The sequence below is a fragment of the Vigna angularis genome, chromosome 9 (assembly GCF_016808095.1).
Source record: "Vigna angularis cultivar LongXiaoDou No.4 chromosome 9, ASM1680809v1, whole genome shotgun sequence".
Lineage (NCBI taxonomy): Eukaryota > Viridiplantae > Streptophyta > Magnoliopsida > Fabales > Fabaceae > Vigna > Vigna angularis.
The window spans coordinates 30,229,811-30,352,461 of NC_068978.1; the positions used below are offsets into that span (position 1 = coordinate 30,229,811).

A 122,651-nucleotide genomic window follows, 5' to 3' on the forward strand; every position below is an offset into this window, starting at 1 on the left:
TATGTTTTTTTTATGAATAGAGTTTTCTTTTAACTAAAATTTAATACAGAGGTTACCTAAGTAAGTAAACTCTATATATTAATACTGTAAATTATTAACCTCACATTTAAAATTAAGATTATTGATAAAAAAAATATCAATTAACTATAAAAAATTCTAAAATTGATTATTATTTTCAGTCAATAAATCTATTTTATTAATGAATTGTTATCCTTAACTAAAAAATTTCATCAATAAATACATAATTTTCTAGGGAGAATAAAACACACTAATTAAATCATGAATGAGTAAATAATACAAAGAAGTTTTATGGTGAGGCAAGTTTTTGCCCACCTAATACACATCAATATAAATGAACACAAAATTCTTCACTAACGTAATGTTATTGCAAGTTATATAATTTCAATAAATCCTCATTTAAAATATTCACTAAGTCATCTACTGCCATGCTGAAATGTTCCACCTGCACAACAATATATTGCAAAACTTGATTACATAATTGACATGAGTATGTTAGAAAGAAAATCTTTATAATTATTTCTAGAAAAAAATAAGAAAAAATGACATCAATTTTTTCATAAATTAATTGATGTAAGAGCTAATTTATAAATGTTATTTGCAGGAAAAAAAATTCTATTATTAACTTTTTCAAAATTTATTTTTTACTTCATAAACAAATTAACTTTAATTTAAGACATATTTATGGAGAAGTTTCCTCTAAAGAAACCCTAGTTAATAATAATTTTCCTTTTGCATGGATGATATTAGATTGTACCTGGCAAATGATAGAAATGTTTAGAGCAGAACTTCCCAATGGCAGAACACTGCTACAAACTATGGAGAGATGGTGAGATTCAAGCTTCGAAAATAGCTTTGTTACAATGTTTTCTCGTCTGTCACAAATAACTCTGATTCTTACATCTTTACCTGAAACACTTGCATCGACTTTCGGAAATTTTTCTGAAATATTAACATTGGATCCCTTGTTTTTGCAGCACTTTACAGATTCTGTCTTACGTTTCTGTTCTTGCAAATCATTTACACGATTCTCTAAATGTTTCACATAATCGATCGTTTTTCCAACGATAGATATCTTGTCCAACTGTACATACAAATATTTTACTTTTAACTACACACAAAATGTTTCTCAACGATACTTTCACCACATTTTTCGACAACATTTTAATATAATCAATGTGTTATTTTGTAATTGATCCATATTAATATTTATGATTATTATTTAATTTTGGACCAATCACATAATAACACATAAATGATATTAAAATATTATTAAAAAAATGTTGTCAAAATATTATTATTTACGTTAAAAAATATTATTTTAAACAACTATTTTTTTACAATAACTTGTGTGATAATTCATGATTGATCTATTACCAATATACATGTTAATAAAACAGTGATACATGATTTATTTTTGAAAATATTGTTAAAAGAATTGTTAATATATCATAATCAATGTATATTATCAAAATGTTATAAAAAAAATTATTAAAAAACTATTTTCCTTTTACCTTTTTCAAACCAGGAAGCATGGTTGAAAGTTCTATCATCATAGTGCTGATTTTCTCTCTCCTCTTCCTCTCAGCCATGATGTGCTGTTCCGTCTGAAAAGTGCTTCTTTTCTTTTCAGGCTTTGCATGGAATGCTGCATCAGCAACATTTGAAACCACAGTGGAGTCTTCAAAAGCGAGAGTGCAGGATGAAAATACCTGTTTCTCCGAACCAGAATTCGCACGTTGTGTGTTCTTTTTCAAACACGAACCATCGCCCATGTTGTTGTTGTTTTTGTTGATACCAAAACCTGAACCACTCTCTCCCTTCATCAATTCTTCCTCGAGAGAGTTCATCTCGTGTTCAACGAACAAATGAAACTCATCATCACCCATTTCCTGCAAAAATGAGAATCATTTTCATAAGTGTTGGAAGTCCCACATCAACTAGACATAAGGTCAATTCTTACTTTATAAGTGATGCAAACTTCACCTTACAAGCCGATTTTGTAGGGTTAAGTTAGGTTTAAAACCCACTACTAAGGGGTGTGTTGAAAGTCCCACATCAACTAAAAATAAAGTCAATTCTTACTTTATAAATGGATGCAAACCTTATCCTACAAGTTGATTTTGTGGGGATGAGTTAGGCTTAAAATCTACCAACCCAGTTGCAGATTTGGTACCACCAGCAACCCAGTTGTATAATGACATATACTACACATCTTTATTATATATATATATATATATATATATATATATATATATATATATATATATATATATATATATATATATCAATAAAATATTATTTTTTTAAGTAATTAAAAGTTAAAATATGAAAAAAATAATTAATATGTGATAAAATATTTTTTTATGTAATAAAAAGTTAAAATATGAATAAAAAATAATTAAAATGTAACTTTATAAAAATCTTGAATTAAAATAAATTTTCTTAAAAATTAAAAAATATTTACTACGAGGGACTAGGCAAAAGTAAAAGTAAGATGAATTATATATTGGAATAGTCTTGAAAAAGGCAAATTTTCCAGTTTATTTGATTTTGGAAAATTGTAAAGAGTAGTAGGTAGGTAAGAGAATAATATGAATTTTAAGTAATAAATTTATAACCTATTATATAAAGATAACTTTAAAATATGTTGTCATAACATATTATTGTAAAATAAAATAACGAGAGATTACTATTTATTTTTAGGATGTTTTTGGTGAAAAAAGTATAGTATTCACAACTTAGTTTTTAGCTCTTTAATTCATATTATATTTGTATTAAAGTGTTTTTTTGCTTAATATTTTTATTCTTAAAACCTAATTAATAAGTGTGAAATATTTGCTACTATATTTAAAATTTTAATTAAGCATTAGATTTTTAACTGATTTTTTTTATAAATAATGAATATTATAAAAAGCAATATCAGTGAAGCTTTTTATTGAAATTTGAATATTTGAAGATATTTTGGCTTGTTTATTATAAGAAGATAAGTCTTCGCTTTAACCAATAGAAAATAAATTCGGGCAGACGCTAAAGACATCCAAAAGGTAAAAATACGTCATTTTCTTATCTCTGAATTCGCGTGCTGTATAACAAGTGTTACTAAAAATGATTAAATACTTTACATAAAAAACAAATTAAAAAATTACAATCATTAATGTTACTTATAAAGAATAAAAATGATATATGTTGTTTTTTTTTTCTGAAATTCAGTTTATCTGAAAAATAATTTTTTATTGTTATTGTGTTATCTGATTATTTTTCTGAGAAAGCAGCAATATAAGGATAGTCGAGTCCAATTTTGGGTAAATGAATATTTTTTAATGATCTTTTTTATGCTTTACATTTTCATAATCTAATTACTTTATAATTTGAAAATTTGAATGAGGTTATCATTTAGAGTCTTTCCAAATTAGTTTAAAATCACTATATAACATACAAATATTTTAGCTATTTAATATTATTAAATTTTAAATTAGTCTAGTTAATAACAGAAATTAATAATAATAATTAACTAAAATCTTGGTAATTAATTGAATTTAAACTCTAATTTATAAATTAATTACAAAATTTTATTATCAATAAAAAATATTTTAAACATCAATAATTTTTAATTTATAAAATAGTGTATTTCTTAATCAATACAATGATTACTTACATCTTTTAATTTTACATTAATTGTTATTTAACGAGTGTTTTGTAAATATACATACACACATACATAGATATATAATTTATTATTTTTTTCATGAAAAAGTATCTGATTTACTTAATTGTGAATGAAAAAAGTATTTTGATTATTGTTTTATAGCAAATTAACTTTATTTCTTCTTTATTTTTTTCCTTTTCCAGTAAGTGCTCTCTTTTGTTAATAAAACCTAATATGACATTTATAATGTTAGTCAAGTGTTTTTTTTTCGAAATTCACAGTTAATAGAATTTTCATATCTGATAACCAAATAAATTAATAAAAGTGACTCAATAGTTTACAAAATAACTTTTTTTTTTAAAAAATTTATAAAAAATATTTGAAAATCTCACATCAACTAAAAATAAAACTAATTTATAATACATATTTCATAAATCGATTTTATAGATTTACACTTAAAATTCATTTTTTAATATGATATCAAAATTAATATTTAAAATTTATTTTTTAATATGATATTAAAATTAATATTTATCAGGATATGTTATCCGTTATCAAAATATTATTTTGTGAAATTAAGCTTTAAAATATCTTTCTTAACTACAGTAGAATATTTTCATCTAAATCAATTATAAGAATAATAATAAAATAAACCAAAGCCGAAGTGTAGGAATTGAAGTTTTTCAAACCAGGATACCCTCATAGTGCTGATTTTCTCTCTCCTCTTCCTCTTCCTCTCAGACATTATATGCAGCTGCGTCTGAAAAGTGCTTTTCTTTTGCTTCGCATGGAATGCTTCATCAGCATCATTTGACACAACAGTGGAGTTCTCGAAAGAGAGAGTGCAGGATGAAAATTCATGGTTCTTCTCCGAACTAGAATTCGTGTTCGTTTCCAAACATGAAAGATTTTCCATGTTGTTGTTGTTGTTGATAGCAAAATCTGAATCATAAGGCACTGAACTCTCTCCCTTCATCAATTCTTCCTCAAGAGAGTTCACGTCGTGTTCGTTGAACAAACGCAACTCATCATCATCCATTTCCTGCAAAAAGGAGAATCATTTTCATAAGAACCAAATGATATAAAATATTAACATACAACTTTTTTCTTGCGTGATTCTCATGCATTCTATGTTGTATTACTTACTAAATCAGAAAACCATTTTTCCCATGATTCATCCATTGTTTTTGCCAAGTATAGTTTCATTTTGTTGGACTATATATTGTGGAAAGGAACCCTTCAAACGTTCTACCAACCACGTGGCTAATATAGATAATGGTTGTACGATGATAATTAAAATTAGATACCAATAGTACTAGATATAGACTTGTCAGTCCGGTCCACAGGATTCGGTTCTGTTTTGTTTTATATGGTCTTTGGCTAAAAAATCGTACAGGATAAAAAAAAACTTAGATCCAAATCAAGAAAGTTCACAGAATCCTTATAAACGAGGGTTTAAGAAAGTTTATCTCAATCTGAATTGTCTAAGAATGATCTTGAACTTAGATAAATTCATCTTGATTTTTGGCTTAAGTTTGGGTTAATTATATTGATTTTCGATCTTTGGCTTTTGTTTTGTCTTTCAATCTTGGATAACGTATTTCATTTTTTGACCTAGATTAATATGTTTTAATCTTTCGTCCAACTGGCTTGTCTCGACTTAAGGTCTATGTTAACCTTATTTTATAAACGAGGGTTAATTCATGGAATTTCTTTTTAAAAATGAAAAGTATGTATTATATTTATAAATATGTTATTAATATTTTTGTTTAGGAAAGTCTATCTTAACTTTTAGTTTAGGTTTAGTCTAATCTATATTGATCTTCGACCTTTGTCTCATCCTTCAACTTAGGATGACCTGTTACATTCTTTAACTTGGATTGACTCATCTCGTTCTTTCGCCTAATTGACTTGTCTTGACCTTGAACTATGCTAACCTGTGTCGACCTTAATTCTGAGTCGACCTGTTTTTACCTTTGGCCCATGTTAACTCATATCAACCTTTAGTTTGGACTGACTTGTCTTAACCTTTGCTCAGTCCATCTTGACCTTTGACTTGGGCGAATCCATCTCAACCTTCAGCCTGGACAACCTTCTCTCGACCTTCGGTAGGCCAACCTGTCTCGGTCTTAGGTCTATGTCGGCCCATCTTGACTTTCACTTTGAGTTGGCTTGTCTCAACCTTCGATCAGGACAGGTCTGTCTCGCCCATCGATGTAGGCCTGCCTATCTCGGCCTTCAGTCCAGACCGGTATATCACGACCTTCAGCCTGGATTGGTCCATGTCAAACTTTGGCATGTGCTATATTGTCTCAACTTTTGACTCGAGCTAAACGGTCTTAATCTTTGACTCAAACTTTCTAGACCTTCGGTCCAACCAGTCTCAATTGACCTTCGTTCTTGCCAGCCTAGCTTGGATTTTGGTTTTGGTTGGCCATCATACAAAGTCTTAAAAAGAGATTTGGATTATATGTATTGTAAAATATTATTTTTTAGGTAATAAAAAGTTAAAATATGAATAAAAATAAATAAAATATGATTTTGGAAAAGTCTTGTATTAAAATAAAAATTATAAAAGAAATTATAAATTTGGTATGATGGACCAGACAAAGTAAAAACATGTAAACTTTGGATTGATTGCATATTATATTTTCATGTTTTTTTTATTAGGTGAATTTATAATATATAAATAAATGTAAATTTTATTTTACAAACGATTTTGTAAAGTTGGGTTAAATTTAAAGCCTACTTAATCTATTCTAACAAGATTTGTTATTCATTTAATTTATTGTGTTACTATTCATCCAATGATTTATTTTGTTGGATGTATTGTTTAATCTACTATTAGACCACCATGTTTATGTTTAAAATGTATATACTTTAAAATGAGAAACAATATTTTATATTGTAATTATTTTATGATTCCATAAAAATGTCTTTTGATGGTCTATTTTAGCATGTCTAGATGCATGGAAACAAGTCGTGGGTGGAATGAGGACCATTCTGAGACATGAAAAGTTGGCAATCATATGATGGGTGTAGGTCATAAAAATGACTTTTATGGTTGTCTCCTTTTTCTTTCTATAATTATTCTTCAATCAAAACGCGTGATAACTTTATTCATCAAACACCTGCAAAACTTTTAAAAAATAATAATATTACTATTTTTTTATTATTATAATTGAAAATATACTTCCATCCACGAGTTTAGCACAGTATCCCATTTCTCGTACAAATTCACTTTCATGTTTTTGTCGAAATCGTTCATCCAACGGACTTAGTCACTCGTCTTTCTATCTCTAGTACAACAGTGAAATCAAACACATTTACCATGTGAAAAAGTGATTGATCATGAAAAAAATGATTAATTAATCTGCTTTTTGAATAAATAAATGTATCTTTTTTAAAAATTTAATATAATAAATTTATTTTATTTTATAATTTAATTTCTAAATATTTTATTTGAATACAGTAAATTTATATTTATTAAATTTGATCTTGTTTTTGTTTTCAATTAACATTGTTTCTGCTGGAATGGGACAAGGAAAACTTTTGCTGTTTTTGCTCGGGAATGTTCCGCTTCCGCCGATCGGTTCTCCTGTCTCCGGTCTTACCTTCTGGATCTTTCTCTCTCAATGCCAAAATGGGGATGACCTGCAGGAAACACTCCGACGCTTAAGTCAGAATTTATCTATGCAAGTCTAGTTAAAATCAGAAATAAGAGCTTTTACCTTCCTAATCAGTTGTTATTTATAGGATTTCAAGGAATATAATCCATTAATTTACCTCTTAATGACAATCAATACAAACCTTAACCGCTCCACGGTGACCGTTACATCATTAATTGGTCGACCGAGAATGATTGACTTCCATCGCCTCTACATGGCCGGTCGGTCTAACCTAAGTAGCGGGAATAATTGACTTCCATCGCCTCTGCATGGCCGGTCGGTCCAATCTACTCAGTAGTAACAAACATCAAATGCAAAAATTTACTCCTTCAGCTTTATAAACACTATTAAAAAATATTCACATCAAATTTAAATATATATATATATATATATATATATATATATATATATAACACTTACGAAAAATAATTAATTGACATTAATGAAAAAACTCTATTTCAAATAATCCTAAGGATTGATTATGTTTTTAGTTTTATATTTGCATGTAAAATTAAATTATTTTCATGTTTGAAATTTTGATATATTTTTGTTCCTTAACTTTAAAAATAATTAATATAATTCTCTTTTGTATGAGCTATAAAATTGTGTCTTAAATATGATAGCATATTTTAAATAATGAGACTAACTTATTTTAATATTGAAAATTTAAAATATAGATAGAATTTATATAAATGATTTCATTATCTAACATGATATACCAAATATTCTGTAAGTATATGGTATTAAGGAATATCATCACATAATCAAACTACCGAGATTTGATCACACACACTAGTACAAAAGACAATTTTTGTAGCGATTTTTTATAATGATTATAATCTACTTGGTATAAAAATTGACGTTGTGGCATAATTGTAAATATCGTGTAAATTTCTATATTGTTTGGAGCTAGGATCAGTATAGAAAGTGGTGCGGTGACAAAAATGTAATAAATTAGAAAGTTTTCCTATATCGGTTGATCCAAAACTGATATAGAAAGTGGTGCACAGGAAAAAAATGTAACAAATTACAAAGTTTTTCTATATCAGTTGAACCTAGAACCGATATAGAAAATGTGCAATAGCAAAATTGTAACAAATTACAAATTTTTTTTATATTGATTAGACCTAAAATTGATATAGAAAGTGACCTTTTATACCGGTTAGTCACAATAATTGGTATGAAATGTTTAATTTTTTTTTTTGTTTCCAACTTTCGTGCTTCACCTTATTCACCTCTATACATAGTGACTGGATCTATCCTTCTCCCTTCTCATGAGTAGTCTTCGTCTTCGTCTTAGTCTTTCCTTCTGTTCTATTCACTTTCCTCCTTCTATTCCATCTAGTTCTCAATTGCGAGTAATCCTTCTTCCATCTTGTTTGTCGCGTTGCTGTCTCAACAACATTAGGAAAGTTTCATCGTCATTGCCATTCCATTCTCTCTTTTCCTTCCATTCCAATTGTTATCCTGACATTCATCTACTTGTCCTCGCATTCATGTCTCCTCCAACATCAAGAACTTATGCACTCACAGGTTGCCTTAGACATTCTTGTCAACGAAATTCACGAGGATTGTTGGGCTTTGTGTGGTGTTGCCTTCGCTGCCACCTCCTTTGCATTTTCTGCATTAGAAAAGGTTAGCATATGAACCTAATATCTACATTGTTTTGGCGTTGATGCCTTTATTATTTTGAATTTAAAAACGAATGAATGTTGTAAGTTGGTTTGGTGTATATTAAATGTTATAAAAAGGAGACAATTATAAGTAGCATTAAGAAGAGAGAATCAGTGTGGGGAGAAGCTCAAACAATGCATGAGTTGGGCAACTTGAATGGTAATGGGGTGATGGGTTCTGATTTTTGGTGTAGTGATGCAGAATAAGGATGAAATTTTTAGCATAGTGAAATCAGGTTTGATAGTGAGAGAACAATGAGGCAAATTATAGGTGAGAAAATGAAGGTGATGATGAAGTTGATTTTGTGACTCAACAATGGACAAAGTTGATTCATGTTTTTTTTTTATGAAAGCAACACCTTTGGTTGCTTAAAGTTCCTTTGAAAATATTACCACTTTCATGATGGTCACTTCTTAATAGGCTCAAGACTAGCACAACTTGTTATTGAAAATATCATTACTAATTTGTAGAATGACCATTGATGAGTGCATATTTATAAACAATATTTCGTTAAGTATTGTTTGATAAATTCAAAACATTGATTGCTAGATAGTCTAACTTTTTTTAGACGATTTTGTCTCAACAATTTCTTTCTTTTTTATGTTTATTAAATACACATGCTAAACGAAATATGTTTGAATATTATTAAGCATAGTATGAAAAAGGTTTTTTTATCTGATTAAACGATATTTTTAGGTTTACTTGCCTTTACTCCTAACTCCTCTTAATGGTTTGACCTTATGAAAAAAAGTTTATCATACTACCTTAGTGTATTATCCCTTTAACTAGTTTCCCTCTTCTTGGTATTTCTTTCATATACTTTCTTATAGCTTATGGTTTCTGTCAAAGCTCAACAAATTAATTTCCTCCTCCTTATTTGATAAAGATTAAAAATGATTCAGAACATGTGATAATTATAATTATTAGAGCATATTAACATTGCACGTTATGGTAGTAGTAACACTAAATAGACTGTAAGTGCTGGAATGATGCATAGTGTAAATGCGTAGAAACAAGTGCTGGAATGAGGACCATATACTGTGTTCACACGTGTGAAGTTTGCAATTATATGATGGGTCTAAGTCGTATAAAATATGACAGCCTTTGTTGTCTCCTTTTCTTTTATATAATTATTGTACAAGTAAAGCACGTGATGAATGTATTGATCCAACATCTGCAAAAGCCTCTAATGACAAGTGTCAGAACTACCAGAAAAGCTTCATTAGCTAGGGACCCTTTTACGTATTAAAAAGTTAATATGTATTATTTTTAACATTTTATAATAAAAGGAGAGTTAAATTTTGACAATGAAATGATTTTTTTTTCTAAAAAAACCGAAACAATTATAATTGCTAATAATTTATGAATCATGAACTTGCTGTTGGAAACAGCTGGTGGTGATGTGTAGGGAATGCCATGGCTGCTTAAATGAGTGACAAAAGAACTACATGTTGATGTGAAAGATATTGAGTATATATTTTTCATGTCGATATCATAAGTTTAAAAGATTTTATTTAAGATAATTTGTTAATTACTTTTATGTAATATTATATTATAATTTGATTATATTTTTAAATGAGATAACTCTTTTAACACTTTTAGTATAAAGTTCAAAATTTATTTAAGTAAATAGTTGGTTCAGTATGAGTATCAATGTATTTCGTTTAGGAAAAAGTTGAGAAAAATTATAGTCTTAGTATTAAAGATTAATTTTTAAAATTTTGTTCGAAATTAGGTAATTGATCACATAGTTGGTAATTGGTAATTAGACTTAATTAAGTTTTAAATTTTAAATAAATTTTAATATTTTTAATTGACTTCTTATTAAATTGTTGGTTTAATAGGTTTGGAGGTCCCTATATTTGCGGGTTTGTTTCAATTGGGTCCTCCAATTTTGAAAGTGATCAATTTGGTCCCTAATTTAACAAAATTAAGTCAATATTACCCTTTCAGTGTTAATCTGTTTATAAATCCAACTTCTTACCAATGCTTTATAATCATATAAAATCCATGTATTCAGAGCCATCTGCAAATAAAAGGATGCCTCAGCATGTCGCCTGTTTAAAAAGTTAATGTCGTCCATTGCATTTAACGAAAGGGTATTATTGACTCAATTTTGTTAAATTAGGGACTCAATTGATCACTTCCAAAATTGGAGGACCCAATTGAAACGAATCCGCAAATATAGGGACCTCCGAACCTATTAAACCTAAATTGTTTGTGTATTAAGTACTCAATTTTTATATTTTTAAATTAAATATATGTCATTTAACTTTTTTTGTTAATCGGGTGGTGTGAGTATTATTCTCTCCCATCATTTTACTTTTTCTTATCTTCACGCGCTACCAAAAATTAGGTTTTATATTAATTGTAAATAGTATAAAATTGAAATTTAAAATATAAACTATATTTTGATAGAAGTCTCACATCTGATGAGATCAATTTATAAAGTTTATCTTACAAATCAGTTTTGTAAAATTGAATTAGGTTTAAAATTCATATTATCAGAACCAGAGTAGAGTCTATTATAGTGATAATTTTTGTTTGTTGGACATATTGTTTTATCCATTATCGGACCGTTATTGGATCACCCATCAATGTAGTTTCATACTCAAGATGTATATACCTCGACGTGAGAGGGTGTATTAAAAATAAAAGTTAATTTAAAGTATATAAATAAGTGCAAATCTTATTTTACAAGCTGGTTTTGTAAGATTGAGGTAGGCTTAAAGTTCATTTATTAATATATTTGAATTCAAATTAGTATTAATTTAATTATTTTTTATGTGATTTTGTTTAAGTGATGTATTATAATTTTTATTTGCATATATAAAAAAGTATCATTAGAATTTTAAAACATAAAGTAAAGAAACGATCCTTATAGTAATCTTTTCGATGGGATCATTTAACTGTGATTAACATGAATGAAACCCTAGATTTGTCAAAATAAAACATAAAGTGGATCGAAAGAAACCTCGTTCACAAAATACCTAACCCTTTACCCTACCAAAAATGCATAAGCTTTCATGTCACCAACACGTTGTTCCAAGCAACAACCACCCTCTTCCCTAACCTCATGCTTTCTTCAATCATATTTCCAAAACCACCGTTTCCAAACAAACTACAAAAGTGTATGTCACTCTCTACTTTTACATGACACACCACCACCATTTGTTTTTTCTCATAACATAACATTTACAATATCATTATTTGGCACTTTTCTTTTACCCATTTCCCTTTTTTTCATCTTTCAAGTCATATTAATCAAATCAGGTGGAAATAAGCTACCTTCTCTTTTCTCTTTCTTCGAGCTTTTCGGCCATCTTTGGATTTTTTCCCTGTCTTCTTTTCAACCATATGTTTTGTTGTTCATCCCATTATAATCCATGTGCTGCATATTCTATCCATTCATGAAGAAATTAGTAGATGATTTTCTTTCTTTTACGTGGAATTATATAGACTTCACTAGAATAGGAATTAATTTACACTTTGTTTTGTTAGAAGTGTGAAACACTACAATTTTTTATATTATTATTCGTTTTAAAAAATAATTAATCCGCTTTTAGTAGAATGTAATATTTTCTTTTCTAGTCATATCTTCTTTTAAAAATATTATATTATATTATTTATTTATTTATTTATTTTATTTTAGATGTAACAGCCTAAAAAATATAGTGTTTCGGAATTGATAATTTGTTTAAAATGGTGAGACTTCAATATTTTGATATTAAAAAATTAAAATATAAATAAAGTTTTTATAAACAACTTTCATTATTTAAAAACACATACTCTCTCTAAAACTCTTTCCTTTATATCTCTTTCCCTTCTCTTTAGGTTTTCTTAATTTCTGTTCATTTGTTTGAAGATTGAAGACTGCTAGAGTGATCCTTGAGGTAATCTCTCAACTTTTATTCGATCAGTTTCTTCACTATAGTAAGTTGATTTTTTGTCCTATTGATATTATTTATGGGTACTCACCCTTGCCTATTGTGGTTGTAGTTCCACCTACGATGGTTGTATTTGTACGGGAGTAGATAGTGTTGCAGATGAGACTGAATAGTAGCACGACAAGAGATAGGAAATAAATATTTGTGGGATTTTGTCTTTAAAGTTTTCTTTTCGTACATTTGACTTGGAGTTTTTGTAAAGGATATGTTATGGTATATTTTGGTGTTGTATGGACATTATTTAAATTGTGATTTTTTCTTCCGCGTAAAAGATTTTGAGTAAATAACAATAACTATTTTACATATTTTGTGCCGAGTAAGATTGATTATTTCTTTACACGTGGCATCCCACTAGGGGTGTTACATTGAATGTTCAATCAATCATAAGCACATTTTTAGACTTAACAAATCCTTATATGGATTGAAACAAGCCCTTAGAGCTTGGTATGAAAGGTTAAGTCTATTCTTCATTGAAAATGGTTTTACAAGAGGACAGGTAGACACCACATTGTTTCGCAAAAATGTCAACTATGATTTCATAATAATCCAAATATATGTTGATCATATAATCTTTGGTGCTACTAATGGAGATCTTTGTCAAGATTTCTTTAAGATGATGCATGATGAATTTGAGATGAGCATGATGGATGAACTAAAATTCTTTCTTGGACTATAAATTAAGCAAGAGACAGATGCAATATACATAACAGAGCTACTAAAGAAATTCAAAATGGATAAAGTAAAGGAGATGAAGACTCCAATGCATCCAACAACTGGCCTAGGGCTAAATGAAAGCTTTAACACTATTTATCGACAAACGATAGGATCACTTTTATATCTTAACGTCTAGACCTAATATAATGTTCAATGTCTGTCTATGTGCTAGATTTCAGTTAGATCCAAGAGAAACTCATCTTAGTGTTGTTAAATGAATATTTTGTTATCTAATTATAATAACTAATCTTGGTCTGTGCTATAAAGGAAGTGAAAGTTTCAGGCTCGAAGGCTATTGTGATATTCATTAAGCTGATTATGCTAAAGACAAAGTTGAACAAAAATGTATAAGTGGAGGCTGCCACTTCATTGGAGGAAACCTTGTCTCATGGTTGAACAAAAAGCAAAGAAAAATTAAGCTATCAATTGTTGAAGCAGAATACATATTTGTTGCCCATTACTTCTCATAATTACTTTGAATAAAAAATAAATTAGAAGATTATATTTACTTTGAGAGTAAGATCCTTATATACTGTGATAATAATGTCGCTATTAATTTGTCTAGAATTCCTACATTGTAGTCATGTGACAAACATATTAAAGTCAAACATCACTTCATACATGATCATGTAAATAAGGATACTGTGGATTTATGATATGTAACACAAAAGATCAGGTCGCTGATATCTTCACCTAGTCATTGGTGGAAGATAAACTTCATATTCTAATCACCCTTCTTGGCATGAAAAACGTCCAATGAATTAGAAGCAACATGTTATTGACGAAAGTACTAAGAAGAGGATATCATTTATCCAAATCACAAAATTTCATTTGTAATTATTTCTATTTGGCATAATTTTATGGATCTCGTAGGGAGATTCTATGGTGGCGTTTCATTAATGTATGTATTGATATATGAATTGGGTATTGAGAGTTATTTCGTCGCTCTAATAACAATTGTTAACCATTGATCACCTTAATAGCTGTGAGCATACAATGATGTAGTGACAAATCCGTTCAAAATGATAGTGTTGTTATTGTATAAATCTAAGGTGGTCTTGTTTGATATAAGCTTCTTCTAAGAAACTTTATTATACTTTGGATAAATGTAATATTATCTCTTAATTGTATAGAATTGATATATATTGATATTATAGTTACTTTATATAACGGTATTAGTAATATATAAATCTTTGATTATTTATTCTTAAATTTTTTATTATGCAATGCTCTATATTATTAAATGAGATATTATAGCAAAATTTAAATAGATAAATATTATTAAAAAGATAACAACATAATTGGTTATGTCTTAATATGTAATGGAATTGTGTTGAAAACATATAGTAAATCTTTGTTTTTTTTTATTAAAAAGGTTTTTATTTTTCTTGAAATTAGTATTTTTTTTTCCAATGATTATGTGTTTCAATTTTAAACTTTCTCTTCTTTTTTCTTTCTTTCTGTGTCTGTGTATCCAAACACACTGACAGGGTGAATTTATTGAAGCATTTAAAATTGCAATGTAGGGTGGAGAAAGCATGCACATTCAAGATGAAAACTATACAAATATATTAATTGTAAAGTAAACAAAATCATCTTATTTTCCATAATTAAAAACGAATGTTCGTGAAGATTGCAAAAACCATAACTATCATGCACAGCAGCACTATTTCTTTCTTTAGGAGCTTCAATGATTGACAAAAATGGAAAAGATACATTCAACAGAAACGTGCTGAAGCAGCAGATAATGCATTAATTAATATTTCTTGTGTGGCTCTTTATTAATATTACAGGTTACAGCACTTGGACAAATCCTCAGTCAATGTTTTCACAAAGTTGTCAACTGTCGTGGTGAATTTAGGGTTCATCTGCAAGATAGGGCAATCATACATATACGTATCATGCTCCATGCACAACAATATATTATTATTTTAATGTTCCATGTGATAAGCATGTAAGGCTCACAAGGATTCTAACTCTGTAAATATTCTTGTTCTTACAATCAGGATACTATTTTATTCTGTATCGTAAATGTAAGTATTGGAAAGAAGACACCTCGTGATTGTAATTATTCTTAGAAAATATCTTATAAAATAATTAATATAATGATCTAATTGCACTTTTCATTTATATTATAAACAAATATAAATTGTAATTATGTCTTACATTTTCTAGTCGTATTTTGTATTAATGATCTTCCAGTTTTGCAACATCAAAATTGTATTTTGTGCAAATATTTGGAGGATTATGATTATGAAATTAGTGATGAAAGACATTCAAAAGATAAGAAATGAGAACTTTGATACATGCTTGATGAATTTTGAAAACTAATGAGAATGAGAATGATATAACAATCTCAAAAAATAGCAATCCCAAAAATAATCACATGCATGTAAAGAAGATAAAACAAAAGAACTACTGATCATCGATTTTCACACCAGACAACTGAAATTGTTTATCCTATCTCTGGAACGAGTGATGTTTTTTCTAAGTGAGAGAATAATTAAAAGTAATAGTTGATTAAATTATTAGATTTTGACATATATACTTTCTTGAATGTTTAAAGAAGGAAAGTGGTATGTTGATAAGATGTGTCATAATAAGAAGAGTGTAGATATACCTGAGCAATGCTGGTAATGGTGATAGCAGAATTCCCAAAAGGCAAAACATTGCTGCTAACAACAGAGAGATTATGAGCTTCAAGCTTGGCCATTACGTTCTGCACAATGTTCCTTTGCATCTCACACGTTACTCTGATAAGTACATCTTTTCCTGCAACTCTTGCTTCAACCTTCGAACATTTCTTGCTAGCTTCGTCACCATCATTACAAGCATGAGAGGTCCACGAAAAGTCATATCCAACCATGTTGCTTTTGCTCACTTTCAAGCACCCTTCTGATTCTATCTTCCTCTTCTTATTCTCTTTCTCCAAATCTTTCACACGCTGCTCAAGACACTTCACGTATTCTATGGCCTTGTTCAGAACAGAAACCTTGTCCACCTACACACATCTTTACAGATTAGAACTTTCTTACATCCATTTTTCGACTTCATGCAAAGCAAAATCATCTTTGCACCCATTGAACAATCTACATCAGTTTTGTAATAGATGTAAAAATACACAAAACCGATGAAAAAAAAGCTGATTTGTAGTATTTGATGGCTTAAACATCAAATTATTAGAGTTGGCTTTGAGTGAAGCTGATCAAGAAAATAGTCTTCCTAATCAAATATAAGTAATAAAATACATCTTATATACAGTATTAGAAAAAGTTAATTAAATGTATTACAAGTAGGATTATGTATATAAATAACCCTAGAAAAAAAAGAGTTAAAAAAATAAAACATAACAAAGTCAATTACAAATACATAATTGTTACAATCAAATTTAGTTTCAGTTTCTAGAAAATCTACCCTAATAGTATTCTAATACCAAATTGGATCTTCAGATGCTAATAATTTATTAAAATAGTATGAGAAATAGTGATATATATATCCATGGTACTAAGAAGCAAAGGAAAAACTATATGAACTAACCTTTTTCAAGCCAGGAATAAGAGCAGAAAGGGCAATGAACATTTTGGTGAGATTCTCTCTCCTTTTCCTCTCAGACATTATGTGATCAAGTGTCTGAGAAGAGTTTCTTTCCCTCTTGAGGGGTTTTCTGGTTTTTTCTTGGGTCTGATTTGAGTGTTCACCAAGATGTTGGCACGTTTTCTTATCAAAAATTGGCACTGAAGTGAAATTCTCAAACGACAGAACACAAGACTTTGGTCGTGGAGAAGCATGTTGTTGTGTGACACTTGTCGTGTCAAAGCCAGTGTTCTCTTCCAAAGATGGAAAATTGCTTAGAAGGGTAGTGCTGCTTTCTTTCAATGAGTCTTCTGCAGGCACCACTGAATTGTCCCCCTTAAATTCTTCTCCAGCAGAGTTCAGGTCAAAATCACGTAAAGTATGCCAATCATTTTCCTCCTGTAAACACAACAAAAGAGAACAATTTTTAGGAACAAGGTTGTGTATAAAGTTAGATACCATATTTCATATGTTACTTACCAAAATTGAAACCCATTGTTGCCATGATTCATCATCCATTTGGTCCCTTGAACTACAAATAGTTGTAGTGCAGTTTATATATGCTTATGCTATTGAGGGGAGATGCCGAAACTGAGCGATGAGGGATTCCTTCCTGTGCCATTATTGGTAATTGATTGATAGTGTGTGATTAGAGTATTGGTACTTTGAGAAAGACGATATGTGGCTTGGCTAATGCCACGACCCTCTTACTTTTCCGCAACAAGTGGCATTGCAATTTGATTTTTGTAATTATGCTGTAAACCAACGTAACAACAGTGATAGAAAGAGTTTTATATATAAAAAATAAACATGTTGAAACCATTATAAGAGTTTAAATTGAGCAAGTTGAACTAGATTCTGGTAAAAAAGATTTCGAAGGTTAAATGATTAGAGCATTTTGTATTAAAAAGGGTAAATTACATTTCTTATATGCTTTTTTCTATTTCAGGCAATCAAATTGTCAAGGGACAAATTATTCATTTTATATTTCACTCTAATGAAAGAAAGAGCTTGTCAAAAAGTAATATAACATTGAATTTTAAAATTCTAAGCCAATTTTATAACATAAATCTAGACTCTAGGTGATTCATGTATTATAATAAACAAAAGTTCATATGTGTATTCTTAAGTCATTTTAAAAATATATTGTTATAAAAATACATTTTTAAAATTTAATACAAGTCATAATTTTTTTTTTTAAAAAAAGTGAACATAAAAAAACATATGGAACATAAAAGTGGACAAGAGCCTTTGATTGAATTTGAGAACAATCTAACCTTTATAGTGTGTAAAAATGAAAAGTTCTTAACATCTCATAAACAAAAGTCAATAAAGAGGGGTAATAATGGTGATAGTTAAATATATATAAATAATTGTTCACACCTATTATACTTTTCTAAATTTAATATTAAGAAATAACAATTGCTAGTGTGTAAAATTATTTATCAAAGAAAAGTTCATAATTTTTTTAAGACAATGTTAACCAAATACAAGACACTAATTAAGGAATTATAAAATTATAAAAAAAAAATATTATACTTGATTTTAATTACCTTGGTATTATAGTACCTGCATTATGTACGGTGATAAGTATCAATTTTAAGTAAAACTGAATATTAGTTTTGATATTTATATCATTTTCTAAAATTAGAAATAGAAATGTTACGTTTTGATATTATTTATAGATAAATAAGAATAAATTAAAAAAATAGGTTGTGTTGGACCAGAGACACCACATCACACACAAACAAAGTACTGCTTTCTCTCACAATCTCCCAAACACAACATATACAAGAGGACAGGTATGTAGAAAGGAGTGGAGGAAAAACATGAGACAAAAACTAATTTTCTCATACAGAACATTCAGAACATACAAAACGTACAGAACTGTAAAAATAAAAATAACTGCAATAAAAGAAACTGTCTAATCATAGAATAGAAACATTTTAATCTCATAAGCTCTATCAAATTTTCAAATCTCAAATAATTTAGAGGCTTGGTAAAAGCATCAATAATACGATCTTCTGCTATGTATAAGTTCTATTCTTCCTTGACTTACTTGGTCATTCCAAATATAATTTTTTTTCATTGTTTTTGTTTCTGCCATGGAAAAACGAGATTTTTGGAGAGACTAAATGGTAGATTTGTTATCCACCAAAAATTTCAGTGGCTTCTCATATTCTAATTTAGCTCTTCAAAGTTTCCAATCATAAGCATTGAAAACCAGCTTTTGTCTCCAATCACATAAGCATTGAAAAGTAGCTTTTGTTTTGTTGCTGCAATCTATTATATTCACTATAATAATTAATTAAATTATCAATGGATAATTACATATAAATTTATATATGTCGGTAATATATATTTATTGACAGATTTATTGACAAGGGTTGTTCAATTATCAACAGATAAATTTATTAGTGATGCATGTATGTGTAAATATTTATCATAAGTCATCGATAAATACCTAAGTGAAATTGATTAAGGATTTGGAAAATCAGTTTTTTCTTTTTTTCGTATATTTGTCTTTTCTATTCTCTTATGGAAACCTCGTTCTCCAAAGTGTTCTTTCATTCTCCAAATTGGCATTCGCTCATTCGTAGTGCTAGAGCCTTTGTTCCTTCATTTACAAATGTTGTCTCCCTCGTTCGCTTAGACCCATTCGCAAATATTCCATCGCACAGCTACGTTCGCGCATCGCTCCCTTATTCGCAAAGGCAGAGGGTCACTCCCTTATTCGTAGAGAGAGAGGGTCACTCCCTCATTCGTAGAGGCAGAGGATTGTTCCTTTATTCGCATAGAGCCTCCCTTGCACAGCCACCTTCGGTGACTCGTCCTGTGAGCAACCTCAGTTCTTTTCACTGGTTGTCGTGGTTCTCCGTCAATGTATCTGCATTTGGTAACTCTCTCGTTCTACCATTTCGCAAATGGTCTATGTCATGGCCTTATTTTTGTCGATTGCATTTTGCAGGACATTGTTGTGGTGTATCGAAGCTTCAAGCAAGCGCCATTGAGAGAGTAGGTTTGCCCATTGTTCCCTTTCTCTGTCGTGTAATATATTTGTTTTGATTGAGCAATTGTTTTGACCAAACTAGTAGCATGTTATTGTTCCAATACTGATTATGTTAGTTTGTCTTGGAAACCAATTTATGTGTAGACTTTATGCATTAATAGCCTATTAGTGCTAAAAAATTGTTGATAAAATGTGTAATATGGCTTATGAGGAACCCTTTGAAATTGATTCATATGTGTGTTGTTTATTTGCTTTGACCGAGAGCTTGAGATATGAATTTCATTTGCAGAACTGCTTATTCTTAAAACTATGTGGATAGGGGATATACAACCAAGGTTGTACAAACTCCATAGTCTAATAAATTGACAACTATTTTCTATGCATTATGTTTTGGATCTAGGAAATGTTTTGGTTCAAAATTGGTGCATGTTGTGGTGTGTAGTGTGTTAGGTTTTGGGAGGGTGCTATTGTTGTTAATTGTACTATTGTTTGTTGTCTTGTAGGGGTAAATTATCGTTTCATTATAATCAAATTTCTGGTTTGTTATTTGGTGATTTCGAACTAATGGAAAGTGTTTTTGGGCTAAAGTGTAGTTGTCTTGAATTTTATTATAGTTGGAGTATTTTTAGTACGCCTGTTAATGAGAATAATTACATTTGTGTGTGTTAACCTTAATGCCTAAGTTTAGAGCATGAAGAGGCATGTTTTAACTATTGGAATGAGTGGTATTGTGGTGAATTTTGGATGTAGGGCAATAACTTCACTTACCCTGTGCAGTAGAGGTGAGCTAACTATGTCTTATTACTAGTTGATGGGTAGTTGCAATCATGTAATGGGAAGGGTTTTAGTGCAGAATCTCTGGGTTCATTTAGGACCTGATCTAGTGTTACTTAAAGGAAGAACTATGACTGGGAAAAAGTTAGGTGCATTGTTTTTTAGGGTGAATTGTGAATTAGGTGAGGGTTTAAGGTTAGATCACAATAGCTAGTAAGGGGGGCTCTGTAGCAAGGAGTCTCTCTACAACATTAAAACTAACCCAGACAACAAGTGAATGCACTACTATAGAATTGACTATAAATAACACTAAATAGATAGCACTTTTTTAAATAAACGCTATCTATGCATGTACAAAATAATAGATAGCGCTTATTTAAATAAGAGTTATCTATAGCTAGATAACGCTTTTCCAAAAAAGCACTATCTATAAGTATTTAATATTATTTTTAATTCAAAATTTGTATTAACATTATCTATTGAAACAAAATAGATAACAATTTTTTTTAAAAGCGTTATCTATTCTATCTATTAAAACACAATAGATAGCGCTTTTTAAGATAAGCGCTCTCTATGGGTCTTAGAAAAGTCTTTTTATAACAGTTTTTGCTTCTAGTTCTCCTTCGTTATTCGACTTTGTCTTTGTTTTTGTTCCTTCGAATTCATTTTCTTCACCAGTGCGTGTGGCATTGTATCAAGATGTAGGGTTTCATTCGTTTATTGGGTTTGGGTATCACGTTCCTTTGTTCCCTCCTTCTTTCTCTGTTTTTCCTTTGCCCTTTTTCATGAAAATGTATTTTTCAACAGGTAAGGTGTTGATCATGCCATTGCCTGAAACACTTGTTTTAGAGCTCCTATCGTGTACTGTGTGTAGGATCCCCATTCGTGCACTGGTTTAGGATCTCATTCGTGCACTGTAAGGAGAACGACACTTCTCTAATGAGTCTTCTTCCTTCGCATTCCACCAACAATTTAGTCTCTGATATATGAATACTTTAGATGTTGGCCCTGGTGTATTTTTAAACATTAGGTTGTTGAGATATGACCATAAACTAATATTAGGTTGTTGAGGTACCAAATTTTTTCCTATTTTCTTGATTTTAAATTCGTTGTTGCGAACCCTAGGGTTCGTCGATATTTTTCTAGCGAAGCCCCGAAGAAAAAGAGTGAATCTTACTTGGCATGAAGTGTGTTTAGCTTGTGATTGAAGATTCTTCAATGAGTTTAAAGAATTGAAATACAGTTCTTAATTTGTTTGGCAGATTATGAAAAGTTTTATTCCAAAGTAAAGAAGGAAGTTCCAAAAGGAAAATGGCAAAAAATACGATTTTAAAGGTAAATATATAATTTTGTGTTCATCATGAATTAGGAAGATAAGTGTGATAACTAGTGTAATGAGTAAAGTGGAGGGTGTATTTCTTGTAATTTTTATGTTGAACTATTTTTGTGCATAAGAGTTAAGTAGGTTTTGTGTGTTTCGGGTTGCAAATACTCAAGGGAGGTCATAGAATGCAGATAGTCAAGGCAAGATAAGTTAGGGTTCAAACTCGTTTTTATTCAATCTTTATGCTATCGTTGGTGATTCTCAATCTTTGTTATTTATATTTTGCCAATACATTAAAAAATTTGATACCCTCTACTTTATGGCGAGCAAAGGGACAAGGCGACAAGGAAATACAAGCTCTCTATGTGTTTGCTGCAAGTACTTCTTTCGTATTTAAGATTTTTGGACAAAGAGCAAATGATTGAGAATGAGACAGAAGCTAAGATACAGGGTATTTTTCCATTACAAGTGTTGATTTTGGTTACTATTGTGTGAGTTAATGTTTCTCACCAAACAAATGAATTTGATGTAGTAGAGACAAGATTTCTTCTTGCATGTTTGTTCCTACACAATACGATACTCACAACTAAACCAATTTTTTTATGTCATGAAGTTGTTGGGATAAACTTAAATTTTAGGGATTCATTAAAATCTTATTTTATTAGTTTTGGGTTTAGTAATATTTGGTTTGATTTTGATAAAGATAAAATAGATATAGGTAGTTTTGATTTTCCTTTTATTTAGGAGAGTATTATTTTATTTTATTGATATAAGATAGAGATATATTAAGTATATTTTATTTTAAGTTAGTTGATACTCTATTGTCAGTTTTTATTATTTGTAGTTGGCCCAAAGCCCTATTTGCACCTATTTAAAGGTTGCCAAGGTTCAATGAAAAGTAATCCCAGTGAATTGAAGAGTATTATTATTTGTGTGGGTCACATTTTTCCCAACAGAAGCCACACATCTCTATGCAATGAATTCGAACTTGCAAACGAGAAAGAATTATCTGTTTTATAATAATTGATAAGCTTTAAGTTTGCCTTTCATCTTATGCTCTAGTCAGAGTTTAGTACAATTTCCATATATTTGCATTATATAATTTGCTATTAATGGTGAGATTAAAGTATTTTTTTTCCCTTTAAATAACTTGAATGTTCTAGGTAAATGTGTTGACTCACATTGCTGAACTCAAATTGTAACCCAGACATCTTAGTGCCATTGGCATGTTGAAACTAAAACACTTTGAGCAAGATCGCGATGGAGAAACTAATGTTGAGGAAGTAAAAACGAGTCCAGAAAGTGATTTGTCGTTTGTAGGGGATGGTTCAAAAGGTGCTCTGTGGGATATTTTTCAGAGGTAGGATGTACCTAATAAATTGTAGAAAAATGTTTTTTTAATAACTTTTTTTGACAACTTTTTTACAACAGTCTATGTGGTAGTTTGTGATTGGTCCGTTTCAAATATACGGATCAATAAAATAGTGACATATAGTCTATTATCAAAAAGTTATTAAAAAAAATTAACTTGATCCTAAATTATAAGAGTATATGAGGAAGCATTTTAGAAAGTTTAGACATACACATGTCCTTTAGAGTAGGGTAAATCAATACTGGGTATTATTTTTCAGCCTGAGTCATTTGTGAAGCTTGGTTCATAACAAATAGATTTAGCGTTGATATTTGTAATAATTGGAGGATTTCACCCTTGAAACGTTGGATTCTCACATTCCCTCATTTTCTTGTAATAAAATTTTCATTAAATACACGTCATTATGGATTGGGTGAATGATGGTTGTGTAATTATTTTAAAGTATCTGGTGGACAATACCTTTTGTATATGGATAATCAGCTGTGGACAATACCTTTATAAGAATTTGTGTTAATAAGATTTTCAATTTCAGCAAATAAAAAATGTGATTAGTATCAACTAACTGGGGCAGTGAGAAGCATACACGTACTATATAAATTTAGGGTAATGATAGAACTGAATATCATGAATCTTTTGATTAAATACGAAGTATGTAACATAGAAAGCTGGAAATTTTTTAAATTGTATAAAAAAAATGAGTGTAAGAGAAATTTAAGTTGTACCCCATTCTCTTGTTTACTCACTGTTTAATTTTTAATGTTATATTATGATGCAAAATGAGTGTAAGAGAAATTAAAAGTGATGGTCTGCACTACCTACTTCAATAATAGATTAACTAACCAAACCATGGTTTCATGTGAAATTAATGCTTGACACATCTTTTTTTTTTTCGAGAAAACTAGTTTTCTCCTTTTTCTCCTCGTTTTCACTTTCTCTTATTTTATTTGCATAATTTGGATGAGATAGTTTTCAGTGCATATTATCCTTCTCTAGATTTTAGACTACTCAGAAAATGATGTAGACTTTACATACTAATGGTGTAGATTCTTCATGTCTCCTTACATCTTTGATGCATTATCTCTTCTCTTCCTAGACAGGCAGACTTATCAATTGTTGTTGCCAAGAAAATTTCTGACAGTGCATATATGACATATAAAAATATATATTTGGAACCATTAAGTGTTGTCTAAGTATGGGCTGAAGCATAGGGACATTTTTTCCTTATTTGAATATTGTTGTTATGTTCTAATTATAAAGATGTTTTTTTTTTTTGGTTTTTTTAGTGTTTAAAACAACTCAACGACAGTTGACTGTGGATATTATGTGTTTCGATATGTGAAGAAAACATATTGTGAATGAGAGACAATTTCAATTTATATAAGTTATTTTCATTGTCATAATTAATTTGTAGTAAAAATTTAATTGATTAATTTTATATTATTTTTCTTTCTTGCAGTATTTTTCTAGTTACAGATGTCAATAATACCGTGACACTCAAATCATTGAAGTTAAGGAAGATCAATGTTTATATGTAATTAGTGCATGCTTATAGGTTATGTGATCACTATAGTGCTTTAACAAAAAATATAGCGTCTGAAAAGAAGCTTTGCTAATAAGCATGTCTAAAATATGTACTTGAGCTTAAACGGTATTACGAAACAACAGCTTAAAAGATCATATAATCTAAATGTAACATATCAAACGCTTTGCCTTTAAACAATGCTTTTATCAAAAGGTGTTGGCATGTTATAAAATGTGTTAGAAACGCAATGTGCTTGATGATCATCAATGTTTAAAATATTTAATGTTGTACGAAAAAGTGTCTCCTTGCTTGTATGCTTTGCTCTCATTTTCTGTGCAAGGAATGTAAACAATAAGCTTTATTCAGAAGCGCTACACGAAGAACAAAAAGACGTTGAGAAATAAGAAGACATTCTTAGAATGATTTCTCAAAGCATTAACACTAAAAGGTCGTACAAGCTACATATAATGACGTCGAAGAGGATATCCCCTACCAAGTTGATGAAATATCACATCACAATGAAATTATTGAAGTTGAAGGTGTACTTGCATTGTAAGATATTGATGGTGATCCTGAAGAATTAGAAGGAGAAATACAACAACAAGAAGATGAAGAAGAATACGATGAAGAAGAAAAGGAAGAGAAGGACGATGAGGAAGACAGTGATGATGATGATTATGATTATGACAATAACGATTCCAATAATGATGACAATAATGATGATAAGGACGAGGACGATAATATAATTCGAAAATGACAACCCATTTGATGATCCTACTTTAGTTGTTGATGAAGTAGGCCCTTCTTCCCATGACCAATCATTGAACCTTATGGTTGAGGGTAATACCAAATCCTGTTTCTAACTAATTTCTATTACATGAATTGTTTTACTTTTTCCTTAATTATGATAACTTTTTTGTATTCATATTCAAGTTTCTTCCTTTTCGAGTTGCTTCTCAAGTCATCATAAGATTTATTAAGCAACAATTTTTTCTTCCTTGACCATCATGGAGAGCAATACCTCCAAAAGATAGAGAACTCTTCTAGCACCATTTAAGGCAAAACATCATGTTACATAATCTCATTTTCTATTGAGTGTCATAAACATTTTAACATGATCCATTGTTACATCTAAAAGTCTTGTGAAAACATGAAGCTCAAATTAAGAAAAACTAATATTTTATGATGAAGAAAATTAATTAATTTCACTTAAAAAAAGACTTTCAATTGAACATACATCTTATCATAGCAACAAGCTTGCGAAACAAGTAAAAAGGTTTCATATGTTTTTTTATGTTCACTTTTTTTTTAATTTATGACTTGTTCTATTAAATTTCAAAAATGTATTTTTATAACAATATATTTTTAAAATGAATTAAGAATACATATCTGAAATCTTAGTTATTATAATACATGAATTACCTAGAGTCTAGATTTATGTTATACAAGTGGCTTAGAATTTTAAAATTCAATGTTATTATTTTTTTTACAAGCTTTTTCTTTCATTACACAGTGAGATGTAAAAGTGGATGAATAATTTGTCCTTTGACAATTTGATTGCCTGAAATAGAGAAAAGCAAATAAAAAATATAATTTACCTTTTTTAATACAAATTGCTCTGATCATTTAAACTTTGAAATCTTTTTTCTATTACTGCTATTATGTTGATTTACAGCATAATTACAAAATCAAATTGTAAAACACGTGTTGAAGAAAAGTGAGAGGGTCGTGGCTTTAGCCTCAGCCACATATATAGTCTTTCTCAAATTACCAATACTCTAATCACACACTATCAATCAATAACCAATAATGGCACGGGAAGGAGTCCCACGTTGCTCAGTTTCGGCATCTCCCCTCAAGAGCATAAGCATATATAAACTGCACTACAGCCATTTTGTAGTTCGATGGACCAAATGGATGATGACTCATGGCAACAATGGGTTTCGATTTTGGTAAGTAACATATGAAATATGGTATCTAACTTTATACACAACCTTGTTCCTAAAAATTGTTCTCTTTTGTTGTGTTTACAGGAGGAAAATGATTGGCATACTTTACGTGATTTTGACCTGAACTCTGCTGGAGAAGAATTTAAGGGGGACAATTCAGTGGTGCCTGCAGAAGACTCATTGAAAGAAAGCAGCACTACCCTTCTAAGCAATTTTCCATCTTTGGAAAAGAACACTGGCTTTGACATGACCAGTCTCACACAACAACATGATTCTCCACGACCAAAGTCTTGTGTTCTGTCATTTGAGAATTTCACTTCAGTGCCAATTTTTGATAAGAAAACATGCCAACATCTTGGTGAACACTCAAAGCAGACACAAGAAAAAACCAGAAAACCCCTCAAGAGGGAAAGAAACTCTTCTCAGACACTTGATCACATAATGGCTGAGAGAAAAAGGAGAGAGAATCTCACCAAAATGTTCATTGCCCTTTCTGCTCTTATTCCTGGCTTGAAAAAGGTTAGATCACATATGGTTTTTCCTTATACACTATTTCTTGTACTATTTTATTAGCATCTGAAGATCGAATTTGGTATTATAATTTTATCAGGATAGATTTTCTAGAAACTTATACTAAATTTGATTATAACAACTATGTATTTGTAATTGACTTTGTTATGTTTTATTTTTCTGATCTTTTTCTTTTATAGGATTATTTATATATCTTGTAATACACTTAATTAAATTTTTTCTAATACCATAAGATGCATTTTTTAATATATTAGATTAGGAAGACTATTTTCTTGATCAGCTTCACTCAAAGCCAACTCTAATAATTTGATGTTAAAGCCATCAAATACTACAAATCAGCTTTTTTTTTCCATCGGTTTTTGTCTATTTTTACATCTATTACAAAACTGATGAAGATTGTTCAATGGGTGCAAATTGCTTTGCATGAAGTCGAAAAATGGATGTAAGAAAGTTCTAATCTGTAAAGATGTGTGCAGGTGGACAAGGTTTCTGTTCTGAACAAGGCCGTAGAATACGTGAAGTGTCTTGAGCAGCGTGTGAAAGATTTGGAGAAAGAGAATAAGAAAAGGAAGATAGAATCAGAAGGGTGCTTGAAAGTGAGCAAAAGCAACATGGTTGGATATGACTTTTCGTGGACCTCTCATGCTTGTAATGATGGTGACGAAGCTAGCAAGAAATGTTCGAAGGTTGAAGCAAGAGTTGCAGGAAAAGATGTACTTATCAGAGTAACGTGTGAGATGCAAAGGAACATTGTGCAGAACGTAATGGCCAAGCTTGAAGCTCATAATCTCTCTGTTGTTAGCAGCAATGTTTTGCCTTTTGGGAATTCTGCTATCACCATTACCAGCATTGCTCAGGTATATCTACACTCTTCTTATTATGACACATCTTATCAACATACCACTTTCCTTCTTTAAACATTCAAGAAAGTATATATGTCAAAATCTAATAATTTAATCAACTATTACTTTTAATTATTCTCTCACTTAGAAAAAGCATAACTCGTTCCAGAGATAAGATAAACAATTTCAGTTGTCTGGTGTGAAAATCGATGATCAGTAGTGCTTTTGTTTTATCTTCTAACATGCATATGTGATTATTTTTGGGATTGCTATTTTTTGGGATTGTTATATCATTCTTATTCTCATTAGTTTTCAAAATTCATCAAGCATGTATCAAAGTTCTCATTTCTTATCTTTTGAATTTCTTTCATCACTAATTTCATAATCATAATCCTCCAAATATTTACACAAAATACAATTTTGATGTTGCAAAAGTGGATGATCATTAATGCAAAATACGACTAGAAAATGTAAGACATAATTACAATATATATTTGTTTATAATAATATAAACGAAAAGTGCAATTAGATCATTATATTAATTATTTTATAAGATATTAATTTTCTAAGAATAATTAGAATTTCCAAGACTTACATGTACGATATAGAATAAAATAGTATGTCGTTTGTAAGAATAAGATCATAGTTACCCAGTTAGTATCTTTGTGACCTTGCACGCTTATCACATGGAGCATTAAAATAATAATATATTGTTGTGCATGGACCATGATACGTATATGTATGATTGCCCTATCTTGCAGATGAACCCTAAATTCACCACGACAGTTGACAACTTTGTGAAAACGTTGACTGAGGATTTGTCCAAGTGCTGTGACCTGCATTATTAATAAGGAGCCACACAATAAATATTAATTAATGCATAATCTTCAGCTTCAACACGTAACTGCTGAACGTGTCTTTTCAATTTTTGTCAATCATAGAAGCTCCTAAAGAAATAAATAGTGCTGCTGTGTATGATAGTTATGGTTTTGGCCATCTTCACGAACATTCATTTTTAATTATGGAAAATAAGATGATTTTGTTTACTTTACAATTAATATATTTCTATAGTTTTCATCTTGTATATGCATGCTTTCTCCACCCTACATTGCAATTTTAAATGCTTCAATAAATTCACCCTGTCAGTGTGTTTGGATACACAGACACAGAAAGAAAGAAAAAAAGAAGAGAAAGTTTGACACACATAATCATTGCAAAAAAAAATACAAGTTTCAAGAAAAATAATAACCATTTTAATAAAAAAGCAAAGATTTACGATATGTTTTCAACATAATTCAATTACGTATTACAAGTTATATATACTTTACATATTAAGATATATAACCAGTAGCTATCTTTTTAATAATATTAATGTATTTATGTGGTTACATGTCATTTAATAATATACAACTATCAAAAAAAAATTTAAAAAGAACAAACTTATACAAAACAAGACCACCTTAGATATATACTATATAATATAATTTTGATCAAAAGTATAATAAAGTTTTTCAAAAAAAAAACAAACTAATACAAAACAAAAATCACCCTAGATCTATACTGAAACATCACCACATCTTGAATTGTATTTGTCATTACATTATCCTTTCTTCACACTATTAAAGTGATCATTGCAAACAAAGAGAATACAACAGACAAACAATGTAGAAAAAAAAAGGTAAGCCAATGTAAGAAAAAGTACATTATTAGGATCACTGATCAATAGAGACTATTATAAAATATTCAAACACTACATGTGAACTAAGATGATTCACATGCACAAAGAAATCATACAAACCAAGATAAGGAATATAAAATTAACTTATTTTAACTAAGAAACTAATTAGACAAAAGTGGAGATTGCCTCAAGTATCACTCTAGAGGTTTCCGATCTTCAAACAAATGAATAAAAAATAAGAAAACTTAGAGAGAAGAAAGAAATAAAGAAAGATTTTTAGAGAGATAATATATTTTTAAATAATAAAACTCGTTTATAAAAGTTTTATTTATACTTTAAACTTTTAATATCAAAATAATTTAGTCTCACTATTTTAAACAAATTATCAATTCTGAAACACTATGTTTTAGGCTCTTACATCTATAATAAAATAAATAAATCAATAATCTAATATTATTAAAACAAAAAATAAAAATAATTTTTTTTAAAATCAATATGTAGTATAAACTTTGTACTTAAATATATTAACTTTCTTTTAATTTAAATAACTTCATTTTTTTTAATTTTTTCTTTCCCTTTTACACTTCACATATATTCAAACAAAGTCTTAATTAGTCCTTTTCCAAAATTTATTAACTTCGTTTTAGTTCAGAATATATATTTGGATTAATTTCTTAAATGAAAAATAAAAAAACTCTATATTTGAAATTATTTTAGTACGTCTAATTTGAATATTGTGATTAACTGTTCAGAGCATTATATAGTAGCTTTTAACTTAGAGTTCTTTTGAAAAGTTATATTAATTTAATGTGAGAAACCATATATTATAATTGGTGAATTATAACATTGTTTCTCAATTTAATTATATTTTTGGAGGTTGAAATATCTTTTTCAGTGTGATGGGTGTTCAGAAAGTTAATACACAAAAACTTTGCAAAATGAAAAGAAAAGAAAAAAAAAATCATTCAAGATTAAACATATTTAAGTAGCTCAGAGAAAACAAAGGAGTGGGTCATGAAATTGAATGATGAAGATCCAAATGTCCTCAGCATTGAAAACAACTGTCTTTATTTATTCTGACTTTATAAAGGTTTGCCAGTCTCTGACACATAATTTTCGAATTTAAATTGATATATATTTGTAGTATATCACACTTCTAACAACAATAAAAAAAAATGTTTAAACTTATATACTTTATTCCACTGTTTGCCACTTTTTTGACCAAACAAACCTGTAAATTAATTCCTATTCTATATAATTCCACGTAAAAGAAACAAAATCATCTACTAATTTCTTCATGAATGGATAGAATATTTTTGTTTTATTCGCTTTCATTGTTATAACTAAATATGCAGCACATGGATTAGAATGGGATGAACAACGAAACATATGATGGAAAAGAACACAAAAATCCAAACATGGCGAAAAAGCTTGAAGAAAGAGAAAAAAGAAGGTAGTCTATTTCCACCTGATTTGATTAATATGACTTGAAAGATGCAAAGAAGGGAAAATGGGTAATAGAAAAATGCCAAATAGTGATAATAGAAAAGTGGCAAATAGTGATATTGTGAGTGTTATGTTATGAGAAAAAACAAATGGTGGTGGTGTGTCATGTAAAAGTAGAGAGTGACATACACTTTTGTAGTTTGTTTGGAAACGGTGGTTTTGGAAATATGATTGAAGAAAACATGAGAGTTAGAGAAGAAGGTGGTTGCTTGTGACATTAAGGTTTGAATAATGATTATTTGACATGCCTAACTTTTTTACATTTATACATTTTCTTACATTTTACTCTTCTTTTTTTAAAAAAAATACAAAAATTTACATTTTTATGATCATTTTACCTTTGTGTTCTGTATCAAATGAATGTAAAATTGTGTCATAATACCATTACTCTCAAGGTTTATGCATTTAGCCTATGTTTACTTGAGCGAATTCTCCTGTAGCCCAAGATTTAAGAGGATGAAAGTAGAAAACTTTTTTTTGTTCGTTTGAGATGAAATGCGGGTGATGCTGCGAATGGAATTGCGGGATGGGATATTACTCTCATGTCTCAAAATAAGAGAGATTTGAAAGGAATTAGTAAATTTTACAATATCACCCTTGTAGTAGTAGTAGTAGTAGTAGTAATAATAATAATAATAATAATAATAATAATAATAATAATAATAATAATAAAATTAATAATAATTAATGTTAATTTTTTACTCTTTATAAACATTTTTACAATTAAATATAATACTAACAATTATCATTTTATATTACTTTAATAATTAGGGACATTTTGATAATCTTTAATTTCTATCCATTAAATAATTTTTTTTATCTATCATATTAATCAAATCCTACAACAAAAAATTTATCCTCAAATTCATTCACTCACTCTCCTCCAAATCATCTTCTTCTAAAAGATACTAGAATGGTAAGGCAAAGAACTAGGTATTTTGTGAACGAGGTTTCCTTCTATCCGCTTTATATTTTATTTTGACAATTCTAGGGTTTCATTGATGTTGATCTCAATTAAATGATTCCATCAAAGATTACTATGATCGTGATTGATTGTTTGTTTCTCCACGAGCGGCCAATACAACTTTTATTTCTATTTTCCAAATTACATCCTATCTCTATCCTTATATTTACTAACTAGCATAAATACGATATCTATTCTTGTACTCGTATTCGCTTTATTACGGTTTTAATGTTATAAATTATTTTTTATATAAAAAATAAAAATTACTATAAATAAAATATAATGTTATTAAATATTCAATATAAAACAAAGTATTCTCATTTTTTTAATATCGAATATTTCAAAACAAATTATAATTGTATAAATTTTAAATTAAAATACTAAATAGAAATTGGATAAATGTGAAAGAATAATATAAAATATTCTAAATTGAATAAATAAAATTTCATGACATTCAAAATGTTTATTAATTTTGAAAATGCTAATGAAACAAAGTTCAAAATGTTAAAAAGCGTTTTAAAATTATAAGAAAAAATAAGTTTGGAAATATTTCAAATATTTTATTACTTTCTTTCCCCAAATTCTAATAAGTTCTCTCTTTTTTATACATGAATAAAGATTATAATACATCTATTAAATAAAAATACACAAAGAAAAAAATTAAATTAATACTAATTTAAATTTAGATATAGATTTTTCATCTCTTAAAGTTCAATCTATATTGTTTATAATTAATATAAAGCCTCCTTGGAGATAAAGAAGCAACATGATAAGACAAGATAGTACTCATGCCACCCAATTAACCAAAAATGTTAAAAGACATATATTCAACTTAAAAATATTAAAATTAAGTTGTCAATATAATAAAACAATTCAATAGAAAGTCAATTGAAAATATTAAAAATGATTTAGAACTTAAAACTTAGTTAAGTTTAATTACCAATGACCAGCTATGTCATCAATTATCTAATTTCAAACAAAATTTAAAAAAAAATTATATTTAAGACTATATTTTTTCTGTTATTGTACTTAAAAACGAAAGACCTTGTTACTCATCTCACTAAACCAACTATTTATTTTAATAAATTTAAATCATTTCATTGTCAAAATTTAACTCTCCTTTTATTAGAAAATGTTAAAAATAATACATTTTTTAATTTGTAAAAAGGTCTCCAGCTAATGAAGCTTTTCTGGGAGGCTTTTGCAGATATTCGACTAGGAAAATATTGTTTTAATAATTTTTTTAACAATTATTTAATAATGTAGTGAGGGTGATGGGTTAGTTTTAAATATATTTTTAAAAATAAATTTAAACGAATCAGTGACACATATTTTATTATTAAAAATGTATTAAAATAAGTTGTTAAATACATTCATCACGTGTTTTAATTGTACAATAATTACATAAAAGAGGTTGTCATATTTTACACGACTTAGACCCATCATATAATTGCAAACTTCACACGTGCGACGGAGTATATGGTCCTCATTCCAGCACTTGTTTCTACGCATTTACACTTTGCATCATTTTAAACATAGCAAAATGGACCATGCATTCTAAATATAGAAAGACATAAAAATTAATGTATATAGATAAATTGTTAGCTAATATAATATTTATTTTAAAACTTATACAACAGATTGGTTGTGTACATAAAACATTCTTACAATATTAATGTTTTATTATTAAACTCCCTCAAATATAGTAATCACGTATATATACTAGCATATGCCCATTTGAAATTATAACAACGATTTCAAAACTAAGATATATATTGAAATAAGGTAAAAAGACGAAACTTTTCATCTTAGATTTAAAAAATAAAAAAAAGGGTCATAATTTTATCCAAATTTAAAAAAAAAATCGAAGCAGTAAACTAAACAAAAAAAGATCTATTATCTCCGTTCTTTAAGGAACCACGACCATAATTCTCTAAAATTAATTAATTTAAGAAGTTTATTGTCCCAAATTTTAGTTCTAACTGAGGTCGTAGACCCTTAAAATTAATTAATTAAAGGGTCTATAGCCTCAGTTGGATTTAGAACTGAGACAAAAAAAAACTATTTTTTGTCTCAGTTTTCACCACAACCATTGTTTAAAGTCCATTTTTTATTAAAAAAATATTATCGCTCTGTTTCTGTAAACATTCCATATCATAGAAGTAGCAAATCACAAAAATAGAATTGCATACAAAAACAAATATCCACAACACAAAAATATAGTCATGCATATAACTATTTACTTGTAATTTTTGGTTTTGATAGCTATAGTTATTATTTTTATTGAAAAAGAATTTCACCACTCTTTGAAACTCCTATTTTAGCGAAAAAATCCATGAGCCCTTATTTTGGGTGAATCCAAAGTTTAAAAATTATTTGGATTACACATCTTTAAATTACCTAACTTTTGCTTTGTTTGACAATTTTGACATTATTATTATATATCGATTTGGGTATAAAAATTTTCTAATATTGTTGTAGTTCGCGTAGCTAGCTAATCTTACTACATTTTTCAAGAAAGGTTGTTTTCTATTTTTTGTCAATTTATTTTGTTTTTTTTTTAATTTTGCAAAAATATTTAAAATAGTTAGACTCTGAATTTTGAGTTGAAATTTTGTGTGAGGAGTTTTCATGATTTTTTGGTCCTTCCAACAAATTTTCATATTATTTAGAGTTTGTGTTCTCAGTTTTACCTATGTTTTGATGTATATAGTGTATGAAGTGGTTTATGTGCCACCATAGTCAACCAAAGCCCTTAAACCAATGCACTTTATTAGTGAATTTCAAATCTTAGACTACCTAATTCATAATGGCATGAAAAGCAACAAGGATCATTGTTTATAGCATAAATGGGAAACTGATACGCATACTTCTAACCAATCAACATTACATATAATTAAAAACAAGGTGAACCCATCAATGTGGAATGTATTTAGAATCTACTAAAGGCAAAAAAAAAAAAAAAAGCATGAAAAAAATGAAATTCAGGTTTAAACGAAAGGCACTATAATTTTCTATCCACACCATAAAAGCGAATTTTAACTTTAGGAATTCACTGTTAAATGTAAAAAAACAGTGGTAGACAAGCTAATTCTCATTAATGTGCCCCTTCAAGTGCTAGAGGGAGGAAATAGAAGATTCAAAGTTAATCACACATGTAAAAAGAAAAAAAAAAGTACGAAAACTCCAACAATAAAAACATATCATCTTGTATGACTGTGTAGGGATCATGATCTTGGCAAATGTTTCCATTAAACATATATAAGAAAAAGTAGTAAGAAATATATTTTTTATTACTTACGAAAAAATTCGTATATAACTTAATTTTATATATTTATAGGTAAAATCGTATGTAATATCACATTATTTATGAATTCAAATCCTATGTAAATTTAGATAAATAAATCACATTTTTCTTCTATGAGATAAAACTTGGTGTTTGACTAACTTATTAGCACGAAAGAGGGTGTTGTAAAACAAGTGGGTGTTTAGGATTAAGAAAGTGAAAACACAAGAAAACACTAAAGAGAGGTGAATAATGTTTTTAAAATTCTTTTCATAAATGGCGTCTGATGGATTTTTAAAAGATTAGTATACAAGAGTATATTCAAACGATGATGTTTCAAGAGACTTTGTAAAATCTTTTAAGAAAGGAAAACAATAAAGTACAATTTTTATACTTGTTTACTCAACATGAGGTACGTCCAGTTCTGTCTTAAGAATTCTTGAATGATTCCACTAATATTTTTCAAGATTATATAAGTTTTACCTCTCCATGTTTACACCAAGTATTCTCGCCACTCTTGGTTTCTTAGTCAACACGACTAGTCTGAGTTTAACCACTTTTAGTTTACAACAAGTATTCTTACTATTCCTAGTTCCCTAGTCAACACAATTAATCCGAGTTTAACCACTCCTAGTTTACAACAAGTATTCTTACCACTCCTATCATACAACAAGTATACTTAGCACTCTTGGTTCCAAACCTAGACAAAACGTTTAGAAAAGTGTTTTAATTCTCTTCAGAATTTACAACACAAACAGTGTTAAGACAAAGATACATATGATACTCTTAAGGAGAGGATATAAACAAATTTTTCTATTATTTTTCTCTCAAAAGATATTTTGCTTCTATGTATTTTGCTTCATATATTTTTCTATGATCTTTCTATATAATTCTCTTTACGTTGCTATTCTTCTTGTTTTCTCTTCAAGCTTTCTTCTACATATAGCTTCTCTTGAAAGATGATCATTAGACAGAGAAGTTGATTTCAGGGGAGCAGGTAGCCTTTAGGTGGAAAGTCAAACTTTAGTCTACTTTGTAAGAATTAGAGTTTTTTCTCATAGCCTTACACGAAATTGAGCTTGTATAATGTGACAGAGTATAGGGTTTCAAGGGAAACATTCCCAAAATGTTCTTCTTCTCTCACAACGTCTTTTTCTTGGGTGCAGTGGTTATGATCATATCTTTTTGCTTCTGTCTAGTCCAAGAAGGAAGCATTGAGAAGTTGTTTACTGAAAAGATACTTCTAAAACTTCATTATGTTTTAGTAAGAATGATGTTATTTTGGAAGGATATTCTAATGCATATTTGGGAGGTTATTTAGACACAAGGAATAATAATACAAGACTTGTTTTCATAGTAGGTTCCACAATAGTTAATTTGTTGTCTCGACTTCAGAAAAGCATTGCAATTTCAACCACAAAAAGCAAAGTACATGGTTTTTCGAAAGAATGTAAGGAGATTGTTTGATTGAAGAATTTTATTGAGGAGTTGGGCAAGAAGCAGTCTGACAGTGCTTTATATTGTGATAGTCAAAGAAGTTGAAACTTTGTGTAGCTTCAATTGGCCTTCATGGTTAATTGTTGAAAAGGCATGGCATTGGTTTAGATGTGCTATAGTTTTGAGGTTTACAAGATTTACTTTGGAGTGCAATTGATGTAGTCATTCTCCAAGTGAGAGATTTTTTAGTATGTTGAGTCTAAAGAGTTTATTAGGTCTGGCCTATTACTTGTTCTTCTTTTATAAATACACAAATAATTGTAAACTTAATTTATCAATCAAAAATATCATTTAGTGTAGTTATGGACATAGGTATTTTGTCTGAACTACGTAAATCTTTAATATTCTTATTATTTACTTTTGTTTTGTAATTGCTTGTTTGTGTGTGTTTTTGTCTTTTAATTGCTTGTTTATGTGTGTTTGTGATCTCCAATAGGTTCCGCTCCCACACTTGTTCCAAAGACCACCATTTTCAAAACAAACAGTTAGAGAAAAATTAAGTATATTTATTCATTAAAAATATTATTTACACAAAATCTTTACCATTTAGCCATAATTCTTAACCATTTTAATTAATGTATCCTACAATGAATAATTCATATAAGTACTAAAGACTACTAAAAGGTATATTTTTATATTGTTTAGTCGTTAATAATATCCCATACTTACTATTTGCACCCATATAATTTTTAAACTCTTCTTCATTTTACAATATTTATTCCATAAACATTGTGGAGCAAGATTTTTAATATATATATATATATATATATATATATATATATATATATATATTTTAAATATTTAATTTGAAATATATTCAAAAATTTTAACGCAATAAATGTTCTAAATTCGATAATATAGTAATTATGGAGGTGCAAGAAGTAAAACGTGAGCGTAAATAGAAAGCCCAATTTTAATTTTATTAAAAATATAACACTAAGCCCATTTTTGCTTTTGTATAAAATAAATAAAACCCTCTTTCTTCTTCATTTTCTAGGGTTAGTTTCTGCCTCAACCCAAAGCGTAGCCATGGGTAGAAGTAAGTGCTCACTGCCTAACCTTTTCCTTTCATGCAATTTTTTTATTTCCGTTCACTTCGCTTAATGAAATTTTGGATTTTTTTTCCTAAGAAAACGGATTATGTTTCTTATGTGATGTCAACTTGTGGGTTCTGCAAATTGAATGCAAATCCAAGTTTTTTTTTTACGCATTAGAATTAACCTTAGAATGTGTGAATTCATTGTATTGGAACATTAGTTTTCTGTTCTGTCTCAAGATGTGTTTCAAGTTTTGTTTTGAATGTGTGCATTTGTTTTTGTATTGTAATTGTGGAACTAGATGTGATAATCATGAATGGTTGTTTTGTTGCTTTATTCAGGACCAGCAAGATGTTATCGTCAAATTAAGAACAAACCCTACCCAAAATCGCGGTTTTGCCGTGGTGTTCCTGATCCTAAGATCAGGATTTACGATGTTGGCATGAAGAAAAAAGGTGTTGATGAATTTCCCTTCTGTGTGCATTTGGTTAGTTGGGAGAAGGAGAATGTTTCAAGTGAGGCCCTTGAGGCTGCTAGGATTGCGTGCAACAAGTACATGGCGAAATTTGCTGGGAAGGATGCATTCCACTTGAGGGTTAGGGTTCATCCCTTCCATGTTCTTAGGATCAACAAAATGCTTTCGTGTGCCGGAGCTGATAGACTCCAGACTGGCATGAGAGGTGCCTTTGGAAAGCCACAGGGTACTTGTGCTAGAGTGGCTATTGGCCAGGTCCTGCTCTCTGTCCGCTGCAAGGACAGCAACAGTCACCATGCACAAGAGGCCCTCCGCCGTGCTAAGTTCAAGTTCCCCGGCCGCCAAAAGATTATAGTTAGCAGGAAGTGGTAGGTATCTGGAGACATGGCTGCTGACTTATTAACATTTGTTGAATTTGAATTGTGAAAAGTATAGTTATCGGAATCCTCTGATTGACAATTGAATGAAATTTGGCTACCTGCTAATTTATATCATAGTATGAATCTGGAATGAATTTGTATTGTGCAGTACTTGGATGAATCTCTGATTTGTATACAATTCACTTGATTCATTTACTTTTATAAATTGCCATGAAAAAAATATGAAGAAAGGTCAGTTTATAAATTGTGAAACGAAAAGGAAGTGAAAGAACACTGGTGAATGTATCCTGTTTGATTGTTCCACCACTTCCTTTTGTTACCCATTTATTGCATGTTCTCTATTTATCTATTTTAATCACATTGATCTTATTCTTTAAAGATAGGGTTTTACAAACTCAAACATGACTAATAGTTCTGTATGACTTCTGCTTAAATTGCTTTTGTCTATTTCTAGTTTACATTGGACATTATATATAATCTATATGGATATATCTGAAGTAATTATTTTATTGTTATCAACAATTCACAATTTGAGTATCAGTTTAACTCTAGGTTTTAAATTATTGTTTAGGGGGTTCACCAAGTTTAACCGCACAGACTATTTGAAGTTCAAGTCAGAGAACAGGATTATGCCTGATGGTGTCAATGCCAAGGTAATGTGAAGTTGCTTGATAATGCAATGTGCTGTGATTGACACTGTATATCTGGTAGATTTTATCATGCTGAGAATGTTATTGCATGATTACTTTGATCTTAGGGATTGTGTCGAATTGTGTTTCTGAATGAGATTTTCCTTGTATCTTAAATTAGTTATTATTAGTGCAGGCAATGGTCCTTCTGAGTTAAATGTTCTGTTTTGTGATTTTGCAGCTTCTTGGGTGCCATGGACCATTGGCTAATCGCCAACCAGGAAGAGCCTTTTTGTCCAGTGCTACTGCCTAGACTGTTTGTTACTCAGAAATAGTACTCTTTGAATCATATTTGTTTTGCAATAGTGGATTTGTGTGTGTTTTCTGCACATTATTTTAAACCAACTTTAATTTTTGTTTTGCTGGAACTACCTTAAATGGATACTATTAATATTATATTTTGTTGTGGTCCATGTTCTATTCCTACTCTTGTGATAAAATAGATCAAACTAAAGTTCGACATCTTGGGCCTAGGGACATTTTCAATCAGTAATCCAGCTTTCACCGTTCACACTTAAGACTTAAAAGTTCAAAATAAGTGATTAAGTCATCTCATTATTGAATTCAAGATCACTTCTAGGCTGACCTAGGTTGATTTATAAGTATATATTCATACCAATTCTAAATTGATACTTAGCTCCCAAAAGAACAAGTGTTTAACACAGAGATTGCCTCTAGGCTGACCTAGGTCGATCTAAAAACCATGCCAATTCTCAAAAGACATTTGTTTATGAAAAGAATAAGGGTTTAACAGAGTTAAAAGAAATTCTATTTTCTAGTATTCAGAGCTCTTTGTTCAAGAAGTTTGTTTTTCACTACCCAGTATTTTATCATGGGAGAATTTCCTGAATTTCCTTATAAATACAAGGCCGTTCTGACCTAGGAAGAAAACATGAATACTCTAATTCGAGATTACTTAAACTTTGAGACAGAACATTTGAAAAACAAGAATCCAAAAATCATGAAACAAAGGATCAATACTATTTATTCTATTATTATCTTTCATGAACTATTTGTTATTGAATATTCTATTATTATCTTTCATGAACTATTTGTTATTGAATATTCTATTATTATCTTTCATGAACTATTTGTTATTGAACTATTCTTATCAAGAACTGTTTGTCATGCTTGAGTTATTCAGAGGAATTAGGTATTGATTCAGTTATTCAGAGGACTTAGTTATTATTATTCTCAAATTTCGGTGCTTTGGTTCATAGCAAAAAGAACTTGTTTGACAAAAGAACCAAATTGGAATCAAATGAAACATCAACCCCCCTTATGATGGAGAGTCCCAACAACATTGACGGTTGTTTACAAGGGATATTTAGAATTCCTATTTGCAACAATATGTTCAAACAATGAATTTCAAAATCATGCATGGATAACCGTTATAGGAAAAATAATAATAAATAAGTTTAAATTGGTTTGTTTATGAATTTATCTTGCCCGTAGAGATTTTTCACGAGGTAAGATATCATTTCGGATTAATATTGTTTCGTTGGAAGATAAGTAAAACATTGTCAAGAATTGAATTGAATTCAAGCATTGTCTGAATTTTGAATTCGACCAATAACTTCTTATATCCGACTTTGCACGGAAAATAGTTATCTTTCATTGTCTTCGTCTTTCCATAGAAGTAGTTTTCTATAAAAACCACATTAAATCATCATTGTCTTCCCATTGAATAGTAGTAGTAACTTTCTATCATTGTCATTATAGTAAATAAGTTATGAAAATATCCCGAATCAAGTTATCTTAAGTACAATTGTTAGAAAATATTTGTGGTTTAAGATTAGTAATAAGAAAAAGAACAAATTAATAAAGAAATAACACCAAGAACTTTTAATATCAAAAAACGGAAAAATTGCATTTCCTCATAATTCAAAATTAAAGCTTCATTTCATGTATCATCATTAATCCCCATTTGCTTCTTTTAATTAAGTTTTAATTTTCTTGTAAATGTAGGTATTTGTAATTAAGTCTTTATTAAAGTTTTAGTTACTTTCAATTAAGTCTTTACTAAAAATTTTCTTTATTGGGTATTTGAAATTTTTATGTTTTTTAATTATGTATCTGTCATTTATTTATTTTCTTTTGTTATTTGTGTGTCACTTTCTTAATTGTCTTTACATATTATTAAATGCGAGATTTTATATTAACTACAAAATATCAGTTTTTTTAATAAAAATGAATATTATATAACAAGATAATGATCATATAAACAATAGAAACTTAATTTGGAAGTATAAGTATTCGATAGAAAAAAAATTAAAAAGTATTAGATTTGTAAAATATCCAAATTTATTAAAAAACTTAAAATTAATTAAACCTTTTAAATATTATGATATGTTTATGTTTGATCATTCTTATGAGATGTGTAAAAAGGCACTCAAGGGACAACATAAATGAAAGACTACTACATAGGAAAAATATTTCTTTTATGATTACTTGATGTTTTCTCACTGATATAAACTCTTTCATCTCTCATTTTCTTAATGCATGACTGTATTGTGGTTGAAATTTCAGTTGGTGGAAGCAGGTTAAGTAAACTAAACTGCTAGTTGTGGTGGTTTGGTTGGAGATTTTCCATGGTTGGTTGGTATGATTCTATTCTGATATTAGGTAAGTGTGTACTCAGGTTGGCCTAAGTTCACTGATCAAAGAAGTTGGCCTAAATTCAACCAAATGATTCTATACTTGTACTTCTTTTTCTCTCTTCTGTTCAATTCACAGCAATTAAATAAAATTTTTGTAAGCATTAGCTAGGTTTAAACAAATATTATTTCCTTTTCATATCTTTATTTTATTTTTATTTATTTATCCCAAAATTATTGGTCCTTATAATTTCAAATCTTTATATATATTATTTTTTAAAATTTTAGTATATTTTATATATTTGGTATTTTTAAATTTTTTTTGTACATTTATAAAGAAGTTTTGTTACTTCAAAAATATTTGTTGAAGATTAAACTAGACCTAGGTGAGCTTAACATGGTTGGTTTACCTAATACTAATAAAAATATTTAATCTTTATTTTTTTATTATTTATCTCTTAATTTATACCCTTAACCCTAATTTAAATATTTAAAAATATTTTGATAAAACATCTCAAAACATGAAAAAAAGGTACTTTTATTTTATTGTTTTAGCAATGTTATCCATGCACAAGCACACAAAAGAAAAACCCTAGTTAAATATTTTGTAATACAATAAAAGTAAAAATACTTGTGATAAAATAGATGACATAAAGCAACAACATAAAAGAATGAGTAACACAAACGTTAGTCTCTATTAATGAATATCGTATTCATATGTATACACAAAAGCATGCATAAAGGCTTTTTATTTCCATAAATAATTTAAAGAGTACAAATTCTCTACTAGTTTTTTTTTTCTATTGAACATTAAAAGTACACATGTTAATATATATAATTATTTTTGGGATTAAATATGTTTTTGTCATTTAACTTTCAGTAAAAATTAGAATTAGTCTCTTTCCGAAATTTTAGACTAATTTAAATAAATTTAATAAAATTTGGTTAAAAGAACTAAATCCACACGTTTCTAAAATTAAACGACTAAATTGAGTCAAAGTTTCAAAGAGGAACTAATTTCAATTTTCACTTAAAGTTAAGAGACCAAAAACATATTTAACCATTTTTTAACATATTTTAAAACACCAAAATTAGTGTTCATCAGTATATTTTGAAAGCAGTCACTAGATAATCTAAATTCGACAATTGGTACTACTTCGCTATCGGTCACCGCATTGAAAGCGATCTTTATACGTTAGGTAAGTTAGCAGCGTAATAAGCCGGCCTTTGAAGAAAGACCGTTCCATCTTGTTCGAAAGCGGTCTATTCCGGAAGTAGTGGTGGCAAATCTTTTGGATGGACTTAAAAAAGAAAACTCTTTATTTTCATGGAAACGAAAGAATATTAAATGAAGAATGACAGGGCTAGGTAAAAGGTGCATTAGAGCAAGTCACTTATTATCCCCACCCAAAGGAGGTAAGGAACTGGGACGGAATGCGAGCCAGAGGCACTACATCCTTTCCGGTAAGCAGTACGTGTGGGTGTGCTTATTTGAGAGTCACCAAGGAAGTAGTAGAAATGTTGAAGAGGAGACAACCCGCTCTTGAAAGACTATGCGCGTCGCGTGCTCGATCTAGCAATTGTTTTGATGAACTGTGACATTTTTTAGTTTCTTATATTTTCAAAATTTTCAACTTCAAGCTAAATTATTGTCACGATAATTTATTTTAGTATTTGACACAAAAATAAAATAAAAAATAATGATTAAAACTAAACCATGAACAACCTAGATGTAGCATCCCATTTTAGTAGCTTATAACTAATAAAATAAGAATTATAATATAGATAAAACAAAAAAAATTGTCTCAATATATATATATATATATATATATATATATATATATATATATATATATATATATATATATCAGATATTTGTTAAGACAAGATTGTCTATAGAGAATAAATTGTCTAACATCTTAAAGTTCTGAAGTTTAACAAACAACACTTAACGAAATATCCTTTAGAGAAGAATAACGTTTGGACTTTGTGAACATCAAAACATTCCTATTAAACGCTTACCAGACAACTTTGTGAACATCAAAACATTCCTATTAAACGCTTACCAGACAGACCATGACATGTCACATATAAAAGATTAAACAACATTTGTCAAAAGCACATTTAGAGAAAGAAGTCATAAATGATATATATCTTATCAATTGTCTCTATTTGAAAAAGCTCGGACTTGCAGTAAAAGTTTATTAAACGTAACATGCTTCAACACTCTATCAACGGATAGATCATTAAATGCATGTATGTACTATACCTTCTTTTTTGCTCTACTTTTTCTCTCTTTATCTATGCAAATATCAACAATATCAAGATATACTCAAAAGCATTCCACGAGTATTAGAAAGACGTTGTGAGATAAGAAGACATTCTTGGAATGTTTCCTAAAGCTTATGTCCTACTATAGTCGTACAAGGTCTAACTACGAAAGCAATGTTGTTATTCCTAAGACGCAGAAAAATACATATCTTTGTAGCATAAGCCATTTACTCTCAACAAAGTCAACTATCTGTGAGTAATAGTCGGATCTCGAAGGAAGCTATAAAAGAAGGGCCCACACAAGAGAATACAAGAAATTTTGCTATCATTGTATTGTTATGTTGTTATTCTCTCAATAAACTTACCTCGTTTGAGTTTGTTCATAGAACAAAAGAAAGAATTTCACAAGTTCTCATATTTCTTTGCATTGTATTTATCCTCTCACTAAGAGTTATTTGAATCTGTACTTGTAAACCAACACTGATTGTGTTTGCAAATTCTAAAGAAAATTAAAACACTTGTAGCGCAGGAGAGTTAAACGTTCTAGACAGTTGTCTAGGGTTCATACCAGGATTGGTTAGAATACTTAGATATCAAGAATGGTTAAACTTAGACTAGTCAAGATTGACTAGGGGGACCAAGAGTGGTTAGAATACTCGGTGTATATCAAGAGTGATTTGTACTTGGTTGTAATCTTGGATAAAATTAATGGAACCTCTTAAGAGTTCATGAAGGAAACTAGAGCTAGCTCAGAATTGAATGAACCAATATAAAATATTTGTATTATTGTTTTTCTTGCTTAAAACGTTGTCCTAACAATTGCTTTAAAACACAAATGTCTAACAATTATTGTAGTGTAACCCTGCAATAGTTATTAAGCGTTAGTTTACAAAAGGTTTTAGAAACACTATTCATACCACCCAGACCACCCCCCCCCCTCCCCACCCCCAACCCCCTCTCCTTCTAGTGTTTTCCTATGATTAATATCAACACTTGTATTTTGTGATTTTTAGGGAACTTGTATTTGTTCAATTGTTCAAATTGGTACTCCTTTCTTAAGTGCATTAGTTTGAAACAATTTTAACATGGAAACTCGTATCAATTTTCCCATTTGCTCAGATCATAAACTCTCTCAATCACACAAAACCAAGTCAAAACTAGTGAAAGTCATGAATCAAACATTCAAACCATACCAGTCAAATCAATCATGCTCACCACAAATCTAATTCATCAAAAATAGCTACAGTTCATTTCCAACATGAAATCAATCACCAACATGCATTCATCAAATTAGCAAGAACACTACGAAAGAATTATGAACTAACTTCGCTTACCTGACCCAACAGTTCATAAGACCTTACAAGAACGATCAGGACATACCTTATGATCAATGATTAGTATAAACTCATATAGATGACTAAAAAACACATGCAAGTAGAAGAAGACTCACATGCAATAGATAATATTAAAAAACCAAGAAAAATGGTTGAAACTCAACTGATTGGTCCAAAGTAAAGAATTTGTCGCAAGAATTAATCCTACAGTCCTGGTTCTTCAATCAAACTAGAAAAAACTCTTACAAAATATTCAAAAAAAACTCTAGAAAAATTATTTATATATATATATATATATATATATATATATATATATATATATATTTTAAAATAATGAAATTCATTAATAATAAAATTGTTTATGTTAAAACCTTTTAATATTAAAATAATGAAGACTTACAGTATTTAAACCACTATTATTTAAAAAAAGTTTATTCTTTACACTATCATCTTTGGCCTATATCATGTCTATATAAAAAAAAGTCAACATGAAATTGATCTCTTTCAATAAGTTTCCTTTCGTATGTACACTTAAGAATTAAATTATTGTAAACATAATCACATATAAGAGATAGTTATGTACCAACTACGTTGATATGCTTAGGGTTTTTGTTTTGATATCAAAATAATGAACCTAGTTTTTCTTTTATTTATATATATATATATATATATATATATATATATATATATGACAAAAGCATAGTTTTTCATTTGATTGAAGCATTCTTTGGCATGTAGCCAACATCGTTGATTTTCATCCATATTATTCAATTTTCATGGTTTCTAGTTACTTTTACTTTTACCAAGGAATATCTTTCTTCTTTGGTAAGAGAAGAGCACGTTATCATCTAGAATAATAATTTTTAATGATTAAATTGAAGAAAAGATGATTAACCATTAAGTTAGTGAGTTATCTTTTCCATGCTAACCATTAAGTTATGCATTTATTTACTTTCGACACGTAAAAGTGATCGCATCATATTTTGATTTTCTTAGTAAACCAAAACAACATGGAAAAAAAAAGTACTTAATTAAATTAATTTGCTTTAAAAATATGTTTTTCTCAAAACACTTCAGAAAAACAACTATTTTCCTTAATTTAAAACAGACACATATATACGACAGCTTAGTTTTTCCAACAATTACGCAAACAAGTTCGACAGTTTCAATGAAAAACTAAACGTGAAAGCAGATATCTCAACAACCTCGAGTTTTTAACTAAAACAAAGACTCAAAGTACGATATTTCTTTTTAACTTTTTATTATTTATTTATTGCTGTATTTTTATTTAATATATGGGAAATAAAAAAGCTTCTGTACTTGTTTTTTTGTGAAGAATTGGCAATGACTTTCGTTGACATAAAGCCAAAACTATGTTAGTTTTTTCTGTTGCTTCATCATTTTCATAGGAAGTTTTCTTTCTCCTTTTTATCAACTTTTACTTTTCACATGAATTTGCATGTTAAAAACCTTCTACCTTTGTCACAGATCACATTGCTTCATCGTTAATCAAGTGTTCCAAAAACCGTTCAACTCAGTTTGATCTACTTGTTAAATAAGCTTTAATCCCTGCATGATTCTTCAAGAACTTGAATTTTAACTTTTAAACTATAGAAACTAAAACTTAATATGAATAACACATGAAGTGGACAGTGATAATACAAAAGAATAATGATTTTGGAGACGTCATGTCAGAGGTGGTGGTAGGTTCCAATTTGGCAAATGGTTGCACTCAATTCAACCGTGCAAACTTAACGCGTTGAATAAATCCATTAACAATGGCATTGCCATCATCGTCAAATACCCAAACTTCAACATCCTTTTCCACGCAGCATTAGCACTAATGCCATTCATTGCAATCTCCATGTCCTAGCTAATTGCTTATGCTTTCAACATCCATATTCTCACAACAAACACAACACAAGCTATGCAGCTTACACACCTGTGCCTTGTCATGCCCTCAGACTATGATAAACTAGAGCCACTTCATGCAACCCCACCAAAACATAAAGGGACACAGAAAAAAGTTAAGGCCAAAAAGGACTTCAAAGGGGCATGTGGAGGCCATGTTGTTGCTACCCTTCAAGGTTCCTTAACAAGGTTGTGTGAGTCAAAGTGGTGGAGTCTATGCCAAGATGGTGCAAGTGAAAGCAAGCAGATCAAGGCTTCATCTTGTGTGTTTCATGATATTGAGGGTGTGCAGCTCTCTTCAAAGATTGGAAGGGACAGCAACAATCCAAGGATTTTCAGCTACGCTGAGCTGTACATAGGGTCAAGGGGTTTTTCTGAGGAGGAGGTTCTGGGAAGTGGAGGTTTTGGCAAAGTGTACAAAGCTGTTATGCCTAGTGATGGAACAGTGGTGGCTGTGAAGTGTTGCTTGGCAGGGAAAGGTGGCCAGTTTGAGAAGACTTTTGCGGCAGAACTAGCAGCAGTGGCACACCTTCGCCACAAGAACCTTGTTCCCTTGAGGGGTTGGTGTGTTTTTGAGGATCAGCTTTACCTTGTGTATGACTACATGCCTAATCTCAGCCTTGACCGGGTGCTGTTTCGGAAGAACTTGAAGGAGGAGCCACTTGGGTGGGTGAGGCGTGGGAAAATTGTGAAGGGTTTGGCATGTGCGTTGCACTATCTTCATGAGCAGTTGGAGACTCAGATCATTCACAGGGATGTGAAGACCAGCAATGTGATGCTTGATTCCCACTACAATGCTAGGTTGGGGGACTTTGGCTTGGCAAGGTGGCTTGAGCATGAGCTTGAGTACGAGTATGAGACTAGGAAAGAAGCATCAACATCAAGCAAGTTTGAGAATTTCAGGTTGAGTGAGACCACAAGGATTGGTGGCACAATTGGGTACTTGCCCCCTGAGAGCTTCCAGAGAAGGAGTGTTGCAACCTCAAAATCTGATGTTTTCAGCTTTGGAATCGTTGTGTTAGAGGTGGTGTCTGGAAGGAGGGCCATCGATCTCACATACCCTGATGAGAAAATCATCTTGGTTGATTGGATCAGAAGGCTCAGTGATGAAGGGAGAGTCGTTGATGCTGGGGATACAAGGCTGATATACGGTTCCTACAAGGCTTTTGAGATGGAGCATTTGATTCACATAGGCCTTTTGTGCACACTCCATGACCCTTTGTTGAGACCAAGCATGAAGTGGATTGTAGAAGCACTTTCTGATATGTCAAATAAGTTGCCAACACTCCCTTCGTTTCACTCCCATCCTATGTACATCTCTTTGTCTTCTTCATCCGAGACTAGTCCAAGCAGCTCAAAAGGGACTGGCTCAGGCACAGGAACAGAAAGTTCTAGCAATCATTCTAGTTCCATTTCAAAATATGTCACTGCCACAGGAGATACCATATATGTAACAGCTGAAGCTGAACAGAGAAACGGTGGAACTAACTCTTGTAAGAGTAGCAAGAGAACGATGCATAAGCAGACATCATTTTCTGTGGTTCAAACACCTAGGGAGATACCATTCAAGGAGATTGTTTCAGCCACAGAGAACTTCTCAGAGTCCAAAAGGGTGGCCGAGTTAGACTTTGGAACTGCTTACCATGGCATCCTAGATGGCCACTGCCATGTCATGGTGAAACGCCTTGGCTTGAAGACATGCCCTGCACTGCGCCAAAGATTTTCCAATGAGCTAAGAAACATTGCAAAACTTCGCCACAGGAACTTGGTGCAGCTCAGAGGATGGTGCACTGAGCAAGGAGAGATGCTTGTGGTGTATGATTACTCAGCTAGAAGATTTCTCAGCCACCAACTTCACCATCATATCAATGGTACTAAAAAGGGTTATTCTGTTCTGAAATGGCATCATAGGTATAACATAGCGAAATCACTTGCATCTGCACTTCTCTATCTGCATGAGGAATGGGATGAACAGGTCATTCACAGGAACATAACCTCTTCAGCAGTGACTCTTGAACCTGACATGACCCCAAGACTAGGTAGTTTTGCTCTGGCTGAGTTTCTTTCAAGGAATGAGCATGGCCATCATGTGATCACCACCAGGAACAAGTCTGTTTGTGGGATTTACGGCTACATGTCACCAGAATATGTGGAATCAGGAGAAGCAACGGTGGCTGCTGATGTTTATAGTTTTGGTGTGGTGGTGCTTGAGATTGTGAGTGGACTTATGGCTGTGGATTTTAGGCAACCTGAGGTGCTTTTGGTGAAGAAGGTTCATGAATTTGAGATGAGAAAAAGATCACTTGAGGCACTAGCAGATACAAGACTAAATGGAGAATACAATCACAAGGAGCTAATGAGATTGGTGAGGTTAGGAGTTGCATGCACCCGTTCTGACCCAAAACTAAGACCAAGCACAAGACAGATAGTGAGCATCCTTGATGGAAATGAGAAATTAATCATGGGGGAGAACATGGAGAGCAGGGAAGATTGGAGAGAAAGAAACGCTTGTTCTCTGTCTCTGGTCAAGAGAATCCAAGCTCTAGGAATACAATGAAAAGTTGCACAAGAAAATGAAGGAACAAAATGGACAATGATGGTTTGTAACATAGAAAGCTTGTCTGTAACATAGAGTTGTTTTTAACATTGTATATTTGTATTTGTTGGAAGCACATATTAATAAGATCAATTTATAATAGATATAAATTTTACTGGTTTTAAAATAGACTTAACCTTAAATTCACTTCTTAATATAATATCGTATTCTTGACTTAGAGTCTATCTCACAGTAAAATTTATTGTTTATTGTTTCATCCACTATTATATCGCTATTTAACCATTCATCTCGAAGTTCAAGTCAAAACATTGAGTACAATACAGGACTATTATCTCTTGATTGTATAACAGAGATAATGAATGCATCAGCATATATTTATGCTAAAGCAGGATTTATTCTATACTTTTTCAGTTTCAAGAACATATTGTATACGATTTTGTTATGATAACAATTTCAACAGAGTGAAGGAAAACATTCTGATTTTGTCTAGTTCAAGGCAATACACAGTGAATGAACACAATGTAATATCAAACACTCTTAAGTTGTAAAATTGTCATGTTTTCCTTTTATTTTCCTTCATCGAAAATGTGATATAAATGGGGTCCAATTTGTTTTATTTGCTAAATGTCACACCACTCAATTCTTTGGTCCAAAATTATTTAATTAATTAGGGACCATTTTGCAATATTACAAATTAGTTAGGGACTACATTGTAATTATCATAAACATTCAGAAATTACATTGCAAATAAAAAAGGTTAAGTAAGAACCATTTTGCATTTAAAGTATTTGAGTAATGGTACCTTGACATGTCAACGTGGCAAAAACACTCATTTGACATGCTAAGTGTCATTAAGTTTAAATAATAATAATATTTTGACATAATTTTGTTTTTAACATTCATTTAACATAGTATGACCCTTTTTACCAAATTTCTAAACTATCACAGTACATAATTTTAAAATTTCATGACACTTGGTGTGTCAAATGAATGTTTTTGCCACATTGACGTGACAAAATACCACTACTCAATTTTAAAATTATACTCTATGATAGTCTGAAAGTTCAGTAAAGATTAATCTCACACTTTATCAAATGAATGTTAAAAACCAAAACTGTGTCAAAATATTATTATTAAAAGTATTTAGGCACCGATTTCAATTTAAAAAGTTTCTAGAAATTATAGACAGTTAAAAAAAATCTTTCCAGAAATTAATAGAAAAGCACTTCATTTTCTTATAAGAGTAGTATTTGATTAGTTTCTCACTTTCAAACAGTTTAAATGTTTTTGTATTATTATTTTAGTTATTCATTTTCATAATTATGTCCAAATACATAGTAATATATTTAATAAACATTTGAAGAAATGTAAATTTATTAATGTAAAGGTGATGAAACATTAATGTTATACTAGTATAAAACTCTTGTATAAATATAAGATTATCAAACTCACACTCACCAAACTTAACTACACAAATTTCATTATGAAAAAAAAAATAGATCCACATTTATATAAAAACAAGAATAAATATGATTTAATAATAAAGTAAAGAAAAAGAGAGAAAAATAAGGGAGTGTGAGTAAAAGGTGTCAAAAAATCCGCAACTCATTGGAATTGTGTGTATTTGTGTGAGATGATCTCCTAAAAAGGCTATTTCTTCTTTTGACCCTTCCCTCACTCCACACTGTAAGGTATTTGTTTGGGTTTTTCTCTTCTCTTTCTTTTTTTATTTTTATTTTTATTTTTTTTATATTTTTTTTCTCTAACGAAACAAAATCATACGCACACTACACTCTTTCTCACTCTGTTTTTCTCATTCATTTTTCGACGATTCGGTTTTCTCTGCGTTTTTTCTCTTTCCTTGTGGAAGAAACTGCATTGCTGTGAGGTGTTCGAAGGGGTTGGGATATATGTCCTTCAATCAATCAAAGGTGGAAAAGAACGACGTCGTTTACAGAAGAAACGGACGATCATCCACCTTTAACCAGCAAAGAGGTTCCTACGGCAAAGCTGCTGGCGATGGCGGTGGAATCGCGCCGTCAAACAATTCATTATCCACTGCCCGAAGGTGAGTTTAGGCTTGCCATTCACATTTTGCATGTGTTGTCTTTCGTCGTTAAATTTTGATTGATCTTGTAGTAATAATGTCGCCAATGTGGATGTGTTTTAGAGTGTGAAGTGCACTGTTGTAATGGATAAAAAAGAATGAACATTGTGATTGTTATATAATTATATGATATATACGTATATATAATATGGTGTGTAACACTGTTTGCTGATAATAAAAAAAATGGTGTGTAACACTGTAGTTAATTGTTTTTCTGTGATTAATGATGAAGGATGTGGATTGAGATTTTAATTTTGGAATTTAGATGCATTATAGAGTGTGAAGTGTAATGATATAATTAAGTGTTGACATTGTGATTTTGATAAAAAAAAAAGTGAGAAATCATATTTTATATTTAGTTGTTTGTAGATTAGTTTTGAAGGATGTAGATTCGGGATTTTCTTTTTAATCTGGATAAGTTTTAAACTGGGAATAGTAATTTTGTAATTTTTGAGAATAGTTTAGTGTTGACGTTGTCATTGAGATATAATATGCAACAAATTGTAATGATACTGTAATTGATTGTTTGTAAAATAGTATTGAAGATGTTGATTGAGACTTAATTTGTTGATTTTGTGGAATTTTTTTTTTTAGTGTTTGAAGGTAGGTAGAATAAAGTTGGTTTTGGAGATTTGGATTTTGTTTTTATCTATACTTTATATGAAGGGGATAAAACATTTTTTTTTTCAGTTTTGGTGTCATTATTCAACAAGACTATTTACCCTTTATTGAATGAATATAATTTTATTGTTTGATAAAATACATAACAGACACGCATAGGTGGGAATGGATGTATTTACACGAATTGTTTGAATGCGGTTTACAGTGTATAAAGTGTAACAGCAATGTGTTTTAATTGATAAAAGGAATTAATGAAATTGTAACATTGTGATTGAGATAACATATGTGATCAAATATAATCAATTATTGTATGTGAAATAATATTAAAGGATATGGATTGATGTTTATTCATCAACTTGGTTGTGTTAATTTGAATGAAAAAAATTAAGTTCTGACATTATGCTTGTGATAAAATATGAAACAAATTGTAATTGTTTTTAAAATAGTTGAAGGGTGTGGGCTGATTTTTTATTTTTTTTGAATTTAGATGTAGAGGGTAAAATTTAGTGTTAAAATATATAAAAAGAATTAAGCGATACTATGTAACAAATTAATAACATGTTTGTAGAGGGGTGATGAAGGGTGTAGATTGGGATTTTTTTTTTTAATTTAGATACATTTTTTGAGTGCAAGGTATGATGTTATGATTCATGAAAACTATTAAATGCTGTGATTGTGATAAAATATTTAACAGACTGTAATTAATCATTGTTTGCTTAATTTATACTGTTGGAGGGTGTAGATTAGCTCTAGTTTTTTCTAGAAAAATTTGGTTGCATTTTAGATGTCTTGTTATGATGGATGAAAAGAATTTAATATTGATATTATTGTTACGATAAGAGTATATAATTAATCCCATTATGATGGTTATGATTGAGATTTCCTTTTCTTGCTTTTTTTTTTTTTTTGTGAAATTGGAATGTGATTTAGAGTTCAAAATGTATGTAAATTAGGGATTTTATTTTGTTGACTTTGTAGAATTTGTTGTGTTTTAATCTATGAAGTGTAATATTATAATGGATGAAAAAATTCGAGTTTTATATTGTTAATATGTATGTGCGTGTGTGTGTAATAAATTATATATTATGATTATGATTAATTGTTGTTAGTATAATAGTGTTTTAAGGTGTATATTGAGATTTTTCTGGAATTTGGATCTGTTTTAGTACGCAAAGTGCAATGTTATTCGGGTGAAAGGAATTAAACACTGACATTGTGATAATATATGTACCGAAGTATGTATAACATTTATACAATAGTGTTGAAAAGTATAGATTAGGATTCTTTTGTGGAATTTAGATGTGTTTTTGTGTGAAATAGGTAGTGTTAAATGAATGGAAAAGTTAAATGTATGTACATTGTATGTGATTAATTATAAAGTTATGAAAACCTTCTATTTTCTCTTTTTTGTGACATGTGGTTTGATGATTCGTTACTTAAACTATTTTTTCCACACCATTATGATTTGTGTATTTTTTTTTTCTTCATTATTGGTTATTGATTATGCATGTTGATTGTTATAGTTTTAACAAGAAGTCTAATAATGCACAAGGTGGACAATCTAGGCTAAATCCTTCCCAGGGAAATTCAACAGAATCAAATAATGCATCTGCTGCTCGGAACATTAGTAATGGTATCCATGGACAGTCCCACTTACATGGTAAGATTTAGGAGTAATATTTATTTATTTCTGGGAAAAAATGTAATTCTTGTCTTCATTGATTTTTAGTGTCAGGTTATGTTCCTCTGTAGAATTTTTCTGAAGAATTATTTTTGAAACAGCCTTCCCTCTTTTTTTAATAGGATAATCTTCCGATGTTGTTGAGGTGATTAAGTGTTTTATAAATATTTATTTTTTATTTTTTTTGTATGTAATTCATGCATTTGTGTGGCATTATAGGTGCACCAGATGGGCCAATTACAAAGTCATCTGAATCATCAGCTGGGCATAAGAGCACTGGAATTGTTCCAAAGGCTGAAACTGCTACATTGCCCCCTTTAATTTCTGATCCAGTACTTCCCACAAGCCTTGCTAAGGGTATGTTAGTCTTGTAAGATTTTGTTGTGTACATTAGCAGTTAGTTATGTTGTGTGTGAGATTTGTGAAATATCAATACATATGTCTGTACCAGGAGATGATGAGTCTAAGGCATTCCCTTTTCAATTTGGATCCATTGTTCCTGGCGTCATTAATGGGATGGCAGTAAGTTTCTTCTACATTAATTGATTAGAATATGGTGCATTACACATTTTGTGGATTTTTGACATAAGTAGAGTAATTGATCATGTTACTGTTCTTTTGTACAGATTCCTGCTCGTACATGTTCAGCTCCTCCTAGTTTTGATAAGCAGAAGCCTGATCAGGTATGCATTTTTTTTTCACTTCCTTTCCTTAATTTTTGTACTATCATTCAAAGAGTTACTATCCCCTCTCCATTCAAAGGTGAAGAGCATTTCTTTTAGATTCTATCCTACAAAGATGATCTGATTTATATTTTATACATGAAATAAGATCCTTATTCTTTTCGTATGTCTAATTGAAGTTGACATAATTAGTGATATTAGTATTCAATGATTGAAGATGAACTTTTTCTATGTCTTTCCATACTAAGGAATGTTGGAGGTATAATTCCTTGACTTTCAGGCTCTTGATGACCCTGACAAATCTGTGTCTTCGGATCCAATTCCTCCTGTTCCAAAGCAGCAGAAATCACACGAGAAAGATGCTGGTGTCAATGAGCAATCTAACGTTGAGATTAAGGACAACAAGGATTCTGAGGTGTCAATTTTAACCTCGGTAAATCACATGTCAAAACCCTTTGTTGCTCCTGTAACTGGGATTTCAGTCTCAACTTCATATCACCAATCACAGGCTCCTTTACAGTTTGGAGGTGCTAATCCACAGATTCAATCTCATGGCATGACAACAACGTCCATCCAAATGCCTATACCGATGCCTTTACCAATTGGTAATGCTACACAAGTGCAACAGCCGGTTTTTATTCCAGGTCTTCAACCTCATCCAATGCATCCTCAAGGGATCATGCATCAAGGCCAAAACATTAGTTATTCTCCTCAAATGGGTAATCAATTAGGCAACATGGGCATTGGCATAGGTTGTCAATATCCACAACAGAAAGGAGGAAAATTTGCAAGTCCTCGTAAAACTACCCATGTAAAGATAACTCATCCTGAGACACATGAAGAGTTAAGACTTGATAAAAGGATGGATGCATTCTCAAATGGTGGGTCATCTTGTGTTAGACCACATCCTAACATACCTTCTCAATCCCAGCCTGTTAAATCTTTTCCGGCTTCTCATCCTGTGAACTATTTTCCATCCAACTCGTATAATACAAATTCTCCTTATTATCCACCTAATTCTCTCCCATTAACAGGTAGCCCAATGACTCCTAATTGTCAACCAACAACATTTAATTTTCCTCTGCACCATGGTCCCCAAGGTGTGAGTTTTATGAATTCATCTTCACATGGTTCCTCGCCTACTAATAAAACTAGCACTCCAGCAGGGATTACATCTATGACCATTAAGCCTAATGGTACAACTTCTATAGTGGACTCCTCCTTGTCGAATTCCTGTATCGCTGATGTTCAAAATGGAGAATCCCCTGGTTCAACAATATCTTGTGATGTTAGCTCCTCTGTGCTGCAAAAAGGATCGGAAACCTGTTCAGAAGTTTCTCCACAACAATCTAAGTTTTCTAGTGATTTTGTCACAAATGTGTCTAATAATGAAGGTGGAAGGGAATCTCTCGCTATCTCCAACTCTTTGAAGGATAAAAAACCAGGGAAGAAAGATCAAATAACACAAAATCAGGTATATGCGTGAAGAATTATTCATGCACACAAATGCTCACTTGAATGTAAAGGATGTACTTTTCAGTATTATGTGATCTTGGTGTGCTTGAATATAAGGTGTACTGTGTCTTTTGCCACAGGTTTCTGTACTATCTCCCACAATGGACTCTATACGTTCTGGAGTTGTTGATCAAAATATATCTGATATTGGAGTACCCGATGCTTTAGGAACTAAAAAAAATTATTCTGCAGCAATTACTATTGAAGATCTTCCAGGATCTGATACAATTTCAACTGGTGTTGAAGTGGAGACCAATGGGTCTGTAGAAGCTTCTGCTTATGTTTCAGTGGAAGGATGTGGTGCACAAACTATTGACAAAGTTCACAATCAGATGCCTGATAAGACATATAAATTAGTTGAAGGTAAAAAAAAATAAAAAAATTAAAGCCTTATGATAAAAGTGATGTGTCATCTCCTAAAGTATACAAACAATATTAAATTTAATGGAACAAAAATTAAAGTAATAAAAGATCTTGCAAATTTGAGCATTTTGAGAATTCTATTACAATAAGATGAATTTGCAAATTTTAATAAACAATATGATAGAGTAAGTGATAATTTAGGCACGTCTGCCCTGGCTGCATCGAGTTATTTATTCTAGAGATGTCTCTTTTATTAGAAATGGTAGATTAGTTACAAATTATTTTGATTCAGGAAACTTTGGCTCATCAGATCTGCAGTCTACTGATCTTCCAAAAACAACACTAAAGCATTTTAAGAACGATTCAGAGAATGTTGATGTTGAGTCAGGTACCAAGGATAGACCAATTATAGAACCAAATAAGGTGAAAAACCAATCTAAAGGAAAGAAGAAGAGAAGAGAGATACTTCAGAAAGCAGATGCCGCTGGGTCAACTTCTGATCTTTATAATGCATACAAGGGACCTGGGGAAAAGAGAGGTGTCTTAAGTTCTGAGAGCAAGGAAAGTGTTACTAGTCCTCTAAGCTTGAAACAATTTGATGTTGGTCAGTCTGATATTAAAGCCAGTGAGAAATGTGATCATAATAAAGTTGAGCTTGATGATTGGGAGGATGTTGCTGACATGTCTACCCCTAAACTGGAGGTTCATGACATATCTCAAAAAGTAGGTGAAGGACATGGAAGTACAACCAAAAAATATTCACGTGATTTCCTTCTGAAATTTGTAGAGCAGTGCATTGATCTTCCTGAAGGTTTTGAAATCACTGCAGACATTGGAGCTTTGATGAATGCCAATATTGGCGGCTCTCATATTTTTGAGCGTGATTCGCATCCTAATCCTGGAAGAGCTGTAGGTGGGTTGTCTCGGATGGATCGTCGTGGCGATGTGATTATGGAGGACGATAGATGGAACAGAGTTTCTGGTTCTTTTCGTGCTGGACGTGGTCCAGAAGGCACCGGAGGAAATTCAGGATTTCGATATGGTCATGGAGGCAACTTTGGTGTTTTAAGGAATCCTCGTGCACAAACACCTCTACAATACAGTGGAGGGATCCTTTTTGGGCCAATGCAATCTGGGGGAAATCAAGGTGGAAGAAATATCCCTAATGGGGAGAGATGGCAGCGATCTGCTAGCTTCCAGCAGAGGGGCTTAATTCCTTCTCCAAACCAAACTCCTTTACAAATAATGCACAAAGCTGAGAATAAGTACGAAGTGGGTAAAGTGACAGATGTGGAAGAGGTAAAACAAAGGCAGTTGAAAGCTATCTTAAACAAACTAACACCACAAAATTTTGACAAACTCTTTGAAAAGGTGAAAGAAGTTAATATTGACAATGCAATCACCCTCATCGGTGTCATTTCACAAATATTTGAGAAAGCTCTTATGGAACCTACCTTTTGTGAAATGTATGCCAACTTTTGTTTACATTTGGCTTCTGAGTTGCCTGATTTTAGTGAGGACAACGAAAAAATAACTTTTAAAAGGTTATTATTGAACAAGTGCCAAGAGGAATTTGAGAGGGGTGAAAGGGAAGAAGAAGAAGCAAATAAGGCTGATGAGGGTGAGGTTAAGCAGTCTACTGAGGAAAGGGGAGAAAGAAGAGTTAAGGCAAGAAGACGAATGTTGGGAAACATTAGATTGATTGGAGAACTATATAAGAAGAAAATGTTGACAGAGAGGATAATGCATGAGTGTATCAAGAAGTTACTGGGTCAATATCAAGATCCAGATGAAGAAAACATTGAAGCTTTGTGCAAGCTAATGAGTACTATTGGGGAGATGATTGACCATCCAAAAGCCAAGGAACATATGGATGCATATTTTGAAAGGATGAAGTTATTATCAATCAACATGAATTTATCTTCTAGGGTGAGGTTCATGTTGAAGGATGCCATTGATTTGAGAAAGAATAAATGGCAACAAAGGAGGAAAGTAGAAGGTCCCAAAAAGATTGACGAGGTACATAGGGATGCTGCTCAGGAAAGGCAATCCCATGCTGGTAGGTCAAATCGTGGTCCTGGTAACAATCAATCAAGTAGAAGGAATCCCATTGATTTTAGTCCAAGAGTGTCGTCTTCTAATTCTCAAATGGGTGGATTATGTGGTCTTCCAACTCAAGCACGTGGCTATGGTGGCTCTCAGGATGCTCAATTTGAAGAACAACAATCTTATGAAGCTAAGACTTTGTCAGTTCCTTTGCCTCAAAGATCTTTAGGAGATGATTCTATAACCTTGGTACCTCAAGGTGGTCTTGCTAGGGGAATGTCTATGAGAGGATCAACCACAATTTCCAATCTTCCAATATCTGATGTGGTTCCTGTGCCTAGAGACCCTCATATAATGACTGCAGGTCTTAATGGTCAGAGTAATTCATCAGAGCGCACACAATATAACTCAATGGAGGATCTTGGGTCAAGACGTGGTACTAACAGGTCTTTAGGTCCATCTACTCATGATCAATCAATTGCCCCTGAGCATAATGTAAACCATGGTAACAGAAACTTGAAGAGTGTTTCACCTGCTGCTCAATTGCAAGGATCCATAATCTCTCAGAATTCTTATTCAGATAAGATTGTGTCAGAAGAACTGAGAGACATGTCCTTGTCAGCCATAAGAGAATACTACAGGTTTTTTTTTTCTTTTCACTTTTTTCTCTACAGCACGTTTTTTCTCCTAGTTACAACTTCTGTGGCCAGTTATATTCTTTTTGGGAAGCTTAAACAAACAAATTACTGCACACATACGATCTAGGTAAAACCATTTTATATTAGAAATGTTCAATTTTTCCTGGTGGGAATCTTTTTTTTCTTATTTTTTTTAATGTGTCTTGTTTTTCAAATATAAATATGGCAGGTTGACCTACATCTAAACATGATCTCTTATTTATATAAAAATATAAATGTGTTTGGATGACATAGGTATTGGTCTCATAGGTGGGTAAACCCGACAACTGAACCGCAGTATAACTTGCCTAGGTGGTAAGTTCAATCATCTAAACCACTCCACCATTTACAGGTTCACCTAGTAGGTTCAACCCAACCCACTTTTTCAACCCTATATGTATCCAACTTACAATTTTTTTTGCATACATATAGACATTATCTCATAATGGTACCAAAATTTTATTTTTCTATTCATTGGAGGATTGAACTTTTAATACTTAAATTAAATGACTCCTGAACAATATCATAGGAGCAGTTGGAGCGGTGTTGAAATATTGTCCTATATTTGTGTTGGATTTAGAAAGGAGGTTATGTGAAGTTTCTTTTTACAGCTATATCAAATTCATGAATCTTTGTTTTTTGTTACAACTTGGTAATGACGAATTTTTATGCTATGTGTATTGTATTCCATTGGCCAAATTACATATGTTAATTTTTTTCCTTCAGTTTTTGAATTTATACTTGTGAATTTAATTCCCACTGATCTCATCATTTAATGATCTTAATAAAACTTATGCAATTTTCAGTGCTAGAGATGAGAAAGAACTTGTTTTGTGTATCAAAGATTTGAACTCTCCAAGCTTTTATCCTTCTATGGTTTCTCTCTGGGTCACAGATTCATTTGAGAGAAAGGACACAGAAAGAGATCTTCTTGCCAAACTACTTATCAACCTAGTGAAATCTCAACATCACACCTTGAGTCAAGTCCAACTCATCAAAGGGTAAGATTGATTTAACCATAGTAGGGAAAATCCATTTATTATGAAGGCAACTATCAATTGATTCCTTTGTATGTTGGCTAGGTTTGAATCTGTTCTCTGTACATTGGAGGATGTCGTTAATGATGCCCCTAGAGCAGCTGAGTTTCTTGGCCGAATTTTTGCTAAAGTCATAATAGAGAGAGTAGCTACTTTTACTGAGATTGCACAATTAATACATGATGGTGGAGAAGAGCCTGGTAGTCTCTTAGAAATTGGACTTGCAGGTGATGTTCTTGGAAGCACGTTGGAGGTAATTCAAAATGAAAAGGGTGACGTGCTTCTAAATGAGATTCTTTCAGGAAGCTCTAATTTCCAATTGAAAACTTTCCAGCCACCTAATGCTAAAATATCAAGGAAGTTGGAAAAATTTATTTAGATAGTAGTTATGCTTATTGAATGTCTTTTTGTGTAGAAGGGAAAATTGTTTTGACTAGTGTTTTTTTGGGTACTCAATTTGCAGAGAATGGTTTCTCTGTGGAATGGGTGAATAGAGTTTTTTTTATATGGGATTCTTTATTTTTATATTCTTTTTCCATCATCTTTACTACAATTGTAAGACGTTCATTTAATCATAAGAAATTCTAGGTATAGTCATTTTTTTTTTTTTACATATTTCTTTATATAAAAGGTTCGATGAACCTCAACAATATTATTTTCACATCATTTCTAGTTGTATTTCATTAATGTTTAGAAAATAAAAAACTGTATAATCTTAGTTGGTAATATAGATTTGCTGGGATCGAAAGCAAAAAATTCATCCTGTTCTTATATTTATTGCCTAACTTTTTAATTTTTATTATCTCCCAAAATTATCCATAATGAACAATAAAAGTTAAAAATGTTTTTACTGTAATTATAATGTCGGATAAAAGGTAAATTAGTTTTAATAACTATTTTTTAGATATTTTAGTACAGTTGTATTTTTTATAGTAATAATCATTATATCAAAATATTTTATTTTTTATTGTTACGACAAAGCTACGAGCAGTCAAAAATGATAATAAATATAATTAGAAATTTGCGAGCATTCAATCGTGATGCTCCAGAAAAATATAAATAATGTGATTTCATTCATTTAATTTTTTATTTCTTATAAAATAAAGAATATTTTTAAATTATTCTTAATTAAAGTCATGAATAACTTTGGCAAAAAACAAATAGACATAAAACATTAGTGTTGTCTTGAAGATATAACACTTTAGCAATGAAGTAATGCAATGAGTATATAACTTTATATATAATTTTGCTTTTTTCCTTATGGTAGTTTGCATATCACATCATAGTCTGAAAATAAATGAATTAAAGATACGAATGTAAAGATGAGTGTATTAAAATATTACACCAAAAAAATCATTAGCACATAACAGATTGATATAAAGGACAAGATGCACTATTTCTTATAGAATATCCCTTTCATAATGAGGTAGTCATACTGCATCTTTACACATACATTTTCTATTTCAAAATGCGCCTGAATTTTAAAATCATTTTATATCTCCTCTGTGAAAAATTTTGGATCTATTAAATGATTTCTGAAAGTTTGTCTCCACAAATATTTTGTAATAGTGTAATTTTCACTCCCTTTCAATTTTAATTTATGATTTTGTTTTTGTCAACAGATTTTCAAACATAAGATAAAACATCACAATAAAAAAATGAAACATCAAAATAAAAAAAATTATATATATAAATTAGTCATATCTTTATATAATGTGACTTGTGAAATTAACATAACCAGAATAAGAAATATGGGATGGACTAGAGAATGATTTTTTAAAGAAAAAGTCAACTAAAATATTATTACCACTCAAAATGAAAATCTAAACATATTTGTGTGAGAAAAATATGTTGAAGACTTTATGAAATTGAGAAACATATTATTAAAGGAATAATCATTCATGATAAACAAGAACAGATGGACCTACAGATGCATAAATATAGATGAAAAGATCATGAGACTCAGTTTCTACAGCAAAACCAAAAGAAAAAAGGGAAAGACAAGGAAAAGCTTTTGAAGATGCTCAAAAGGGAGAAGTACCTTTTGGTGATCTTTGTGATATTTCTTCCTTTTTTCTTTGCTTGTGTTGATGGTAAGTACTTTGTGCTGGTGCATGGAGCTTTTCATGGTGCATGGTGTTGGTATAAGGTGGCTGATCAACTGAAATCAGAAGGTCAGAATGTGACAACTCTAGATATGGCAGCATGTGGTGTGAATCCAAAGCAGACTGAAGAAGTTGATTCAGTTTCAGAATACCATAAGCCTCTGATCACATTCTTGGCCTCTCTTCCTCCACAGGAAAAGGTCATTCTTGTAGGTCATAGTCTTGGAGGGCTATCAGTATCCATTGCCATGGAAAAATACCCTCAGAAAATCTCTGTTGCAGTTTTCATCACTGCAGCTGTTGTCACTCACAACCTCACCTACCTTGCTTTTCTTCAAGAGGTATTGCTCTCACTAGTCACACATTTTCAATTATATATGTGTGTGTGTGTTTCATTTCTATCTACAAAAGAAATTATAATTATGAAATCATACAATTTGGGGAATCTATGTGTTAATCATGTAGGCAAATAGAAGATTGGGAAATGATTTGGTGGAACAATACTTCATATTGGATGGAAACAAAGCTCCAATCCTCTCATCAACTGGAGTTGAATTTTTTAGATCAAGATTGTACCAACTATCAACAACCGAGGTAAACATATTCAATTTAATATTTCTTTGACAGAGAATCATTCAAGCAATTGAAAAGTTAACGAATGATATATTTGAAAAATTGACTCCGTATAATCTTGTTTAAGAGGTTTTTAGACTATTCAGTAGTTACATGTAGGAGACTATAAGTACGTTAAGACTAGATGACTAGTCTTATATTGTCTACTAAAACATGTATAGTTTGTTTGTATCGTATAGTGGTTATAGTTGTATAAATGCTCACAAAATCATAAATAAAATTTTCTATGACGTGTTGACACACAGTTTTTAAGAATTTATCTGCAGTGTATTGCGCAAGTCTTTCAAAATACAATAGTTATTCAATTCTATTTGAAAAGTATTGTTTCACGTGTTATAAGACTCTAGCCTTTGTATTGGGTTTTTTCTATGGTGTGTTTTTTCTTCTTGTTCATTTGTTTACCTTCTATCAGTTTCAGAGTTTCAGCATTTATAGTTCTCCTTTATTTTTACAAACTGGTTTTGTGGAGTTTAGTTAAGTTTAAAATTAACGTATCAAAATTATTAGAGCTTACACGATTTTATGAGGTTGAATTAGACGGCATGATTTGATTGTGTAAACTTTATCTTTTGTGTATACAATGCATGGTTCCATTAGAAGTGAAAAGTCTGTTTACATATTATGCAGGATCTAACACTTGCAGTATCTGTGGTGAGACCTTTACCTCCCTTTATGAGTGATGTAAAATTATTGGAAAAACAAAGTGCAGTAAGCAAGAAGAGGAATGGAAGGGTTTCTAAAGTGTTCATAATTGCTGAAAAAGATAATTTGATACCAAAGGACTTTCAAAGGTGGATAATTCAGAACACTGGTCCATTTGCTGATGTCAAAAAGATAAAGAATTCAGACCATATGGTCATGTTTTCCAAACCCAAAGAGCTTGCTTTAGAACTGTTAAAGATTGCTTACAAATATTAACTTCAATAATATGGTAATGTGATGTGCATCATAGAATAAAGACATGTTCATTGGACCATTATCATAAAAATATGTACCAATGTTAACTTTTTTTAGTACACCAACATCCAAACCTCGTATTCGTGATAAATAAAGATGTTTTTTATGATTTGAGCTACCATATTATAACTCGAAAATTTAATGCAAAAGGTACTCCAATTAATTGCACAAAGTTTATCCACACATATTTTGTTTGTAGCTTTTATTGTATTGTACTCCAATTCTTTTCTGTAATTTTAATCCCAATATTTTAGATAAATGAAATTTTAGTTTATTTCTTAATTTTGTTCATATAGTATTTCGTTTATCTGGATTGAATCCTAGATCTGATAAACAAAAATATATATTTAAGTGCTTAAAATGCTAAAACACAAAAGAACCTTAGCAAAATTGAAGATCAAATCATAATTACAGACTTTCTAAAATAAGAACATTAAAAATTACAAAAAAAAGAATAAAAACATCAAAATCTCAAATTAAAAATTAATGAAAAACCGAAACTACAATTTCACCACATCTTTCTATAATGTGACGTATCAGTTAACATACAATTCTTTTTTGTTTTAAAAAGTTAATAAAAACTTCATTACTTGTCAAAAGAAAAGTCTATACTTTTGTATAAGAAAAGTCTATACTTTTGTATGAGAAAAATATGTTAAAAGTCTTTATGAAAATGGCAGTAACTTGGTGAGAGAGAGAAGTGAAACTTCATCAGAATCAGAGACAAAATCACCTTCAGTTCTATCATGGCTAAGTGCTGTCCAATTTAGAATAAATACATTTTATTCAAATCTCCTTATATCAACTAGATAAAGAATGTTCTATATCTTGCAAATTCATCACCCATAATCAGTGCATACACTAAATTAGAAAGGTTAAATAATAAATAATAAGGATAACCTTTAATCCTTGGTTCTTTTATTAATCTTCAACTTACTAAATAGAATAATCTTTCATTATATTTTCATTTAATATTCTATAAAATATTTTAGAAAATTAGTAAGGGAATAGATAAGATAAAATATACTATTGTATTTACCAATACCCTCAACCATAGTTGAAGTTTTCTTATCACATAAATTTAATTTATTTTTAATATATAGTTGGCGAAATTATTATGTTAGAGAACAGAAAGAAAAGAAAAAATAGGCACATAATCACTTTCTTCTTTCTTCTTCTCTGTTTTTTCTTTGAAGAGAAACATCATAAGAAAAAGAAACAGTGAAAGTGAAAGAAGAAGAAGGAAAAGAAAAGGAAAGAAAGTGGTTACGATTTCCCTAATGTAATGCATCATAAGAAATCCGAACTTCAGATCGGAAAAGAAAGCACCGGCGTCTCTTCCGATTTCAACCCGCTCCGCCACCACCCCAACCACCACCACCACCACCCTATCCCCAACCTCAACCTCCAAACCCAAACCTCAACAGTCCCCTATAAAAGACCCTCCCTCTGCAAATCCCCAATCCTCAACAGATTTCCAAAACCGTGCCGCGCCACCGTTCCCTCCGCCGCCGCCACCACCTGGGTGTCCTCCGTCGTCTCCCTCCGTTGCCGCCTACGCCTCTTAATCTTCTTCTCCCTACCCTTCTTCTACTTCCTTGTCTCCCACCCTACAAACTCCTTCATCCTTGATTTCCTCGCCGCGTTCTTCTTCTCCGCCGCGCTCTTCTTCTCGGTCAGCCTCGCCCTGCCGCGAATCCCCTCCATCCGCTTCTTCCTCAAGCCCGAGGCCCGGCCCGCGCTGAAGTTACCCGTGTTCTGGGCCCGCCCGGCCCAGCCCGAGTTTCAATTCTGCGTGGTTGCGTACCCGAACGGCGACGTTTACGAGGGGGAGTTCAGAAGAGGGAAGTGTTGTGGGAGTGGGGTTTACTACTACAGCATGAGTGGGAGGTATGAGGGGGATTGGGTGGAGGGGAAGTACGATGGGTTTGGGGTGGAGACGTGGGCGAAGGGGAGTAGGTACCGGGGGCAGTACCGCCAGGGTCTTCGGCACGGGTTCGGGGTGTACCGGTTTTACACCGGCGATGTTTATGCCGGGGAGTGGGCCAGTGGGCAGAGTCACGGCTGTGGGGTGCACACGTGCGAGGATGGCAGCAGGTACGTGGGGGAGTTCAAGTGGGGCGTCAAGCATGGCCTTGGACACTATCATTTTAGGTATGGAAATGGTTGGCGAGGGTGGGGGTGGGGGAGGAAAAGAGTGTGTCTATGTTTGTGTTGAAGTGTTTAATTGAAGTGTTTAATGGAAGTGACGCTCTTTACGGTTTATAATTGGTTTTTTGTATTCTGAAAGTTCGAGATAGTAAAATTGGGTACGAGGTTGGTTTAATTGTTGCTGACTGGGGTTTGTTTGGTTTTGTGCTTTGTCTTTGGTTCTTTAGCTTTGTGGATTATGGGAATTTCTTACTTATGGACCATGTTTTGGTGGCCGTGTTATGTTTGGTTTCTTTTATTGATTGTGTATTAATTGAATACCTCTTTGTTTTCGATTTGTTGTGTGTATATCTAAAGCTTTTGAGTTACTTTGGCAAGATGTTGGGCTTGATTTGGTAATGTACTTTGTCGTCTGTTTTGTTGTAGGCTTGCGGCAATTTCTTCAGACTTAACCTTTTGCTGCTTTCATGGGTTGTCTTAGGTTTTATTTTATAAAAAATGAAAGTTGGATTACCATCAATATACTTTTACAGTGCAAAGCATTTGCATAGAGGATGAACATATACAATTTGCTTCAGCAATGGCTTCTGTTTTGTCTAAAATAAGTCGTAGGCATCTAAAATTTACTTGGTTCGGTTGTGTACCTATTGGTAGCAATTATGGAGCGTAATATGTAATGCAGATATTGCAAAGCAATTGCTTTGAGGTGTTTTAGGATGTTAATTTCTATTGTATCTTTTTCCTGGAATAAACCAAGAGGTAAATAGACCTAGTATCAATAACATGTAACGGTAATAATGATAGTTTATTTCACCTGCATTGGCATTTGGCTGCCAATTGTCTAGATGTGTGGAAATAAATAAGTGGGAGTTTAATATTGAAATCAAAGATTAGATGAAGCAAGCATGAAGTTGGCTAAATTGCTTTAAATAGATGGCATGAGACTGATACCCTTGGTCCAAAAGCACCTGTATCCACTTCCACCTGCCACCCGGGTGGGGCCTCACTCAAGGGGAAAGAAGAAGGAAGGAAGAGGGAGCTAAAAAGGAAACACCACTTCTTTGTGAAAGTAAAACTAAATCACTATATTATAGAAAGCCACATTCATTAGTGGTGTCTAACTACTGATCTTATATAAATCATCAGTCTGAAAATGCTTCCCTCTTATCCTACAACATTTTGAGTTTTAATGGGGGATATGGATCATGAAGTAGGTAAAACAAGCATGCTTCTGTATTTGTGGATGAGTAAAACCTAAATATATTAGAAGGGTTTCAGTAATGAAATTGGATTGGTGGATAATATCACATGTGATAATTCATGTATTTGTTATCTTCTACGAGTTTGAGTAAAATAGTAAACATTTTCCCTAGGAAAAGTAAAAGGGAAAGGAGGCAGACATAAAGCTTTTTATGATATTGTTTGAGTTCATTTTCATTATCTTAGTGAATAATCTATTATGTCCTTCTGTAGAAGAAAGACCAATTCAAGGGGAGATTGGAAAACCATTTTGAGGGAATACATTATTTCCTTATGACTTTATATTCCTATTTGATTCATTTGAATGAAAGATCATATAATTGTCTATGAAGTCGACAAAAAGTATGAAATCTAAAATGCAGAAAACACTGAACTTTAAAGTGTAAACATTATTTGTATGTATTCATGTTCTTAGGACTTATCTTTGTTATTGCTACTTTCAGTTTACAAGAAAGAGGTATCTGCTCCCAAGGATAGAATCAGTTTCAAAGGTGCTTTATACCTCTAAAACTTTAAAACAATAGGGTGTTCCATTATAATTACGTGGCATGTGTTTTCAAGGACACAGTCTCAAGTTCCTTTGCAAGAAGCTAATTCCACAACATGGCCTTGTGATCACATAGCAATAATTCCAACCATTTGAATGTCATGTAGTTTAACTTTGCAAGCTTCTACAAGTATGGTGTCTTTTCTTCTTCTCTCCATCTCCCTATTTATTCCACTGAAGGAAACCAGTCCGTAAAAAACAAAAAGAGTATTTGTTCTCTGATCAGAACTAATATCTTAGGCATGCAGTTAACGAAATTTGGTGCTCCATCCTGGATGCTTGACCTTGAATATGGGTTCCTCTCTTTTAAGTATCATTGGTGTTATTAAATTGAATTTGATGGGACTTTATTCTGTTTCTTTTTCTTTGCTTACTGGTAATAGTATTTTTCTTTTGTTGTAACTAATTATTTTTGTTATCAGAAATGGAGATACATATGCTGGTGAATACTTTGCGGATAAGATGCATGGATATGGGGTATATAGTTTTGCAAATGGCCATTGTTATGAAGGATCCTGGCATGAAGGCAAAAGGCAAGGAATTGGAATGTATGCATTTAGAAATGGAGAAACCCAGTCTGGTCACTGGCAAAATGGAGTCATTGACACTCCCAGCTCACAGAGTGCCACCTATCCTATTTCTCCTGTTGGTGTCAATCATTCCAGAGTACTAAATGCAGTGCAGGTACACTCTACATTTGTGACTTAGTTTACCTTAATTTATTGTTTAATGTTCTTTCCCGCTTATCATTAAAGGAAAAAAGACTTTGGCCTAGAATTAACAGTATGGATGATTACATTTTGTCATTGATGCTTTACTATTTTATTACAATGGCAAATGATGTATCAATCTTCTATGAGTACATTGCATTATCATCTTTTGAGAGATGCTTACACTGCATTCCCTTCTCTTGAGCATCTTAATAACTTTCAATATAAAAAAACTCTCAAACAATTGTGAACAATTACAAATGCACCTCCCAATAATATTTTATCTTTTTATATGGCTTTGATTATCACTAGCAATTAGCTTTATATATCGGTATTATTGGTTTTGAAATTTCATCAAAAAATTTATTTCATCTTTTAAGGTCATGAAATTGATAGTATCAACAATCATGTCAAGAATCACAACGAAAGAAAAACTCTAAAAAAAATGTTCTTTTACATTAAAATAGACTCAAATGTAGCTTCTGTTCATCTTTCAAGGCTGGGGAATGTATATTTTAAAGTAAGAGGGTAAAGAGTAATTTAAGCATATCTAGAAGAAGAAATGTGAAATGTGATAAGCTTTAATTATGTGCTTTGAATTTTTTTTATGACCCGAGTTATTGGTAATTCTGATTGATATCCTGTATATCATAATGCTTTCTTGTAGTTTTTTATTACCGAATCTACAAACTTGTTGGAAATGGTTTCTTTGGTTGTGTTTCTGTCTCCAAGGTTGGTTTCTTATCTGAGTGAGAATTGGTACTTTTTAACTGAAATTCCAATTGAAAAAAATAGTGTTACATTATAGGAAAAATTAGCCAGAACTTTTACAGATTTCAGCTAGATTTAGGAGTTGTTGAATAAGATATCATGGTCAAAGCCCCCTATTTATTTAATAATCAATGAGGTGCCACTCGTTCTGTCCAAAGTTCTGACTGTATACAATTCTTCCATTTTGGCAAAGCTGAGAGAACGTTTTTTTTGTATGTATCAAATTAGCCCATTTAAATAGAAGGAAAGAAAAGACAAAATTAACTGCAAACAGTTAGTTTTCATCACGAGCTTTCATTATTAATAATGTGTTTGTTTGTGAACAAACAGGAAGCAAGAAGAGCAGCTAAGAAGGCCTATGATGTGGCCAAGGTAGATGAAAGGGTGAATAGAGCAGTAACAGCAGCTAACAGAGCAGCCAATGCAGCTAGAGTAGCTTCTGTCAAGGCTGTCCAAAATCAAATGCATCATAATGTCAACAGCAAGAGCATTCCAATCCCCATTGTGTGAGGCTATCAGCTGAAACTTTTGTTACAGTAGAAATGCTCGAGATTGTTGGAAAATGTCGATATTTTTAACTGAGCCATTTACACTGCCATTGTCACCACTGGCTGAGAGCAAGCATATTTATTATCCTCTGCCATAAGTCATAGGGGGAGAAAGGGTGATGGCTTCCACCTGGTAAAAAAACTACATATTTTTTCCCTTTGCCTACATCTTGTAAATTTATGTAGATGTAAATGCTGGTGTGCGGGTGAAACCTCAACCCAACTCTGAGGTCATTAGAGCTGTAAAATTGATTTCTGTACTTTCCAATGCCTAGTGTCCATTTGGTTTGGCGTTTAGTAGATAGAATTGACTTGGAAAAAGGTTGAGAAAGAAATTCTACTAAATCAAGTTATATTTCAGTCACTGGAAAGTATTATAATTGATTTTCTATCAGTAGAAGAAAAGGGCTTGAAAAGAGATTTTTTATAGCAATAGTGAGTTGCTTTTTACCAAACTGTATGAAAAACATGGATTAAAAATTGTATGTGTTAGGTATCCTCGTATAGAAACAAGGGAATAATAATGTTTTCTATATTCAGTAATTCTGATGTTCATACAATTCAGAATACAGAGCCAAAACAGAGAGAATGTAACGAAAAGATCCTCCCATGATTTCCCCCCTGCCACCTCAGCCATTCTGTTACTTCAGGGTGAAGGACGTGTCCTTGTGGGTCCCCAAGTGATGGGTTTCCACTTCTTCCTCTCAAACCTGGTGGATTTTCCTACTCTGCTTTGCACTCTTTCTCCTTCATTCGTATGAGTATGGTAATATTTTTGGGTCAAGAATAAAACTATTTTTTGCTTAGATCTTGTATGAGTAATTGATATCATATTATAGTTCTAAGTGATGTAAGAATAGTGTCATTTCAAATACTTTATATTTATTACATTTTCCCCTCTTTTAAGGTATCAGATAGACGTGTTTATCAATCTTCATTGCTGTTGGTGATAATTGAATAGGGGGCAATGTGTCTGGGACATACACATCATCATCATCATCTCTTCTCTTGTCACCCTCACGCCATCTCATCATTCCCTTCATACCATCAACTCTCCATCCACGTATGTTGCCATATATTTTAAGTCTTTTAGCTTCATCTTAATTTTACAATTACATCACTTTTGTCTACATTTGTTTGAATTTTGTAAAAGCTATTTTGAATAAAATTGAGTCTAAATTATGAACGTCAGTAAGACAAGTTTTTTAACTTTAAGTGGTATGTTATTTGTACCTATGATCTTGAATCAATATAGCCTGTCTTTTATATTCTTTCTCAGTTTCATTCTATACATTGTTCGTTTGAAGTGTGATTTTGGATAGAGAGGACTAGCTGAGAAATAATTGAACACTAAAATTGTTTTGCTTGAGAAAGGGGAAAGAATAGAAAAAGAATATTGAGATAGACTTAATGTTAAAAAACTATCCTTTTTGTCTTTGAAATACACATTCGTTTATTTTTCTTTTTTTTTCACTTTTCTTATTCAAATAATTTAAAAATCTATTTATTTTTTACTCATCATCTCTTATTGTATTTATCTCTCATCCAATTCTTTCTTTTTTTATTACTCAAATATCAAAGACTTTTTAGGACATGAAGTGATGGATTGTTAACTACCAAAGCTTCGTGTACATGTATAAAGATTGAGAGAAAATTAACTGGGATGAAGTGCAATAAAACTAATTATTTTATTCTTTAGCTCATGGTTATGACAATAAAAAGATCAATTTCATTAGAAAATAATATTAAATGAACTTTGTGCTATTTCATTAATTTAAATTAAATGTTGTGCATGAACAATTAGCATTGTGGTTATATGATGACCTAATTGATTGGGATTCATCACATTTCATAGAATAACTTCATGTTGTCCAAATCAAATCATTGAGGTCACTGTCTAGCTTACTCAAGCAAATTTACATAATTTTGTAGATTTAATTATTAATTTGATATTGTATTTTTGGTTTTTTTTAATCATGAATTGTTATGTAGTATCCATTGTTAAAGTTAATTAATACTTTCAGATTTTAATGTACACGTAGTCTTTTACATATGCTTATTCTATGTATGTCTGAGTTTTATTCCTCTAAGTTAGTATCTTCGATACATTTTAATTATTATCGATTTTTAAAAAAAAAATTGTTAGTTGTGGCTGTTGTAACAATGCTACGAAATTTGTTTAGATACTTATTAAACGTAAGAACGTTTGTTAAGGAAGAAATTTGGGGTAGTTTATATTGAGATAACTAAATATACTATTTATTATATTCAAATTATATCATAATAACGAATTTAGTTTATTATTCTGAATATTTAGAACTTAATTTATTTTTATTTTTCGTTCTTTTTTTTATATTGATGTTTTCATTGTGTTGGAATTTTGTCAGAGTTCAATTTTTACTATTACTATTATTAGTGTACTACAACCATTGCACTTTTATGGAGTACTAACATTCCTTTGCAAACATCAAAATAATTCATGTTCGAAATGGCTTCCAAATGTTTGGTTACTTACACTTCGTTACCCAAAATGAAGTAATAAAATCCAACCTTCCTATTACATGCTCAATAATTAAACTACAGCACAACGTGACAGCAACAATGAAAAATGAACCATTTCGTAAGTAGTCTTTGATTAATTTTGAATTTTGATGTATTTCATGTATTAAGATGCAAGAGCTACATTGACAAAACATAACTATTAAGATGCAAAGTATTATTTTCCTTAAGACAAATAATGCGCCGTTAGTTTCGGTCGTACAACCAATAATATTTAAAAGGGGTGCATAAACTAAATTTGATTTCGTTTTATAAACAACTAATGTACAGGAGTTAGCCGTATAATAGAAATGTGATGATTTCTTTAATTTTAGAGTTAGACCAAAATAACCAAACATAAATATAACCACGGACTAAAATCCCATAATTTTACCATCCAATGACAATACTACAAAATTAAATAGCATTTTTGAATGATAAAGTGCATAGTTACTGATATCCTGAACAAAGACTCAAAATTGTACTCTGGATCAACTCCTCAATCGAAGTACGACGACTTAAAATAAGCAGCAAAATTTATGCATTGAAAACAAAAGGAAAGGTGTAAACTGCGTTTAACTCTCGGTCTGCTCCCTCAGCCTTCGAATGGTGCTTCGGACAGTCACGGCACTGGCAGTACTGTCAAGAATACGGACAAGCAAAAACATATTTTTAACTACCATACAACAAGAAATAATTACAAGTAGAAGACAGCATAGCAAGATTCTTACTTCAATGTATAAGCACCTCCAGCCTTCACTTTTCCACAGTCTTTGCATCCCCAAATGCCAACAGCCTTCCTCTTAACAGCGTACTGAAAAACAAAAACACCATCAAATACTGACCTTAGGCCACAGTCAAAGAATATGGGTTATCATGTCCAGAGTCTTATATATGGCATATAGGAGAAGGCGAAATTCTGCTATATAAACACATGGATTGCAGCGCAAAGCACAACCGTTCAAGGACTCTCTTCACGAATTGCAACTGGTAGTTACCAAAATCTTCTCGATGACACCGGACCAATACTTACTAATGATAAATTACACTGAACCAGAATAAAAAATGTTTAATTCCAACAGGTTTAGCTCCTAAAAATTAGGGAGATGGGCTTGGGTATACTGAAAAGATCACAATCAAGCTCCATTTTTTGTACTCGTTTAAGATGTATAACATTTTCAAAACAGTTTACTATAATCTATTAATGACAAAACAAGTAAACTTAATGAATATTATGTATATAAAATAAAATGACATTATACATTGCAAAATATACTACAATTAGAATGTTATGCTTCTTTAATTCGGCAATCTAACTATACATAGCGTTACAATCTAACACGTTCAACCGGGCTTATCAAGTATATTGCATTGTCTTGGTCATGTTTGGAATCAAATTCCAAGTAATGGAAATGACAAAATCTTGGGTTAGTGCGAACAAAAAATATATATCATTAAACACCCTCAATCAATGGAAAACACAGATTACATAATCAAAATGATGATTAAAGAACTAACCTTTCCACAGAACTCACAGAAAAATTTACTGTGCTGACTAACTTCCATCTTCTTAATTTGCTTCCTTAAACTAGCACCATATCGGGTGCCTGAAATTTGACAACACAACCATAAATCATCACCTCACTTTGATACATACATAATTTTCCTAAAGTGAAAATGTCTCCAACAAATAAAACGGTATAAAAAAAGACCTTTATTTACTCCAAACTCACTATCGTTCAAAATTTACTTTATGGTAACATCATCGTTACAAGCAAAAATAAACCTTAAACACTAGATCAAACACGGAAAACGTTCAGCAACAATCGAAACCGAACACGTACCGTATTTTCCAACAATACCGGCCTTCTTGGTTCGCTTGGTCTGTTTCAATGCACAAAAACGATAATCACGTTAAAATCAGGGATTGGAACAAAGCTTAGGGTTTCAAAAATGCAATACCAAATACCAGAAAGTGGAAGAAAGTACCATTTTCAGAAGCTGTGAAAAGAGAAGAGCGAGGAGTTGCAGAGTTGAGATGTGTGGCGATTCTGCAAAACTAGGGTTTGACTAGAATAACACACCTTTTAGGGATGCCCTAATGGGCCTATGCGAGTTCGACCCATATTTTAAGCCCAGTCCAGTTCGGCTTGCCCCAACCACCAAAAATTCAAATGTTATTTTGCCTTCCAAATAAATAAATGAGATTCTTCGAAATTATAATTATATCAAATATCGAATATGTATTATTAATGAATAAAATATACTAAGATTAAAGAATTACAATGAATAAATGTCTTCAATTTTATAAATTATATTTTTCCTTTATATTAAATAATTTGAATGGTTATATAAGACCATTTATAATGAAAATTGGTAACTTATATTAAAGAAATATTGAATATAAATTCCAAATTCGATATAAAAAATTATAATTTGAAAATTTTAGACAATTAATTGCATCGATTATGTAAAGAATTTCTTTTTGCTAATTATAAGTGTATAAAATATGAGTAAAATTGGGGGAAAATATAATGGGAAAAAAAAGTAGAGAACATAAAGTCTTAAGTTGTATTATGAATAGTGGAAAAAACACAATTTTTTCCATAAAGGTCTCCATATTTTTATTAAATATATAAATTTATTAGAAATAAAAATTGTAAAAAAAAAGGTGAAAATTAATTGGTTAGTTTTTAGTTGAGTGTTTGTGTAGTTATATTTTAACTATATATTGTAAAATTATTTAAAGAAAAAAATTCTCACCTCTTGTGATTTTCTTTTCCAGTTTTATAGTTTTCATATTTCAAATAAAGAAAACAAACTCTTGGCATGAAATTTATTGAAAACTATAAAATCAATAGAGAGAAAGCTATACAAAGCATAAGTTCTGCCATTTTTTTTATATATCCAATCATTTTCAACTAACGAGAAAGAATAAGTTTTAAATAGTGTGTTATTAATACTTCCTTTAAATTAGTTTCAATTTAAAACATACTATTTTTTTTATCATTATATTAAAGAAAAAACTATTAATAATAAGATTATGATTTAAAAAAATAACATATGAAGAAATTTTGAATTGGATATTTTGACTTTTTTTTCAAAAAACATTTTGAAAGGCATTCAAAAATGTAGATAACTAATTTTACCAAATAAATTTAAAATTTAAATATTTTTTATAATAAAAAATAAAGAGGATATACTATTTTTATATCATCTTTTCTCCTAATTGAAAATTATTATTCTTTTAATAAATAAAAAATAATTTATTTATTTAATAAAATTAATAATTGAATAAGTTTTCTAAATAACTAAATAAATTCTCTCTTTAAAAATATAAATTTTTTAATATATTTTTACAAAAAATATTATTTCTATATTTTAATTAATTACTCACAAAAATAATAAAATTATATATTTAAATGTAATAAAAGTATGAACGGCTTCTAATTTGGGCTTTTTATTTAAGTTAATTTCATATTAGATAACAATTAAAAATAATAAGATGTATTTATTTTTCTTGCATGGAAAATGGCCTATATTTAATATTCTCTAATAATATAAATGAGTTTAAATATAGACTTAAATGTTTAGTTTGTTATCATGTTAAGAGAGGAATTTATATTTACTATCCAGTTTTAAAAATGAAAACATTGGGTTCTATGTTATGAAAAATATATAATAAAGTCAACAAAGAAATAACAAGTTCAACAAATCATCAAAGAAAAAGCTAAACAAGACAGAGAAAAAGTTAGACCGCAGAAGAGAGAAGATAAAAAATACGGCCATGTTAGCATGGACTTAATGTCGTTGCTGTTAACTTAACAAACATGATCTTATTCATACATTTTTCATAACATATGAACTCAATACCTTCATTTTTAAAACCAGGTATTAAATAGAAATTCACCTCTTAACATGAGGACGAAGTGCATTTAAGCCTTAAATATATGCTATTAATCATTTTAGTTGACATATTTAATATTATTAAAAAAATATTTCATCAAATGCACAAAAGAGTTTTCTTTTCTCTTTGTCTTTTACGACTTTTTTTTTGTTCACATCTCACAAAATCTTATAATATATTTTATTATTATTTTTAACAAATAATTTAATTTTAACTTGCTCTAATAATAAATAATAACTTAAATTTCACATGTAAACCACCTATATTTCATGAAGATAGTAAAACTTTGAGTAAAGTTTTGTGTCGACATTATTTGCACAGATAAAAAATAGCAAAAGCATACTATGAGTGCTTAGTGTGAGTTTGTGCTTTTAAAAGTAGTATCACAATTGATAAATTATATATCATTTACTATTATTTTTTCTAGACACATTTTTGTCAAATATTGTTTAACCTTTTATATATGACACGTTATTGTTTATGTTGCTTGCATTTAACAAAGGTTTTCTAATATGCACTTCGCTTGGACACTTTACTATAGTAAATGATATTTCGTTAATTGTGTTGTATATTAAACTTTAAAACTCGAGTTGTTAGACAATCTAATTTCTCTAGATGATATTGCCTTAATAACAAGCTCCTAAAACTCTCTCAACCTGGCTCTGATACAAATGATGGAAGCAACATCAACAATTGAACTTAGCAATAAGAACAAGGTACCAAAGTGTAAAAGGTAAATTAACATAATTGGAAATAATCATTAGAATAGGAATTTAGCTATTGAAACATGCTTATAATCATGAAAATATATGTCAAGATGAAACTATAATGAAAAAAAAAAATACAAAATTAGTGGTTGAGTTCATAAACAATAAAATCAGCTTGCTATTGAGGTTTCAAACCCTAATTTTACTCTTATAAATAATTTAATGGATGCAAACAGAAGGTATAACGGATGGAAGATTGCACATATTAAAAGCAAATCTCGAAATAAAATCCTAATTAGGTAAGAACAAAAAAATAGTACAAAACACTAAAAGGGCAAGCATAAATTAACATTAACAATAAGAATTGCAACAAATTAAATAAATGGACATGTTTAATTGGTAAAAACAAAGACCAATTATGGAGAACTAAGTTGAAATTGAAAAAAAAAAACAAGGAATGAATTCAAAAACATGAAAATAAGATTATGCTTTCATCCTCCCAATGTAACCCATTTTCCAATTACAATAACCATTCAAGTTGGGACAAAGGGGCTTACAGTGACAATCGATGCTAGCGATAAAGGACAATTAGTAATGTTGTGATGGGTCACGGTTGACCATGATACTCGTTGAAATGGATGCAACGGAATGAAGGAGATGACAAGTGGTTTGGTGTGGTGCAAAGGAAAGTAAAAGTGGAAAGTAGAAACCCAAGAAAGGCTAAACCTAATTAAGGAAGGGGGTTAGAGGAGTCTGAAAGACTTTCTAGTCATGACTCTCAAAGAAGAGGAACTCTAGAGTGCTCTAAACAAGATTTCTCTATTAAAAAAAAGTTCTCATACAATAGTAATGAGCATGACATTTATAGGAAGCCAAACTCTTTGTTATGCAAACTGTGAGTCCTGAACTTATGTCATGATTCACAAATCCATTTACAAGCGGCATACAATTTAAGACTCTCTAGACGTCATTGAATGTTTGAGTTGTTTGGGAAGCTTGTTTGTTTTATATTTAATTAATAAAAATGTTATGTTATTTGACTAGTCAGAGTTTAGTACGGTGGGTAAAGATCTTGTGAATATGCCTAGGTGTTATGGAAAATAAAATAATAATTGGTGGAGTCAAAATGGAAATAAGCGAAATAAGATGTTTTAAATAAATATAAAATGAGTATGATGTTAGTGAAATGAGTTTAGCTTAGTGATTTTGTTTGTATGTTTGCCTATCTGACTAGTTTACCTGTGTTCGAACTTGACTCACAACAAAACTATGGTATTTTATTTTGTTCCTTTTTTTTTGCATTGAATTTTTTTTAGTTGGGCTACGGGGCCATAAATTGGTTAGGGCAGAGTGAGGGTCAAATTTTAGGTGGTTCATTTCTTCTTTCATCATTTTTCTTATTAGTTCTTTCTTCTCCCTTTGTTTTCTTCTTTTAATTTTCAAAAACCCTAGGCCATGGGAAGAAGAGAATCCAATGCTACGACAAAAAATGGATAAGGGAAAATTTACGAGAGTAAAGCGTGATTTTAAGGGAGTAATGGAGAAGGGGGATCCAAGGTTAAGAGTTTATTTTCTAAGGTTCGAGACTTTTAATTAAGGGTGATGGAGGAAGTCTATACAAGGTTGAGCAAGTGAGAGTTAGACGTACCAAAGCAAAAGTTTTAGAACTCAAGAGTGAGAGAGAGAGAAAGAGTTTAAGAGGACATGCTCACAGTTGGTCATGATACTTGTTGAAATGGATGCATCGAAATCAAGGAGATGAAAAATGGTTTAATGTGATGCAAAGGAAAGCAAAAATGGAAAGCGAAAACCCAGAAAAGGCTAGACCAAACTAGGGAAGGGAGCTAGAGGAGACTAAAAGACTCTTTTAACCGTGACTATCAAAGAATATGAGCTATGGAGTGCTCTCTATATGATTTCTTTATTCATTCAAAAATCTTGTATGTCGATGATGATCATGACATTCATATGAAACCAAGCTCTGATACCACTTGATGGCTCACGATTGGCCATGATACTCATTAAAATGGATGCAGCAGAATGAAAAAGATGAAAAATGGTTCAGTGTGGTGCAAAAGAAAGGAAAATCCCAAGACATAACTAGGGAATATGATAAGCTCCCTCCATGGCTGGATTTGAGCTTTCCACGGTTGCAGAACCAAAATAGAGTTGAAAGATTGATGAAGTAGTGGAAACCAGACACGTGATGGAAAGTGATTGATGTGATGATGATGAAGAGTTCTCGGTGAGGTGGAATGGTTTGGTTTATGGTGCGAGCAAAAGGCTTGGTAGGAATCCTATCTATGGAAGGTGGCTAGAGGAGATAAAACACTCTCTCTGTGCATGACTTTGAAAGAAATAAATCTGGAGTGATCTCAATTGAGGTTCATTACCATAAACATCAAAGTGAATACAAATAATGGAAGACAACTAAATTTATAGAATGATCCACGCCTTTCTACGGTGCCTGGCTAAGATCCTGACGATCATACGTGATAAATGAATCAAGTGTCACGTATTAGGAACATTTTCAATGTTAAATAATAAGCAATCACAAGCTACACACACTGAATGAGTGAGCTAACGTGTAGGGTGTTGATTGCCTGAGGTTATGTGCTGGGCGAGTCTCTTTTCCGAGTGAATAAGGTCTTCATTTCTCCTTCCTTAGATGCATATTCAAGTTGTTATTGGAGCTTTCCCACCTTGCTACGAGTAATGAGCCCTTGAATGGAGTTTAGGTTTGGGCCAAAGTCATTAGAAGGGGGCTATAGGAGATTGGAAGACTCTCTAATTGTAACTCTCAAAGAAGATAAACTTTTGAGTGCTCGCAATAGGAATTCTCTGTAAAACAAAAGTCTCATACAATGGTGATGAATATGACATTTATAGGAAGTCAGGCACTTTGCTATTCAGTTATGGACTTCTGCGATGATTCACAAATTCATTTATAAGTGACAAGCAACATGGTTGATAAATTGAAACCACGTGTAGAATGAAGAAAATACTATTGTGAAACAATATACCATTATTCTTTAAAATAAGGCCCAACAACTCGATTTTGATGGCCAAGTAACCCAGTTTGGATGGCCCAGTTTAAAGTAAGCATTTGAAATCGTCTTGTAGCTTGATCTAGGTGTTAGGCGACTTAGTCCTTGATCCCTACAAATTATTTTGAGGCTGGTACGAACAATGAACTTCTTTAGCCCATGTTAGGACTACGTATATTTAATGACTTACCATAGAGGCTTCCTGGATCTTCCTAGCCATACTCCGAGTGATAGGTTTGTTGAGTGGTCTTGATTCATCACATTGCCTCTAATCACTCTTAGCTACAAGATTCACCTCACTTTGATTAGAGATTTTGAGGCCATTTTGCATGGGGAACAAAGGTTTAGAAATTTGGGATATTGAAAAAATATGATTTTTAGACAAATTTATGAGAAATGAGGCTTGAGAAAGACTCACAATTTGAGAAATATTAGGTTAAGAAAGACGGGGCTCGCAAAAGGAGAAGAAAGGAAATGTTTCTTTTACCAATCTTAAAATTTGATTTTAATTTTCAAACTCAATTCCAACGAACTATATATATGAGTAAACAACTACAACAATTTTATTCATGAATATTATCGAGAGATAATATTTTTTTAAAATCTTTTTTATATAGGTACACTTTTAAAAATATCATACTTTAATTTTGTTTATATATTAAGGTTTAATACGATTGTTGGTCCCAATTTTTGTCACCTTTGTTCAAAATGGTCCTAATTTTTTTTAAATGTTCAATGTAGTTCTAAAGATTGTAATTTGTGTTCAATTTAGTCATTTTTTGCAAACGCCGTTTAAACCGTTAACAACCAAATGTCCAGCCGTACGATTAGTGAATGACATGTCATTTAACGGTTGACATGGACAACACCTCACCACCATCAAACCCGACCTGCCGTTGTGAAGCCCAAATGCGCCACCACTCCCCCTTCATTGCGAGCATCGCCTACCTTGCCACTTCTTCTTCGCAACACAAGCAACGCCTACCTTGCCACCACTGCCTCAGGTCGTCGCCACCATCAACATCGCAAGTCCTTAGTGCCGCCACCACCATGCGAACCATAAAATTGCAGAGTTGCAATCTCCTTCGCGAAACCAGTTCAAAAAATGCACACAGAATTGCGACCACGCGAGAAGCATCAACATCGCCTCCAATCATCACACATTTTCTTCGTTCAATCTCAACCATGTCGCAACACCACGTGCAATCGCAAGGATCACCGTCATCAACCTCTCCACCATCTCGTCAGCCACAACACCACCAAGCTTCTTCACATAACTGCAAATTCATCCCTAAGTTGCGCCGCAAGGAAGAAGAGAGAAGAGGTGCATGAGATCCCTTTCCCCAATCTAAAACCCTAATTTTGGGTGGGGCCTACGTGACAATGCCTCATTGGCCACATCCACCTCACTACGCCTTAAACTGTCCACGTCAACAGTTAAATGACATGTCATTCACTGATTGCACAATTAGACATTTGGTCGTTAACGATTTAAACGACGTTTGCAAAAAGGATTAAATTGAATACAAATTATGATATTTAAAATTACATTGAACATTTTAAAAAAATAAGATTATTTTGAATAAAGCTAACAAAAATTGAGACCAACATTAGTATTAAGCTTATAACTAGACATAATAACTTGAGATAATAAGTAAATTATAAATAAATTATTACAAACAAAAATAAATTAAGAAAAAAAAAATGTTAGAGGCTTGGAAAGCGGGCATAAGGGTGAAAACCATTGTGAATGGTTTCTATGTGGGTTTATCCAACCATACCCTAATTTTTCTTTCTTCAAATCGCGCGCGCTTCTCACTTCTACTCTCCTCCTCCTCCTCTGACCTCGCCGGAAATTCCCGCGGCGGCCTTCCATTTCGCCGCAGCTCCCCTCTCTCTCTACTGAAACCCTAGAGAGAGAAAATTCTTAAACCTTAAATTCAGAAACCCTATTTCACCTGTCGAGTTTGTAGCACAGTCACAGCCATGTATGGCGGTGGTGAGTATCCAAACCTATTATCCTTATTATCGTCTTCGTTCTCCTTCTGAGACGTGAACTCAATTTTCTTTGTTTGGTTGATTCCCCAGATGAAGTATCAGCTATTGTACTTGACTTGGGTTCACACACGTGTAAAGCTGGTTATGCCGGTGAAGATGCTCCCAAGGCCGTGTTTCCGTCTGTAAGTGTTTGCGCTCCACTTTATACTTTTCTGAAATTTCGGATTTGTTGTGTGTTCACTGTTTTTTCTGATATTGTTTTACCATTTATAGTTTCTGTTGGTAGGGCGAAATTGCTTGCATTTTGTTTTGTTTTTGTTGATGGAGTATTGAATTTTGTTATGCTTTGAGTTCATAATGAAGTGGGCACTGGCATTTTCGTGTGGTGGTCGGCTACTACTCATTGATAGTGTAGTTGGGTGCATTTAAAAATTGTAGTTGATTGGAAGGTATCTGGAAAACCGATGGGTAGTTTGCTTGTTGATAATGAATTGGTGGTTGTCTTTGGTGTGTGTGAACTTAGGTTGTTGGAGCTATTGATCAAATGGATGTTGATGAAGCAGATGATGATGCCGAGAAGAACTCTGCCTCAGTTGGGGAATCAAAGAATAATCTTAAAAATGCTGATTCTGACAAGGCTAAGGGAAAGAGGAAATTGTTTGTAGGATCACAGTCCTTGGGCTACCGTAGAGATCATATGGAGGTAACCCTTTTGGTTTTCTTCTTGATTGGACTAGGATTAGTAATTTATTTTGAATAATGAATATTTGTAATTATTATATATTTTTGTGTTGGCAGGTGCTGTCTCCATTCAAGGATGGAATTGTAGCTGACTGGGATATTGTTGATAGCATATGGGATCAGGCCTTCAGGTCAGTACTAATTTTCTGAACTATCTGAGATATGTATTGTAGGGTTGTTGTTTTCCTTTCTTCCTTTGATTATTTTATTGCAGATATAGTTGAAATTTGATAAAGTGCATGTGATTCCTTTTTGATTATTTGATGATTCCTCTCTAAAGCATTGGTCCAAATAATAGCTGATCTGTTCCTATATCTAAAGAACATAAATACATGAGAAAGCTCGGTGTTAATGGTGGCTAATAAATGTTTGATAGCAATGAAGATTCTTTTCCAAACATTGATGGTCCTTACATAAATATTTATCATATTTTTACATTTATTTAGGTGTACAAGGCCTCAGTCAGCCCTTCTACTTCATGTAAGGATTGGCAACACAGCATGAACACAGGGATAGTTAGCAAGAGTGAAGTTGGGAGGTTAAACTTGGGGATCACATCATACCACAAGTGGCACCTTTGGTATTTTGGATCTGTCTTAGAAAATAATGGGGGAAATTGAAGAGAAGTGAATATGAATCAAACTGAGTGAAGTTAACATATATATAATTTAAGGTCATTCAAACTAAAAGAGAAAATTCTATCAAATAGCTATATGGTCAATGAAGCTTTGTATGGTAGTGAATGCTGGACAACAAATTGCAAAAGAGAATTGACAAGTACTCCATAGATGATAATGTGAGATGCATGACAAAATAAAGAGTTGGAGTAGCACTGTTTTGGAGAAGAGAAGATAGCAAACTAGAAGGGTAGATGTACCATTAGAAAAAGCTTAACATTAAAATGGATTTGTTAAAAACATTGTTTTAAATATAGCTCTATATGTTGTTTGAACCATGTAGCCAAAGTGCATGCTTAAACGGGATTGTTCTTAAAGATCATAATTTGATAGATAGAGAAAAGGTACTTCTAAGCACATACCATTATACTGAAATTCTATAGCTAATAGTTACGACGCAATCCTTTCTACATAGGAGCATGGTAGTTTAAGTGCCATTTTATTGTGACTTGACCCATTTGACCCCTGTCATGAGACAATGGATGCACCTTGCAACAATTCCCTCCAATAATTGCCCCACTACGAACCAATCTCTTTTATTGTTACCTAGCATACCTAGTCAATACTATGAGACGTTTGGTGCAATAATCTCTTTCCCTTCGCAACTATCTCTCTAGGAATTTAACTCATGACCTTAACTTTGATATCACTTGTTAGATCGAGTGCTTATCACTATGCCAATATAGCTAGTAGTTAGGGTGCGACTCTTTCTACATAAGAGAGCATAATAGGCTAAGTGCTACGATTTGATTATAACTTAGTTCATATGCATTCTGGTATGGGACAATTGATGCACTGTGCAACATTAAGATATTATATTCTTTTTGTTAGTTCTTTTTCTAGTCTGGTTTTGACAATTTTTTGCATTTTTTTATTTTTATTATTACATATTTCACATACCTTAGGAATTATTTTATTTGTCACTGGCTGCACATTCTTTCTTTTTGGAAGAGAATGCTATTGATTGGGCATGCTTCCTGTTTTGGGTAGGGAGTGCCTATTGATTGATCCTAAAGAGCATCCTATGCTCCTGGCAGAACCTTCTTCAAACTCTCAACAGCAGAGAGAAAGGTATTCTGATTATAATTTATTGTCTAGAATTATGAGCTCATCTTAAAGTGTCAGTACTAGCAATTTGGTTTTTTATTGTTGCAGGACAGCGGAGCTTATGTTTGAGAAGTACAAAGCACCTGCATTGTTTTTGGCAAAGAATGCTGTTAGTGCTTCGCTTACTTCATAAAATAATATTTGTAGTGGAGTGAGAATGAAAAGGTTCTGAAAGTTTATTCCTGGTGTTCATATACAGGTTCTGACTTCCTTTGCATCAGGGCGTGCTACATCATTGGTTGTTGATGGGTAAGAGATCATGGGGTTATTCAATGGTAGTTTTGTTCTTATTCTGTGGCAGTATCATTGTGAAAAATGGTGTTTTCCTTCATTTTCGTTTAACAATTGCTCACCTTTCAAAATATTATATTTGGAAGGCCTAAGTTATATTTGTCCTTGTGTTGTTTAACTACCTTACATGGCTTGCTTTTACCATTTATAGTAAAACAAAAGTAGGAATTTGGAATTAGAGAACAAATAATGTAGTTTAGACACTCAATTCCATGCAATCAGTTTTAGTCTGGTTTGTTACAACCGTTTACAGTTAAAGTTCCTCTTCAGCCTGTGTTCCCTTATACTTGATGGAAGCAGTAGTCATATAAAGCCTCAGAGAGCATGCTATTTCGCTTTAGTAGCAAGATAAAGATAGTTTCACGTGCATGAAATCACTGAATCAAGAGTTGACAATGACACATAAGAAATTATACTTTTTTGTTTCAGTTCTGGAATAGAAACTTTACAATTATTACAGTTAAGTGTGTGAAATAAATACCAACAGGGTTTTACTTATTGTAAATCATTGTTAAATAAATAATATGCTACCTTAAGTTGAGAAATAACAATTCGAAAGCTTCTCTGTTATGTATGTGCTAACATGTCTAAAGATTTTTGTTTTCCTGCTAAACCATTTTATAGTAATCATTTGGGTTTGGTAACAAGCAATGAATATTGCATTAAAAATAGTGGAATGGGTGGACTAAATTAAAATTTTTTTAAGTGTATTCAATTGAGAAAATTGAAAAGGTGAGGGAAAAAGAGTGCAACTTAAAGTTCAATATTTATTATTACTTCTAATATGTTAAGTAACATGCCAGAAACATAACATTTTTTTCATTATTCCATTGTTTTCAGTGGTGGAGGGTCCACTACAATTGCACCAGTACACGATGGTTATGTTATTCAGAAGGTATTCCTTATTATTGAATCCAATAAACTTCACATTGGAATTTCAATATTTAGTTTTGTTATCCAATTTATTAAATTTGACTTTGATATTGTTATAAGAACCTGCATCAATCCAATTTACTGTATGCACCACTCCGTAGAAAGGTTTTAAGGCTTGAAGGATGAAGTGGGTACTTGAAAAGGATCTCCTAACACTACATGGGTTATAGATAAATTTGAAATGATGTGATTATTTGATTAACAATGCGAAATATATACATCAAATGTATGAAAGGAAATCTTGAAGAATAAACTGGTGCTCTTATATGTTGGCCATAGTCTCTATATTGTTACTCAGTCATTTGATTGTGTTTTATGGAACTACAACTACTATCAAAATTGTAAGAGAGAAGGACTACGGATAGGTGAGCTACTATTGCTTGCATAGGCATTTTACAAACTAATATTTTTCCATGTATCTTTTGCATGATATCTGCCATTCTGTTATGTTTGTGCGACATACACACATGTCAAATTAGGTTTCATTATAGCATTTATATTTGAGATTTGGCTAATACTGTGGGTCTTTTTGTCTGCTCATATGTATATTTTGTTTACAACATAAGGCTGTGGCAACTTCCCCAATTGGAGGAGAATTTCTTACAGATTGCTTGATGAAAAGCTTGGAAAGCAAGGGTATTACGGTGGGTGGTAAACATTACTTATTATATTTGTCAGTGATCATATAAAATAAAGATGCTCTGATTTCATCTGCCTGAGATTTCCCTGTTTTTTTTTTGTCACAGATGAAACCACGTTATTCCTTTAGGAGAAAGGAAATACGCCCTGGAGAGTTTCAGGTATAATGTGTCTTCAACCTAATGATTTATGAATAACATTTTCTTTATTCAACTTGCTTGCAATCATTAAAGTGTGAGGCATCCAGACTTTTCTTTCCTATTGTTCTCTTTAAAATTTGAACTTAAGCGTGATGAGTTCCATTCCTTGGTTATTATCGGTACTGTTTGTTCCTCAAGAACTTCTGGATGGTTGCAATATGGTTTTTATTGTCTGTTTTAATTGAGTATTCTTCTTGAACTGTTTTCAGTTATGGATATAATTTGATAAAATTTTTAAGTGCCTGTATACTGCTGGTAGTGACCTGAACCGAATAATTTGTCTCTTGTTTAATCCACTAGAATTTTGACATTGTACCAAATATTTGCTCAAGTTAGGAAATTAATTTTAAACTTAAGGTATATGTTAGAATAATTTGTCTTCAATATAATTTATTGAAGAGTTGCTGTACCTAGTTCCTAGGTACGTCTTTTCTTATTCTCTTCTCTTTCTTTTCATACATTGTATATGATATTTCAAAGTCATTATAAATATGAGAACCTAAGAGAGAGAAAATCGTACTCATTATTTTTTATTTTAAGTTGGAATTAGAGGGACTCGATCCCACTCTGCCTGACTATGTTCGACAAAGAAATTGCCATTTGGTCATCGTCTATTGCTAGACTTTTGTTCACCGTCGCTTGGGTCCGGTGCTCCTCAAGAAGGTTGTTGGGAAACAACATATGTGACGGTATATCAATGAAACCTAACAGTGGTATCAAAGCCAAGTTAGGTTCAAATGAGTACAATATGGTCCTTGTATCGAAAAGTCTTCCTGGCAAGGGTTCCAGATAAGCGTTTCTTGTTAAGATGAATGACGATACAAAAAGGGTATTCGTGGTTGGGAATGCTTCCGTTGAAGGAGGAGGTACCAATGTAGAAGAGACTCATCCTTGAGGAGGAGATTGTTGGGAATCCAAGTGTGAGTCTAAGTCTCACATTGGGTAGAAATGAGAAAATGGAGTACCATATAAGGATGAAGACCCATTAACCCATTGCCTTAAAGTTTTGGGTTGAGAGTGGTATCAATCCCTTATGTGGTTGGGCTCAGGTCTCATCGGTGTTGTGTCTCTCCAATGAATCTCCTCCTCTATAAACCTAACAAAGTGTGATCCAACCGTGGTGGTTGTGCATCCAAATATTTTGAGCTCTCTTATAGGTCTTTCAAACCTTGTAACACCTTTTGGAAAGGGGCCCAAAACATTTGTTCAAATGATATCCAAAATCATTGGCTTCTCTAAAGTAGTACAATAATGACAATGTCTTTTATTGCTGAAACTCAAATAACAGTTGAGGAATTGAAGATGTTCTTGGAAGTTGACTAATGGGAAGAGACAAAATTGAAGTCGGGTAAGGTTTACATGGTAACAATCCTCTGTGAAATGAATCAAAATTTTAATCATGTTAGAGATCAAATTTTAATTGGACAAGAAGTTTCTTCTATGGAAAACTTGACGACACAACTTCTTCATGTTCCAACTCTTAAGAGTAGAAATATTCAAGAATCTGTTGAGTCTTTTGCCTTGATTTGTATTTGTGAAAAAGGAGGAGGGTATCCACAATGTACATATTGTAGAAGAATGGGCCACACCCAAGAGAATTGTTACTCTTAATATGGCTTTCTTGACAAGATAGCCTATATTTTCTAGTTCAAAGTTTCTGAGCCAAAGTTCTTTAATGAAGAGTGTAAAGCTTATTTGAGGTTGAAATCCAACATCCTAGCACAATAATCTACAACTCCTAGTTTGACAACAACTTGCATTTCACAATTTGTGGAGAGTCAATTCATGGTTAATTGATTCATGTTCATCTCATTATATTTATGGAATTATTTCTTTGTTCTCTTCTATCTCCTTTCCTAAAACACCTCATTTTATAACCTTAGCCAATGGATCTAAAGTAGCTTCTCAAGGAATTGGTGAGTTTCCCTTTAGTCTCATTTCTCTAATTCAATTAACTAAATGATTGAATTATAAATACAAGAACATAAAAGAGGGAAAATTGTCCTCTCAAATTCATTTTCTTTTCTTTTATCTATTTTTCTCAAGTGCATAAAGGAGGGAATGGTGTTAGTTTTTAGGTATATAATTAAGGATCAGAACAAAGAAGAAAGAGTGAGTTGTAGTTTTCTTACTTTGTTTATTTCAATTACAGTATAACCTTGCACCTGTTGTTATTTCATTGAATATTTAAAACAACTTGTAGAATTTTTGGGACAAATGATGGTGAGCAAAATTGCCTGTTGTTTCACTTCATTAGCACCATAATTAGTTTTTTGCATGTACCTTTCTATATGATCTCAACTGCTATCATATGCATAAATGATTATATCTCATTTTTATTTTTTTTCCGAACCTTGCAGACGGTAGATCTTGATTTTCCAAATACAACTGAAAGCTACAAACTCTATTCACAGGTCTGTGAATGACGATGTAATATCTCATAACTTTCTGCATTTCCTTTATCTTATGTATGTTCTCTCATGGCAGAGGGTGATTGCTAGTGATGTCAAGGAATGTGTGTGCCGTGCTCCAGATACTCCTTACGATGGTTTGTTTACCTTGTTTTGGCACCTTGTATAATGTTTTTGAATATTATTGAAACCATGCTCTTGTTTGAATCATATTGTTGTTCCTGTGTTTTATTTTGTTCTTTGATGGTATGTGGAAAAGGTTCTTAGTCTTTATTGTGGCATTCTTTTATTGCTTCGTCCTCCTTTCTGTGTAGACCTCTTAGATAACTTGACATGTGACGCCTCTTTTGATGTAATTTGTTCATCTTGATCTATGACCTTTCACTTAGGCCACATATGATGTTCTTTCTATCATCTGGTTTAGTAATAAACTTGCTGTACCAGTTCAATAGTCCTGTACATTAAAACTTTATTTTTCCTTTATTTGACAGAGAGTGCATATTCAAACATCCCAATGACCTCGTATGAGCTTCCTGATGGCCAGTAAGTCGGTGTTATTCTTGTTCATTGAAACATGGATGAGGATGAAATGAATGTTGTTTTATCTTTCAAAATATCTTCTTTCATTTACTATGCTACCGTTTGTACTTCATAGCCTAATTGCTGCTTCTGGTTCTTATTGTAACTTTTTGTCTATTGCTGTTTATGATGTGTTTATTTATCATGCAGGACAATTGAAATTGGAGCTGACAGATTTAAGATTCCAGATGTTCTTTTCAACCCGTCACTGGTTCAGGTGTGTGGCTTGCATGCATGGATGTGACTAGTTTGTCTTGTTCATTTAATATAAAGAATTTATGATATTTTGATAGAACCACGAAAAGTACCTATCAAGTAATCTTGTTCAATGCCCTTCAAGAATCCCACATTGTTCAAATTGATCTATGTAATCTTCGACCCTACCAGTTTGTGTTAATCCGATTAAAATTTCAAAGGGATTTTTTAACATAGTGGGTTGAAATCTTCCTACTACTGCAACTTTGAAAGCGTCACACGTGGGATTGGGGTTACATGTTGCACACCATTGAAACCAATTTAATACCTTTCCTTCCAAAGCAATCATTCACCGCTTGCATTCTTTCTTCTATTATCTCTGTTAGAATTATTGGTTATTGTGTTTAAGTGTATGTGAGCTGTGAGTGTGTATGTGCTGTATCTGAGTGTGTGTGAGGTGTGTTCCATTCTCTTAATCCTATAAATATAGGATTAAGGAGAAGGGTGTAAAAAAACCAAGTAATACATATTCCATTTTCACAATCTCCTTCAACCAAAAATACCGGTCCACTCTATTTGTCCACCCATAAGCTTCTTCACCTGCAAAGACAGGAATAACAAGTTTCCTCCGCCGTGAATGAGGATTTGGATGGCCCCTATCTTCTGCTCGTGGTCCAATTGTTTCATTCACTGTGGATGAGTCGTTAGATGGTTTTCCACCACAAGATATCTTTTCCACGACTACTGTGTGTCTCCTAATCAAATTCTCCAGCCGCTGAAACCTCTCATGATGTTCCTTTTCTGCTTTGTCATGATCTTGAACTAGTTCTTGTACTAACTATCTTTCTCCTCTAAAGCAAATTTGTCTTTTAAGTGCATAAGGATGTATTCACCTCTACATTTTAGTGGATAAGGTAATGATGTAGTCTAAAATTAAGGGTAGATACACTCACTTAAGGGGAGTCTTTTCAATTGCATTTTCTGAAAGCTGACAATTTTATGGACTAGGGTGGGTCTACTTCACTGCCCAAGTCAGGTTCCTGTATGGAACACGTCCGTCTTAAGTAGTGAAGGAGTGAAAAAGTCTGCACTAGAAAGATAAAAAAGCTTTGGACTCTTGCTCATAGTGCCCTTTTAGGCTTTGACTACACTGGGCAATATAGCTGATGTGTACTGTTATGAGGTCGGGTTTGGTTTAGAATAAGTATCTTGGTTGTCAAATCACTATTTGAATTGTATGGAAGACATCTTTATCAAATTGTTAATCTAAATATATGGTGACATTGATGAGTAATAGGATTCTTGATCAATAACTTGCAATGTCATAAATTTTATATGTTTGATAAAAAAACTAAATAATCAGTATGTAGCTTTAATTTGCAATATAAACATAAAAATAAATAATGATTCAAGCCATATTATGAAAAAGAAATAATTCAAAGGCATAATTGTCAATACGCCTAGCAATGCCCCATTTCTGAAAATAATTTGATTTTGGATGTGTGATGTAAATAACAATTTAAAATTTTTTTAAAGCAATTTCCTCCCTCTCTTCTGCTTGTGGGAGAATGAAATCTTCTGGCTGGTGGTCGATTATTTTGCGTGTTCTGTCTGGTCCATGTTTTGTTGTGCTTCTATTATGTTCTGCAGTTCTTTAACATATTCCTGTCCTTCCCTTCTGTTTACTAATTTTCTTATTGTGTCAATGGTGTGTACAGTCAATTCCTGGCATGGAGAGCTTTGCTGAAATTGCTCCTTTAGTTCGTGGCCTTCCTCAAATGGTAATTTATCAATCTTAATGTGTTTGTTTGAAGTACCTGACTTGCTTTTGCTGATTGTTTTACCATTTTGTAGGTCATTGAAAGCATTAACAAGTGTGATGTAGACATTCGAAGAGAGTTGTTTAGTAGTATACTGGTAAAGTTGATTTACATTTTATTTCTATTTCTTTTACCGTACACACACAAACACACACACTCAAGTAGTTCTTATTTAGTTCGGCAAGTTCACATTTTTCTGAAAAAAAAGATACCTGGGCATCCTTTTCTTTATGGAAAATCTGGGAGTTATTTTGAGATTGGGTTGCAGTTGTTGGGGTGGAAGTGTTGCCAAAGTTGTAGTTTCAGGATATTTCACGCATCATAACTCAATGCTTTTATCTGGATTGGAATTTTGTTTGAGTTGTATTTTTAGTCAAATGACCTTTTACGAAGAACTTAACTGACAATTATTTGCTGAATGTACATACTTATTATGTATAGTCTACGATCACTTGATGGTTTTTGAAGCATTTCATATCAGTATATCATTATATTTCTTTAACTGGAAAATTAAAATTGATTTCTTTTATCACATGCAGCTTGCTGGTGGTACAGCTTCAATGCAACAACTGAAAGAACGACTTGAGAAAGACTTACTAGAGGTATATATTTTAACAAATGACCCCTTGTCTATTTTATTCAGAGTGCAAGGCTTTATGGGAGGGACTTGTAAATCTGTCTATAAATTCTATAATTTATTGGCTGAAAAATGAAACCTATTGTCTTTACCTTTTTGTAGATTAGAATTAAATATATTTGGTTTCTCTATAAGGCTTGTGGAGTGCTTTTACTTCTATTTTAAAAAAAATCAACTTGTTGCTTACAAATATATTTTTGAAAGAAAATCTGTATTTTTTGTTTCCTTTTGGGTCTTTCTTCAACGGAACTTTCATTTGCAAGGCATTGAAAATATTCTTTGTGCTAATGTATATATCTTTTTCTATGCTTGCTTTTGGGATGAAATTATGTGACCTTTTAAGTTAATATTTTTTATGAAATCTGTTAAAAACCAAGAGTTGAAAAGAGAAATGAAAGAGTTTTATTGAATAGGAAGAAAGAACAAGAAATATGAGACTACCCTGTTAATCCTAGGGTGTCCTGTTTCCCTTCGCAAAGGATTTCTTCTTTCATGAAAAGCTAGTGCTCAATCTACAAATGAACATATGTATATATACCTCTCCTATCTTTCTCCCTCTGTTTATATATGATTAACACCTCATCAACTAACGACTAACAAGCTCATTTCTATTCAATCTGGCTCATATTTTAACAGAATGACGTTAACAAGAAAGAAAGTTTACATCATTGTAAAGTACAATGGTAATCTGTAAGATTGTGCTCATATTGGATTATAAACATTTATCTAAAGCCTCTGCAGGCTGGCAATTCTAACAAGGGAAGATTAATTGAAAACATTTAATAAATTTCACAGAAGCCATTTAAGTTTGTAATATTATAAAAGTCAACACATTGGATTTATTTTAATTAATTCAGCAGGTGGCGTGTGATTGTCATTGTTTTTCGAGAATCTGGAACGATTAATTGTAGTAAGAATTGACCACAATGTCATTTCCATTGCAGGAGTCCCCTCAAGCTGCCAGAGTAAAAGTATTGGCCAGTGGGAATGCAACTGAAAGAAGGTTTAGGTGTGTTATCTATCTTGTGTCAATGCACTTATTTTACGCCATTATCATTTCACCGTTTTACTTTTCTTTCCTGGTTATTTCCTGCAAAGGACAAATCTGGTTTGTTGCAAGTTCCCATTTTCTTTTTCTTCTGTTTACATGGTTAATTCTAGTCCCTCAATTCCACGAATCAGTATATGAAGTGGTTACGTTTTTATTAATCTGGGAAGCAATGTTTTCATCATTGCATTTGTTACAGATTTGAAGGCTTTATTTCTATACTTTGGTGGTAGGGTTCATTTTTTACATAAACGGCATATTTTACAATGTTTTTATTCTTTAACACCGAATATAAACTATTTCAGTGATTAAATTTCCTAACCTATTTTACAATTTATTCTTTTTTAACACTTAGAATAAACAGTTCACAGGGACACTTATTTGGCAGATCTTTAATTGTTTGATCAATGAGATCTTTTTTTCATCCTTTGTGTGGTTTTCTTTTGTTGTTAGTTTTGGAAGACCATCTTAATTTTTGCCCCTCCTTTCTATTGTTATGCTTCCATACCTCTTCAAAATAGTGGGTGCGGGGACTCAGATTAACATTTCATGCGGTAGTAATTGTTGGTGCATTATACATATACTTGTCTTCTAACTCAATGCATGACTTTTATATGCAGTGTTTGGATAGGGGGTAGTATATTGGCATCTCTTGGCTCCTTCCAGCAAATGTGGTTCTCCAAATCCGAGTAATTATCCCCCCTTTCACCAAATTGTGATTATACCACTGCATTATTCACACTGCCTTTCTTGTTTTCGCTCTTTTAACACAAAATGCGCCAAATTAGGCTTCTAGTAAGTAATAATTGAACACTGGATCGTTTTAATGCATTTCTGGCAGGTATGAGGAGCATGGAGCTTCATATATCCAAAGGAAGTGTCCGTGAGTTGCGGTTGTACAAGTTTATTTCACTGCCTTCTATGTTGGTGACTTAAGGAAGTGCTATGCACGCTGAAGTAGTGTTTGTCTACTGACGGATTTTTCTTTTCTATTTGATGGCCATTCCCATTAGATCCCATTCTAACTAAATTATTGGCTTCAATTGAATCACAGATCCCCTATGACTAATCTGTAATGATGTAAAGTGTGCCTAGAGTCTGTAACAATGCCTCATTTATTAAATTAGATTTATCTTCTGTGTACCTCTTATTTTTCTTTGGTAAATGCGAATATTTTATCTGGACTTTCGAACTTGTGAAATTATGATTCGAAAACTATCTTTAAAAAAGTTGTAGAAAGTTTTAGTTGTATTTTTTATATATCAACAAATCTCTCGCATAAAAAAATTATGTTTGTTCTAAATGTTTTTTTAGTTTACAAAGAGCAACTTAAGGATATGTCATTTTTGAAGAAATTGTGTATAATAATTTCTAATTCAATGAGAAGATTTTTCCTTTCTCACCACCTTGTCTAACTTCTCAATCCATTACCAATACATGCTTTGATTATTACTCCAACCCACTCATATTCAAACACTTCCAAAACTTGGAAGTAGATTATTCCCACCACCCTCCCTTTGAGTCACCTACTCTCCTTGTATCCTTAGATCCTTCTAACCTTCCTTCAACCTTCTTCATCACAAACTAGCAACTATCTATCTCTGTCTCTTTCCCTCACCACAACAACACTTCCTTTATAGGATTTTGTTGCTTCGGCATCACCTGTACCACGACATTCTACTTGTACTACAAATTGCCCAAGTTACCTTGATAATGATTTTTGCAACCCTTCTTCAAGTTATTTGGCCTTTGCTCCAAAAGATTCCAACCAATCCTCTTCAAGGATCATATATTCTATCCAATATTTTTGCCGATTATTCTCACTTGTATTCTCATTCTTATTTTCTAAAGTATTCTCATTCTTATTTTTTGAAGTGTCTTGATTCTGAGCAAAGACCAAAGATGTATTATTAGGATATTATCCAATTTTTATTTGTCAAACTTATTAGGTGCAAAAGGATTTTTAAACTAAAGAGAAGACTTGATGGATATATCGAGCCCTAGAAAGCTTGCCTAGTATACAAAAATACGCAGTTAAGTGATGGTAAATAGGTTTTGAAAGTAATATATGATACTTGATAAACCTCATTAGACGAGTCTCATGGTAAATAGGTTTTGAAAGTAATATAGTCTATAAAGAAACAAAAGAGTTAAGTAAATAAGGTAATGATGCAATATAGCTAAGGATGATTAGACAATACACTTAGACAATCACTAAACATAGAGTAAACCAAATCAAAAACTTCAGAGTGTATATGTGTGTAGCACAATTTGTACAAGAATATATGATACTTGAAGACTAAGGCAAACCTGGATAAAAGTGAAGTATAGATGAGCTCAGTTAAAAGTGTTGATTAGATGACTCACAAGTTGGACTAAACAACTAAGGCTATTAGATGACCATGTCACAACTCAGTTAAAAGTGTTGATTAGTCCAACAGTGATGTTTCTCTATGTCAATGCAAATATTACTTGAACTTGACGAAAGATTCTTGTCTCATGGATTGCAAACCCTCTTCCACTCTGATAAATGATTCCTTGCATCTTAATAAGATTCTAGTGAACCTTTAGTTGATATCCTTGTCATATATATGATTAATAGGTTGTCACATCTATTTAACTAAAATAAGACTTGATACCATCTTTTATACCCAACAACTCAGTTAATTCATGGTAGAATCTTCGAACTTCCTTGAGAGTGTTTTATTATCTAGAAAAGGTTAATTTTTTCTCATAAGTCCTCAACACAACTTCTTGGATTCATTAAAATTAATTGTGCACGCGTGTTGATATTGGAAGTTTCATCATCGGTTTGTTTTTTATTGGTAATCTTTTATAGTCTTAGAAGTTCAAGAAGCAATCCAATTTTTCTTGATCTTCATCAAACTAGAGTATAATACTCTTACTTTTACCACTTGCGAGCTTTAATGGTTTTGTTTACCTATTAATTAAGAATTCCTATTATTAAGCGTCATGTCATTTATTGTGATGGTCAAAGCATAATATACATGGTAGTCAATTTGGTTTTTCATAAAGGACAAAATATTTCTAGAATGATTGTTAGACCTTTCTTGAAAAGATATTTCCTGAAAAGTCCTTTTCTATATCCTTATGACATTAGACAATCAATTGGCCTATATCATATCTCATTAGACATCAGACAATCAAGGGGACTGACATCTAATGTTGTTTAAATCATTAAAAGGTATAACACAAAAAGTAATTTTCTATATTCATTACTCCTAGGGGGATTAACGTCATATGGTGTTTTATAAATTAAAAAAATAATGCGAGAAAGCATTTCCCTTCCACTATTTCTTTGCGCTTTCTTTTCTCATGCTTTCAAAGTTAAGTGGCCAATATCTAATTCTTTTTAAACTTTTAAAAAAGCCAATTGAAAAAGAAATGTTCTTGAAGAGTTTGATGTCGAAAAGTCAAGACACCAACGTTATAAAGCATTAGACGTCGAATAATCAAGTGGTAGACGTCTAATAATTTTTAAATCATTAAAAAATCTTTCCTAAATTTTGTAGTACGTAAATTTAGTGGTCTCTGTTAGCATTTGCAAGGTAGGGATTGAGATGTCTAAGGGAAGGTTTGAGGTAGTGGTCTGCCACGATGGGACCTTGATAAAAGAATTTCCCTTTAAGTATATAGATGGAAAGATTGCTTATTGGGATATTAACCCCGATAAATGGAGTTTTTTTGAAATACTAGGTGTCCTAAAATATTTGGGGTTATCTTCAAGTGAAAGATTTATATTACAACGAATATATAGAGGAGCAATGACATAAAAGTGAGAAGGGTATTCATAAAACCTTGTAATGACGACATCCCCAAAATTGCCTGCCAACATTTTGTGGAGTTCTGGCCACTTTGGTTACAGCAAAATCACCACATTTGCAACAAGGAATTATCCCACCTCCCCTCCAACCACCATCATGTGAGGAATGCGAAATTCCTTTCGACCATGTATTAAAACAAGACGAACAACCTTAGGAAGAAACCATTTCTATTTTGCCACAACCACTTTGTTCAAAAAAGGGAAAAAGTTGTACAAACCCTCACCAACCCTAACCCTTTTCTTTTACCCAATAACTTAAACTTTAAACATTTCCACCAATTCAATTCACTTCACATTTCCACGCAATCAATAAGTGTACATGTCATTCAGTTTTGGCTACAAAGGCAATTGCACCATTATGTTTTTAACGTTGTAAGCCAGAATGACGACTTTGAATCGTTTTTTTAACGAAATATAGGTCATTATTGGACTTTATTAAAAGGTAGGACGACTTCGAACACAAAGCCTCAAACTAAGGACCAAATGATGAATTAAGCCTTTTCATATCATCTACTTAGTTATATCAATATTAACCTATGTTTCAAATAGTTCAAATTTAATTAGGGTTGTGGGTAACCTTAATGCACAACAAAATTTAAGTATTACATCCAAAGGTTGGAACTCATTAATCTTTAAGTTATTAATTTTTGCATATCAATTTATGACCTTGATATGTGATTATTTTCTGTCATGTTTAGTGTAACAAGCAGTCAGATTCATGGGCATGTAGTTGTTATGTCATGTCTCAGATCAAAACCATCATTCAAGCAAGAATTAAAAATGATTGGACTGAGGTAATAATATATACGTTTCACATATTACAAATCACATTAAACTTTAAACATTACGGATATCGCATTTTTTGGAATAATGGAGTTAGGACCCATAATAGCAGTTATATTTTGCTTCAAAAATTTGATTAATTTAATTATGATAGTTATAATTTTGATAGCTTTAGTTTTAGTGTTAGTTTTGATTAGTTCATAGTTTTAGTTTCGAATGTGTTAGAAACATTCTAAATTGTTTTGAACGTTTTCTGTTTTTCAGGTTTGAGAAAATTGTAAAAATAAGCTATTAAAAAAAATACAGCATTTGACGTCTGTTACAAACGTCAAATATTATCATTTTTTTTGTTAAAAGTGGTACTAATTAGACGTTAATGTATTATTTTATTTGTCATTCCATGACTAACATCCTTCGACATCGATTTTCTATTGCAAGGTGAATTTAACGTCTCTTACGATAAATGTTGAAAGTAACAAGTTAAATATTGTTTTTTATAGTCATATAAACTAAAAATAATATTAATTTACAAAATATAAATAAGTTGACTTTTTATAAGAAATAATTGTAAAAATAAGTAACTTTTCTAAAATTGTAAGGTAAGAGGCTGCCATTGTTAATACTACATAAAAGTATAAAGTCATTAAAGAAACAACGTTATTGTTAGAATGTACATACCTATTTTATATATATATATATATATATATATATATATATATATATATATATATATATATATATATATATATATATATATATATATATATATATATATTTTAATGCCAAAATCAATAAGTTCAAAAGAAAAGCAATAAAACTCGATTGATAAATATGATTTCTTTACAGACATTTAAATATTTTTATTAACGTTTTTCATGTTTAAAGTACTTTTAATTAGCTGTAAATATAATATATATATATATATATATATATATATATATCATAGTATTAAATTAAAAACTCATCACTCTCTAATAAGGATAAATTTTATAACATATGACAAATTATAAAAAAGAAAAGTTGAATTTTATCACAACACTGAGGATCAGTTGCACATACGATGTATGCTCAAACAAACAAACAAAATTAGGTGACGAAGGTAAATGACATGTATTTTTGAATGCTACATAGATACATAAAGACAAGCTCATATACGTTTATTTTTTTAATAAATTCAATGAATTATTTCCTCAAGTGATTTTCTACAATTACATTAATATATTTTTTTAAAAAAAGTGACATTATTTAACATTCCATTAATTCCCTTGGAAATATTATATAGTTAATATTTATAAAATAGATTGTTTTAATAATTAAAATGTATTTGTGCAATTTCAAGAATTAAAAAAAAATAGTTTAATGTAATTTACTTTTTTATACATCATCATGTCCTTTTTTTTTAGATATAATTATGTTGGAGTCAAAATATTTTTTTTGTAAACTATATAAGATACACATATAATATATTTTTATTAAATTACTTGAGTTTCAATACTTAAAACAGTTATATATTCCAGTTCAAATTTATTATTAATTATTTTTCTGTGTCAATTCATCAGCTTTTATGTTATGTCGTATCCTTTGGGATTTTGAATTTTTCTTCTTTCACCCCAAAGAACAAGTTTAAAGACTATAGTCAAAAATTTGACTTTTCTTTTCCATTTCTCAACTTCCCATTTGATTTTTCATACATCTGGTTGATCGATGTTGCCATCACAGTGAATTTTGTCAACTTCTGGTTTTCAGAACAAAATGAAAATGGACCAAGACAACTCTAAGATATTATCCACAAATTTAGATTTATCAATACTATAATAAATTTACTCATGTTATATTTATATAGAGTTGGCTTAAGCATTGAAAATATAACATACAGAAGCATTTAATTAATTGAAATCATAGATAGATCAAGAGTCGAATCTTCTAAGAAGAAATTAAATTCATAAAAAAAACCATGAATAAATAATTTCAATCACAAAATAACATCATATATGAATTAAATGTGTAGAATGACCAAAGGGCAACTCAAGAACATGAAAGAAATAATAAGATACTATGTATGAGCTTGGCTAGAAAATATCAGAGCATGAATTAAAGATGAATAATTAATGTGGATGAAGAAATGTGTGTTATTTATGAAATTTCCATTTTCATCTACAATATAAAAACTAAATATTGAATTATTACTTTATGACTTGATTTCTGAAAACTAAAAGAAGACTATATATAAGAACTTCAATAACTCATACTAGAGTTTCTAAAATGTTCTCAATTATTATTGCAATTTTTCTTTTAACATATTTGCTATGATTAGCATTGAAATATTTGCTCTCTATAGTTGTAATAATTTTCATACATAATTTTAGCTAAATTAAACTTTTAAATCTAGAAAATTTGTAGAATTTACCATTTTAATTAGGATTTTGAGGGTAATAATAGCCCCTCTATAATATTAATTGTACACCTTTACTTATTTTTTCATGTAATATATATAATTTTTAAAGAAAACCCACCAAATATTTTTTAGGATAGAAAAAAGTAGTCCATTATAAATGACCGTGGCATGAATTATTAGTTGTTTTTTACCTTTAAAATTAATTTTATCTTTCGATATTATTGTAAAACTATTTTTTATAACCAGATTTTAAATTTATGGTTTCTTTTTTTTATATATAAAAAAGCTGAAATTCATTCATTGAAATTACAAATATTACAAACAAAAACAAACTTATTACATTTCCCTGAATACGAAGTTAGTATGATATAATTGGCCACAATCAAATTCCCAAAATAACTGAAAATTGAATCTTTTACCATAATATGATAACAAAAACTGTAGCCAATTAGGACCAAAAAATAATATTCTTATTATGATCACAGAAATAGCATTCTTAAACTGTGTAATCAACCTAACCACTGCATACGACACTCTTGTTTTTTCTCTTTTCATTCTCCAACATTCAACGTTGAACAAAAACAATAACATATGACTTTTCTACCTCCAAAGCCACCCTCCCTAAGAAAAACCACCAATATATTATATAACTAATTATATATATACACATCTTAAGAACTCTACACAAAAGGCATATAATATAGATATAGAGAACAATGGATAACCCTAAACAAACTTTTGGGAGTTTAGCAGTTGTTCTATCTTTGCTTCTTGCTGTGTTTATTTTGTTGTTCCATTGGTCCTCCTCCATCTCCAATGAGTTAGTCCTAATCCACAAGGAACCACGATGCAACCAATCAAACGTTGTAAGTTCAAATCACACACATGTTCTTCTTCTTTTCTATGAAAATTGTTGAATTCCACCTTTTAAACTCAAATTCCTCATAATTTTTCCTCTGTTTTTCACATATTAAAAACTTTCCCTTTCACCTCAAAAGTGTTATATCCACAAATCTTTTTCAGATAACTGTGTTAAGAAGTGAACTTTAAGTCTAACTCAACTCCACAAAATTGACTTGACTTGTAAGATGAGGTTTACATTCACTTACATATTCTAAATTGACTTATCTTTAATCGATACGGGACTTCCAACAAATACTTAGAAATTTGGACATATTTTTCTATTTTTGGATATATAATAATTTATCTTTCTAAGTCTGATTTGGATTGGAATGTAAATTCCCAGTCATAAACATATGTATATATGTAAGGAGTTTGATTCTCTTTTTAGCTGTAACTTTTCATCATTTTGATTTTGCCTTATATATGCACTGTAGAAGACTTCAGACATTGAAGAATGTGGAGATAGCCTTGATTGTGCTTTAGCAAAAGCTTCAATGGGAAACAAAACAGTGATAATTGCTGTAGTGAATAAGGCTTATGTTGAGCAAGATGTGGAGAGCGAGAGCACCATGCTTGATATATTTCTCAGCAGTTTTTGGCTTGGAGAGGGAACAAGATCTCTCATTCATCACATTCTCTTAGTTGCTGTTGATCAAATTGCCTATGAAAGATGTCAGTTTCTGAAACTGAACTGCTTCAGATTGGAAACAGATGGTGTTGATTTCGAAGGTGAGAAAGTTTACATGTCTCACGATTTCATCAAGATGATGTGGAGAAGAACACAGTTTCTCTTGGATGTTCTCAAACGTGGCTACAGCTTCGTTTTCACTGTATGTAATCCTTTCCATTTTCTTCCATTTTTGTTTTTATTTCAGATTATTCCTGGTTAATTACGTATAACATCAATTTATATTATAAAAAGGTAATATTCAGTTTTATAAAATTAAATCTTACTATTATGTTTAAGTGTATAGAATTGGATAGTGGAAAATTAAGTCAAATTCTCTTTTAATCTTTATTATTTATGAGTTAAATATATTTCTAGTTCTTAAGACATAAAATTGTAATTTATCTTTAAAACTTTAATATATTTTGATTTTTAACTTTTAAAAATATTTTTCTAATTTATTCAATTTTAAAATTTGAAAATTAAAATATATCAGTACAAAGACAAATTATAATTTTGTATTTAATTTTATTAACTATAAATATATTAATCTTTATTTATATTTTTCGAGAATGAAAATAGTCGAATAAATTAATTTTTGAAAGATTATGATTTCATATTTAAAATATAATTGATATATTTAAAGATAATATATTAATTAGTATTTTTTTGTTTTATTTGATTGAAGAAAAATTAGAAGAAAAAAAGATAGTTAAATGTCAAAACAAAAGTTCAAAACTCATAAATATGTATAAAGGGAGACCTATGGTATATATAGTAAGAAAGTTGAATAGTGTTCGTTCTTTTGGTTTTTCAAATGTCAATATTTGTTTATTTTTGCATAACGTCACACCTTTTCTTATTGTGTGGTGCACGTAACATGTCTTGGTTACGTAAGTTGAAATTTGATCAATTAGAATGAGAATTGAGATTCGATCAATTAAGGGAATTAATGATTTATAATTAACTTAAATGGGTAATAATTAATGTTTAATTTGACAAAGTTTATTTTTTTAACTCATCCTTTTTCTTTCTTTGTTAGATATTGATTGCATCAACTTTTTTAAGATACTAAATATTCATTTATTTCATATTATATCTGTTATACAATAGGAGAAAAAATTAATTACAAAGGAGTGAATCATATCATATAGTTAATTAATGGAATTGCTATATTCAATTAAAAGGTAACGTTATTTATATTTCTGATTTCTACAAATCGTGTTTAAATTTTCATTTTAAGATGATATCTGAAATAATATTATTTAATATTTCATCCATCTCATATTACCTTTTAAAAAAATTTAGCCTCTAATCAATATACTGGAAAAAGCTATATGACAGAAAAAAAAAAGTTATGAATTATAGTTTTTTTTTTCAATTATATATTCAGTTATATTATAATAAACCTGAAGAAATTTTTTTTGTATTTTTTAAAAATTTATATTTTTTACACCACTAATTCAATCGTGCATTGTTTTAAATCATTTTATACAAGATTTTGAACTGTTTCCTCTTGAACATGTCATACTTAGTTACGTAAACGTGTACACATTGTTAGGTTTTACTGTTAGTTTTGTTGAAAGTTGACCTTTAAATTAATTATAATAATTCCATTATTGAAACATATTCAAAATATTAAAAATTTTATAGTCAAAGATAGTGAAGTTTATGATTTTTTTTAATGATATCAATAAGTAATATTAGAACATGTTTGGATGTTGAGTTTTGAAAAGGACCACGATTTTTTTTATAATTTTGATTAAATCAAACAAATGATTTAAAAAATTAATTTATCCTTTTTAAGACAATCTTTTTAAAAAAATAAATTTTCACCTTCCTTTTCTTTTCTCTATAAAATGCAACCCTTAATCTTTCTCACAAACTGTTTTTCTTATTTATTTTCATTTTCATATTAACAAAGCAAAATTCATGCTCCGAAAAATAGTCTAAATTATTAGAGAACAATTACAAATACATACATATACCTTTCCAATTTAAAATTGCATAAATTTTACAATCTTAAATCGAGAACTCCTAAATTTAAATAAATACTTTTTTATTTTCTTTTAAAAGATCTACTTAAATATATGTTCTACAATTTTATTTACTAATTTAAATTTAAGCATGTTAACAAACATAAAATATTTAATTCACATACAGGAAAATCAGAAAATGAAATTGACATAAAGAAAAAAAACCTAATAAAAGGATAAAATGTAAATAATCCAAAATTAATTGAATAACAAACCACTTTGCATTTGTTAAAAAATAGATTTTAAGTTAACTCAACTTTATAAAATCAATTTGTAAGATGAGATTTGTACTTCACTTATATATTTTAAATTAGTCTTATCTATAGTCGATGTAAGACTTTCAATCGCATATCGATGCACATGTTTTCCAAAGTTTACTTTATATACAATTTAACTTTCAAATTTATATTTTCATCATGCGCGTAATATTAAGAAAAATGTCTCTTTAACAATTTTTTTTGATAACTTTTTTACAACAACTTATATGGTAGTTTGTGATCGGTTCGTTTCAAATATACGGACCAATAAAATAGTGATATATAGTCTATTATCAAAAAAATTGTTAAAAAAAGTTGTTCATATCATGGTCGTGATATTAAGTATGAATTCTTGTTTTTCTACCATGTTAAGTTGGAGAGAGAACCGGACAAATAATGTAACATGTTTTTGACAGGACACTGATGTAATGTGGCTAAGAAACCCATTTACAAGATTGAGTAAGAATGTGACAGAAGACCTTCAAATTAGCACAGACATGTACAATGGTGATCCTTGGTCAAAGGAAAACCTACTCAACACTGGATTTTACTTTGTGAGGACAAGCAACAAGACTGTCTCCTTGTTTGAAACATGGTATGGTCGAAAGGATAATTCCACAGGAAAAAAGGAGCAAGATGTGCTTCTTGACCTGATCAGAGGTGGCATTATTGAACAGTTGCGAATTAGGGTTAGGTTTTTGGACACCCTTTATTTCAGTGGATTTTGCCAAGACAGTAAGGATTTTAGGGCAGTCACCACTGTCCATGCCAACTGTTGTCGGAGCATCAATGCAAAGGTAGCAGATATGAAGGTTGCCCTCAGTGATTGGAAGAAATTTAAGAGGTTGGAAGCTAATTCTACAGTGAATCCTCAATGGACTAAGCATGACTGGTGTCAGCAATCTTGGAGGAAGAGTTAGAAAAACAATGGCTAACCATCTTCTTTAGTTGAGTAACCTAATAACATAATTATTACTATAATTATGAGTTTTTTTTTGTACACTATCGTGAAGAGAATTATAACTTAATAGGAAAATGTTTATGTTGATATGTTGTATAGATTATGCATTGGCTGACCTATATAGGGTTAAGGATGAAAAATAGAGACCTTTTCATTTTCTATTTTATATAAATATATTTAGTGATTTCATTGTGAAATTAATACCAATGTTAATAAAAGAATGTGTATATTGTTGAAAATCTTTTATATTATATAGGTATATACAAATCTAGCTTTACAAATTAGTTTTATAAAATCAAATTATATTTTAAAATTCAGTTGAAATATGATATCAGACCAATTTAAAATTTATTCTAATAAATTTGTTTTTTATTGAGGCTATTATTTTTTTAAAGCAACTAATATATAGATGAATTATAAATACCCAAACAAAATTACTCCATCATGTTTAAAAGAGTGAAGGATTTGAAATGTAACATTTGATATTAATAGTTATATCATGGGTTATAATCTCATAAACATAATGTGATCATCATTTAGATACAATGGTTGGTCGGTTAATTTAAAGGTTATGACAAGCTTCTTTTTCTTTTAATTGACAAGTGTTAGTTGTTAGTATTTTGTTAGTGGAAGAGTCGAACCAACAACCTCTCTCACTCTTCTTTTGAAACACTTTCAAATCCAACCTTATAGCTCCCAAATGTTAGTGGGACGAGTTGAACCCACAACCTTTCTTATCCTTCCTTCCAACTTTTGACAAACTTATACTTTTATTTATGGGTTGAAAAGGAATGTTTTTATAAAATCAATCTTCATTTATATTGTACTAATAGGTTGAGGAAGAGAAAACCTCGATCTACGTAAATCATATGGTCGATGACACATCGGTCAACACAACAACATAGGAGGAGATACTCAAGCATCTACGTAGGTAACATGATAAATCACATCTAAGTAATGGTGAATTAGAGAAAATTAAGCAAATTAGGAAACCCTAAAACTAGGTAAGCCTATGAACCCTAGGCCTAACAAACATGGCCCATCCATGTACTATATATAATCATTGTTCATGAGGTATGTCAATAAAATCATTTATTACTATATTTCATTTACAATACATCTCTAACATGAGCAACGGATTACCATTGCAGACTCTTCTGTTGAGAAAATCAAGGTATACTAGAAGAGGACTTATCGTTACAGTTGGCAGAAGACATCTCGACCTGAAAAACAAGGAGGAAAGTAGGAACATGTGCATCTGAGTACATCTCAACCAAATAAGAATATATGCAAATGTTATAAGTTATTTAATCTCATCTCTATATATAACTCATTATAATTCGTAAATTTTACACTCGCTTTGAAATTAAATTATAAAGTATTTTATTTTAAAGTGATGTAAAACATACTCACATGTACATATACATGTTATCGTCAATTGTAAAAATCCATTTATCACATGAAAAACACTCCACATGTCATTTTGCTAAGGAGGTCGTTATATGACTTCTATAAAGTACAAAAACTAAATACTTTATAATTTAGGGAGAAAACACAATTGTTTATAATACTGACTCTCTTGTTAGCGTCAAGTATAACAATTAAGGAGAATATATAGTAAAATATTCATCAAACATTTTATTATAATTAATAGTCTATGAAGAAGAAATATATATATATATATATATATATATATATATATATATATATATATATATATATATATGGAACCAATATTAACAAAATTTAGAAAAAAACTAGAAAAATAGAATCACTACAAGAATGTTACATATTAATTACCATTAAAGATTTGGCAAAAGAGATGCATTATTAAAGTCAATCAAATCATTTCTAACTCCACACAAAATAAAATATAAAGAATATAATAAATTAAGTCCACTTTAAACTAGCACAAATTAAAAAATAATTATAATAATAATATTAAATATTGTGTGAGCTAAGTAAATATTAGTATTTTTTTATTAATATAAATGTCAATAAAGTTGACACTACGTAGAGAAAATAAAAATATTCATGAAAGAGTGGGCCAAACCTACTTTAAAATAGATACAAGTTAATCCATAAATGAGAATAATAATATTAAATCTTGTATGGGTTAGACCCGCACTAAGTAAGTTGTATCTATGAATTAAAACATAAAGACACTAATAATAGAATGGGCCAAACTCACTCTAGAACAGAAGCAAATTAAATAATAAATAAAAATAATAATATTGCTAAAAAGTATTTTTTATTTGTCTAGCTCACATTAAATAAATAAAAAATCAACGATAGAATGGGTTATACCCACCCTAAACTGAATGCAAATTTAAGTTAGTTATATTTATAAATTAATTAGGCCACGTCATAATATAATAAAGGTTATTAGGCCTCGATGCTGAGTTTTCTGATTTCATTAATTACTTTTTAAAGTTTTTTTTTTCAATTTATTGAAATAACCACTCTCTCTCTATATATAAATATGTATAACTCTCATTGTTGGTTTTTGTGAACAAAGATAAAAACACAATGAGAAAAGCGATGGAAAATCCTGTTGTTAGTTTGGCAACTGTATCAATTCTCTTCATTGGTATTATGTTGATCTACCAATGCTTCTCCCATTTTTCCAACCAATTCATCCTATGGCAAAAGGAACCACTCTTAAACCAATCAAATCTTGTAAGTTCATTCAAATTTACCATCTTTTTTCTGCATTCGTCTCAAAATATATCATGCATATATATATATATATATATATATATATATATATATATATATATATATATATATATATATATATATATATATATATATATATATATATATATATATATATATATATATGTATGTTATGTATATAAAAAATTATCTTCAATAAATAAGTTTTAAATTTAATTCAACTTTAAAAATTTAATTTATAAGATGATCATATTCACTTATATATTATAAATTTGTTTTTGTCTTTAGTTGGTGTGAAGTTTTCAATATATTCACTCACACAGACACACACACAGAGACACACACACACACACAAACACACACACAAACACACACACACGCAAACACACAAACACACAGAGAGACACATACACAGACACACACATATATCAAGTGTAAAATTAGACATTAATTAATGATTCAATAACAATCAAATATAGTGAGTGACACGATACTAGGATAAATTTTGGATAACTATAATACTATCTTAAAAACTAAAAGCCTAATTATTCAACTTTATAAAACTGACTTATAAAATGAGATTTATATTCATTTTATCCTATCGACTTAAGATTTTCAAACAACAATTATCCCAGCTAGTTCTTAATCTAGTATGCATAAATCTGAAACATCAAAATGTCATATGAAAATGAGTTATCATCTTATAATCTTACATTATAAAGTGAAGTGTTTGAGAAGTTTGATTAGCTGAAGTTTGTGCAAACATTGTAGAACAATTCAAAGAGTGAAGCGTGTGGAGATGCCCTTGAGTGTGCTTTAGCAAAAACTGCAATGGGAAACAAAACAGTGATAATTGCCGTAGTGAATAGGGCTTATGCTGAGCAAGATGTGGAGAGTGACAACACAATGCTTGATCTATTTCTCAACAGCTTTTGGCTTGGAGAGGGAACAAGATATCTCATTGATCACATTCTCTTAGTTGCTGTTGATCAAATTGCCTATGAAAGATGTCAATTTCTGAAGATGAACTGCATCAAATTGGAAACAGATGGTGTTGATTTCAAAGGCGAGAAAGTTTTCATGTCTCAAGATTTCCTCAAGATGATGTGGAAGAGAACTCAGTTCCTCTTGGATGTTCTCAAACATGGCTACAATCTCATTTTCACAGTATGTTTTTTTCTTCTTCTTTTATTATCATCAATTGCTCTTTTTTATTTTTAAGTATAATAACCCACAAATGTCTTTTAACTATATTCAACAAACGAAACAAAGATTAAATTATAAGTATAACTTTTACTATATATAATAACATTCAATAATTTTCTATTACATCATGTTTTTACAATACTTATTCAAAATAATTATATTAATATGAAATTATGTTATGTCTCAATTAATTATAGGGATTAAAATTAAACTAGCATATACTTTTTGAAATATATTAAAACATAAATTATTAGTTTAAATATATTTTTATCTGTTAACTTTAGTTTAAATTAGAATTAGTCTATTTTCAAAACTTTCCTCCAACTTAATTCTTTAACTTTAGAAAGAGATGAAATTAATTATTTTAACCAAAATTTGTTAAATTTATTTAATGTTTCAAACGTATTTCATAATAACAATTAAGTTGTGGTTTGATATATTTTCTCTTAAGAACTAAAAACATATTTAATTCTAAATTATTAAATTATTTCATAATTATTTTGTTCAATTTTAACAAAACTTAACATAAATGATTGCAACAATATAAAATTATAATGTATCTATTAGATTGACAAATTTACTATTAATAGTTAATGTTTAGTAAATATATTATATTAGTGCAATTTTCAAAATCATTTTTTTTTCTTTCTTTTCTAATTTTCTTTAATTAAAATTTGAAACATTTTTCTCTTCTTCGTTTTCTTTCCATTTTACGTTACAATGGGTGAAGTCAAATGTGTTTAATTTATAGAATATACTAAAATGAGCTTACCTTACCTAGATGTAAATAAATATTTATTATGAAGTTGGTATATAAGTACGTAATTAATGCATACAACTGTAATGTCAAAAAGGAAGTTTAATATTAAGCAAGGTTTAATTGCGCCTCTAATTAAAGTACACTATTATCTCCCAATTCCTTCCTTTTTGTTTGAAATTTGGAGGAATTAATAACATTCTCATCAATGGTGCCGAAAAGGATTTTATTGTTCTCATTTAAACTTTGACTTAGTACTTTCAAGTTTGAACAATAATATTACTATAATTTATATAATTATCTAGTTGTAGTAATAACAATACAACGTAATTAGAATGGATCTAATTTGTTTAATTAAGAATTAAAAAGATAAGGCTGATCATATATATTCATACATAGTTTAAAATTTTAATATTTAATAAATAATCACAAGATTAGTTATAGATTAAGTACATGCTTAATGAAACATCATAGCAAATAAGGTACGTGGTATAGATTAATTATCATATTATTTTAGTAACCTGGAATATATAAAATTCAAATAAACTTATGTTCCAAATAAAATTTAAAATTTAAATGAATTTTTTATCCAAAAAAATCCTTACACTTTCATTAACTTTTTTCTAATTTGTTATAGGTGTGGACAAACTTTTTATATTTGTTTGAATTATATAAATGTAAAAGAAAAATTGTGCTACACATCAAATTAGGTCATTTTTTTAATGTCAACGAAGATAAAACAATTTTAATAACTTTAACCTTGCTTTCTTAAAACATGCTGATATGAGTGCGGATGTAAAACGGCACCTTACGAATTAAGTTAAAAAATAGTTCAATTTAACCTACATTTTGAAATAGATCATATTTTTTTTAATATGATCTTATGTTAAGTATAAATGTATTATGATATTATGTTAAATATAAAAGTATACAATTGAATTTTAATATATTTTTTATAATTAAATATAAAAATTAAATAAGTTTTTAGTTTTTATTTTTTTTATTTAGAATTACAATTTATTTTGTTTCAAACTTTTATATAGTTTGTTCTACAAACTTTAAATATAAATAGATAATGTCTTCTAATTCAATTAAATTAATTTTTTTTTTTACTTTTCAAATAATTTTTCATGTTGTTTGATATATTACAGTTTAAATGTTAATCTAGAATATTGTTTAATACGTAAAAAAATAAATTTATTAAGTTAAACGAATTATATTATTCATTTTTAAAGTTTAAACACCTAGCTTCTAATTACACATCTATGGTTAAAGTCTATAGAGATATTTAACCCTAAATATAAAGCATATCAATTCAAACTTCTTCTTTTTCTTCTAATTCTCATGCAACATTTTTCATATAGGACACAGATGTTATGTGGTTAAGAGACCCATTTACAATGTTGGGCAAGAACGAAACAGAAGACCTTCAAATAAGTTTAGACAGCTATGTCGGTGATCCTTGGTCACAAAAAAATCCAATCAACACAGGCTTTTACTATGTGAGATCAAACAAGAAGACCATTTCCCTATATGAAACATGGTATGCACAAAAGGACAATTCCACAGGGAAAAAAGAACAAGATGTTCTTAGGGATCTAATTAATGGTGGTATAATCGATAAGTTAGGGCTTAGGGTTAGGTTTTTGGATACCCTTTATTTTAGTGCATTTTGCCAAGATAGCAGAGATATTAGGGCAGTCATCACTGTCCATGCAGCCTGTTGCAGGAGCATCACTGCAAAGGAAAAAGACTTGAAAGTAATGTTCAGTGATTGGAAGAGGTTTAAGAAGTTGGAAGCTAACTCTTCTGCAAACCCTAAGTGGAGTAGGCACACTTGGTGTAGCCAATCTTGGGGAAAATCAATAACAGTAAAGGGTAACTAAGTATCATATATATAGTTGCATGAGAACATTCAACATATGTTTGTTTTAATTTATACAAGTGATAATATTTGAGTTGTTGTATTTTGTACCATGATTATGAAAAAAACCAATAAATTTGAAGAGACAAAATGTTTTTCTTGATGTTCTTCATGCTAATAAAATTATTTTCAAGTACATTACTACATTTTTATAAGGATAACGATACTTTGACAACATTTTTTTTATAACATTTTAACACTATCTACGTGTCATTCTGTGATTGGTCCATGTTTGTGTTTATGATTATTATTATTGATCGTGGAGTAATTTTAGATATCTAGCTGAGATTGAATAATTTGTAGTGATGATTTTTATATATGATGATTGTATTTTAACAAGAGCAGATAATAGTATACGTGTTGAGAAAGATATACAATATTAAGAAAAGTGATCAATATAAAAATTGTTTGAGATAATCTTTTAGTTTTATGTTATTTTCTTTTTTAAGGAAATCTTTTTGTGAAACAATGTTTTCTTGTTTGTTGAGATTTTTAATAAAAAAAATAAGTTTTTATTTTAATTATTATTTATTATAGATTTTATGAAACGATCATTTGCATTGTCACACTATCTAAACGAAGTTAACACCAATTTAATGGAAAAGACCGCAACAACACTTTTTTAACAAATATAAAACTATATAAAGTTAAGAAATTTGAGAAACTACATTAAATAATTCCAACAAATATTGAAATTAAAAGTGATATTAAACCTAATTTGTAATAATAATCAACATTATTGATTTAAAATTTTAAACCAAAAAATATTTTAAAAGAGTTTTTCTCTTCAAATTGAATTTAGACTTATTATAATAATCATAGCACTCAAAAAAGATGACATAATCGAAGAAAATAATTTAAAAAAAAAAGTAATATAGATATTTAAATTCAATTTATAATTAAAATAATTTATCATTGTTTTATTGGTTATATCTAAATCATATAGATTAAGAATTGAATAATGAGAAACGGAAGAAAAATCTTTACACACTTGAAATATATTAATCGGTAAACGGGTATTGATTTAAATAAAATGATCTTGAGTTATAAAACTAATAAGTTTAGACATACTTAAGACATCTAATTTATATTTTTTATCTTGTACCTTTATGAGCTTAGGTTGGAATATTGTTCCACACGATTTGATTTTGGGATATGTTTATATATTAATTTTATTTTTTTATTTTACCCTCTCTTTGTACTTTATATAATTTTATGTAGCGATTGTATTAAATAAGACAACAGTAGTAATCACTAGTACAAAAAAGACCTTTAACGTCACCCTTTAGACGTCTGACCCTCGAATATCCAACGTAAAAAATGACCGGTGGCATTTTTCGTAAATAAAACAACTATTTAGACGTCTGTTATGGAGGGAACCGACTTCTGAAGCACTTTAGACGTCTGTTAATAGGGGTACCTGACGTCTAAACCCTTAATTCAGAAATTTAAAAAGTCACTTTTTGACTCCATTTAGACGTCTGATCCCGCCACTCCGACTTCTGAAGCACTTTAGACGTCTGTTAATAGGGGTAACCGACTTCTAAACCCTAAATCCAAAAATTTAAAAAGTCACCTTTTGACTCCATTTAGACGTCTGATCCCGCCACTCCGACTTCTGAAGCACTTTAGACGTCTGTTAATAGGGGGAACCGACGTCTAAACCTTAAATCCAGAAATTTAAAAAGTCACTTTTTGACTCCATTTAGACGTCTGATCCTGTCACTCCGACTTCTGAAGCACTTTAGACGTCTGTTAATAGGGGGAACCGACGTCTAAATTTTGGCATTAAAACACCGTGAACCTGAGACAGCCGTTACTCGCACTCATTATTCATCATCTTCGTCGCGTTTTCTCTCTACGGGTTACCCTTTTCAGGTTCGTTTTCTCACTTTTGCACCATTTTAAATTAATTTTACTCCGATTTCATCACTTTTTGATGCATTATCTTTCATTTGAACTGATTAAAATGCGTTTTCGTTGGGTTTTGGTGCAGTTATTCTTATGTCTTTAGACGGCGTTCTATGACGGCGATTTCTTGCGTTTTGTACTCCTCCAATTCCCTCTACTACATTTCTAAAACCATCCAATAAAAAAATGTATAATACATTCTCTTCAACTAAAATATAAAGTTGTAAACTCGAATCACCATGAATCAGGAGCAACCTCAGAGACGTCTAACCTGTATGAATCGGACGTCTATATAGACGTCAAACCTATATAGGTCGGACGTCTATCGAGACGTCGGACCTATATAGGTCAGACGTCTATAGAGACGTCTGACCAAAAGGGTCGGACGTCTTATTAACGTCACCCATATAGACGTCGAACAGAGATCAGACGTTAAAAGCCCAAAATAACAGACGTCTTAAGTCCTTTTTGCACTAGTGAATATTGAGAAGACAATTCTGATAGCGTTGAAAACATTTTATTCATAAAAATTTTATGACAAAATTTAAGTTTTGTTAATTCGAGGTATAATTTAGACTTATAAAGTATGCACATATTGTTGAGTAACAAAATTACATGATGATGTATTTATGTAATTAGGTTATTTGAGGTGTTATATTATAGGATTAATATCCTATTTTGTCCTTAGTTTCGTTCGAAAATGTCAAATTAGTCCATCCTTTAAGAAATGCGTCAATTATGTCCTCATTTAATAAAATTTGCATCAATGAAATCATTTCCGTTAAATCCGTACAGACGGTGTTAATTATTTTTTTCTCTCTTCTACTTGAATAATTAACGCCGTTTGTACGAATTTAACGGAAGAGATTTCATTGATGCAAATTTTATTAAGTGAGGACGTAATTGACGCATTTTTTAAAGGATTGACTAATTTGACATTTTCGAACGAAACTGGGGACAAAATAGGGTATTAAGCCTATATTATATCTGTTAGAAATATTATATCTTTTATCTTTCAGTTTATCTTTCAGTTAGTTTGTTATTATTTATTATTTGTATTTTGGGCTTAGCCCATATTTTTTCTATTATAAATAGAGAACCCTATGTGTGTTTAACACAAGGGAGATTAATCATATATATAATTTTCACTATATTTAACATGGTATCAGAGTAGGTTTTCTGATCTCTTCTGGTGGTCTTTGTTGTCTACCGGCGGCCGACCGTCATGGTCGCCGGCAACCCCTAAAAATTTCATAAGATTCATTTTCTCTTCTTCTTAAATCTCAACACCCAGAATCAAAGAGAGAAGTCTCCTGGGAACCATTGCCTCCTCTGAACCAGTCGCCTTCTCGTCGGCCATAGTCACAATTCCGACCGGTGACCAGTGGATCTGGACCGTCTCTTCAAGCATGACCTAACCTTGGCGGTCGCCGTCTTTGTCTCGTCTGCATGCGCTGTAGATCTCGAACGCGTGTTGATCACGCGCCGCCTTCTCGACGTCGGTATCAAACCGCGCTGCTGCTAGTCGTCTCACCGAACCTCTCTCTCTATTCAGACCTTCCAGAGCAGCCATTGCTGCCATCGAAATCTGTCTTCTTCTCGCCGCATGTTTCTGCATCTTTGGACCTGCTTCTTCTTTCTGCGTAATTTGCCGTAGAGGGTTTTGCCTCTGTGTTGCTGTTCTTGCCTTGTTTTTCTTTCTCATTATATCTGCAGTAGAGGATTTCACCTCTGTATTGGTGTTCTTGCCTTGTTCTTCCTTTCTTATTGTATTTGCCGCACAGATCTGCTGCGTTTATTGCCTCCTTCTCCGCTGCTCTCCTTCATCCACTTCTGAAGTTGAAGTGTTTATTGCCTCCTTCTCCGCTGCTCTCCTTCATCCACTTCTGAATTTAAGTGTTCATTGTCTCCTTCTCCACTGCTCTCCTTCATACACTTTTGAAGTTGAAGTTTTACAAGCTTGGTTCACACTTTTGAAGTTGAAATTGAAGTGTTTATTGTCTCACTCTTGAAGAAAAATCATCTAGTTCAAAACCTAGTTTAGTTATTTCAAGCTTGGTTCATACAATTTGTATGCTCCAGCTTGAGGGGGAGTGTTAGAAATATTATATCTTTTATCTTTCAGTTTATCTTTCAGTTAGTTTGTTATTATTTATTATTTGTATTTTGGGCTTAGCCCATATTTTTTCTATTATAAATAGAGAACCCAATGTGTGTTTAATACAAGGGAGATTAATCCTATATATAATTTTTAGTATATTTAACAATATCTTTAAATATAAATTTTGAATAATTTAGAATAGAAATTGATGAAAATCAATTAGGAAACTTGATGTTTTTAATAAAGATATCTTAGTTTTTCTTTTGGTTTCAGTTGACCATTTTGATTGGTGCATGTCTCGTTAATTAACGAAAAGTAAAAACAAAATATAATTTTTAAATCATATATTTTAAAATTTTTATGTTTATCATTGTGGTGTTTTTAAAGTTTGAATATGGTGAATTTATATTCAGGGAAAAAATTAATATAATGACTAGGTTTATCTAATATAGGTTCAGCTACAAGTCTCTATTAAATAATTTTAAGTGAATACAGTTAAACCTAACTCATTAACTCCTCCATTCTAATGTGAATATTAATAAATTACATTACACAATTTGGGCAATTCACTTTTGTCCCATTTTTTTCACAAGTCAAATTGGATTTAAATTTAAATGAAATACATAATAAAAAATTGAGTGATATTATTAAGCATCAAGTCATAGTGAATATTAAAAAATACACAATTACATATAATTTCTGTGAGTCATTCTATAAATAATGAAAGTAAAATAGCTACTTGATTAAAATTAAAATTGTGAACAAATTTTAATTATTTAGAAAAATATTCTAATCAATTAAAATGGTCTGAAATCCAACAAGTATTTCTTTTAATCAATTGAGAACAATACCTAATCAATTAAAACAGTGTATAAATTTAAACTATTAAAATTATCAATTTTGTACCTTTGTTATATATGTGTGTATTTTTAATTCAAAAACTTTAAAAAGTATTTTCAAACTAATTCATTCCTCTTGAATTGTCTTTCAATTTAACAATTTAGTGTTATATATATTTAGTACTATACATAATATATTGTACAGGTTTGGTGTGTAAATTATCATTTAATGAATATTAATATTGTAAATACTAATTTAAATTGTTTAAAGAAATTATCATTTCTATAAAACTATCACATGTTTAGTTTTTAGGGTTGATCAACACTTTTGAAAACTTGTTTAATCTTAATGATGTATCTTGAAACTATTACGAGTGTTATAATTTACTTTTCAGCGTTTATGCATGAATGATTCATGCATTAGTTTTAGTTTGCATCACTATGCGATCAATAAATATATTATAGTTGAGAAAACAACTTAAATTTAAATTTTTTTCAGAAACTTTTAAAAGTTATTTTACGATATATTAATCGATTATGTTATTTTGTATTCGCTTTAACAAAAAAAAATGATTATATTATACATAATTAATTATCATAAATGAGATCACTATTATTTGAAACTTGATTCAAATAAAACTCCATTCTGATTGATTTGTAAAAGAAACAATCAATTAAACTTTTAATATTAAATTTCCAAATTCAATTATGGACAATACAATCAATTATTCTTAAATATAATTGATTAGATTAATTGGTTCTATATTAAATTATGTAAAAAAATCTTACTTCAAAGTTAACAAGTTTTGATAATTTGTAATAATTTTTTTTCTTATTTTAAAGAATTCTCCAACAACATGAAAAAAAATATCTTCTAAAAGATTTAAAGGAGTTTATAGAAGATGTTTGGTGAAATTCTTTAGTAGTCTCGTGTATTTATTCTTTTTGGATTGTCTATCAGATTAAGTTATATACTCTTTTTGTTTATGAATTGGATGTTTTCTACACATAGGTTTGATGTTTCATTCAACAAACGTTTATGGTTTTATAGTTTTTTTAAGAGGCTTTTAAAAAAAAGTTGTATATATTAAGTGATTATATATTTTATATGTGAAGTATGGTTGTAATATGAATTTCAAGATAATTATATTCATATTAAATGGTTGATGATTGAAACTAAATGTAAATTTTTGTTAGAATTAAAATAATGTAGAAATATTGGTGATTTAATATAAAGTATATGTTAATTATATGGGTAAAGATTTAGAAAATAATATTTTAGAAGTGGTAATTATTTAAAATTTGAGAAACTTAATTATATTAATATTAAAATGTTTTAATATAAATAGTTTTATTACAAATGAGTTTCATTATTTTAAAACACATAAATATATATATATATATATATATATATATATATATTAATTAGCAACTAAACATTCTTAAAACCTCTAAAAATCTCATTCAAACAACAAACTTGCCTAGTTAGTTCATGACTCACTCAATAACTAAAGCTAAGGATGACAAAAAGGGTCAAGCATGGCACCCAAGCCTCCAAGCTTGACCAAAAAAGTGGATCGGGACAACATTTTCAACTTGGGAACCGGAACAAATTTGATCCCATAAACTCACTAGCCCAACAAGTCAGTCCCATGAGTCAATCGGACCAACTTGGCAACCTGACTTAATTAAAAAAATTGAAACCACTTGACTCCTTATATTAACATAGCTCGAGAGTTCGATCATGGTTTAATACAACTCGGTCAATGTTTGATGCAACTCCGTATGATATTAGACTTTCGATGACAGGAAAAAAAACAAGCGAGCTAGCTTGACACCTCAAAAACCCCACAGCTTGATAGCGAGCTAGGTCGGGTTATATAGTTCAACCTGTTTTAAATTAGCGAACCAGCTTATCCTAGTCAATTTTTGGCGGGTCAATAAGTGGGCTTAAATGGCCCAAGTTGACTTGTTCTTCCACCTCTAACTAAAACTCTCTAAAAATTTCTAATTATTTTTGCCCAACGCTACCCTTCGACATTCAACAAGTCCAATACTTGCTCAGTGAGAGCACCCCTAATGCTCTCAGGATTTAATTTGAAGAATTTCTCCTAATAACTTTATATGACACCTAACAACAAACAAGTTAGTAATTTATTTGACTTTGATGTTGCTCAGTGACAATACTCTCGTCCAACAACCACCAAGTTAATGAGTGTTGTAACTTTGGTGTCGCTCAACAATAAACACCCTCGCTCAATGATTTTAAATAATGCATACAACAAAAGCTTTACAAAATGATAGTTTTAACCATGCCAAATCCCACTTTCAAGCTTCATACAAGTTATTACCAAATTCAGATTAACCAACTCAATATAGGTTAAAATTTACAATTGTATTAATTCAATCCTGAAACCACATTCATCCATGAATACCATAAAAAAACTCGCCATCTTAAATCATTATAAGAATGTAACTAAATTAAAGCATTTAATTTCATTGTCATCAACTATCAAACATACCAATTGAATCCCAACAACACTAATTTAGCACCCACACCAAAATTCAATGAAGAACAAACATGTAAGAGTAAAAATTAGCTTCCCTCATTTGTATAACATCTTTAATTGCTCTAAAATATCAACACTCCTTTAATCTCACATAATGCTCTATCTACACATAGGAACGTCATATTAATGATCAAATTATACAATGATGATCATTGGACAACAAAGATTTACATTGATGACTTATAGGACACATGCAATCGAAAGAAGACTACATGAAAAAGAGAAACAAACAAAACCAAGAAAAAGACATAAAATTCACTTACTCAAATGAAGAATATGATCGAATAAATAAGAAGAGCTCATCAATGTGATCAATCCAACCGTATCTAATATTTGAAAAAAATTAATAAAGGGTGAGAAAAAGCAATAAAAAAAAGTATAAAACTCTTGAAAAATATTCTAAAGAGATAATGAGTTTTTAAAATAATAAAACTCATTTATTCAAAATATATTTATACAAATTTTTTTTATTAATATGAGAATAGATCTTACTATTTTAAAGAATCACTATTATTCTAAAAGTTATTTTTTAAGTCTTTACAAAATAAAAAGTGTAAGACCCATGAAAAATATTTACCTTAATAGTAACAATTTTATTACTAGTAGTAATAAATTTCTTTATGAATGGAAAATATAATAAGTTTATAAAATATGGAAATTTAAATAAGAAATTTTAGTAGCTTATAATTGGCAGAAAATTTTGGTGATGGGTTCAAACTCTTTTCTACCTTTTTGTAAAAAAAAAAGTAAAATAAAATTTAAAAGATTGATAATGGAGAAAACATTCATATTTGAAGTTATTATTAAGGAATCCATTATGTAAGTGGTGAAATTAAAATAATAAATAATATTAAAAAAAATGATGAATAGTAAAATCTTAGCCTATAAATAGCAAGCATGGGGAAGGCTAACAATTGTACCAAAAATTTAGAAAAATTTTGAGAGAAGAGAGTTGGAGGAAATTCTAGTTGCAAAGGGGAAATTTTGGAAGTTTTCGGGGAACAATTTCTAAGCACGAGATTAAGTCTGGAATAGAGGTAGGGGATCCTTCTTATACATCATTTTTATACATGCTATGATCATGAATATGAGTTATGAACATGTTAAAATTTTGGTAATGGTAGTTATCTATTCACTTGTATAAATTTAGCTTTCATGATTATAATTTTCTTATTTTCGAATTACTGTGGTAAAACCTTCCTTTTAATTATTTTTACCATTGGATTTAGCTAAAAGTTTAACATATGAATCCTAAGACCTATTTCTTCACTTTGACCGTCGGATCATCAATTAGAAGTCTGTACTTGGAGAATAAATCCTGCATGTTTGAGTAAATTAATTACCCTTGTAGTTCTGTTACTGAGTTCTCTCGGAAAAACATAGATTCTGAAGTATTTGACCGTTAGATCAACCTGAAAATTGGATATATGATTCTTAAGATATATCACTACACTTTGACTGATCGGATTTGTAATTGGAAGTCTATGTTTTGAGAAAGTAATTTTGAAAGTTTGAAAAATCTGATGAACACTATATTTCTATTCTTAAGTTATTATATTAAAAACTTCAGATATATTTCATTTATCGTTAGATTGAGCCCAAACTTTAGTATGTAGTTCATAAGACATATTAAGTCATCTTGATCGTTCAGATTTGTAATTAAATGTCTGTGCTTAGAGGAATTCATTCCGCATTTTGAGTATAACCAAAAACCACTTAAAATTATGTCCCTGAGTTACCTTGGTAAAACCTCGATATCTATCTAGTTAACCGTTGGATGAACCGGAAATTTTAATATGTAGTTTCTAACACATAGTGAATTACCTTGACCGTTCAGATATGAAATCGGAGTTACAGATTTAGAGATATTAATTTTGTATCTTCTCAGGGATCTCAATATTGCTTAATTTCTATTTTTTTATATCTACATTAAATTTCGGTGTTAATATTATATGTTGTTGTTTTGAATATGTCAATAAGAAATTTGTTTAAAACTAGTTGAGAAACACTTTGGCTAAGGAAAGACTTGGTACTTAAGTTGTCCATTGTGACACACCTCTATTTCCTGGAAGTCTACTCGATATGTTTTTAACTTAAATCTTGTTGTACAAATTGAGTACTGTTAAATTACTACGCAATATATCTTGTTGGAATGAAAATATCTGATGGATTCATGTTATTG

General features: G+C 30.7%; 13 protein-coding genes across 25 annotated transcripts; 10 read left to right on the forward strand and 3 right to left on the reverse strand.

Annotated features, from left to right (window-relative positions):
* Positions 1-382: 382 nt before the first annotated feature.
* LOC108346784 (transcription factor NAI1) lies at positions 383-4,849 on the reverse strand. Its single transcript, XM_017585832.2, has 5 exons — positions 4,814-4,849; positions 4,365-4,709; positions 1,533-1,910; positions 776-1,102; positions 383-463 (listed from the first exon to the last, which is right to left on the reverse strand). Exons 1-5 carry the CDS (start codon positions 4,847-4,849, stop codon positions 383-385), a joined length of 1,167 nt encoding a protein of 388 aa, XP_017441321.2.
* A 10,406-nt stretch (positions 4,850-15,255) lies between these two features.
* On the reverse strand, positions 15,256-17,878 carry LOC108346785 (transcription factor bHLH18). Its single transcript, XM_017585833.2, has 4 exons — positions 17,724-17,878; positions 17,208-17,642; positions 16,291-16,671; positions 15,256-15,538 (listed from the first exon to the last, which is right to left on the reverse strand). The coding sequence occupies exons 1-4, from the start codon at positions 17,760-17,762 to the stop codon at positions 15,458-15,460; spliced, it is 936 nt and encodes a 311-aa protein (XP_017441322.1). The 5' UTR covers positions 17,763-17,878; the 3' UTR covers positions 15,256-15,457.
* A 1,903-nt stretch (positions 17,879-19,781) lies between these two features.
* On the forward strand, positions 19,782-26,002 carry LOC108346786 (uncharacterized). The gene is made up of 3 exons (XM_017585834.1): positions 19,782-20,139; positions 20,212-20,262; positions 25,803-26,002. Exons 1-3 carry the CDS (start codon positions 19,782-19,784, stop codon positions 26,000-26,002), a joined length of 609 nt encoding a protein of 202 aa, XP_017441323.1.
* Positions 26,003-27,061: 1,059 nt separating this feature from the next.
* LOC108347286 (transcription factor bHLH18) lies at positions 27,062-29,551 on the forward strand. Its single transcript, XM_017586455.2, has 4 exons — positions 27,062-27,197; positions 27,279-27,713; positions 28,202-28,582; positions 29,329-29,551. Exons 1-4 carry the CDS (start codon positions 27,150-27,152, stop codon positions 29,413-29,415), a joined length of 951 nt encoding a protein of 316 aa, XP_017441944.1. The 5' UTR covers positions 27,062-27,149; the 3' UTR covers positions 29,416-29,551.
* An 8,909-nt stretch (positions 29,552-38,460) lies between these two features.
* LOC108346913 (60S ribosomal protein L10) lies at positions 38,461-40,492 on the forward strand. The gene is made up of 4 exons (XM_017585977.2): positions 38,461-38,537; positions 38,877-39,378; positions 39,962-40,043; positions 40,261-40,492. The coding sequence occupies exons 1-4, from the start codon at positions 38,528-38,530 to the stop codon at positions 40,330-40,332; spliced, it is 666 nt and encodes a 221-aa protein (XP_017441466.1). The 5' UTR covers positions 38,461-38,527; the 3' UTR covers positions 40,333-40,492.
* A 7,593-nt stretch (positions 40,493-48,085) lies between these two features.
* Positions 48,086-50,896, forward strand: LOC108347182 (receptor like protein kinase S.2). Its single transcript, XM_017586341.2, has one exon. It carries the CDS (start codon positions 48,209-48,211, stop codon positions 50,747-50,749), a length of 2,541 nt encoding a protein of 846 aa, XP_017441830.1. The 5' UTR covers positions 48,086-48,208; the 3' UTR covers positions 50,750-50,896.
* Positions 50,897-52,386: 1,490 nt separating this feature from the next.
* On the forward strand, positions 52,387-62,090 carry LOC108347600 (eukaryotic translation initiation factor 4G). 3 transcript variants are annotated; one of them, XM_052868858.1, is made up of 12 exons: positions 52,387-52,440; positions 52,620-52,817; positions 55,001-55,137; positions 55,378-55,515; positions 55,610-55,680; positions 55,785-55,841; positions 56,122-56,274; positions 56,350-57,315; positions 57,437-57,719; positions 58,012-60,406; positions 61,249-61,443; positions 61,525-62,090. In XM_052868858.1, exons 2-12 carry the CDS (start codon positions 52,660-52,662, stop codon positions 61,856-61,858), a joined length of 4,887 nt encoding a protein of 1,628 aa, XP_052724818.1. In that variant the 5' UTR covers positions 52,387-52,440; positions 52,620-52,659; the 3' UTR covers positions 61,859-62,090. The 3 variants fall into 3 exon arrangements, with proteins under 3 accessions (XP_052724818.1, XP_017442445.1, XP_017442446.1); XM_017586956.2 differs by having other exon boundaries at positions 56,122-57,315; XM_017586957.2 differs by lacking the exon at positions 52,387-52,440 and having other exon boundaries at positions 52,644-52,817; positions 55,030-55,137; positions 56,122-57,315.
* Positions 62,091-63,440: 1,350 nt separating this feature from the next.
* On the forward strand, positions 63,441-65,280 carry LOC108346787 (methyl jasmonate esterase 1-like). The gene is made up of 3 exons (XM_017585835.2): positions 63,441-63,925; positions 64,050-64,178; positions 64,845-65,280. Exons 1-3 carry the CDS (start codon positions 63,500-63,502, stop codon positions 65,133-65,135), a joined length of 846 nt encoding a protein of 281 aa, XP_017441324.1. The 5' UTR covers positions 63,441-63,499; the 3' UTR covers positions 65,136-65,280.
* Positions 65,281-66,292: 1,012 nt separating this feature from the next.
* Positions 66,293-72,349, forward strand: LOC108347678 (phosphatidylinositol 4-phosphate 5-kinase 4). 10 transcript variants are annotated; one of them, XR_008245311.1, is made up of 5 exons: positions 66,293-67,328; positions 69,555-69,816; positions 70,944-71,294; positions 71,702-71,927; positions 72,069-72,349. XR_008245311.1 is itself a non-coding variant. In XM_017587074.2 (3 exons), the coding sequence occupies exons 1-3, from the start codon at positions 66,460-66,462 to the stop codon at positions 71,121-71,123; spliced, it is 1,311 nt and encodes a 436-aa protein (XP_017442563.1). In that variant the 5' UTR covers positions 66,293-66,459; the 3' UTR covers positions 71,124-71,521. The 10 variants fall into 10 exon arrangements, 1 of the variants encoding a protein (XP_017442563.1); XR_001833912.2 differs by having other exon boundaries at positions 71,727-71,927; XR_008245310.1 differs by having other exon boundaries at positions 71,727-71,927; positions 72,123-72,349.
* Positions 72,350-74,057: 1,708 nt separating this feature from the next.
* LOC108347000 (60S ribosomal protein L37a) lies at positions 74,058-75,839 on the reverse strand. The gene is made up of 5 exons (XM_017586090.2): positions 75,689-75,839; positions 75,544-75,583; positions 75,218-75,306; positions 74,431-74,513; positions 74,058-74,338 (listed from the first exon to the last, which is right to left on the reverse strand). Exons 1-5 carry the CDS (start codon positions 75,689-75,691, stop codon positions 74,275-74,277), a joined length of 279 nt encoding a protein of 92 aa, XP_017441579.1. The 5' UTR covers positions 75,692-75,839; the 3' UTR covers positions 74,058-74,274.
* Positions 75,840-83,098: 7,259 nt separating this feature from the next.
* On the forward strand, positions 83,099-95,779 carry LOC108347674 (actin-related protein 4). Of its 2 annotated transcripts, XM_017587070.2 has the most exons (20): positions 83,099-83,359; positions 83,449-83,540; positions 83,882-84,061; positions 84,157-84,230; positions 85,767-85,847; positions 85,932-85,992; positions 86,083-86,132; positions 87,015-87,069; positions 87,674-87,751; positions 87,854-87,907; positions 90,307-90,360; positions 90,434-90,494; positions 90,849-90,900; positions 91,087-91,153; positions 92,850-92,912; positions 92,986-93,048; positions 93,491-93,553; positions 94,533-94,597; positions 95,257-95,325; positions 95,478-95,779. In XM_017587070.2, the coding sequence occupies exons 1-20, from the start codon at positions 83,347-83,349 to the stop codon at positions 95,521-95,523; spliced, it is 1,341 nt and encodes a 446-aa protein (XP_017442559.1). In that variant the 5' UTR covers positions 83,099-83,346; the 3' UTR covers positions 95,524-95,779. The 2 variants fall into 2 exon arrangements, with proteins under 2 accessions (XP_017442559.1, XP_052724494.1); XM_052868534.1 differs by lacking the exon at positions 83,099-83,359 and having other exon boundaries at positions 83,922-84,061.
* Positions 95,780-102,373: 6,594 nt separating this feature from the next.
* On the forward strand, positions 102,374-106,569 carry LOC108346788 (uncharacterized protein At1g28695). The gene is made up of 3 exons (XM_017585836.2): positions 102,374-102,524; positions 102,996-103,391; positions 105,938-106,569. The coding sequence occupies exons 1-3, from the start codon at positions 102,375-102,377 to the stop codon at positions 106,439-106,441; spliced, it is 1,050 nt and encodes a 349-aa protein (XP_017441325.2). The 5' UTR covers position 102,374; the 3' UTR covers positions 106,442-106,569.
* A 2,453-nt stretch (positions 106,570-109,022) lies between these two features.
* Positions 109,023-113,010, forward strand: LOC108346789 (uncharacterized protein At1g28695). The gene is made up of 3 exons (XM_017585837.2): positions 109,023-109,161; positions 109,933-110,328; positions 112,489-113,010. Exons 1-3 carry the CDS (start codon positions 109,024-109,026, stop codon positions 113,008-113,010), a joined length of 1,056 nt encoding a protein of 351 aa, XP_017441326.2. The 5' UTR covers position 109,023.
* The last annotated feature ends 9,641 nt before the right edge of the window (positions 113,011-122,651 follow it).

Coding starts and splice junctions, on each gene's coding strand:
- LOC108346787 (XM_017585835.2), top strand. CDS start 63,500: ATGCTCAAAAGGGAGAAGTACCTTTTGGTGATCTTTGTGATATTTCTT. Junction 63,926..64,049: donor ACCTTGCTTTTCTTCAAGAG/GTATTGCTCTCA, acceptor TTAATCATGTAG/GCAAATAGAAGATTGGGAAA. Junction 64,179..64,844: donor ACCAACTATCAACAACCGAG/GTAAACATATTC, acceptor CATATTATGCAG/GATCTAACACTTGCAGTATC.
- LOC108347000 (XM_017586090.2), bottom strand. Junction 75,307..75,543: donor CGGTATTGTTGGAAAATACG/GTACGTGTTCGG, acceptor GTCAAATTTCAG/GCACCCGATATGGTGCTAGT. Junction 74,514..75,217: donor TCTGTGAGTTCTGTGGAAAG/GTTAGTTCTTTA, acceptor TTTGTTTTTCAG/TACGCTGTTAAGAGGAAGGC.
- LOC108346786 (XM_017585834.1), top strand. CDS start 19,782: ATGGAAACCTCGTTCTCCAAAGTGTTCTTTCATTCTCCAAATTGGCAT. Junction 20,140..20,211: donor CGTCAATGTATCTGCATTTG/GTAACTCTCTCG, acceptor TGCATTTTGCAG/GACATTGTTGTGGTGTATCG. Junction 20,263..25,802: donor AAGCGCCATTGAGAGAGTAG/GTTTGCCCATTG, acceptor TTGCATTGTAAG/ATATTGATGGTGATCCTGAA.
- LOC108347600 (XM_017586956.2), top strand. CDS start 52,660: ATGTCCTTCAATCAATCAAAGGTGGAAAAGAACGACGTCGTTTACAGA. Junction 57,316..57,436: donor ATCAAATAACACAAAATCAG/GTATATGCGTGA, acceptor CTTTTGCCACAG/GTTTCTGTACTATCTCCCAC. Junction 57,720..58,011: donor GACATATAAATTAGTTGAAG/GTAAAAAAAAAT, acceptor ATTTTGATTCAG/GAAACTTTGGCTCATCAGAT.
- LOC108347182 (XM_017586341.2), top strand. CDS start 48,209: ATGCAGCTTACACACCTGTGCCTTGTCATGCCCTCAGACTATGATAAA.
- LOC108347286 (XM_017586455.2), top strand. CDS start 27,150: ATGGACCAAATGGATGATGACTCATGGCAACAATGGGTTTCGATTTTG. Junction 27,198..27,278: donor AACAATGGGTTTCGATTTTG/GTAAGTAACATA, acceptor TTGTGTTTACAG/GAGGAAAATGATTGGCATAC. Junction 28,583..29,328: donor CCATTACCAGCATTGCTCAG/GTATATCTACAC, acceptor CCTATCTTGCAG/ATGAACCCTAAATTCACCAC.
- LOC108347674 (XM_017587070.2), top strand. Junction 87,908..90,306: donor TACGCCCTGGAGAGTTTCAG/GTATAATGTGTC, acceptor CGAACCTTGCAG/ACGGTAGATCTTGATTTTCC. Junction 92,913..92,985: donor TTCGTGGCCTTCCTCAAATG/GTAATTTATCAA, acceptor ACCATTTTGTAG/GTCATTGAAAGCATTAACAA.
- LOC108346785 (XM_017585833.2), bottom strand. CDS start 17,762: ATGGATGATGAATCATGGCAACAATGGGTTTCAATTTTG. Junction 16,672..17,207: donor TTATTCCTGGCTTGAAAAAG/GTTAGTTCATAT, acceptor AGATGTGTGTAG/GTGGACAAGGTTTCTGTTCT. Junction 15,539..16,290: donor CCATTACCAGCATTGCTCAG/GTATATCTACAC, acceptor CCTATCTTGCAG/ATGAACCCTAAATTCACCAC.
- LOC108346784 (XM_017585832.2), bottom strand. CDS start 4,849: ATGGATGAATCATGGGAAAAATGGTTTTCTGATTTA. Junction 1,911..4,364: donor AGAAAATCAGCACTATGAGG/GTATCCTGGTTT, acceptor TCATTTTTGCAG/GAAATGGGTGATGATGAGTT. Junction 1,103..1,532: donor TGCTTCCTGGTTTGAAAAAG/GTAAAAGGAAAA, acceptor TTGTATGTACAG/TTGGACAAGATATCTATCGT.
- LOC108347678 (XM_017587074.2), top strand. CDS start 66,460: ATGCATCATAAGAAATCCGAACTTCAGATCGGAAAAGAAAGCACCGGC. Junction 67,329..69,554: donor CTTGGACACTATCATTTTAG/GTATGGAAATGG, acceptor TTTTGTTATCAG/AAATGGAGATACATATGCTG. Junction 69,817..70,943: donor GAGTACTAAATGCAGTGCAG/GTACACTCTACA, acceptor GTGAACAAACAG/GAAGCAAGAAGAGCAGCTAA.
- LOC108346789 (XM_017585837.2), top strand. CDS start 109,024: ATGGAAAATCCTGTTGTTAGTTTGGCAACTGTATCAATTCTCTTCATT. Junction 109,162..109,932: donor TCTTAAACCAATCAAATCTT/GTAAGTTCATTC, acceptor CAAACATTGTAG/AACAATTCAAAGAGTGAAGC. Junction 110,329..112,488: donor GCTACAATCTCATTTTCACA/GTATGTTTTTTT, acceptor TTTTTCATATAG/GACACAGATGTTATGTGGTT.
- LOC108346913 (XM_017585977.2), top strand. Junction 39,379..39,961: donor ATTATAGTTAGCAGGAAGTG/GTAGGTATCTGG, acceptor ATTATTGTTTAG/GGGGTTCACCAAGTTTAACC. Junction 40,044..40,260: donor CTGATGGTGTCAATGCCAAG/GTAATGTGAAGT, acceptor GTGATTTTGCAG/CTTCTTGGGTGCCATGGACC.
- LOC108346788 (XM_017585836.2), top strand. CDS start 102,375: ATGGATAACCCTAAACAAACTTTTGGGAGTTTAGCAGTTGTTCTATCT. Junction 102,525..102,995: donor GATGCAACCAATCAAACGTT/GTAAGTTCAAAT, acceptor TATGCACTGTAG/AAGACTTCAGACATTGAAGA. Junction 103,392..105,937: donor GCTACAGCTTCGTTTTCACT/GTATGTAATCCT, acceptor TGTTTTTGACAG/GACACTGATGTAATGTGGCT.